This window comes from Apodemus sylvaticus, chromosome 14, assembly GCF_947179515.1.
Source record: "Apodemus sylvaticus chromosome 14, mApoSyl1.1, whole genome shotgun sequence".
NCBI lineage: Eukaryota > Metazoa > Chordata > Mammalia > Rodentia > Muridae > Apodemus > Apodemus sylvaticus.
The window spans coordinates 57174961-57319139 of NC_067485.1; the positions used below are offsets into that span (position 1 = coordinate 57174961).

Genomic DNA, 144179 nt, shown 5'->3' on the forward strand with positions numbered 1-144179 from the left:
GATGGCTCTGCCAGCGAAGTGCTTGCCTGCAGGCATGAGCATCTGAGTTTAGTCTCCCAGAACCCTCGTAAGAATCCAGGTTTGCGGCTTAGGCTTTAATCACGGGGAAGAGGTGTGATGACTAATTTTAATTGTCAACTTGATGCAATTGAATGATCTGGTAAAAGAGTCAAAACGAGGGATCATCTAGATCAGGGTGACCTGTGGGTTCATCTGTGGAGGACTGTCTTCATTCTGTTAACCAATGTGGGAAGGTACGGCCTGAAAGGAAGCAGGACTGTTCTCTAGGCTTAGGACCGGAATTGCTAAGAGTAGAGAACTAGAGCTGCGCGCAGGCGCACATGCGTCCACCCGTCTTTGCTTTGACTGTTATTGTGTCCATCTGCTTCGAATCTCTGCTGTCTTAACGTCTCAGCTCTGATGAACTGTGTGACAAACTTTCTCCTGTGGCAGCTTTCATTGGAGTATTTTACCACAACTACTAAAATGAAACTAAGACAGGTGACTCGCTGGAACCCGCGGTCCACTCAGCCTAGCCTTCTTAGTGAGCTCGCCAACCCACTGAGAGACTCTGTATCAAAACACAAAACAACAATAACAACAACCCCAAACAAAAACAAGACATGGTAGACTGCTGTCCTGGCTTGGTTTCTGTGATGCTGTGGTAAATCCTTTACCAAAAGCCATTTGGGTATTTATTTGGCTTGCAGCTTACGGGACATTGCCAAGGGACGCCAAGACAGAAACTCAAGACAGGGTCCTGGAGGCAGGGACTGCAGTAGAGGCCTTAGAAGCATGCAGCTCACTGGCTTGCTGCCCCCAGCTTGCTCAGCCTGCATTCTTACAGTGCCCATACCTGTCCATAGCGCGATGTATTCTGATATAAGCATTAACCAAGGAAATGGCCCACAGACATGACCGCAGGCCGTTGTAATGAAGGTGGTTCCTCAACTGAAGTTCCTTTTTCCCAAGTGACAGTAACGATGTCACATTGACAATAACTAATCAGCATAACATCTATTGAGGAATTTCATCTCAGAGTATCCTCTGGTCTTCGTATATATGCTCACGCACGCACGTACATGTGTACCATTTGGACACATATATGTACACACACATGCATGAATATACACACAAGCACACACATCCACACAAAAAGGCATGTACATGAAAATAAAAAAGTTTTCTGTATTTTGTTTTTTGTGAGTTTTTTCTTTTTATTGAAAACAGATTTTTTTCTCACATAATATATCCTGATAATGGTTTCCCTCCCTCTACTCTTCCTAATTACTTCTCACCTTCCCTTCCATCCAGATCCACTCCATTTCTGTCTCTCGATAGAAAATAAACAGGCTTCTAAGGGATAATAATGAAATACAAAAAATATAATAAGATACAACAAAGACTAACACATTGGATTTGGACAAAGCAAACAGAAGGAGAAGAACCCACGAGAAAGCACATGAATCAGAGCCCTGTTTGTTCACACACTCATGAAGCCCATAAGAACACGACACTGAAAGCTGTAATGTGTATGGAAAGGATCTGTAGACTAAAAGAAGAGAAGAAAATATAAATCAAATAAGATGAAAATAAAAAAATTGATAAAAAAGGAACAGCCCTAGCATGATACTGTAAGACAAGGAACCTCCCAAGGCGCCATTGAATTCATTTTCTGTTAGCCATCTAAGGGCACATAGCCTGCCCTTAAGAGTACCTTGTTTCTCCACTGAGACTCCCTCGGAGGGAAACTAAATTTTTATTTGCAACTGGTTATCACTTAAAGACTGCTTCTGGGTCAGGGATGGGGTCTGTGCCTACTTCTCTTTTCAGCTCTAGGTCTCCATGTGGTGCAGATTCATGCAGGCCCTGTGCATGCCACAGGTTCTGTGAGTCCAAATGTGCAACTCTCTTGTTCACTTAGAGGATCTCGCTTTCTTGGTGTCGTTCATTCCACTGGCTCTTACACTTTTTCTACCTCCTCTTCTTTGAGGTTCCAGGAGCCCTGAGGGGAGGGATTTGATGGAGACAACACTTTAGGGCTGAGTGTTCCAAGGTTGGTTTTCTTGGTTTGTGAAGAGCAACCTATAATCTTGGCAATAGCTTAGGTTTTGCAAGGTTCTCATGGAACCCCTTTGGCCAACAACTCGATTATTTTAACCCAATCCCACTACTGAAAGCTTCATTTGGTGACAAGAGATGGCCATTTTGGGATCTGTCTCCCCCATTATTTGGTGATTTCATTTAGATCACCTTCATATGTGTATATTTTAGGAATTTTTTACTGCACTACACTTCCATTCTCCCTCTTAAGTGGCCCTTGAGTTCCTCTTCCTCTTCCCCAGTGTCTTTCCTATGTACCCTCTCCACTTAATCCTCCTGTTGTAGCCCACACCCCCCCATACCCATCCATAACTATCTATCCTATTTCTTTTTCCTAGGAAGACCTCCTCCCACCAACTCTCTTACTCTATACTCTATCCTCTGTGGTTCTGTGCATTGTAGCTTGGTTATCACTGGCTTCAGAGCTAATATCCATCCCCATAGTGACATGATTCTTCCAACCAGGCCACACCTTCTAATAGCTCCACTGCCTAGGATGAGCAGATACAAACCATCACAGTAGTCACTGAAAGTCTCCCAACCAAAAAAAATCCCATGACCAGATGGTTTTAGTGCAGCATTCTACCAGACTTTCAAAAAAGAGTTTGTGCAGACACTCCTCAATCTATTCAAAAGCATAGAAATATAAAGAACATTTCCAAATTTATTTTACAAAGCACAGTCTCCAAAATTCTCAGCCTGCCTTCCTTTTCCACTGCCCAATCGCAGGCCCTCACCTTATCTTGTGTCTGCCCTCCCCTGCATATAGACAGCAATCCACACTTCCCTGTCTTTTCTGATTAGTTTCAATCTACTTTATCAGATAGTAAAATGGATACATCAGCTTCTTAGGTCCATTTGTTTGGAATATCTTTTTCCATCTCTTAATCCTGAGGTGAAGTCTATCCTTGACATTAAGATGTGTTTCTTGGATTTAGCAAATGAACGGATTCTGGTTTTGCATCCATTCTGTTAGTCTGTGTTTTATTGAAAAATTGAAACCACTGGGTATTGAGAGATATCAAAGAGGAGTGTTTGTTGACTCCTGCTGTTTTGTTATTATTATAGTGTGTATATGTGTTGTTATTTTTAAGGTGTGTGTGTGTGTGTGTTTCACCATTTTCATTTGCTAGTCAGAGATTATTTATTCTCTGTGTTTTATTGAGTGTAGATAACCTCTTCAGGATCAAGTTTTTCGTTTAGTGACTTCTGTAGGGTTGAATTTGTGGGTATTGCTTAAATTTGGTTTCATCATGAATATTTTATTTTCTCCATCGATTGTGATTGTAAGTCTTGCTGGATATGGTGGCCTAGGCTGGCATCTGTGATCTCTTAGAAGCTGCAGCACATTGGCTGAGTTCTTCTGGCTTTTAGAGTCTCTGAGAAGTCAGGTGTAATTCTATTAGGTCTGCCTTTATGCTACTTGGTCTTTTTTCCTTGCAGCTTTTAATATTATTTCTTTGTTCTGTAAGTTTAGTGTTTTGATTATTATGTGCTGAGGGGAATTTCTTTTCTGGTTTAGTCTATTTCAAATTCTGCATGCTTCTTGTATCTTTGATAGGCATCTCCTTCTTTAGGTTGGGAATTTTTTTCTTCTATGAATTTGTTGAAAATATTTTCTGTGCCTTTGATCTGTATGTCTTCTTCCTCCTTGATTCCTGTTATTCTTAGATTTGGTCTCTTCTGATTTCCTGGAATTTTAAAATTTAACATTTTATTTGATTGATGTATCTGTTTCTTCTACAGTGTTTTCAATGCCCCAGATTTTCTCTTCCATCTCTTGTATGCTGTTGGTAAAGCTTGCCTTTGTGGTTCCTATGTAAGTTCCTACATTTTTTTGTTTCTGAATTTTCCTCTGTTTGGGTTTTCTTTATTGATTACATTTTCACTTTCAGTTCTTGAACTGTTTTATTCATTTCCTTCCACTGTTTGTGTTTCCATAGATTTCTTCTTTCAGAACCTCTATCACGCCCAAAACGGCTAAGGTCTTTTTCTTGTGCTTTAGTTATGTTGGAATTCTCAGGATCTGTTGTGCTAGGGTTGCTAGGTTCTAGTGGAGACATTGTCCTGGCTGCTTTGATTGTCTTTTCACATTGGCATCTAGGAATCTGGATTTAGAAAGATTGTAATGCTAGGTGCTGATATGTCTTCGATGGGTGGATGTTTTGTTCCTTGTTTTCTGTTGCCTTCTCTAGTTCTTAGGTTGTGGTGGCTATGTGTTGCCTGGTAGAAAATTCTTCTGACATCCTGATAGTTATGGCTACTGGGGGTTGCTGATAAAATGTTTCTAGGTACTGAGGACTGACACTGAGGAATGGAAATGGGCTGGGGTGGGAGCAACAGGAGACAGGATAACAGTTCCACCAGCATCTGCTTAGACCCTGGGATGGAGTCAGAGAGTAGGGAGAGGGCAAAACAGTCTGACACAGACTTAGGGGATCCAGAGGGAGAAGAGAGAGTGGAGATATGGAGTTTGCTCACCTTCTTTGCTGGCAGACTTGGCTGGTGGGTTCCCAGAGAATGCCTGCTCTGGAGTTTGGAGATGGATAATGGCAGTGGGGAGGATGGTTGGAGGAGAAGGTCTATGCTGTGGATTCTGCCAGTGAGGAGGGGGAAGCTATTGCAGATGGTCAGGTACAGAGATGGGGGTGAAACTGGGGGGTTAGATTTGGAGGAGAGGAGGGAGAAGTGGGGACCTGCAGCTAGCTATAGTGCTGTACTTAGTTATTTTAATATTACTCAAAATTTCAGTAAAAAATATAAAATATAAATTTTGGTTTAAATAATTATTTAAAAATTATGATGGTACTGTGTCTTAGTTAGAGTTTTATTGCTATGAAGTGACACCATGACCATGGCAACTCTTATACAAGAAAGCATTTAATTAGTGCTGGTTTACAGTTTCAGAGATTTAGTCCATTATTGCCATGGTGAGACGCGGATGGCATGCAGTCAGACGTGGTGATGGAGATGTAGCTGAGACGTCTATGTCTGGATCCTCAAGTAGCAGAAGGAGACTGAGACACACTTCTTCCAACAAGGCCACGCCTCCCATGATGCTACTCCCTACAAGTCTATAAGGGCATTTTCATACAAACTATCACAGACTGTACCTTTTTCTTTTTTAGTAATTTATTTATTCCCTTTATGTTGCAGCTCTCTCTCCTCTCCTCCCAGCCCTGCCCTTAAAATCCTTCCCCCATGACCCTCTCTTCCTCAGCGAAGGGTGCCCCATCTTGAGTAGCACCCTGCCCTGGGAGAATATCTTTAGTCTAATCCTAGCAGACTAAACACATCCTCCCGCATTGAGGCCCAACCAAGGGATCCAATGACAGGCAACAGAGTCAGAGACAGCCCCTGGTCCAATTGTTAGGGAACTCACGTGAAGACCAAGCTGCCTATTGGCTACAGATGTGTCTGGGGTGGGGGTTAGGTCCAGCCCCTGCAAGCCCTTTCGTTGGTAATTCAGTCTCTGTCAGGCCCCATGGGCCCAGATTAGTTGACTCTGTAGGTCTTCTTGTGATATAAAGACTGTATCTTTAATGAGAGAAAAAGGAGAATTTTCTTGATGCCAAAATTTTCAATGGCATTTTTCATTTTATCTTTTTTTTTGTGTGTGAACATGTGGTTCATGCACACTTACGTGTATAAGGAGGGGCACATGGAGGGCGTTGAATGATCTCTATTAGACAGCCTTATCCACAGACCTAGAGCTAAGTTAAGTCCCTGTGGTCCTTCCATCTGGGGTTCTCACAGCATTGTGGCACAGGATTGCATACTGAGCACTCTTCCCCACTGAGCCAGCTTGCCAGCCCATTCTGCTTTTAGGCAATCCTTTACCATATAGCTCAATCTGGGCTCCAGTGCTTCACCCTCCCAAGCTCTCCCAGAGCCGCAATAACAGGTGTGCAATGCCGGAGCCTTTCTTTGGTGTCCCAGGTGTAGAAGAGGAAGCTGTACCCTCCAGGTCTATGAATCTGTGCCCTTCTTCTGGTTAATGAGATAAGCGAGGAGAGGTCAGTGGGATGGCACTTTGTGGTCCTTAGGGAAGATCTTCCACTTTCCCTCCAGACTGCTTTAGCTTCCTCTGGCTCTTTTAATGGAGCAAGCACTGTGCACAAGTCAGTGACAGGAAATTCAGAGCAGCCCCCAGCCCGTAGCAAGCAGGGAGCTATGGGCCTTAGTCCAATGACCTGCAAGGAATGGAATCTTCTCCAAACCACATAAGCTTGGAAGTGGATTTTTCCCAAGATGAGTTTCAGAAAAGACTGAGCTCTGGCAGATGCCTGACATCAACTCAATCACTCTAAAACAGAGGTCCTGCAATGCCTGGACTCATGACCACAGGGCAGTACTGGAGAGATGGCTCCGAAGTTAGGGGCAAAGTTGATTTTTAAGAGGACTTAAGTTTGATTTTCCAGCATCTACAAAAGGAAGCTCACAACTACCTATACCTTTAGATCCAGGGGATCTGACACCCTTTTCTGAACTCTCTTCACATGCCCATACCAATAAATACATGGACACACACACACACACACACACACACACTTAAAAATAATAAAAATACATCTTTAAACTAAACCTGGGAGTGTTAGCTGCTACATTAACCCACTTAACACACTGCTCTGAATACACTGTAGGAACAGCTGGGATGAATGGGGCTGTGCCGTCACTTGCAGAATGTGAGAGAGACAGCTAGGGCTGACTTTAGAATCCAGCCAAGTGTGTCCTGAAAACACTTCAGCAAGGACTATATTGCCTAATAAGCCATCTGAATCATCTGATCATTGGCTCCTTTCCCGCCAGTATCCACTTGCTCCTTGGAAAGTTTTTGGGTCTCCAGAGGTTGGTGTGGCCCAGCGTGAAGCTGACGTAAGGATCAGCCATTGTGAACTGCACACTAGGGATTCCTGCTCCCAAGGGAAGGAGCAGCGGACTTGGTCACTAAAGGGGGCACAGACAATGTGCCCCTACCTGTGTCCTCTACCTGAGCCCTGCCTCTGCCTGAGGGGCCAATCTCTCCATACCACCTCATCAGACTTGACTTCCATTGCTCAGGAAGTTAGCAAACACCTGAATAGCACAGCAACCTGAGGCCAGAAGGAGGGGGTACAGCCAGTGTGAGCCACACCAAACAGATGGACGGTGTCCTTCCATCTGGGGCACCCCCTGACCTCCAGGCTTGGCCACTTTGCTTCCTCTGCTCTGGACCCCACGGAAGCAGGCTGCAGGCCTCAATTCTCGGACACTCCTTGCCTGACATGGTTTTCTGTTTCCCAAATGTCAACAATATCAGCTAAGATAAGTCTTCCTCAGAGCAAGACTCATATTTTTAGCTTTAAAAAACTTAAATTTAAATTGCTATGAAAAAATAGTTTCAATAACCTGCCATAAAATCTATATTCATTATAGGACATAAAGAGACATGAGCTTGGAGGGAAAACCCAGTGATTAAGACTGGGTCCTGTTATTCCTGAAGACCTATTTCACTCCCCAGCACCCACGGCAGGAAGCTCACAACCACCTGTAACTCCATCCAGCTCCTGCCTCTGGCTTCATGGGTGTGCACACATGTGTACATACTGCTCCCCATCCTGGAAACACTCACATACATGTCATTTAAAAATAAATCTTTAAAAAAAAAAAAGAAAATGTGGATAAGGGGGAAAAGAATAAACCATGTAGAGTTGTCTTTCCATACACCATGAGGGTTGGCATTTGGGGTCCCGGCTTGGACACCCTCACTTGTATGCTATTGGTCTCCATTGTGGATCTGTTACCAAAGTGAATTGGGCTTCTCTTTCTCTCACATGTCCTAGCACTTGGACCTTCTATTATGGGGGGATTCAGCCCTTGCCATACATGGGCTCCTTAATCTCAGACTTCCCAACCTTTAGAACATCAGAAAATAAATCTGTGTTCTTTATAAATTTCCCCAACCCAAGTATTTTGTGACAGGAACATGAAAGAGACATTAGGACAGCTTTCCATGGTAAGCTCCATGCGCCCCAGAGGTGGCAGAGGCAGCACCATCGTCTACTCTGTCTCCTCTGTTCAGCTCCACTCAAGTTTCATGTTTCCCCTCCCATAATGCTCCCTGCCTCTCCTCCCACAGAGCATCTTGGGAAGAGTCTGAAGAGGAGAGGATGCTCTCTGAAACAGACTTCCCTCATTACACACACTGCTAACCTTTCTACTCAGCTCTTGTGATTATGTAGCTTTGAGCCTGGATTTGAATACTTGGGCATTATTTTAAAAGGGAAGAAACTTGTTGTGAGCTCCTTGTGATCTCAGCACAGCACAGCACAGCACAGCACGAGGTCAGGGCCCCTTGTCTACACCTGTGACACTAAGATTCTCCTTCCCTGTTGGCTTCTGTGTTAGTTACTACACCTGTCTTCATCTTGGAAGAAAATAGCTAACAAAAACAACCTAAGAAAAGAAGGGTGTTCTGTCTTACAGTTCAAGAGCACACATGGCAGGGAAGGCACAGCATCAGAAGAATGAAGTCACATTGAGCAGAGAGTAGATAGGAAGTAGGGCCAGGCTAGAAAACCTTAAGGTCAGCCCCCCCCCCCCAGGAATCTACTTCCTCCAGCAAAAATCACACTCCTGAAGGTTCCACAACTTTCTCAAACAACATCACAACCCGGGGATGGAGTGTTCAAATTCATGAGCCTATGAAGGACATTTCAGACCCACAACATCTCCCCAGCCTGCTCTCCTGGCTCTATGGGACTGTACTGGAGTCACTGAGCTCCCCAAGGCCACAGCCAGGCAGGGCTGACTCTGATTGCTATGTGTACATGCCGTAGGGCCTTTTGTCGCCAACCTTTCACTTTGTGCAAATAGGATTCAGAGACCTATTGTCAGTGATAGTGCCTCCCCAGATGGTACCGCTATGGGATGAACTGGAACTTTGGACACAGTGTTAGCTCAGTTAGGACTACAGAGCAAGGACTTCTGAGAAGACAGAAGGGTGGCTGGTCGTCCTGAATGAATAAAGACAAAACCTTTTGGAGTCTCTTCATTGGGTATCAGGGAGGAGGGGAAAGGGATATGCAAGACTCCTGGCTGCTCATCATGATACACACACATCTCGGTATGTCTGAGAGAACACTCTGAGATTTGGGAGTAGTGTGCACCTCACATAGGAGGTGTGGCGTTCCCACTTTCTATTCTTCCTGCCTATTTCCAGGGTGTTGCTGCCTGCCTATCCCATCATGGAGGCTGCCAGTTCCAGCTCTCCTCTCTGCTAAGAGCCACCCAAAGCTTCCTGTTCCAGGAGTCGGGTGCTCTAGCCCTCCCATCCCCTGTCACCTGTGTGATGGTGGAAGGAAACTGAGGTGGTTCATTTTAATTGCCGACTCCACATAGGAACCCCAGTCACTCACGGGCCTTTCTCTGAATCTGGGAGGGGTCTTCACCACTGTGCTGACTCCCAGCCACCGGAACCCAGAGCAATGGATTCTTTTTTTTTTTTTTTTTTTTAATATAAGCCATTTGACTATAGCCGCCCGCCAAGCAGCCTAAAAGATTCAGTTCCCAATGTGTTAAACAGAGGTCAAGGTGCTTGCTCTGCTGCCCAGTAGGGACATACCAGCCATGTGCCGTCTGGCACACCAGGGTTCCCTGGATGTTGTAATCTCCTTCCATAATCTATGGTCTCTTTCCTTCGAGTAGAGTCAGTGCTCTTCCCTCTTTCAGTGCCAGGGTTTGAGATACAGGCAGAATCTTTATCTGATGATGCCTTTAATGAGCAGTCATCATTTTAAAACTGGATTTCAACTTTATTTTGGCCCTGGCAAGATGATTTATGTCATATCATGTTTTCTCCTGCAGCCAGCCCAGGGCTTATTATGTCTTCAATTATGCATAGCTGTCTGTCTGTGTTCTTGGGCTGTGCAGCTGAGTGTAATCTGGAAAGGAGGCCCAGGGTTCCACATCACAGCTTGTGGGGCCTGGGACCCATGCTGATTGCTTGGCAGGGGCTATCTGCGTTAGAGATCTTGAATCCCATTCGCAAAAGTGCCAGGAAGGCCAGGTGGGTGCGCTTGGCTTGCCCCAGGGAAAAAGGCATCCAGGCACTTTGTTGGCGAAGCTGGGAGGTGTGTGCAGATGCCCAGAAGACCAATACGAATAGCCAGAGGAGGGATGAGGGCTCAGTCACAGGTCACAAACTCCATTCCTGAATTTTAGAACCTCGCATCCATGTAAAAAATCTAGATGTGGTCCAAAGGCCTGGGAGGCTCAAGAGAGTGGTTGGGGGTCAGTGCCAGGCCAGGCCAGGGAAGGTAAGGGTGAAGGAATAGAGGGATGGAGACTATGAGAGGACAGCATGCTCTAGGCTCAGTCAAAGACCTCATCTCAAGGGAATAGGTAGAGAGGATAAAAGAGGGTACCACGCCCTTCTCGGACACCCATCCTTGCACGTACCTTACGTACCAGCGTGCAAGCACATGTACCACACACACACACACACACACACACACGCGCGCGCGCGCACACACACACACACGTGCGCGTGCACACACACACACACACACACACACACACTACAGACAGTTTCACAGCTGACCCTGCAGACTCCAGTGGGCAGAGCTGGAGGGAAGATGGAGGATCCACTTATGGAGTCAGTAGTACTGATCAAACTGAGAGAGAAGTCTGGATAGTGAGGAACTGCTGGGGAACCAGCCGTGGCTCAGTAGAAAGCAGCCACCAGCTCCTGGGACAGTGGGCACACAGGGTGCTCCCACTGCCTGACTGACTTAAGGACTTCAGCTCTAGCTTCTTCCCACACTTTAAGTTGATGGGATGGAGGTGGGGTGATGGGCAGGAACCCTAGGGTCAGCTTGCTCTACAGAGACCTCTGAAAGCATCCATTTATTCTGTTACAAGCGGAGGTGATCTCCTTGGGTAGGCATTTTAGGGAGTATTTTAGAGCACATTCCTGCCTTGTGGGAGTGTGAAATAGTCCAGGATGTATCTGGTCTGACATTTTTTGAGAGACAGGAAACCAGCCCAGTGAAGCTTCTTGAGACTGAGATTCTTGAAGTGGAGGTAGCCAGAGTTGACTAAACCTTCCTTCCATGGTTGGCACAAGTTAGTAAAGAAAACAGAGCATTGTGGAAAGTCTGATCATAACATGGAGTCTGCCAGGCGCCAGCCTCTCCAAGTCAATGCACAGGAGAGGCCAGCAGGGAGCAGCAGTGGGTCCTTCCTGAGGGTAAAGAGAAGGTGACTTTTGTTGGGGGTGGGGTGTGGGGGCAGGAAGGGCTGGAGGAAGGCCACAGACAGCTGCTCAGGTGCAGAAGGGGTTGGGGGTTTTGGGGGTGGGGAGTATAGGCGGGGCTAGTTTAAATGAAGCTGACAGAGCCTCTGCAGGAGGAGGCCTCTTAAGTCAATTTCAGGGAAAGCATTTGAAGGACAGGAGCAAAAATGGTTGTAGCTAGGACTCCTAACCCAAAGCAGAGGAGGCTGGGAAAGCACCAATTGGTAGCCTATTCTGCTTTGCAAGGGTCATATCTTCCCTGAAGTCTAGCTCTGCAGGTTGCACCAGGGACTCCATCTGTGTGGAGAGACAAGAGCAGTTAGTATAACTCAGTGACCCAGTGACCGTTTGCCCACTGCAGGCAATGAGGGATGCTCCTAGGGGCTGGCCCAGGCCCAGAGGTTTTGAGCAGCACTTGTAATCATGTGAAGCAGATGAGAAGGCATGAGGTGCTGGTGATGTGGCACAGGGTGAGCGGAGTGGTCTCGCAACAGCAGAGTGTTCTCCAGAGAAGGCCAGGCAGGTCAGCCGTGAAGAGCTCTCTTCCTCTGCCAGTAGAACCATCCTGTGCGTGTTTATGAATACACAATCGTGTCCACACATATATTCCTTCTCATTCCTTTCCGTGTACAGTGACCTCTGTTAGCCCTTTGAATATTACAGTATATTTTACTGGCATTTGTAAGCATTGCCATAAATTAAATATTTTTAAAAGTGCATATCTCGAAAAAGAATTACTTGGGTTTTGGCAAACAGAGAGCGATTCCCAAGAGAAACATACATTTCTTTTATTGGAGAAAAGGCAAGTATTTTATGAAAACAAGGCTCCCTGTACATCATGGTGGACAGAGGAGTAGACAGAAGAGACGCCGCACGTACTTTCCCCATGCAGCTGAACTGAAAAACAAGATAAATATTTGGAACAGCTCATATGTCAGGAAGACATGCACAGGCTCTACTTATTAAAATAACCACTGTGTCCTGGTGCCCTGATGTGGGGCTTTTATCTTCAAAGCAATTTATGACTGTTCATGAAGTGACTTGGGACAAAAGCTCAGAAATTGGCGGGAGGTCCAGAGTCTATGATTTGGGGCAGAATCGATGGGACAGAGATCAAAGCCATGCCCCAGCCCCCAACTTTGTCAGTGGGTCGCCTTGGGAGCCCCAGAGGAAGATTCTGTCACGGGGAGGTTTGTTCGGGGCAGTGAAAAGCCACAGGGCAGAGGTAGCGGGAAGGGGAGTGCTTGCTTTCCATGAATTCCATTCCCTAGCTTTTCGGTCTACGGCAGTAGAACCAGAGTAGAGCAGACATTTTTTTTTTTCTGCACCTTATCACATTCAAGAGAGAAAAGAACTCCCAGGTTCAAAACACAGCCTGACATTGTGCCAGTCTGGTCCCACAGTTTGACCCTGAAACTGTGATAGTGACATGGTGACTGTGACATGGTGACTCTGTTCTAGCAACGTGCTCAGCTTTGCATTACTTCCTCTACAAGTACGCTGTGCAATCTACTCATCAGCTCTCTGAGGAGAGTATTGTTCTCTCCCTTTAACAGGCGAAGCAGAGGATACAGCAGGGTTGGTCATTCTCCTGCTCTGGTGATGGGGCTGGGTATTTTCTCTATACCAGCTGTCCCCGAGGGTAGATCCTGTTTAATGGCTGTCTTTGCCGTAGACATTTAAAGATGTAGAGAGAGAATGGCCTTCTGGCCAACTGTATAGCTAGGATCACAGAGGGCTGACTGGCAGACTTTGGGTCTCAGAATGGCTTGTCACTGGCCTATGCTAACACATGTAGGCCATGACCCAGGTGTCTGCCTCCCACTTTTTAGAGCACTTGATTTATCCTTCCACAGGGCCGTCCCACCCCTGCCCCTTAGCCTGCACTCTCCCACCTCCCTCTCCTCTGTGTGGGCTTTTCACCCCTTCCAGGTCTCTAAGACACACACCACTCTGGGGTTCTCTGTTACCTCCACCTTGTGACTCCTTTCTTTCTATTAGCAACATATCCCGCATGATGTCTGGAGAAAAGGCTTGTTACCCTTTGACTAAGTAATCAGCCTCTCTGTGACAGACTTTTCTCAGTGCTCCAGCACAGCTTGACTGAGGCAGGCTTCGCCATCCTCGGAGATTTTGTGGTTGAAACAGGAGCTGACCACCGAATAAGTCACGTCTTTGCTCCTAATAACAGGCTTGGAAAACAGCTCAAGCTGGAACATATTTCTCCAAAGGGAAGTGGGTGACTTGGCAGTCACCTGGAGTACAAATCCGTTCATGTCCTATTAGACGAAATACAAACATATCTAATGGTAGACTTACTTGATTTGATTTTCCAAGAACAACTACAAGCACTTTCAGGCAAGGAGACATGTTGAGGGATAGAATCCTCAGTGATATGTGACAATACAATTAGAGAGAAGTCACTGCTGTGAGCACAGGATTTGTCTCTGACACAATGTGTAATCTGGGCAGCACCATACCCTTTCAAAGTCCTGATCTCCTCATTTGTAAAGTGTGGATGATAGCAAGCCAAACCGTGTCGAATAATGACTCCATATGTATGTCTTAGGCACTTAACCAAGTAGGTGCCAGAAGCTGGTCTTGTTTTGGAGAATGCAGTATGAATCAGTCAGTGCCTGAGAGCCTTTCCAAGCGCCCTGCACCAGCACCCTCTGTGTATCTCATGTGGTTTGGTCAAAACAGAGCTCCTGTCCCTCTAACTGCCCACACTATAGAGCAGTGGGTCCCAACCTTCCTAACACTGTGATCCTTTAGAACACTTCCTCATGTTGTGGTCACCCCAACATAAAATTATTTTGTTGCTATTTCATAACAGTAATTTTGTTATTGCTCTGAGTCATAATGGAGACATCTGGGTTTTCTGATGTTCTTAGGGGACCCCCTGTGAAAGGCTCATTCAACCCACAGATTAAGATACTCTTGATTTTCATTACTGACCTAGGGCCAGTAACCCACAAACTCAAGGCCGCATTGGAATAGAGGAGAGAGGCACTGTCCCATGTGCAAAAGTCACAGGGGCACTGAAAAGCCCCACGTGAGAGAAATCATACTTCATGAAGCATTATAAAAATATTCAAGGATCCATGATAAAATACCAAAAATTTAAATAGAAGCAGGCTCATGATGGCATTCATTAGAACATGAACCAGAGAGTGCCCAGTTGTTGTTGGCAGAGATGGAGAGAGTAAAAACCGAGGAAACTCTATACGATGGCTTCACATCAAGGGCTGGACTCACAGCCACGGAGGTCTGTGGTCAGGGCGGGCTGGGCTCTCAGCCCTCACAAGCCCCAGCCCCAGCCCCAGAAAGCACTGTTCAAACAGACTTCTTCCTGTTGGGTCCCTGACCTCAGTGGGCCTGTCCCTCAGTCTAACACACACACACACACACACACACACACACACACACACACAAACACACACAGTGAGGGGGCATAATTCTTGTTCATAAATTAAAACACCCTTTAGACATTCAAAACAATTGAAAAGTATTTGTATCATAGCAAGACTATATATGTTGCTTATATGGAAGACTGAACTACTTACTGTATGTCAATATTTGTAACTGTCAGTTGAATGTGTGTGTCAATATGTATGTGTTGACATGCCCACATGTGTCTGTTTATGTATCTGTTTATAGGTGCACATGAGTTATCAGTACATAGTCAGTTCCTATTGGTATTTACATATGTGCATATATGCATTAGTATGAGTATGAATGTATCTATGGTTTGTTTTCCATGTGGAGGAGTGCTTATTATGCAGCAATGTATATTTGCGCATATGTGCCAGTAGGTTTGTATCCTTCTTCATGTCTGATAACAAAACCTCTCAGAAGCACACGACAGCCCCTGAAGTCCCTGGGTCCCGATGTGGCCCTGGCTGCCCTTGCTGCTTCTTGCTCCCTGATGCTTAGGGACAGTGAGCGCTCTCTGTTGTATTTGGCATCAGTAACAGCAGCTGGTGTCACTGGCTTCATCTGGAGCTGAGTGTGGAGATTGATGGGTGTGCTAGTGTTTTGCTTCAGTGATTCCAGGGGCAGAACGTTTAGCTGCTGTGGGTATGAGACAGGAGGCTTCCTGCAGTCATGCCCAAAATGAGCTCCATGACAGTGAGGCACTCTGGCAGGCCAGAAGGTGATGGAGGGTGGCTATCACGTTCCCTAGGGGCTGGAATCTTCACCTTGGACATGAGTACACGGTACCAGTTATTCACCTTGGAAATTTCTATCTTCCCCAAGAGCAAGCTGTTTCTTGGGTTTTTGAGGGGAAGGAGAGAAATATGTGCCTTCTGCCCCGTGTCTTGCGGAATGTTACTGAGATACAAGGTCTTAGATACAAGATATAAGAGATGGCACTGTTAGAGGAATGGGTGGTGGGACAGGCTTCCACACATCTTCCCATCCATTGGCTCGCAGTATTAAAGGTGAGAGAAACACTCAGAAAGAAGCACCACACAGTTCTGAAATCTTGGAGCCCTGGTGAGCATCATTATCATCTGGGGGCTGAGAAATGTAAGGTCAAAGCCCTCCTCACAGCCACTGGGAGTTCCAGCAGTGGGATTTGGCTTTCACAGCCTCCCATGAGATTCTAAAATGTGTTCAAACTTGACGACTGTGGTCTTGGGCAAATCTTCATCACTTTGATTTTTACTTTCCTCAAACTACCCCCAACAATCAAAATTACATACCACAGCTCTGGCCCTTGTAGTTCTGGGAATGAAAAGAACCAGTGGAGGGCGGAGTTGAGGTGTCACATATATAGGGACTCAAGTCTGCTCATTGTGAACCAGAACCTCCTCCTGGCTGCCTGCAGAAGGCAGTCTCCTCATGGCTGCTTTTGTATCAAGATGTAGAACTCAGGCTCCTCCAGCACCATGTCTGTCTACACTGCTGCCTGTCTTCTGGCCATGATGATAGCAGACTAAACCTCTGATTCTGTAAACCAGACACAATGAAATGTTTTCCTTTGTAAGAGTTGCCTTGGTCATGGTGTCTCTTCACAGCAATAAAACCCTAACTAGCACACAAACCATCTCTGAAGGTGATTGGCTACCAGCGATGACTTTCTAGAGGGCTCCATTTTTAGGAATGCTGTCCATCAAGAAAAAATAGCCAAGATGTACCTTCTATAAATCATATTTCAATGCTCACTTTGTGATTAAACCATAGAACAATGGACCATTGTTCATTGCTCTAACAAAGTACCTGGTCACAGGAAGCAAATGAGAGAGGCGGAGTCACAGTGGCTTAAAGGGAAGCAAAGAGGAAGCAGTGCTATAAGAGGATGCCTCTATCATTCAGTCAGCAGCAGCACTTCTGTTGGGTTTGCGATGCTGCTCTCCACTGAGTCTCCTCGTTGCCTCATCTCATAGACAGTAAAGCCGCTAAGAGGTCCTCCAGATTCCCATGCTACACCAACTCCACTGCACCCTCCAAGACCCGCCTCGTTGCCCTTTGGCTGGGGTTGCAGCAAGAATAAGTTGCAGGTGGGGAGACAGTCAGGGTGTGCTCACCAAGCAGAAAGGAGAACAGAAAACTTCAAGCACACTGTGTATAAGAGAAGCAAAGGTCTCCTTGTGAGAGAGATGAAGACTGGTCAGGTCTGTGCACGCAGAGCTGTGTCACGCGATGGAGTGGTTCGTAAGCACAAGCTACAGAGGCAGGGAGAGGGTGATTCACATAGTGTTACCTTCAAGTCAAGCCAGCAGCCCTGGGGATACGAGTGGCAGATGTGAGCTCCTTCACTACAAGAATCCCCCTCAACACATTCTCGTTCATTTTCACTATACACCTAGGTTAGGTTTTATTAGTACATGATTACATAAATGCTGGCCCCTTGAGTGTCTTGAACGAGCCATCTGGGCTGCACAGGTGGCTTGGGTTATCTCCCACCTGGAGGAATTTCAAGCATGTAAGTCATGAAAGGCGACTCTCCTCTCAAACTGACTTCACGTGTCTCCTGACTGGATGGATGCACCGGGAAAGCACACACCGCCTATGCAATGTTCTTTCCAAGAAGGCTGAAGGAGGCCTTGCCCCGGGACATAGACATACCCGGAAAGTGGCCATTCTGTACGAAAGCTGAGGTGGCCTTCTTAGAGAAATGTCCTGAGGTGTGATGTCATAACGGGCCAAGTGAATGGCAGGGAAGAAGTCCACCTTTCCTTTTCAGTTCTCTGACTGGGACCTGCAAACGGAACTTTCGAGAGGTAAATTATCAGCAGAAAACAACTTACAAAAATATTTTGCTATTTGTATTTGTAGATGGCATGGGGGTTTCAGAAAATGAAGTGGAAAAAAAAATAAAGATGTAGTCACGTAGAACTGGGAGCTTTTAACAAGGAACAATAAATCCTGGGGTTGTGACAAGGAAATGGGAGAAAGGCCGTGGTTAAGGTGAGACGTGGTTAAGGTGGGACGTGGTTAAGGTGGGACGTGGTTAAGGTGGGACATGGTTAAGGTGGGACGTGGTTAAGGTGGGACGTGGTTAAGGTGGGACGTGGTTAAGGTGGGACGTGGTTAAGGTGGGACATGCCTGCAGACTATACAGGAGACACTGGTGGGTGGCAAGAGCTACTCTAGAAGGCGAAGTTCTCTCCTAAACTGAGGAGGCCACACTTCTCCTGGGAAATGTGTATCCTCCATTTGTGACAAAGCCCAAGCTGGCTTTGATCTCACCGTGCAGCTAAAGATGGTTCCCGGGCTCTCCATCTCCCAGATGCTTTAGAGTCAATTTTTTGGTAGAAAGGAGGGGGCGGGGATGTCTGCTTAGACTTGGTGGCTTCTCGGATCCTATCAGCTACAAAAAGTCAATGTGCAAACCTGACATCTCATGGGATGCTGTGTTCTGGTATCCTTCAGAGCATAACAAGACAAAGCAGCAACCATAGAGCAGACCCTGGGAAAGGAGGAGGGGCGGGGGCGGGGCCAGAAGAAAGAGAGCCAAGAAATGGCTTAGCAGGTAAAAAAAACCACTGGCTGCACAAATCTGATGGATTTAGGCCGGGTGGTGGTGGCACACGCCTTTAATCCCAGCACTTGGGAGGCAGAGGCAGGTGGATTTCTGAGTTCGAGGCCAGCCTGGTCTACAGAGTGAGTTCCAGGACAGCCAGGACTACACAGAAAAAAAAAAAAAGGAAGGTGAGAGCCAACTCCAAAGTTTTATTGTTTGACCTCCACACTCAGGTTGTGGTGCTCACACACACACACACACACTTCAAAAAGAACACCAACCCCAGCAGCAGCACCACAATCAACAACAACAATTTTAAAAACTAAAAGAAGGAAGAGATGAAAGGAAAGGGGAAAGGAAGAAAGGGAAGAAAGAGGGGGGGAAGGAGGAAAGAAGATAAGCGAAGAATTGTCATATTAAAACAAAATCAGCATGTTACCCAAACATAGTGGGGAGCTTTGATTAAACAGATTTAAATGACATTACTTAAGACTGTTGGGGTCTTTGGTTCATGCATGAGTGTGTGCATGTGTGCCTGTGTGTATGTGCAAGTGTGCACGAGCGTACTTGTACATGCTTGAGGGCTCATGTGTGCATGTGTGTGTATGGTATGCACACAGTTGCAAATGTGCTCATGTAGGAATATGGAGTGAGAGAAGGACATGCAGTGTCCCACTCTATCACGCTCTACCGGTTCCCTTGAGACAAGGCCTCCAGGCGCTCGACTGTGGCCAGCCAGCCTCAGCAGTCCTCCTGCGTCCACAGTGCAGGCTCAGGCCGGGGACGGGAATCCGCACTCAGGTCCTGGAGTTTGCACAGCAGGCACAGACTTATGGAAGTTTCTCTCCAGCGCAGGTTGTTGGGGACTTTGGGGATGGGTTTCATGTTAGGTCAATCTGACACTACATTTCATGTGTGTGACCCTGTTGTGAGTCTATAGGAATGTATCTTGGTTCTTCTTGATCATGCTATGCGACAGACATTTTCCCAAACAAAAAGTTGGAGGGTAAGATGCACACGCTTTTCTGAGATTCCTTTCCCCTTTCCTTTCTTTTGTTTTGTTTTCCTTTTTTTCCCTGGAGACAATGTTTTACTGTTCAGTTCAGACTGGCTTTGAACTTGAGATCCCAATTGCTGGCATTAGAGGTGTTCTGGCCTGTGCTTTTCTATTTCCAAAGTTGACCTAAGAGCCTAAGTAGGCCCAGTGGGTGCTGTTCCCATAAAAAGCAGCCAAGAGAGAGGAAGACACTAACTACCTGGTTCTTCACAGAAAGGGAGACAGACGTGAGCATCGGTTACCAGTCCTGTCAGTGCTGCTGCCAGTGAGTACTGACCGTGAGATAAAAATCCCTGCTGTCCCAGCCAGATCACCCTTCCGGCTCGAAGCTGACTCGCTATAGGACAAGAGACTAGTAATATTGGTCATTTAATGTGGGCGAGGAGCCCCTCCCCACCTCCCCCATTTCTCTCTCATAAAAAAAGGGGGGGCCTCTACTAATTCAGGTCGTTCAAACAGCCGTGAGCTTGGCCATGTCTGTCTCTTGCAGTTTCTCAGCTTAGTTCTCTGGGATGAAGGAGTCGTCAGGCTTCTGCTCGGCAGTGACTCACCCGTTCTAGAGCTGGGCAGAAATAACTTTAATAAGCTATTGTCTTGCTTACTTTTCTTGTTATACTGACAAAAGTAAGAAAGGACAGAGTTATTTTGGTTCCCAGTTTGCGGGTACTGTGGCTGGGAGCCCGGGGTGGCTGCACAAGGCATCCGCAGTGGAGAGCAGAGAGCAGTGCGTGCGGCTGACTGGGTCTCTACCTCCTTAGTATTCAGTCTACCTGTCAGTCCGGAGGGAGTGCTCCAGCTGGTCCCTCTCTCTTCACACCCTGACCACAGCAATTCTAATTTTTTGGGGGGGAGGGGGTGGATTTGGTTTTTTTCGAGACAGGGTTTCTCCGTATAGCCCTGGCTGTCCTGGAACTCACTCTGTAGACCAGGCTGGCCTCGAACTCAGAAATCCGCCTGCCTCTTGCCTCCTAGAGTGCTGGGAGGCGTGTGCCACCACCACCTGGCCTGCAATTCTTTTTGTTTGTTTGTTTTGTTTTGTTTTTGTTTAAGCTTTATTTTATGTACATGAGTACACTGTAGCTGTTTTCAGACACACCAGAAGAGGGCACCAGATGCTATTACAGATGGTTGTGAGACACCATGTGGTTGCTGGGAATTGAACTCAGGACCTCTGGAAGAGCAGTCAGTGCTCTTAACTGCTGAGCTCTCTCTCCAGCCCCCACGGCAATTCTTATAAAGGAAAGCATCTAATTATGGCTGGCTTATAGTTTCAGAGATTTCGTTCATTATCATAATGGCGGGAAACATGGTGGCATGCTGGTAGACACAGGACTGGAAGAGGAGCTGAGAGTTCTCATTCTGGATCTGCAAGCAGCAGGAAGACTCTGGATATGGACTGGGCTTTCTAGATCCACCAAGCCCTCCTTCAGTGACATTTCCTCCAACAAAGTCACACCTTCTAATCTTTTTAAATGGTGCCATCTCCTGGTGGCCAAATATTCAAATCTCTGACCCTATAGGAGCCACTCTCATTCCATCTATCACATTTATCAATTCTAAATCCATTTAAATTGACCATAAAGATTAGCCATTGAAGTTACCAAGGATGTTGCCTGGTCCCCTAATCCTCAGAAGCAAGACTTGGAAGAGAGCTTTTAGACAGGGCCCTAACAGGAGACTGACCAGGGTCCTGCCTTGCTTTGGGGTGCTTGTAATTCCTACCCATCCTATGACTGCAGACAGACATCCTATGTATGCTTTGTGTTTTGTGTAAGTTAACCACATATGTGAGAGAGAGTATTTCTAACTCCTCCCCCTGCTGAGAGAGAGATCACTGAATCCTCAAAATATATGTCCATTCTTAGCACCACACAAAAGCAAATACATGTGTGGAGTGTGTATGCCCACAGGTGTGTGTGTGTGTGTGTGTGTGTGTGTATGTGTGTGTGTAAAAGGTATATTAATTAGGGTTCTCTAAAGGAACAGAACTGATAGAATGTACATATATACACTCATGTGCGCAAACACACACACACACCCATATGAAAGGGATTTATTAGATTGCCTTATAGGATGTGGTGGCAGTCTGGTAATTAGTTGTTCGGGTTCTCATATTGGTGATGGATTTCCATAGCAGGCAGACACATGACCTTGCCAATAAGACTGAGAGCCATCTGACAAAATGTTTCCACCTTCTGTTCGTTTATCTGCTCTGCCATCAGAGGGCGTGGCCCAGATTTAGGATAGGTCTTCCTGTTTCAAAAAGCGATTAAGAAAATCCTTCACAGGTGTGTCCAGTGGATTGATTCCAGATAAAAATCAAGATTATCATGACGGGGGCTGGAGAGATGGTTCAGTAGTTAAAAACACTGGCTGCTCTCCCTGGGGTCCTGAGCTGAATTAGCAACACCGACATGGCAGCTCAGAGCCATCAGTAACTGCAGTCTCATGGAATCTGATGCTCTCTTCTGGTGTGCAGATGTACATACAGACAAAACACTTAGATGCATAAAATAGATGAATAAAGAAATCTTTTTTTAAAAAAATTACCATGCTGGGCAATGGTGACGCACGCCTTTAATCCCAGCACTTGGGAGGCAGAGGCAGGCAAATTTCTGAGTTCGAGGCCAGCCTGGTTTACAAAGTGAGTTCTATGCAGAAAAAACCTGTCTCAAAAAAACCAACCAAACAAACAAACAAAACAAAAACAAAAACAAAAAACAAAATACAACAGGATAACTTATTAAGCCCCCTACAGCCACAGAGGACTTTCAGGATAAACAGTTAATTGGCTGTCACCTGCGACAGAGCACAGGCTTGTACAGTATGGACTCAAACAGAAGATGGGACTCTGGCTGCCTGAGCCAGACAGTCTCAGAGACGCATCTTCACATGAGCCGAATGGCCAATGTTCAGTTTTGTTTATATGATCCCAAGCAAAAAAATTGGCCTTTGCCTCAACTGCCACATTCCTGACACACATCTTTGTGCTTGTAGAGCTCCAGCTAAAACCAACAAGCACAGGAAGTGGGCCAAGAAGGCCAAGACCGAAACATCCAGAAAGGGCAGGAATCTCCCAAGTATACTGAGGCCTGGTGATCATTTCCCTCCATGCAGGGTGAGCACTTTGTGAAAGTTAATCACTTCCAATTAGGGAAAATAATCTGCATTCCCACAATGGGCTGAAATGCCCTCTCAGATCAAGAGTTAGATGTGGGATGTTCCTTCTCCCATATTTGCAACAGAGAACCAACATTTGCTTGGGCTACTAGGACCTCCTATCTCAACAGTCATTGTGTATCTTTTATTTAGTTTACTAAGTTAATAAACACCCAGGGACAGGTGGAGATCAATATATTGATCATAACTTTTTTTTTAAAGCTGGTGGCTCCCCAGGAATTGGCCTGAGTTCCTGAGAGAGATTTCATGTTCAAGTCACTCTGGTCAGTAAGAGGAAGAATTCTCTCCTTACCACACTGACTCCTGGGCCTCCCCACCAGAGCTGATTCTATTCTGGGGATGGGGCTGGTGCCTCAGAAATCACATTTCCCACAAGCACTTAGGGGCTACTGCTGTGGTGGTCCACAAACCACCGAACAAGGCTGGGTGGGAAAGAGGGACAAAAAAAGGAACAGAAGAGAAGGAGGAAGAGACAGATGAAGGGAGGGAAGGAGAAAAAGAGAGGGAGAGAGGAAAGAAAGGAAGTACTCACAAAGAGTGAGAGACGCAGGAAGGAAGGGAGGGAAGGAGACAAGGAACAAGGGACAGAGAAAGACAGAGAAAGAAAGGAGGGAAGAAAGAGCAAAGGGCAGGACAGAGAGAAACCCAGACTGACAGCTGTGGCGGTGTGGATGAGAATGGTCCATATACCTGAATAGGCTCATATATCTGAATGTTTAGTCATCAGGGAATGAAACTCTTTGAGAAGATTAGAGGGATTAGGAGGCGTGGCCTTCTTAAAAGAAGTATGTTACTGAGGGTGGGCTTTGAGGCTTTAAAAGCCTATGCTAACCCTCCCTCCCCCAGATCAGGATGTAGCTTTCAACTAGTTCTCCAACACCATACCTGCCATGCCTGCTGCCCTGCTCCCTGTCACGACCTTAATGGACCTAACTTTAACCTTTAAGCAAGCACTCAATTAGATGCTTTCTCTTACAAGAATTGCCATGGTCATGATGTCTCTTTATAACCATAGAACGGTCACTAAGACAACAGCTTCATCCAAGGCTGTGCTGTGGTGGAACACACTTAGGATACCAGCACGTGTGGAGGCAGGAGGCTCAGAAGTTTTAGGTCATCCTTAGCTATGTATTCAAGTTCAAGGCCATCTTAGTGTATAAAAGAGCCTAGTCTCAAAATAAAAAGGTAAAAGTGCAGCCCTAAAAATAGTGTAGGTGGATGCCTGTCTGAACCTGTAAGACACTAAAGGTTCCTGATGCTTGTCCCTGCCCTTTGTCCTGGGCATCTATTACTTCACGTGTCTCCTAGGAAAGGATGGAAGACAGCATGTCAGCAGAGCATTCTGTCAACAGGGGAAGAAGACACAGCTCATATTTACACCATGAACAGCTACAGCTCACTCTTGAGACAATGTCTTGCACCAATCTGCAGTAAGCTCAAATAAGAAAATCTTGATCTTCAGGACACTGGGACTGTGATATCAAGGAGTTACCCAATACCCTCAGTCCACCTTGGTTTTCTTTCTTTTTCTAGCCCCATCCTCTTTTGTTACAGTCTTATGTAGCCCAGGCTAGCTTTGAACTCTGGATAGCTGAGCTTGTCCTTGAATGTGATTGTCTTGCCTCCAACTGCTATCCCTCTAAATTCTGGGGTTAGGGTCTACATCACCCTGCCTGGCTCGGGACACAGGCTCTTTCCATCTTCAGCCTGTTTGACTCAACGCAGTGGCAATAGCAGCAGATTTACCTGCTCAAAGTTAAGTAAAGCTATAAAGTAACTGCAGGAGATTCTGAATCTGCCCTTTCATTGCTCTCAGGAAACTAATGTCTACAAAATAGGTGTGGTAGACCATGATTGTAACCCTGTACTTGGAAGGCAGAGGCAGAAGAATCATTAGTTTAAGGTCAGTTTGAGTTCTGGGGACCTTATCTAAAATCCAAATAAGTAACAGACAGCCTATCCTCTAGAGCAGGGGTTTCTAGGGCAGATACTTCTGTCTTGTGTATTGTAGGATGTTGCATGTCAACTGTACTTTAGCCACTAGATCCAATCAGGAGTCCCACCACAGTCATAATCAAAATCATCTCAAGATGTCAAATGCCTTATGAATTGCAAATTATTGACGGATGATATGAGAATGGGAATCAGCCCTGTGGCTGTCTCAGAGCTCGGGGCCTTTCGTTTGGCAGGAGCATCTTGGGTGAGACTGAAACACATTGTCTCCTGGGTATAGAAAGCTGACCCACATTAGGCTAAGTGATGGACGCTCTTATCATAGAGTGCTTTCCAAGGATCACTTTGTGTGTCAGTTTCATCTGAAGTTTTAGTTTTGGATCCTAATCCGTCAGTGGGGTTTGGCCTCCTTTGCAGTGACTCTGCTGCTCCTGGAATTTGAGGAAAGACTGGTAGGACTCAGTGTCTTGTGACCGACCATGTGGGCTGCAGAAGGGTGGAGTAGCACAGCGTGGAGCTTGTGCACAGAACTCCCCAGCCATGAGTGTGGGCAGGAGATGACTGCGCTGCTATAACAGAGAGAGCAAGAGGACAGAGCCTTCAGAAACACGGGCATTCATTCCATCTCATGCAGCAGCACCATGGCCCAGAGCTGGCTCCGCTGAGCTGGTGGGAACTCTGAGAGTTACTGCACGATCCTGTGTGTCCCAGGTATGACTCCATCATCTCCTGGCGCTGGCTTTGGCTTTGGCTCCTGGGCTGAAGGCAGGTCATAAAATATCACCAAAGGCCAGAGGAGAAAGACAGAGACAGAAAGGAACAATTTTCTCTCCTGCTCACAGTCCCTAGGTGACACCTAAGTACCAAGCCCCACTTGGTCACAAGAAAGATGGTCATTCAAACTTTAACTGGGCATTTGAGGAGAAGGGGTCAGGGAAGGAAACTGATGTCTACTAAATGGGGACACAAAATCAAATCCTAAAGAAATCAATCACCAATTGCATTGGTGCAGAGAAGGCCAATGCATATTAAAATAACTTCTATAAATTGTACCAGACTTCTACAAACCTTCTGTCCAGTCCTAGACTTTGGATCACACTGTTCAGATTCTGTATGTAGGAATCTTGAAACTTCTTGAGGTTAGCCGCCTTAGGTATGGTCCTTTGAAAATAGAATTGGAATTTCCCTCTCTAATTTTTAGAGGGTCCTCTCTAAGAATGCAAAGGTATGGTTGGAAATGACGTATCATTTGCAACACGTGGCACAGAGCTGAAGAACAGACTGACTGATGGCTACTTCCTCAACCCTCCCTGTAAGTTAGAGCTTGCTCTACCAAAAGCTCATGAAAACAGGACAAATCCAGCCTTGAACCACCTTATAAACATATGTGTCTATACCCACACATACCAATCTCAGCCTTAATCAGGAACCTTCACTTTGCAGAGCAATGATGGATTGCAGAGACCTGGCACTGCACAAAGTACTGGAAACGAGTGACAGCATAGGGCTCATCAAGAGGACATGCCCACCGACCACTGTTGTTGACCCATTTCCTAGAGATAGAGTCAGGGAAGGGTGGTGGTTAACAGAAGCAAAATTGACAGTGAATACACCCACACACACCTCAGCATAAAGATTCAGTATACACAGGCAAGATGTGCGACACACATAGCACCCAGTGTTCAGTGTAATCCCCGTGACACACAATCTTTACTACAACACACTGTACACATGTGCACAAAGCCTTCACACACTGAACCCACACACCCTGAGCTGCTGAGGGATCTCATGCAGCACTTTCAGGAATCATCCAGCAGGGGACAGCATTGCAAAAGCTTTAAAGAGCATCCTAACACCGGCAGGTAACAGGCAGGAAGGCTTAGGAGGCCCACGAGGACATTCAGGGCTCTGTGTCTGTTGGCTTCTATTGATGAAGAAAGAAGAGATAGTTTTGTTGTTTTCCAAGATTACCTTTTGGTCTGGGTGGAGTGGTATAGGCCTGTAATGCCGGCACTCTGGAAGCTGAAGCGGGACAATTGAAAGGTCTAAGAGAATCTGGACCAGGTCAGACCCTTTCTCAGAATGCTGATGCGAGGGCTAGTAAGATGGTGCAGTAAGCAAAGGCACTTGCTGTCAAGCCTGACAACCGAGTTTGATCCCTGGGTTCTGCAAGGTAATAGGAGAGAACCAATTCCTCCAAGTTGTCCTGTGGCCTTCCTGCGGCTCACACGTGCACACACAGAAAATAAAATATGGGATTAAAAAAAAATGTTGACTCAAGACTAAAATTCTCCAAGCGAGAGGACAGAAGACTGCATCCAGAGCTCTGCGTGACACACTCAGCTCAACCCCCGTCCTGGGCTGTGATGCCCGGCTAGTTGCCCAGCTCTTGCCCTTTTTTCTCGCATGATATGCCTCCCAAACAGTATAGTCCATTATAAATAGTATGCGCTGCAAGGGAGAGCTACACATACAATGGAGTCCTCTCGCGATGCCATTCTGCATGGTAAAAGGAACACACAATTGATTTAGCAACAGACTTCAGCCCAATGCCCTGAAAACAGAATTCCCAGGTGCAGTGTGAATGTGGGAGCCACTTTACCTGCGTGAACTACACCCAGGCATGTCTGCACACTCAGCACTTCCCCAGCTGGGCTGGCCACAGTACTAGTCCCAGCCGTCACCATCTTGGATGTGTCACCATCTTGGATGTCGCAGACCCAGAGTTCTGAACCTGAGACCTCAGAGTCTGTTTGCCTCATCTAAATAGGGACTGGGGAGATGGCTGAGTGGGTGATGCGCTTGCTGCTGCCCATGCTGTGTAAGTAGGAAGACTTGAGTTCCAACACCCAGGACCTATTTAGAAGCTGAATGTGATAGTGTGTGTCTGTAATCCTAGAATTCTTGTGAGATGGGAGGCAGATGCAGGGGAGTTCCTGGAAGCTCTAGGGCTGGCTGGCCTCATGTTCAAAGCAGCAAATGAAAGACCTGTCTCACATAAGGTGGCAGGTGAGGACTGGCCCCTAATGTGTCCCCTGACATTGATACATGCACCATGGCACTTGTGTAGAGAAATATACAGATTTGAATATTTACTTATTTTTGGAAGTTAAAGCCAATCAAGTGTTTACAAAATTAATCCCACTCTGAAAGTCTGATGTTACCATGCAAGCACCAAATCCAGCCTAGCCCATCTTTTCTCTTCAAATGTGTAAGCCCATTCTACACATGCATGCATCTATGCACACACATGCACATGGGCAACCCCCCCCACATACACACACACACACATACACACACACACACACACACACACACACACACAGAATCTGAGACATGGGACAGCCATTACAGTCTGACTTCAGGTCAACTGTCCCTTTCTTGTCCTCTGTGCCTGTGACATTTACAAACACCCCTTAGGAGGTTCCCATCACTTTGTTATCCTACCTCCTGAGAGACCCTTTTCCTCATTGCTGTCCCTCCAGGGCTGTGCTTTGTCAGCGTGGGCACCGGGGGGATGAGCGTCTGTAGTCCCTTTTGGTTGTTGAGAGAGCACTGTTGAACAGAATAAAGTGCAGTGTCCTACAAGGACGGCTGGGAAAGTTCCCCCTGTGACCCCACAGCCAGCCTCCTGAAGCTTGCCTCTACAGCACATCCCAATAGCCAGACTTTCTCCACATGAGTCTTGGGGACACTACCCAAACTACAGAAAGTCTCTTGTCCTGTTTAGCAAGATGTCTACCGACTGGCACTGAGCAGGGTCGGGGACACTGTGCTAAGCCCCTCCTGTACACTGCCAATCCCTCTCTATACTTGTCTCCCAGCAGTACACTGTAAATGACCAAAGTCCCGCTCCCTGAAAACTCTATCTGGCTGTAAGACAAAGATATGCTTACAACAGGCGACACACTTCTCTGGTGTAGCGCATCCTCTGAACACAGGCAGGAGTCTAAGAACAGGCACCTCTATTCTGCGCTAGACTGTTGTGGCCAGACTCCTGCCAGCGATGGAATCCAACCTGGGTGCTTAGAAGACAAACTCATGGCCACAAGCTCATCTGACACGAACACACACTGCCCTCTAGTGTTTAGATGCAGCTGGCCTGGCGTCCTTCATGCTGCCTGCTGGAGGCAGTAGTCCTCCTCTCCCCAGGGGTTGCAGGGGCCTCCCACTGTCCAACTGAAGAACTCTCCGCTTCCAGTGTCTCTCCTTCGTGAAACAACCTGGCTTCTGTGTTGCACAGGACTGCCGTTCACCTTCAGCAATTCTGCTCGACAGACCAGATGTTTTCTCTGGAGGCAGTTTTGTGCACATGCTTGTGTGTGTGTCTGTGTCTCGAGACCTGCCATCTCTGAAGCCGGCTGTCCTGTTTACTTATTGTCAACTTGTCGCAAGCTAGAGTCATTAGAGAAGAGGAAACTTCAATTGAGAAACTGTCTCACTAGATTGGCCTGTGGACAGACCTATGGGTTGTTCTATTAAGGATTGATGTGGGAGGGCCTAGCTCACTGAGGGTGGTGCTACCCATGGTAGGTGGTCCTGGGCTGTACAAGAGAGCTAGAAGAGCAGGCCACAAGGGCAGACGAAGCTAGTAAGCAACTTCCTGCTGTTGCTTCAGTTCCTGCCTCCAGGTTCCTGCTTCGAGTTCCTGCCCTGATATCTCTCAGTTGACTGTGAGTCAAGATTCTGAGCCAATTAAAACCTTTCTTCTTCAAGTTGCTGTTTGGTCATGGTGTTTTATCAGAGCAAAGAAACCTTAACCAAAGATACCAGGTATTCCAATGGCTTTCTGCTAGTAACCTAGAGAGATGAGAGTCCATCACCATCCTGGCAGGAACACAGGGCAGCAGGCACCAGGTATGGCTGTAAACACAACTCAAATGATGATCAATAAGCTAAGAGCACAAACTCAAAATGGTGCAAGTCTTTAAACTCTCAACCCCCCCCACCAAGTGACATACCTCCTCCAGCAAGGCCATACCTCCGAAGCTTCCCCAAATAGGACCACCAAGGAATAAGCACTTAAATGTCAGTGTCTGTGAGGTATTTATCATTCAAACTACGCACTCTCCACACAACTTGAAAAATGATTGCATTTTTCAATTTGGATTTCACAAACTCAAATGCATGTCCTGGTCTCCATAGACTAAGAATTTAATGCCGTATAGAATGCTCTAAGGTTATTGTGGCACTAGAGAGACTGAGGCAGGACTGCATCATGGCTGTATAGCAAGACATTTTCTCAAAGTGTGTGTGCACGTGTACATGTGTATCTGCATGTCTGTGTGAATGTGCGTGTGCCCATGCATGCTTGTGTGTGTCTGTGTGTCTGCATGCATGCTTGTGTGTGCATGTGTGTGTCTGTGTGTGTGTTTGTGTTTCAGAAGCAATCCCCTAGCTAGCAGCCCTCTCAAGTTGACGGCAACAAGAGAAACTCAGACGAGAAACAAAGTGTGCAATAAGCCCCACTCGGCCACGCATCTTTCATTTCTTCACGTGACACTCCTTCAGTATGTGATACAGGACCCTCACAACAAGCCAGGGCTCTGTCATCTGAACTGCTGCTTGACCAAGGAGTAAATGAAGCCACCGAGGTGTCTGTTGTAAGTGTGAAAAGTAAATCACGACGGCCACTGTAAGGGAAGCATTCGACAGTTTGCAGTATGTCCTGGACGCCCAGGTTGCAGATATGATATGGGTGCAGTTAGGGTCAAGAAAGCCTCAGAGAAAATCATCTGTGCAGGAACATCACGTATAAGCTTTGGTGTAAACTGTGCAGCTCATGCCCATCTCTCTAAGCTCACACATGGGACCGAGCTAGCTTCTTATTCTTTCCCTAGTTTAAGACAAGAAGGGTGGGACACCCAGGCAAGGTGATTCAGCCATCTGCATGCATGTTCTTCAGGGCAACTAGGGAGGTGGGTGGCGCAGGGCTCGGGGGTCCTAGGGAAAGAGGTGGGAAGTGACAGGGAGAGGGAAGAGAGCATGCGTGAGCTCTGTGGCCGTCCTTCTACACTTCTTTTCTCAACAGCAACAAGAGCTTTCCTTTGGCTTCCTAAGTTTCTCAGATTGAAGGTCAAACTCCATAAATACAACTTCTACTTCTACAAAATGAGTGACCTAGCAGAGCAGCTTAAAAGACAGTGACTCCTCTGGTCTGTGGCTATGATGCAAAGCGTTTGTCATTTACAAGTGCAACCATCATCCAGAATCCACAATGCTTCTGGGGGCCTGGTGATTGCATGTCTGAGCTAAGCAGCATTCAGGATGCTGATTGTTGTCTGAAGGACTGTCCAGTGCTGGGCAGCCCACAGGACTACTTGAAGGTTTTTGTGACATAGCAGGATTCCCTCAGCTTGAAGTTTTGAAGTGAGCAAGTGAAATCCAGTCCTTTCTTTTTTCCTTTCTTTTTTTCTCTTTCTTTCTTTCTTTCTTTCTTTCTTTCTTTCTTTCTTTCTTTCTTTCTTTCTTTCTTTCTTTCTTTCTTCCTTTCTTTCTTCCTTCCTTCCTCCTTCCCTCCCTCCCTCCCTCCCTCCCTCTTTCTTTCTTTCTTTCTTTCTTTCTTTCTTTCTTTCTTTCTTTCTTTCTTTCTTTCTTTCTTTCTTTCCTTCTTTTGGTCGTGATTTGCCTTTAGAATTTATGCACCAACATTTTGTGTCTTGCATGTCATTTGCAAAGTCTGGCCTTGTTCACTACTCACAATAACCAGGTCATAGAACCAAACTAGGTGTCCATTAGTGAAAACACGGATAAAAGAGGTATATATACAACATAGTATTATTCAGCCATAAAGAATAAGCCCTGCTCTTTAATTCAAGGTGTGTGAGATCTCATTATACATGAAGTAAGACAGACTCAAAAAGGTATCTTTCATATGCATAAAAAAGGCCCAGTGTGGTGTTCATAACTTTAATCCTAATACTCTGGAGGCAGAGGCAGCCAGTTCTCTGAGTTTGGGGTGAACTTGATCTAACTAGTAAGTTCCATGCCAGCCAAGGCTACACAGTGAGACTCTGCCTCCAAAACCAACCAACCAACCAAGCAACCAACCAAACAAACAAACAAGCAAACAAACCCAAAATATGCGAAGGCTAAGGGCCTGTTAGAGAAGTGGAGAGATAAACAAGAAAGGGAAGATAAACAAATAAGGGGGGCTGGACTTGCAATCTCAGTGCAGGAGGCGGAGACAGGAAGACCACAGGTTCAAAGCCAGCATGTCCTAAATTGTAAGGTTTTATTTTTGCATGGACCCTCTGACTTCCTAAAAACCTCGAAGATATTCTGATAACACAGATTTATAAAGACTTAAGTAGCTTAAGCAAAGTCACATAAATTAACACTAGGTTTTGTCTCTAACTGGATCAAAAAGCATCACTCCATACTGAAAAAAATCCTAAGCCACCGTTATAGGAACTGGGACCCCTGCAACCTCCTGATGGCTCAGTAGTGTTCAACGGGAAAGGGCTCTGGGCCTTCAGGGAACCAACGGGCTAAGGGGCTGTGCGAGCTCTGCTTTTTCTCCAACTCTGGGTCTCTTCTCTGGTCAATGCACCCAACCCACACATGCCCAGTGGCCTGTGTTTGTGTCCCACAGTCCCTGCGACCAGGTGCTCAGGGATGGCCCTCTCACCCATGGCTGTTCCTTGGCTTCAGTGAAACACAACTGAAAGTGTACTCATCTCTGAGCATGCTCGGGTTGCAGTGTGCCCAGGTGGGAGGCACCTGGCTCACCAGCTTTGCCCAGAACCTGGCACAATGTTCCTCTGCCCTACTGGCTGATCAGTGTCCAACTACCCCAGAGAAACTATGACAAACCTGCTGGGTGCCAGGCAATACCTACGGTCACTGTCTTCATGAGTGACAGAACATCGACTGTCCACAATGGCACCCAGCTAAACAGACCTTCTTGGTTAAGGTCTGGACTTAGAAGTGTGGTGCTTCCTGGGAAATTATTTTAAGGGAATTAATTAATCTGGGAGGAGTAGTAATTCTTCTCAACAGCTATCTAGGAAGAATTGGTGATAGGTAGTACTATAATAACCTTCTTGGCCCCATGAAGTTCTTTTAGGATGGAAGTTACTGCATGAGGATTCTGGACCAGAATCATCATTGGACCAACATGCCAGGCCTGGACTGCTTACTTCTAGGCTCCTTCAAAAGGTGAGAAAAATAAGCCCCCATCTTGTTTAAGCCACTGATGAGTGCAGTATTGGCATGGATAGCTGCACCCGACCCTCACAAACGTGCAACGTTAGGCCTTTGTACTTCTTAATTACAGGGGTCCTCCTTTTCTCTTTTTAGGGTGCTGGAAGCTAAGATGACCAGCGAGAACGTGGTTACAGATGTAGGCTCGGGGTCTTGCTCTGTTGCCAATGGCGCCCTCTCTGAGACCACTTGGTGTCCCATTAGACTAGTCCACACATATGATATACGTGGGCACACAGTAAGGGACTGATAGTTTGTTTCCTTGTCTTTCCTTTAGACAGGTAGGTAGATAAAGGCAGAGGATCTCTCTCTGTAGAAACTGAACCTGCTATCTTATTCTTGAACTGGTCCACTGGGGCGGAACTGTGTGGAAACGCTAGTGCCGAGACTATAGGAAGAACAGGACACAGAGAGTGAAGAAAAGAAACAACAAATGGAGTGTCTGCACCCAGGGACCAACACTGTTCCTCGTCGATAGCTTTCCTCAGAGCCCTGTCAACAACATTTACAGCCTGTCGAGTACTGGCTGAACAGCCAGAAAAGAGGCCACACATGGGGTCGAAGCAAGCCTCACTTAGGAAGTCCGATGGGAGCATCTCTGCACCTAAAAGCATGTGAGGACCTCACACTTCACATCCGGGAGAGGCTTTCTATGGAGGTCTCTGATTGTTGTGCTGTGGGCTGAAGCCAGACTTGTAAACACCCCCCCACACCCTGTCCTAGTTGAAGAGAAACCATGGGCAGAATCAGTCTCATGGGGGGCCTGGGAGGTTGCAGTAACAATGAGGGAAGGGAATGAGGAAAAGGACCCTCCTGGTTGAGGAAACAACAGCAGGGCTCCAGTCCTGGGGGGTGGGTGAAGTTTAAACCTGAAGCTTCCTACTGTCTTATTCTGGGGGGGTGGTGTGCTCTGGCAGGCCAAGGATCCCCATGAATCCCAGGCTTACCCAAAACGAGTCATCCAATCTCAGAGCTGCAAAGGACCATTGGAAGTTCAATGCCCTTATCCCATTCCTGGGTGGGTGGCCAAGTTCAAAGTCTGCAAATTGTCCTCTGACAGCCACAGAGTAAGACCTAGGGTGGGGTTTCCAGTCCCTGGAGGTGAGTTTCATTTCATAGTGTTGTTCTGATGAAGGGATGTTTTATTTGTACCTTAATCTGTGAATTAAATTATCAACCAAGTAGGTGAAAGTCCTTACTTTGAAACTGACATTCTTACTGTGAACAGAAATTTTGGATGGCCTCCAACACCTCAAACATTCAAGCCACACACACACACACACACACACACACACACACACACACGCACACACACACACACATGCACGCACACACGCACGCACTCACGCACGCGCGCGCGCACACACGGCAGAGAGGAAAGCAGCCTGGAAATGCCAATGAGAGAGACAGAAGTTCTGGCTGGACGGGAAGGACGTATTTCTATTTTAAATTGTTATTACATTTTCATGCATGTGTGTATGTGTGTGCAGTCCAGAAGCCAAATTGTAGGAGTCAGTTCTCTCTTTTCATCATAAAGGTCCCAGGGACTGAACTCAGGTCATCAGGTTTGGGGGCAAGAATCTTTATCTCAAATCATCTCCCTGGCCCATTACATTCATTTTAATGGTGTGTGTGTGTGTGTGTGTGTGTGTGTGTTGTCCCACAGCACATGTGTGGGAGCCAGAGGACAATTTTCAGGAGTCAGTTCTTTCCTTCCACTATACTGGTCACAGAAATTGAAGTTAGGTCATCGGGCTCATTGGAAAGTACCTTTACCCACAGAGGCATCTTGTTGGCCCCCTCCTTCTTTTTTTAAAATTCAGGAACAGCAGCTTGGTTTATTGGTCTATGGGACATTGAGTCTCCATCCACTTGCAGAACAGTCATTCTGGGTAGGCAGAACTCCTGAAAACAAAACAAAACAAAACAAAACAAAACAAAACAAAACAAAACAAAACAAAACAAAACAAAAAACACTGAGGGCCCCAATTTAAAGTCTGCAGGCTGCCCTGAAGGAACTTTCTCCATAACACCCAAATTTGACTCCATTTTCCATGCCACCCTCACATGAAAGGCCTACTTCTATGCCCCATGCATCTATCCTAGCAGGGGAGGTAGATAAGAGAGCTGAGCATTGACCAGAGGTCCATGGGCGACTTGGAGTGTACGATAGCTAGGTCACTGCACAGTTTGCGTCTCTGTGGAGGAAGCCACATGCAGGCCCTTCCACCCCACTGGGCTCTGGTGGAAAGTGAAGGAGCTGTGCCACCTGCCCCTGCGGTGCCTACGCTCAGTTGGCACCCAGGCAGCTTCTGTGTCAGTGAGACGGCAAACACAGGTAGTCTAAGCACAGGTTAAGAGCAGGCTGACCAGCCTGAGACAGTAAAGATAGCTACACTGTGTGGAGAGGCATGCTCCTCTGACGCTTGGTCTCCTCCATTCCAGTTACTACTTTGCTGTCCCCTGCCTCAATCTGTGTGATTATTCCTTTTCTCTCTATACCTCATTACCCAACAGTCTCCTTGATTGCACCATCCAGAGGTGTAGTGACTATTCCTGGTTGTCAGTTTGACTATATCTGGAATGAACTACAATCCAGAATTGGAAGGCTCACCTACGATCCTAATCTGGAGGCTGGGAGATACAAGTTTCTGACCTGGATCTTGGCATGGAGATCTTGAATCATAGTTGCTATGAATTCCAGAAGATTAAGACATGGAGATATCTGAGTTCAAGGTCATCTGGGATTAAAGGCATGGTGGCAGAGCCCTTTAATCTGGGTCACACCCTCTGCTGGAGATCTACATAAGGACATTGGAAGAAGGAAGGCTCACTCATTCTTCTTTGCCTGCTTGCCTCTTGAGACTGTGCAACTGCTAGATCCTTGGACCTCCATCCACAGCTGCTGCTGACCATTGTTGGGGAGTTGGACTACAGACTGTAGGTCATCAACAAATTCCCTAACTATATAGAGACTACCCATATGTTCTGTGACTCTAGAGACCCCTGACTAATACAAGAGGTGACCACAGAGCAGTCTCCAGACCCTTATCATTTGCCTTAAGTGCTAAGGAAGCTGGACAAAAGAGTGAGCAGACAGGAAGTTTGTGTAGGTTCTAGGGCTTTATTTTTACCAAATGTTATCATTTGGGGCATGCTCAGTTTGCCTGATAGGCCTCAGTTGGGCCTGGAGCAGCAGCTCCCTGACAATCAGGGCTTATCTGAAGTTTTACATCTGGATAAAGGTCATGGTTTTCCCTGACTCTGACATGTGGCTGTCAGTGCTGAGTCCTGCTTCTCACCTTGAACTTGCCTTGTTCTCTCTCTGGCTCATGTGTCAGCCTCGTGGGCTCTGAGGTAAAGGGAGGGGAGGTGTGGGTACTGGAATGTAGACACGGGAGCTGCTGCAGCTGCCGGAAGGCTCCTTGGCCTGGGAGAAGGCTTGTGGACAAGACTGTAGATGGGGCTGTCAGCCACAATCCCCTCCCTGGCCTCTGTTACATTAATAAATCCACTTGAGACAGGCTCTCAAGGCCAAGGCCACCAACAGGCAGTAGTCTATACTGCCTCCCACAATGTTGCTGGAGCCGGGACTGTTCTAGGAAGCAGGTGTCAGACCACAGGAACCTTCTCCAGGGACTGTGGTCTGAGTTTATGGTCTTGAGACCACTATTCTTTTTAAACAAAATATACAGTCTAGGGACCAGTCTTCCTATGGTGGTATCTGATCATTTCCCTCTTCTAATTGAGGGTCACAGAGTGAACCAATCCACATTCTGGGACAAGGACCTCCCACCATTCAAAGGCCATTTGGAATGTGTCTCTTAGAGCCTGTCCTGAACCAAACTTTCTTCCCACACACAGGTGTCCAGAACGTGCAGTCTAAAACAACGCAGGAAGAAAATGAAGCCCCAGCTACAACAGCTTCAGCACTGCCAATCCCCCTATCCTGTCCCCACCCAATTCAGCCAATCCTGCAGACAGTGCTCCCTAACACTAACAACAAGACCTCTGCTGTCGCTGTCATATTGGAAGAACTACTGGGCTGACAATGATGTATTATCTAATCATTTTAAATGAATAATAAATTCAAAGCAGGCGGACACACTCTGGGAGCTATAGGATGACATATGCCTTTGCAGTTATTAATCCCTTTGTGGGTTTCAACTCTGTGAAACCCTAAATCCACTGTCCTAGTAAGGGAGACACAATACCAAAGAGATGATGCACATTCAGAGTCTTTATTAATAAAGGTAATAAGTGTTTACAATTATGGAAATAATCCTGATGGTCCCTTCCAGGAGCTGGTTGCATCTTTAGAGGGTTCCCAGGGCTTATAGAAACACAACTGAATATGTAAGTATTCATAAGAATAAGTAAGATATCTCATTTTCAGTCCTTTGGGAAATTTCCCCCAAAGAGGTCAAAGACAACCATTTCCCCATCATGTCTGTAAGTTCCGAAGCAACCACAGGCACAATTCCTCCTATACTTTTTAGCTCACTTGGTTGAAATTAGAATTTTTAATTTCACAAACTCCAAATTATTGAATACCAACATGTGTAATAAGAAAAATAATTACAAACACAGAATATGGAAGGCTTTTTTTTCACCAACAGTCATGGACACACATGACATTTACATAGGGCATGGTGGTTAGTACTGATCTCAAGACATCAGCAGAATGATTTTTGGTTGGATATACATTACCTAGGACTATGAAAAGTTACATGTCAAAATTTCAAGTTTCTAAATTTAATGTCACTACTTCCTTCCAAAAGATTTGCTTATGGGCTAGAATATGGAAAAATTAAGGTTAAATTATAATATTCACTATGTGACTGTCCAGCTGCGGGAAGCATGATGCGATCTCAAACAAGACAAAATGGATGTGCAGCTTGTCTCAGACTGAGATACATAAGGCACAACAGTTTTCCGTCAGGATCCTTCTCTCTCTCTCACCGTCTTCAGACAGTGTCAGGTTGTTTGACAGGGAGTCAGTACAGCACCAGTATGTACACAGGTACACAGGCATGCACTGGGGTCTCCGCACATGTACACACACACATGGCTGCTTTCACTTTCTTTTAAGGAGGGAAGTACAGCCCCACAGAGACCAGTGTAGTCCAGCCTTCACTTGCCCCTAGCAGATGATTCAACCACCACTGCAAACCACCAACCCGCTTGTCCACTGCTCCAGGGAGATCTATAGCTCATACCCCTCCCCACAAAAGCCAAAGTCTGGACAAGGACGGCCATAAGAAACAGGCACACATCAAGACTGCAGATGTGTGCATCTGGGAAGGTGTGTCAGGAAGACTGCAGATGTGTGCATCTGGGAAGGTGTGTCGAGACTACTTGGACTCTGCTTTGTGTAGTCCAGTCAGTGCATGGGAGCTTCTTAGGAAATAAAATGATATGGTATAGATGAGTGACTGTGAAAGTCCTGTGGGAGCTCAGGACTGACCAGCCATGGGTGCACACTGCAGGAATTTGGCATGTCAGAAAATAGGATAACTAAATGCCTCAAAAAATTAATAGGGAAAGAGTGGTGGAGGGTGAGGGGAAGAAAAGATGAAAGGACAGGGAATGAGGGAAGAGGGGAAGGAAGGGGACAATGGCTTTGTAAAATGTTAGCTAACAAGAATACCTTCCTCAGGCAGAAGGGGGAAATGCCACACGGGCAATGCAGTCGTGGGACCACAGGCCTCTTTATATTCCCACCGTGGTGTATGCGCACAGAATGCCACCTGTGTACTGTCCCCAAGCACTTTCCAGAATATTAAGATTAACTAGTCACTCTAGACAAAAATAAATGTCTCTTTAAAGGAGCAAGGCAGTAGGCAGGAGACACGCGTCTTCCTGGGGTGGATTCCCCATAGGAATACAAAGACAGAAGTACGGGGCTTTGGCAAGTCGAGTGGACATGGATGCGAAATGACTATGAGGTTGTGGGCTGGTTTTGAGAGCGGTATCTTCAAATGTAATCTCCCAGCTCCGTCTGTGCAAACGTCTTTACGAGAGTTAATGAACATGGGGTTGGTTTTCGATGACACTGTGAAACAGTAAAAAGGAACAGAGCTGAGGTTGGAGCGGGGACAAGGGCTTTAGAGCCAAGCTGGGCCCTCGTGGGGCCCTCACACACACAGGGATAGACTCTTAAATAAAATAGCACTTCCTTAAAAATCTGCCACCTAAGAACTGTTTATACATCATAGAAAAATAGCAATTTTATAAAAAGAAATATAGTTACTTTGTTAACATGGTCTATTTTAAACCAGCAATTATTTTTCATATAAAGAATATCTAAACATTCACACAGAAGGTAAAATCTAGGGAAGACTGAGTGCGAAGCAGAGCGGGCACAGCATGTTTGCCTCGATGCCAGTGGGTCACCTCGCGGGTAGGTTACAGCGAGCACGACCCTTCCGGGACACCAAGAAGCGATTGCGAGTTTCACAGCCGTTAACTCACGTTACCCCAAGCTGCCGAAGGTTTAGTAATAAAAACGGGTCATCCATACTCGCTCACTCACATCTCCTTACACTGTAAGTGTCCAAACTCCTGGGCCACACTCCTAAGCATGAGCCAGGGCTGGGAGAAGCAGCAGGGAACGGATGAGATCAGGGTACAATCAAAATCACCCACTGCTTCCGAGTTTGATTTTCACCTAACACCAGATTTACACCAAGCTATTTACCAGCTTGGCCTAATCCACCCGGAAGGGAATTGATGTAAATACTCTGTTCTAAATATAGGAATTACGTATCCGTGCTGTAGAGACAGATGGTGTCAGCAGACCACCGCTTTATCTCTGGAACAGTTCTGTAGGGGTGGCAGGCAAGGAGGAGTTGGGACACTGCAAAACCCACAGTTTCCAGCTTCAGCCTGAGCAAGGCCAGCGGGCCAACTAGAGGGCACTCTGCTAGCGAGCAGTAGGGCTCCACCAGCAGCCATCACACCCTCTCCACTCGGCTGGGATCGTAGGAATCTGCAAACAAGAAAGGCGAAAGGTCAGGGGCTCATTCATCCGTCATAGGTGTTCAATCTTCAGGCTACAAGTAAAGTAGAGAACAAAACTCACATGTATATTACTGACTCTTAAGCAGCAGCAATGCCCCGGCCTAGTGCCGATACTTACTGTTGTTTTCTCTCTGTGTGTAAGAGTGTGTGTATGTATGTGTGCACGCGCTTATGTGTGAGGAGAGGCCAGAGACTGATGGTGGATACTGGATATCTTCCTCAACTGCTTTCATGTTGTTCTAAATTTTGTCCCTGTGTGACCACTGTACTTTGCTGAAGCTACAGCTCAGTGATTTGTCTGATCTAGCTGGCCAATGATCATCACAAATCCACAGTCTTGGCCGCCTCACACTGAGAGCATATGCATGCTGCTATAACTGGTTTTAGGGCTGTGGAGTTTTGAACTCAGCACTTTGCACTCCTACAGCTTCCCCCAATCCAATGACAACAACTTTATGAAGAAATTTCTCCCTTTGAGGCTTGGGGAACCTGATCTGTGAAGTGAATGTCTAGCAAGAAGAGCTTTCCTGTTTCTAGCCATCATCAGCATACAGGCAGGACCAGGATCAGTTACTCAAACTGAACCCAGATGACCTGAATTTCTTGAGTGGAAGGAACACCACAGACTGGGACAATAATCCCAAGACGCCACTGGGATGGGCAATGCATGCTGCCAAGCTGGACAGTCTGACCCTTGCAGCCCTGGAGACTGAGGCTTACCTCTGTGCCTCTGTCATGAGAGCTCCCTGCCTTAGCATTCCTAACATTTTAAGCACCTTTAATCCCAGCACTTGGGAGGCAGAGGCAGGCAAATTTCTGAGTTCAAGGCCAGCCTGGTCTACAGAGTAAGTTCTAGGACAGCCAGGGCTACACAGAGAAACTGTCTGAAAAACAAGACAAAAACAAAAACAAAAAGCAAAGAAAAAAACAAAACAAAACAAAATAAAACAAACAAAAAAACTGATACGATCAGTGGAGCAATTGGGACAGGAGTCTTCTGGATGGCATTTGCACCAGGGAGCCAGGTGGCTCCACAGCCTTCTGTGCAAGGCTGGCCAAAAGAGAGTTGGTCTCCCAGGAGGATGGACACAGGCTTTCAGGCCCACAGGATGGACAAACTCCAGTCAGAGACAGCAAGACCAACTAACACCAGAGATAACCAGATGGCGAAAGGCAAGCACAAGAACTCTACCAAGAGAAACCAAGGCTACTTGGCAACATCAGAGTCCAGTTCTCCCACTATAGAAAGTCCTGGATATCCCAACACACTGGAAAAGCGTGGATTTAAAAATCCAAAGAGATGGATTTAAAATTGAACCTCATGATGCTGATAGAGGACTTCAAGAAGGACATAAGTAACTCCCTTAAAGAAATACAGGAGAATCAGGAGAATACAGAAATCCTACATCAGATAGAGGGCTAATATCCAATATATATAAAGAACTCAAGAAGTTAGCCTCCAGAAAACCAAACAACCCTATTAAAAAATGGGGTACAGAGTTAAACAAAGAATTCTTACCTGAAGAATTTCGGATGGCGGAGAAACATCTTAAAAAATGCTCAACTTCATTAGTCATTAGGGAAATGCAAATCAAAACAACCCTGAGATTTCACCTTACACTAGTCAGAATGGCTAAGATTAAAAATTCAGTAGACAGCAGGTGTTGGCGAGGATGTGGAGAAAGAGGAACACTCCTCCACTGCTGGTGGGGTTGCAAACTGGTACAACCACTCTGGAAATCAGTCTGGCGGTTCCTCAGAAAACTGGGCACCTCACTTCCAGAAGATCCTGCTATAACACTCCTGGGCATATACCCAAAAGATTCCCCAGAATGTAATAAGGATACATGTTCTACTATGTTCATAGCAGCCCTATTTATAATTGCCAGAAGTTGGAAAGAACCCAGGTATCCCTCAACAGAAGAGTGGATGCAAAAAATGTGGTATATATACACAATGGAGTACTATTCAGCCATTAGAAACAATGAATTCATGAAATTCTTAGGCAAATGGTTGGAGCTGGAGAACATCATACTAAGTGAGGTAACCCAGACTCAAAAGATGAATCATGGTATGCACTCACTAATAAGTGGATATTAACCTAGAAAACTGGAATACCCAAAACATAATCCACACATCAAATGAGGTACAAGAAGAACGGAGGAGTGACCCCTTGTTCTGGAAAGACTCAGTGAAGCAGTATAGAACAAAATCAGAACAGGGAAGTGGGAAGGGTTGGGTGGGAAAACAGGGGGAAGGAAGGGGACTGATGGGACTTTTGGGGAGTGGGGAGTCCAGAAAAGGGGAAATCATTTGAAATGTAAATAAATATATCAATAAATTTAAAAAAAAAGAAAAAAATACAGGAGAAAATGGGTCAACAGGTAGAAGCCCTTAAAGAGGAAACACAAAAATCCCTTAAAGAACTAAAGGAAACACAAACAAACAAGTGAAGGAACTGAACAAAACCATCCAGGGTCTAAAAATGGAAGTAGAAACAATGAAGAAATCACAAAGGTAGACAACTCGGGATAGAAAACCTTTGAAAGAAACCAGGGTTCAAAGATGCAAGCATCAACAACAGAATAAAAAAGATAGAAGAACCTCGGGTGCTGAAGATACCATAGAAAACATTGACTCAAGAGTCAAAGAAAATGCAAAATGCATAAAACTTGTAACCCAAAAACATCCAGGACATCCAGGACATAATGAAAAGACCAAACTTAAGGATTATAGGTATAGAAGAGAGTGATGATTTACAACTTAAAGAGCCAGTATATATCTTCAAGAAAATTATAGAAGAAAACTTCCCTAACCTAAAGAAAGAGATGCCCATGAACATAGAAGAAGCCTACAGAACTCCAAACAGACTGGAACAGAACAAAAAGTCCTCTCAGCACATAATAATCAAAACACCAAATGCACTAAACAAAGAAAGAATATTAAAAGCAGTAAGGGAAAAAGATCAAGTAACTTGTAAAGGCAGATATATCAGAATCACACCAGACTTCTCACCAGAGACAGTGAAAGCTAGAAGATCCTGGGCAGATATCAAACAGGCCCTACGAGAATACACATGCCAGCCCAGACTGCTATACCCAGCAAAACTCTCAATCACCATAAATGGAGAAACCAAGATATTCCATGATAAAACCAAATTTACTCAATATCGTCCCATAAATCCAGTCCTAATAGATAGAAAATTCCAACACAAGAAGGGAAACTACACCCTAGAAAAAGCAAGAAAGTAATCTTCTTCCAACCAACCACACAAAGGAAACCACACAAACATAAAAATAACATCAAAAACAACGGGAAGGAACAGTCACTCTTCCTTAATATCTCTTAACATCAGTGAACTCAATCCCCCAATAAAAAGACATACACTAACAGACTGGATGTGTAAACAGGACCCAGCATTTTGCTGTATACAGGAAATGCACTTCAGTGTCAAAGACAAACACTATCTTAGAGTAAAAGGCTGGAAAACAATTTTCTAAGCAAATGGTCCCAGGAAACAAGCTGGAGTAGCCATTCTAATATTGAATAAAATCGACTTTCAACCAAAAGTCATCAAAAGAGACACGGAAGGACACTTTATGCTCATCAAATGAAAAATCTACCAAGAAGAACTCTCAATTCTTAACATCTATGCTCCAAGTGTAAGAGCACCCAGATTCATAAAAGAAACTTTACTAAAGCTCAATATACACATTGCACCTCACACAATAATTGTTGTCGACTTCAATACCTCACTCTCATCAATGGACAGATCAAGGAAATATAAACTAAATAGTGAAACTAACAGAAGTTATGGACCAAATGGATTTGGCTGATATCTATAGAACATTTCATCCTAAATCAAAAGAATATACCTTCTTCTTAGCACCTCCTGTAACTTCTCCAAAATTGACCATATAATTGGTCACAAAACAGATCTCAACAGATATGAGAAGATTTAAATAATCCCATGCCTCCTATCAGATAACTGCAGATTAAGGCTGGTATTCAATAGCAACAAAACAACAGAAAGATGGAAGCTGAACAATGCTCTCTACTCAATGATGACTTGGTCAAGGATGAAAGAATGAAAGAAATCAAAGGCTTTTTGGAATTTATTGAAAATGAAGGCAGAACATACCCAAACTTATGGGACACAATGAAAGCAGTGCTAAGAGGAAAGCTCATAGCTCCAAGTCCCTCCAAAAAGAAACAAGAGAGCATACACCAACAGCTTAACAGCACACCTGAAAGCTCTAGAACAGAAAGAAGCTAATACACTCAAGAGGAGTAGATGGCAGGAAATCAAATTCAGGGCTGAAATCAACCAAGTAGAAACAAAAAGAACTATATAAAGAATGAACAAAACCAGGAGCTGGTTTTTTGAGAAAACCAACAAGATAGATAAACCCTTAGTCAGACTAACCAGAGGGCATAAAGACAGTATCCAAATTAACAAAATTAGAAATGAAAAGGGGGATATAACAATAGAAACTGAGGAAATTCAAAAAATCATCAGATCCTACTACAAAAGCCTGGATGAAATGGACTATTTTCTAGACAGATACGAAATACCAAAGTTAAATCAGGATCAGATACACCATCTAAACAGTCCCATAACCCCTAAAGGAATAGAAGCAGTCATTGAAAGTCTCCCAACCAAAAAAAGTAGAGGACCAGATGGTTTTAGTGCAGAATTCTATCAGATGTTGAAAGAAGACCTAACACCAATACTCTACAAACTATTCTACAAAATAGAAACAGAAGGGACACTACCCAACTTGTTCTATGAAGCCACAATTATGCTGATACCAAAACCACACAAAGATCCAACAAAGAAAGAGAACTTCAGACCAATTTCCCTTATGAATATTGATGCAAAAATACTCAATAAAATTCTTGCCAACCAAATCCAAGAACACATCAAAACGATCATTCACTACAACCAAGTAGACTTTATCCCAGGGATGCAGGGATGGGTAAATTTATGGAAATACATCAATGTAATCCACTACATAAACAAACTCAAAGAAAAGAACCACATGATCATTTCATTAGATGCTGAAAAAGCATTTGACAAAATTCAGCATCCTTTCATGTTAAAAGTCTTGGAAAGATCAGGAATTCAAGGCCCATACCTAAACATAGTAAAAGCATTATACAGCGAACCAGTAGTCAACATTAAACTAAATGGAGAGAAACTTGAAGCAATCACACTAAAATCAGGGACTAGACAAGGCTGTCCTCTCTCCATATCCATTCAATATAGTACTTGAAGTTCTAGCTAGGGGCAATTAGACAACAAAAGGAAGTCAAAGGGATAAAAATTGAGAAAAAAGTTAAACTATCATTATTTGTAGATGACATAATAGTATACTTAAGTGACCCCAAAACCTCCACCAGAGAGATCCTACAGCTGATAAACAACTTCAGAAAAGTGACTGGATATAAAATTAACTCAAACAAATCAGTAGCCTTCCTCTACTCAAAGGATAAACAGGCTGAGAAAGAAATTAGGGCAACAATACCCTTCACAATAGTCACAAATAATATATAATACCTTGGTGTGACTCTAACAAAGCAAGTGAAAGATCTGTATGACAAGAATTTCAAGTCTCTGAAGAAAGAAATTGAAGAAGATGTCAGAATATGGAAAGATCTCCCATGCTTGTGGATTGGCAGGATTAATATAGCAAAAATGGCCATCTTGCTAAAAGCAATCTACAGATTCAATGCAATCCCCATCAAAATTCTAACTCAATTTTTCATAGAGTTAGAAAGAGTAATTCTCAAATTTATCTGGAATAACAAAAAACCCAGTATAGCAAAAACTATTCTCAACAATAAAAGAACTTATAGGGGAATCAGTATCCAGGACCTCAAGCAGTAGTACAGAGCAATAGTGATAAAAACTGCATTGTATTGGTACAGTGACAGGCAGGTAGATCAATGGAATAGAATTGAAGACCCAAAAATGAACCCACATACATATGGTCACTTGATCTTTGACAAAGGAGTTAAATCCATTCAGTGGAAAAAAAGATAGCCTTTTCAACAAATGGTGCTGGTTCAACTGGCAGTTAGCATGCAGAATAATGCAAATAGATCCATTCTCCTTGCACAAAGCTCAAGTACAAGTGGATCAAAAACTTCCACATAAAACCAGATACACTGAAACTAATAGAAAAGAAAGTGAGGAAGAGCCTTGAGTACATGGGCTAAAGGCCAAGGTAAAAGGCCCAGGGTAAAATTTCCTGAACAGAACACCAATAGCTTATGCTCTAAGATCAAGAATTGACAAATGGGACCTCATAAAACTACAAACTTTCTGTAAGGCAAAAGACACTATCAATAAGACAAAACAGCAGCCAACAAATTGGGAAAAGATCTTTACCAACCCTACATCTGATAAAGGGCTAATATCCAATATATATAAAGAACTCAAGAAGTTAGGCACCAGAGAACCAAATAACCCTATTAAAAATACAGAGCTAAACAAACAATTTTCAACTGAGGAATATCGAATGGCTGAGAAGAACCTAAAGAAATGTCATGAGAGAAATGCAAATCAAAACAACCCCGAGATTTCATGTCATACCTGTCAAAATGGCTAAGATCAAAAACTCAGGAGACAGCAGGTGCTTGCAAGGATGTGGAGAAAGAGGAACACTACTCTACTGCTGATAGGATTGCAAGCTTTTACAACCACTCTGGAAATCAGTTTGGCAGTTCCTCAGAAAATTGGGCATAATACTACTGAAGGACCCTGCTATACCACTCCTGGGAATATATCAAGAGAATTCTCTATCATGCAATAAGGACATATGCTCTACTATGTTCATAGCAGCCTTATTTATAATAGCCAGAAGCTGGAAAGAACCAAGATATCCCTCAATAGAGGAATGGATACAGAAAATGTGGTACATTTATACAATGGAATACTACTCAGCTATTAAAAACAATTAATTTATGAAATTCTTAGGCAAATGGGTGGAACTGGAAAATATGATCCTGAGTGAGGTAACACAATCACAAAAGAACATACATGGTAAGCACTCACTGATAAGTGGATATTAGTCCAGAAACTTGGAATACCCAAGACACAATTCATAGACCAAATGAAGCTCAAGAAGAAAAAAGAACAAAGTATGGCTACTCTGGTCCTTCTTAGAAGGGGGAACAACATGCCCATAGGAGGAGATACAAAGTGTGGAGCAGAGACTGAGACAAAGACCATCCAGAGACTGCTCCACCTAGGCATCCAACCCATATACAGTTACAAAACCCAGATACTATTGCTGACAGGAGCCTGATACAGCTGTCTCCTGAGATGCTCTGCCAGTACCTGACAGATAGATATAGAGGGGGATGCTATCAGCCATACATTGGACTGAGCACAAGGTCCATAATGGAGGAGCTAGAGAAAGGACCCAAGAAGAGGGAGGAAGTTTGCAGTGCCATAGGAGGAAAAACAATTTGAACCACCCAGTACCCTCCAGAGCTCCCAGGGACTAAACCAGGAACCGAAGAGTACACATGGAGGGACCCATAGCTCCAGATGCATATGCAACAGAGGATGGCCTTGTTGGACATCAAAGGGAGGAGAGGCCCTTGGTCCTGAAAGATGCCCCAGTGTAGGTGAATGCCAGGACAGGGAAGCAAGAGTGGGTGCATTCATGAGGGGGGATGGGTTAGGGGATTTTGGGGAGGTGGGAACCAGGAAAGGGGACATTTGAAATGTAAATAAGAAATATATCTAATAAAAAAATAAATACCTGAAAAAAGAAAAAAAAACATTGACAAATCTGTAAGAGTACAAGATAGCCTTTAAAATGGAGAGATCCCTCAAAAAAATATATGCAGAGATAGAATGATTACAAAATCCAGCAATCTCAGTACTGGGAAAGACAATCAGCCAGGGTGTCTGTGTACCCAAGCTTGCTGTATGCTGTTTATATCGAGAGGTAGAACAACCCAAGTGTCTGCCAACAGAAGACTGAGGAAAGGAACGTTCTTTCTAAGTTCAAATTCAGGAACGTTCTTTCTAAGTTCAAATGTCAGCACTGTGAGCCCTATTTAGCACCAGAAAGGAGCACTCCTGTCATTCATGGTGACACAGAGGATGAACTGTGAGGACATTGTGCTAAGCTGAGAGAGCACAGCCCTGCGATGTCACATGTGGATTTGTTTTCATGTTACCCTGTAGTAACAGAGTGTAGGACATAGCTTCTAGGAGCTGGGGGTGGGGCAGAGAGGAGACAGCGGACAAGCTGCAACTGTAAGGCGAACTCGTGTCTTGAGGGTAGCACATCACAAGGGACGTAGTTAACAGAGCTCACGTGTACTTGAACTCTGCCAAGACACTGGGAGCCGATGGATATGTTAGCATGATTATCAGATTTAGCACACAATCTGTGGTCACGCAAACATCATGTGCATCCTAAAGTTGCACATAAGTGGGTAGGATCTTACCCACTTATCGTCAAGACCTCAATGAGGACAGAAAAATAACAGCAATAATAGCCTAGAGGATGATTTGTAAAAATCGGGATGGTATAATTTTATAGAAATTTTATAGAAAAAAAATGCAGGATGGTATAATTTTACAGAACATAACTAGAAAACAATGCTCTGAAATGCACCTGGGAAATGACGCCTACGATGGCGTCCATCTATCTCCCGCAGCCTAAGCTTTTGCCATGTGCTGCTCCAGCTGCCTGGCACACACCTGGATGCTAGGCACTGTGATGGTGAAAATAAGACCATGCTGTGCAAGACAGGCTGACACTCGGGGTGCCGCTGAACCTGCTCGCTGATGGACTGACTGCCCCAGGCCCACCTGGCTAAAGGGAGTAGAGTTCCCATGACTTGACAGCTCTTGACACTGCCCTTAGCAACAAGCATGTGACCACGCTAGAAGACAGTTACAGCTCAGTGCTGTGCGTGGGACTCAAGGTCTGCTGCTTCTTATGTGCTGAGGATACAGTGGAGGACTGGCAGGGGAGAAGAATGTCACACCCCAAACGACAGACGAAGGAGAGGCTGAGCTGCAGACCTGTCGCACAGGCACCTGGAATTAAACTGATCACCTCAGTGCCTGGTATGCTGGAGACAACACCACTCAATGGCCCTCAATCCCAAGACCCCAAATTAAAGCTCCCAGAGGCAGGGAGCTATGGGAAGAACTCTCTAGAACACTGGGTCTCTCCCAACCCCTCTGGGTGTTGAATGACCCCTTTCACAGTGGTTGCCTAAGACCATATCAGATATTTAATTAAGATTTATAACAGTAGCAAGATTACAGCTATGGAGCAGCAATGAACTAATCTCATGGCTGGAGCCACCACTAGATGGAGAATGTGTTAAAAGGCTGCAGCATTAGGAAGGTTGAGAGCCGCTGCTCTAGAACAATATGTTCTTTAGCTCATAGACAGGCTAGGCGCAACAAAGCTCGTCTGAGCCACTTAATGTTATTTTAAAACTTCTGGTAAGTACATTAAAACAAATTAAAAAGAAACAGGTGAAATTATCTTTAATAATATACTTTATTTCTCCAAATATATTGAAAATATATTCACTAAACATGTCTAAAATATTATCACTTCAAAACATAACATTTAAATGTAAAATTATTAGGATATTTCAGATTTTCTGAATTGAGCCTTCAAACCTGAGCGTGTATTTTATACCTATAGAACTGGGTCAGGGGGCTCTGATGCCCTCCTCTGACCTCTGTAGGTACTGCACACATGCACTACACAAAGCAAACATGCAGAGAAAACACTCACACTTGTAAAATAAAAATAAATGAATGTGAATGAGTTGGGAAGTGGAAAGGATCTAGAAGGAGTTGGGGGAGGGAAAACTAATCAGAATATACTATATGAAAAAAATCTTAAAATAAAAAAGCTTGGGTGTGGTGGCACACACCTTTAATCCCAGCACTCGGAAGGCAGAGGAAGGGGATCTCCATAAGTCTGAGACCAGCCTGGATGACATATAGAGACCTCATCTCAAAATGAATGAATGAATGAATGAATGAAAACAATAAAGTTAGCAAAGAACAATCATCAGGGGATTTGGATGGATGTCTATTATTTGGGAAGAGAACAATGTTAGAAGTGTTCTGTCTCCAGTACGAGCCACCGAGTGGGCACAGCCAGGCTGGAGCCCTTGTTATAGTCTCATGCCTGCAGCGCATTCAGAGGCCTGAGAAGCTGTTTATAAGGATGATACTTTGTAGCTGCTTTCCTCGCCCATTCCAATGATGCAGTCATTTGAAATGCATGACAAGATCTTGATTCTTAATTGAGAAAACTGGGTAATTTTTTTAAAATGAGTTTATTTTTTAAATGTATTCATTATTCTTGTGCACGTGTGAAGAAGGGATTCTCCCGAAGACCTTTACCCAGATCGCAGAAATGGGGCTCAGTCACCACACTTGCACAGGAAGTGCCTTGACCTGCTGGCAACCTTGTCAGACCCTCCTTTAAAATTTTTAACTGATGACATCTTGCTATGTAGCCTGGCTGGCCTTCAAGTTCTTCCTGTGTCGGACTCCTAAGTACAAAGATGGCAATCACGTGCCACCACGCCTGCATGAAGAATCCTTCTAGGAAACCATTGCCAGCACTGAGGGGAGGATGTCCACCAACTAGTCATGCTTCTGATGATCACTTGACTTCACACTAACACCAAACACCTGCCCTCCAGCCCCGCTCCTTACCTGCACACCACAAGTCCTGGTCTGACATCTCCCTTGGTGCTTCAGGGTGTCCGTTTTCGTCTTGAGAGGCAGAGGGCAGGTGCCCTGCTCGCCAGGCCTGGTCTTTGCCACTCTGGGAAGTGAAGCCTTCTGACAGCCAGGCTTCACTCTTGATGGCCATTAAGGGCTCTGGCTCCTCCATGGAGTCAGCACTCTTGGAGCTCAGACAGCTCATCTGAGACAAGGAGGTGACTTCCCTCATTCTTACCAAGCGAACTGAGTCTGCCCTTTTGGGGGGTGATACCAGGTTTTCTTGTAAGCTCTCGATCACTTTGGAGGGGTTTCGGAGCCTCTTTTCAGGGCCCCTCACATTTGTGGACTTCTCCATGAAATGGAACAGAGTGGACTTGAAGGATGGCTTTGCCTCCTCATCCTTGTCCCCAGGCTCAGGACTGGTGGCCTGGCGTGCAGGGAACCCACCCATATCTGAGCATACAGAAGCCTGGGGGGCCCTTTCTCCCACGAAAAGGGGACTCTCGGTCCAGCCACACTTTCTCCTGCCATAGAAGGCATCAGTGGCCACTGTGGGGCCCCCTGGTGGTGCCAAGCCTGGCAATGAGTCCTCTCTGGATGACCTTGGGCCGCAGGCATTGGCATCGGGCTCAGGGAGCTGGCTCTGTTCTGTTCTCCTGGCACCTGGCAGAAGGGACTCCATGGCCACCTCGATGCCCAGGATCCTCTCTGCCCTTTCCTGCAGAGACTCACTTGGAAGGACTTCCATGGTGTTCTCTGAACCCAGACACTCTGATTTATAGGCACTCTGCTCTTGTCCCAGTGTGAGCTCTAAAGACCGAAAGTCTGGTGTTGAGTGGCCTCGATATTTGTCAGCAAGGGGCAGCAGGACACAGGGTAGGACCTCTGTGTCCCCACCACTATCCACCTTTGTGGGAGTCTCTCTGCCCAGCTGCATAGACCCTAAAGCATCGCTGACTTTGGTGAGTTCTTGACTTCCTCTCGGCTCGGCCAGACAGAACAAGGGGGCTGCTTTTGTGTCAGTGGGGGCCTTCCTGCTCACAGGCCTTGGGCCAATGTCTCGCTCACACATCCCATTCCAAGCCTCTGGGCTTTTCTGCTCTGCACTCGGGCTTCCATCTGCCTGTCGGGCTGGACCACCTCTGCGGCCTTCCTCCTGTGATGGGCCCAGGGACTGGGGATGGGCTCCTGGGTGGCCAGGTTTTGCTCCCTCTCTCCAGTTCTGTGACTCATTAAGTCTTCCATGCGGGGGCGCGGCATCCTCCAGGACCAGCCCTGCAGGTTGCTGCTCTGGTCTAGTTCCCTGGCGGCCGCAGGTCTTGGCTCTGGAGTCAGCGCAGTCCTCTGTCTGTCCTGCCTCACTGTCCTCACTGCCGCTAGCACCGTGGCCTTCCTCCTCTTCCTGAAGCTCCTTGTTAAAGCTTTCCAGCTGACTTATGAGATCCCAGGGCCGCCGGCTAACTGGTTTCAAGAGAAACTGACCGAAGAGTTGTGTGCTATTGCACTGGCCTGTCGTAGACTCCCCCTTCACCACCTCTGGCTTGGGTACAGGGCTGGCACTAGGGAGCTGGTCAGAGGCCCCTTTGGGCATAGATGATTGTTTTATGGCTGAGGAGGTCCTTGAGAAAGCACTGTTTCGAGATGGGCTGAGGGACATTTGCCCTCGGAGGTGAGGTACACTGGGCTTCTGGTTTTGGTCGCTGGATGTTAAGGCTGAATGCAGGTGTACTTCAGAGGCAGTGGCATCTGGGCATGCTGGGGTCGGTGCTGCATTAATGGCCTCTCCTGGCTTTGTGGCAGGGAGGAGCTGTGAGCTTTTGGATTCTTCAGGGAAACTGGTTTGGGTCTGCTGATCTCTATACTGGTGTCCTGGCCACGAGCCGGAAGCCTCATGTTCTCTGGGTTTGATGAGATGGAGGATTCTGGGGTCATCAGTCTGGCCATCTTCTGACTCCCCGAGACCTTGCCTTGGGGATGTTCTTCTCCAAGCCATGTTTCCCATGAGGGCTTGCAGCTCCAGGTCGGTAGAAGACATACTCAGCAGACTCTGCTCCTCTAGGGCTGGACCCTGACACAGTCCATGGGTCTTATCAGCTCCCAGCTTTAAGTCATTGTTGTTTGTATCCGTATCTGGCACAAGTGACTCAGATTTAACTGGGACGGAAACCAAACAAAATATGGTTGCGTTACTTTTCTTCTTTGAACTTTTCTTGCTCTGAATCCCAGCTTCAAACTTTCTGAGCTTAGTGTAGGTTTTGCAGGTACCCTCACTCTGTGGCTGTGGCGAAGAGGCATGGCTTTCTGCCTTGCTGTTTCTCACGTCGGTTGTTAATCCTCTCATGATATGATGCTCTGTTTGGCCATGGAAGCCTCCAGGTTCAATGCTCATGGGGAGCTGGCGCCGCAGCCACCGGGGACTGGAATGGGCAAAGGCCGAGCCCCGCTCGTTGACTGGTGAGGCTGTGGGGCCCCATGGTGCTGAAAGGACATCATCATACTGTCTTTTTCCCAGAGCTGGTTCTTGAGGAGTGATGAAACCAGAGTTATGGGATGTGTCATTAAGCTTTGCCTCTTCATAGAGTTCTGAGGGCTCAGTTAGTTTGATATGTCGGATCCGTGGATCATCAAATGGAATGTACTGAATAGAGCTCCCATGGGTGGCAATAGGATAGGGCTGTGGGGGACGACCTTGAGGAGGAGAGCCAGGCATTGCATCACAGAGATCCCTAGCTGCAAGGGAGACAGAAGGAAGTGGACCGCTGGCCTCCGGTTTCTCAGGTAGCTGCTGCTGACTCTGGCTGCTGCTAACATGCCTGGGCACAGGATCGTCAAGGTAGGGGTTTGGAATATGCTGAGGGGGTGACCTGTATGAAGGTGGAGGCACATACACTGGGGGCTCCAAGCCAGTATCCAGCATACCCAACTCATGGCTGGGATCCTTACTTCTTGTTGGGTAGGAGCCACGTGGGTCCCTGTGCTGGTGTTCCTGAAATCCACCTTCGCCCCTGGGCTGTGAGTGAGAGCCAAAACATGGAGTCTTGAGGGGTTTCCCAAACTTAGGCCTGGGAAAAGGGCCCGAGGAGCTAGCCTTCTCAAGGTTCCTCGTGGGTTCCAAAGGTGGTGGGAAGCTGGGAGGAGGATATGGTGGCGCTTTGGGGACACCTGTTATGTGACCATCGTGTAGTGGAACAGGAATTTCAGTGAAATGCAGGCTCTTAGGAGAAAGCGCTCGGGGCAATGACTGGGCTTTCTTTCTGTTCTGAGAGGGCAGCATGTGCTCTCCATGAGCGAACTGGTAGAGCCCCTCGACCCTTTCCCGGGACCTTTTCTGTCCATCGCCATCGGATGCCTGCCTCCCTAACTCCCTCGGCTGCTTCCAGCTTTCCAAGCTCACGTCCTGCGGTCTCAGCTCTGCTTCCCAAACGGCGTTCTTCATCACATGCTCTGTCTTTCCTGCAACGTCCCATAGACTCTCTCTCACGTGGATGGGCAGACTGTGAGCCTGAGCCATTCCTCTGACCTCCAGTTCTTTCAGGTTCCCGGGACACAGGGAGCCAGTGCCCTCCTGTCTTCCTCTCCTCCAATAGATGTGGTCTCTACCACTTTGGGGCTGAGAGGACCATGCTAAGGAGGGCTGATTTAAAAACCTGCAAAACAGAGAGGCAGATGTTATGTAAGAGAAATACACCCTCATCTGCTTTGACGATCAATGTTCAAGGTCAAACTTGGGTCACCACAGGTTGGTCCCCGTGGTGATTTGAATAAGAACAGGCTGTACAGACTCATTTAATTGAGTGCTTAGCACCAGGGAGCAACACTATTTGAAAGGATGAAAAGGATTAGGACCTCAGCCTGGGAGGGAATGCATCACTTCCCTTCAGACTCTCAGACTGCTCAGTAGGTCCAGACCATGCTTGGCCTGTGGTCTAGGTCATGTGTTTGAGGACTAACTTCAACTGCAGGGTTTCAAAAGCCTATGACTAGGCCAGAGGCTGTCTGTCTCTCTGTTTCTGTCTGTCTCTCCACCTAAGGATCAGGATGAGGCTTTCGGCTACTGCTCCAGTGCCAGCCTGATGGCATGCTCCCCACCATAATGATAAAGGACTAAACCTCTAAAACTGTAAGCCAGCCCCTGACTGGATGCGTTATTTCATTAGCGTCACAGTGTTTCTGCACAGCAATAAAACAGTGACTAAGATAGTCCTCAACTGCAGGACTTTGCCGACTAGAAAGAAAATATTTCCTACCAGTCATGGTTGGGAGACAGCCTGTGTACTGTCCTAAACAGCCAAGTGACAGCAGCAGGCTATCCACAGAACACCAGGGATGCTGGCTGTACTAGAGAGGACGCAACCCTCACAGCTTCAGAACACATGACCTAGACCACAGGCCATGCATGGTCTGGACCAACTGAGCAATCTGAGAGAGTCTGATCTTCAAAGCACTGCACTACAGCCCAGGCCAGAATCACCGGGGGTGGGGGGAGAGGGCACCTATGAGACAGACTGCTGGCCAGGTCTCAGGGTCCCCATTCCCAGCCATGCTCAGTGAAACTGGATAGGGTACCATATTATACATGGGTTACATTCCCATAGGGTGATGATACTGCAAGTCAATATCATTGATCACCCTATCATTGATCACTGAACTTAAATTGCTGGGGAATGCACATCTGAATCTAGGGGATTTTAAAATCCTAATGCCCAGGAGTATCTTTGCTGTGTCAGAATATGGGACCTTGGGGTGACCTGGCACTAGAACCTGTAGGCTTTCTTTGCTGGTGAGAATCACCACACAGGTATATAAAATAGTCATGCCCCACTGAACAACCATGCTGTGGTCAATGGCATACTGTATATATCGACAGTATATGGCCCTGAAAGATGACAGTAGAGTAGGTCACCCCACCAGTGCTGTTACAGCTATGCTGACACTATGTGTTTGTGGCAATGCTAATGTCAGTGTGCAGTGCTTACTACCCGAGTCACATAAAGGCACAACAGGTACGATTATGCAGACATGAAACGTGATCATAAGTGAGAATATTTATTTCATTATTAAAGGGTAGTTCTGGCTGGCTGCATTATGCTGGGGGCAGCCTCCGCATTTTGTATCATCTGACTTCTTGGCTTCACAAAGAAGTTCCTCTGCTACCTAACAGACTTGTACAATGCCAAAATAAAATCACATGTCTCTCAGAATACAGTCCACCTTTGAATGGCACAAATCTGTATGCAAATTATCAAGTCTCCTCGTGAAAACTCAGACTCGGCAGATCTGGTTTGGACCCAGGCATCTACATGTTTAACTAATATATGAGGGGATTTTTTTCTTTTTTCACTGTGTGTGTGTGTGTGTGTGTATGTGTGTGTGCATGTGTGCATGTGTGAACTCACACGGGTATGTGAACTCTATGTGTGTGTACGCATGCATGTGCAGTGAGTGTGAGCTAGTGTGTGTGTGGGGTGGTGGTGGGATTGTGAACTTGTGAGGGTGTGTGAACTCCTGTGTATGTGTTTGTGTATGTGTGTGCATGTGTGAACTCCTGTGGTTGTATGAACTCCTGTGTGGGTATTTGCATGCACTCTCACCTGAGCGTGAGTATGTGATGTGTATGGGGGTTAAGGTTGATGTTGGGAATCCTCCCGATTGTTCTCCCCCTCATTCCCCCAGGCAGGCTCTCCCAAGCAAGCTTGCAGACATGGCTCGTCTTGCTAGCCATCTTGGTCCAGGTCTCTCCACTCTCAGCCTTTGAAGGCGGGATTATGCGCAGTCCACCACAGCCACGCGGCATTTCCTTGTGCTAGGGATCTGAACTCCTGTTTCTCAAGCTTGCAGGGCAAATGCTTTAACTGCTGAGCTACTCTTCCCCCCTCCCAGGAGATTCCTACACTCAGGTACTTCTAAGTGGGTAAGTGAGGAGTTTTCACTGCATGTGACTTTCTTCTGAAGTCTTTAAAAAAACTACTAGTGGGAGCTAGAGAGACGTGTCCATGGTCAAGAGCACATGCCGCTCTTGGAGAGGACCCAGCATCCATGTGGTAGCTTACAGGTCCAGAGGATTTGATGCCCTTTTCTGGCCTTTCTAAGTGCCTGCACATGGCACACACACACACACACACACACACACACACACCCTACATACATAGAAGCAAACAAACACCCCCAAATCTAAAATTACCAATGCCCAGGGCCCACTTCCAGATCTGTAGATTTGATTGGTTATGGAGGAGTCCAAAACCATTGTATTTCAAATCTTCCCAAATGACTCCGGTCTGCACCCAGGAGATTAAGTCATAGTTTTAAAGCAACTGATGAAGGCATTGGGCATTACTGCTGTGTTGGGCACAGGTTACAGATGCTTCCCACAAAAGTCTAGGACTGGACACAGCACAGAAGATGCTCAGGGAAGTCAGCTGCTCTGATCAGCCAAACAGAAGAATGTTCACAGTCTAATGTCATCACTTCACAAACACAAATAACAAAATAAAACACATTCCTTGTTGATATTGATTGGAAGAACAGGCACCGGGACCAAAGCCAGACCCCCTAGCCATCATCTCAGAGGCTCTGTGAGGGCCTGGGGCTGTCCAGGCTTCTTACCCTGTGCAGCTTCCTAGAACATGGGGGTCAAGCAGCAGTGGTCTTTGGTGGCTGCCTGCCGTGTTCACCATGTGTTCGCCCCCACCTCCACCTAAGCTTCAGGGAGCAGTGGTTATCATTCCTCCATCACAGGAGGAGTCTGAGGTGCAGAAGGAACTTGACCCTAACATGCATCCAACTGTTACACTGTGCAATGCACACTGATAAGTGTGCCCAGTAAGTCATCGTTTAAACTTTACCAACTCCACTATTCTCTTTGATGGGAGAGAAATTCAGGACACAGAAAGATTAATCAGCTTTCCCAAACAATAACATTTGTAAAAATTTGGGGAAAGAAATTCACCAGAGAGAGGAAATCAGAAAGTCCAAACAACTCACCACTGTATTCTACTTTCAGTCATTATTAGAGGTCTTGCTATAGTTTGTTTTGATTATTAATTTGTTGATACAAGGTCTCTGGTACTACAGGCAAGCTTGAATTCCTGATCCTCATGTGTCTTCCTCCCACAAGCTGGGATAAGGCACACACCACCGAGTCCACAGCCACTACATTTCATTTCTCCATTTTAAGATAAATTCCCTCCAGCATTCAATTGTGATAGATAAATGGCAAGCCAGTAATATATACACATAATCTGACCAGTGCCAACTTGTCATGTGATTTCCGTTCTAACACGCTTTGATTATGGACACTTTGTCCTCTAACCCTTGCTGTAAATAAGTCTCAGATCAGTGAGAATAAATTCTTACAAGAGGAATGAGGAAATCCTGGGAGATGCTGTCAACTCCACCCTAGATAAGCCACAGGGATGTATAGTCCCACCAGGTATGTGGAGCACAGAGGCCTTGCAGAGCTGTTTTGGATCTACTTATAATTATTTTTCCTCATGAGATAAGTGAAATTAACTTCTCATTATTTTACTTTACGTTGTTCTGATAACTGGTAATGCCCCGCCCCCACCGCAGTCACGTGCTCTCCTACCATTAGTCTTGGAGGTACAGCTGAGTGAAGACCCTGGGGTTTGAAGGGACTCAGAAGCCTCAGTCCTGCTGACTACAGCACATGAGCACCTGAAGGTCTGGGAGTGGACTGGGCAGAACATGGCTGCTATGCAGGAGTCTCAGTAAAGCTGTGCGGTACTAACCTTCCTCAGGAGTGACTTATCTGCCTCAGGAAGCAGAGCTAGGGTCCAAATAACCGACAAAGCAGCTGCTGTCTGCACGGCTTGGCCATCTTTGGAGGTCAAGGGTGTCTCACTTCGTGGCCTACATGCTTCTGCTTCTACTGCTTAGTGTAGGCGGTCAATCTTTCAAGCTGCTTTTAAAATCATGTTCTTCATGTAGCTTGGCAGAGCACTGTTGACTTGGGTTCTATGAGAACTCATCTCTGTGGAAGCCATTGCTAGTGGTCTCCTTGAAGACCCCCAAGCCATGCTGGTGAGCCAGCTGGGTAGTTCTAGAAGCTGCCGTCCTACCCTGAAGATCCTGCAGGACACATCAACCTAAGTGTTGGTGATACTGGCTGAGGGGCAGCAGACTGGGGTGGAGTGGTACAAGGACATGCATGACTGTAAGCTGGCAGCAGACACAGCCCTCTGCCCTCTGAGGCTCCTGACAGGGAAGGGCTTCATCTCCTACCATTCTCACTCCTCAGAGTTCTCACCATGCTCGACAGTGCCTGACTCTGTGCAGGAAGCCACAGCGTGGCTGTGAGGTAAGCACGCCTTGTGCTTAGAGAGAGGCTGAGACCTCAAGGCACTGCGTGTGCATCTCCGTGCCATAGCCATGACCAAATGATAGATAAATAAGACATAAACAGGGCAGGAGTAGACTGTGACTTCCTAGTGATGTGATATGGTCAGTTTTCTGCTTTGTGTAAAAAAAGCTATCATTCTCATTCTGTCAAAATTAATCAAAATCATTTAGCATTCTGGGTCACATTTATTTGCACAATACACACAAATCCCAAATTACAGAAAATGCAGGTCCATTTGGGAGAATGTAAACAATCTATTTCCTTTTTATAATTGTAACTATGCCTCTGTTTGTTTGTATGTGTACATGTCACAAGGGTACAGGTGTCCACAGGACAGAAGATGGTGTTGGACCCCCTGGAGCTAGGCCCCTGTGAGCAGAGGAACAGACTCAGACCACAGTGCTCTGTGTGGCCATCCCCCAGCCCCACAAATAACCATTTTAAATATCAGTCCACATGACACAGACAACTGTGAGGCACTCCTGGACACAGCAGTAAAAAAAAATCACACCTAAAATACCAGCACTTGGAAGTGGAAGCAGAAGGATTTAGAATTCCAGGTAAGACATGACTACATGGTGAGGCTGCCTCAAAACACCAAACCAAGGAGCAGGGTAGGACTCTAAGTCACAATGCTTGCTGCAAAGTCTGATGACCTAAGTTTGATTCTTAGAAACCACATGGTGGAAATAGAAATCCAGCTCCTGAAAGTTGTCCTCTACTACACACACACACTCACTCACACACACACACACACACACACACACACACACACTCTTGAGCATGCATGGGAATGCATACACGTCTACACCAGAAGCTATCAATTATTTAGCAACTATCTACTTTGAACCTAGCCTCAGCCAGGCCATTACAGGCATCAGAAGAACCCACCCAGGGAATGTTCTGTACTATCGCCTTCTCTATTAGCTTTGAGACAACTACTCTGTACTACACAAATCAAGTGGGATCTCAAATGGCTCCAAAACTACAAGGATGTTCACTAATGCTTTTGGAAAAACAAGGTGAGATCCATTTTTTCCTTAAAAAAAATAAGAAACTAAAGATTCAACAAAGAAATATTTACAATGGATTCTGCATAAACCTGTGGAGCACGCTGATATGGGATGAGAGAGAGACAAGTTGATGTGGTCAGAGTGAGTAGACTCCACCCCCATGCGCACATGCTGAAAGGCCGAGTGAGAAGCCTCGCAGGGCTATGGTGAGCTCCCAGAGGATGGGGTGTGAGGAGGCAGAGTGAGCCTCTCTAACAGCCCACATTATCATGGGCCAGAGCGAGGAAGCCAACGGCATCGCTGATAAACTGCCTGGAAAATATTTGAAATACAAACACTTAAAAAATAACATGTCTAAAGGAAATTGGCAGACCTACTCCTGGGTTCTGCAAGGTAATTAAAAGGAGAGTTAGGAAGAGTCTGCGTTCCTCACATGACTCCCTTTCACCAGAGAAAAGACTCAACTCAACTGTGTTCTACGGCATGTAGGATCAAACCTATAGTTATATGCGTGATACCACTGAGCATAGAACTGGCTTGTCCTTTAGAATGTTTCACTTTATTCTGTGTGACTGTGTATGTATGTGGATCTGTACATGTCACAGTGCATGTGTTGACATCAAAGGACAACTGTGGGAGTCAGTTTTTTCTCTCTCCCAGGTGTGTTCCTGGGATTAAAAACAGGTCAGCAGGTTTGGTGGCAGGTGTCTTTACCCTTTAGCCACTGCATTACCTTGCTGGGGCACCCTGTCTTCTCTTTAAAAAGTAAGTCTAAAAGCTAGGAAAATGGCTCAGCATCTGGGTTAAAGCACTTGCTGAGTATGCATGAAGACCAGGGTTACATACACAATGCAGGGTTGGGGTGGCGGCCTGCCTGTAACCCCACTTGTAGGGAGGCAGAGACAGGGCAAGCTGGTTATTTAGACTGTAGAATCTGGGTTCACGTAGAGATCTGCCTCAATATATAAGGTGGAAACTAATCAAGGATGACACATGACACTAACCTCTAGCTTCTGCATATACATACATATCATATGCACCCTCACACAATGCCCCCAACATACATACATACATAGTATACACATACATGTACCTGCACATATATATGTGCATACATACAGGCATGATGCACACATGTAGCTATGTATACACATGCATCCACACTTGCATACATACTTACATGGACACATACAGACATGCACACATACAGACATGCATGCACATACACCACACATACAATCTAATAACAAAAGGTAAGTCACTTAGAATGGAAGCAGTGATTTTAATGGCTGTCACATGCTCTGATAGGATTAGCGTCTCAGTGCATTCCAGGGTCATTATGACTGACTTGTGACCATCTGGGCACAGGAGGTAGGTGGGTTTTAGCAGCGGAGTGCTGCCTTGCAGACTGACCCAGAGTGCTCTGTGCAAAGGGGAACATGAGCACTGCAGTTCCCTCTCCTTGTTCCATGGACACCATGATACTTCTTAGTGGACAGGGAATATCAACACTCTTTCTCCCATCCTAGGGGAAAGAGGCACAAACAAGCAAGTGCAGAGGAAAGGGGAAGTCAGAACGCTGTCAGGAGGCGATGGCTATTTTAGTGCATGTTTTCTTTTTTCTGGGTTGGAATCCTTAGGTCTTGACAATAGCAGGAACCAACGACCCAGCTGAGTGTCATAGCAAGATGCTGCCCTGCCCAGCACAGCTGGTCTCTAAGGAAGAGATAAACCCGTGTCCCACAGGACAATGCAGAGCAAACCACTGTTTGGTTTATTAAAACAAAACAGGAAGGGCAAGCGTCCACCCATCTGCTCTCATGTAAATGCAATAGGTAAGGCAGACTGTTCCAGAGGACCTACTTCCGCTGATGGGAATTAATAATTGTTGCCAAGTCGACCCCCTTGACCAATGTAGTCTACTCAGTGCCACTGAAGACACGGAAGCACACTCTGGCTTCTCACTTCTACCCCATTTCAACCAGCCTCCTTGCCTCCACATCCTCGCTTACTCACTCAGCAGCTGAGTGGGCGGGCCTTCCCTCTCTCAACCCAGTTCTGTAGCAGCTGGGCTCACAGCAGGCAGAGTACAGAAGAAGTGCAAGAGAGGGTCGCACGGAGACCTTGGGGCTACAGGGACTCTAGGATGCCCTCGAAGCCACGTTTGGCCACTGCAGAGCTGCATGCCGCCTGGCTTTTCTTTGCCGCTCGTAAAGCATTTGGTACAGATCTCCTGAGGGCAAAGCAGTGATTCACAGAGTCTGCTCTTGCTTAGCCCCACCCCTGCCTCCTCGCCCCCTACCCAGACTGCCCAGTGGCATTTCCTACCTCTCAATCTTAGCCAGGTCTCTAGCTAAAGACAGTCCTCCTTATGGACTAAGCCTCTTGGTGAAGCTGTGCCTGCCAAAACACAGGAAGGTCTCTGGAAGTCCTTCCTTGCTACCGTGTTTCTGGAAGACACTGGTCCAAGGATTTAACCACCACCAGCAGCAGCAGCAGCAGCACCAGTATTACCAGCAGCACCACCCCACCCCCGTCGAGCAAATTCTGCAGCCAAAGGAAATGTAGCAGCGTGAGCAGGAGATACTGGGAACACAGGTGCTTCCCCAGAAAATGAACAAGTGATTGGAGGAGAGGGCAGGAGAGGCCTGGGGCTTTGCTAGCATGAGAACAAGTTAGCTCTGCACTGTCCCCTGGGAGAAGGCGGAGATACAGCACCCTGTGCTGAGAAAATTAAGCAAACCCAAAAGATAATGTGTGTGGGCTTAGAATTTTGGAAAGAGAAAGAGAGACACAGAACCTGGTGTTAAATTTAAGCATTTACTCGTTCCTTTTAAAGATAACCATTATAAGTAGGGTGTGATTTGAGAGCAGCTGAAGAAAAAACAAACAAACAAACCTGTTTACCATACCCAGTAGCCCCAGTGAGAATGGATGTCTATCCAGCCAGTCTACACCACCCAGGGTGGCAGCCCCGAGCCACAGCAGTGGAGGCTTCCTTAGTTGCTCAGTCTCTAATTAGTCACACTGATGCTGCTGCTGGATAATCACGTTAGCCTCACAGTAACTGACAAAATGAAAGAAAGAAAGAAAGAGAGAGAGAGAGAGAGAGAGAGAGAGAGAGAGAGAGAGAGAGAGAGAGAGAGAGAGAGAGAGAAAAGAGAGAGAGAGAGAGAAAGAAAGAGAGAAAGAGAGAGAGAGAAAGAAAGAAATTAAGAAAGAAAGAAAGAAAGAAAGAAAGAAAGAAAGAAAGAAAGAAAGAAAGAAAGAAAGAAAGAAAGAAAGAAAGAAAGAAAGAAAGAAAGAAAGAAAGAAAGCAAACAGAACTCCCTGGGCGAAGCAGAGCACAGCCTGCTATGGTGTGACGCTCAGAGGCGAACCTCTGTGCTGGTATTTCCAGCTTCCAGCTTCCTCTGATTACACTATTCCACAGGAAACACATTAAGGAAACCCGTGAAGACTGATAACAGCCTTTGCATATTTGAGTGGGAGCTAAGGACTGACCTCATTGAAAGCATGCAGCTTCTTCCATGGTGTTTCACCCATCTCGCTGTGTGCTGTGTGTGTGTGTGTGTGTGCACCAATGCATGGGTGTGCTCATGCATGCATGTACTGATGTGTGTGGACCATGCATGTGTGCTTGCACATGTGTTCTTGTGTGTGTGTATGTGTGTGTGTGTGTGTGTACGTGTGTGTGTGTGTGTGTGTGTGCACCAATGCATGGGTGTGCTCATGCATGCATGTACTGATGTGTGTGGACCATTCATGTGTGCTTGCACATGTGTTCTTGTGTGTGTGTGTGTGTGTGTGTGTGTGCGCGCGCGCGCGCGCTCCTGTGTTCTCATGCTTGCGTGGTCATGCGTGTGTGCACTGTAGTTGTGCCCAACTCATATGTGCTCCTGAATGTGTGTGATCATTCATAGGGGTGCTGGCAAGCAAGCTTGGAATGTGGCCTGTGGGTTTTTCCATTCTGTTTAAGTGACTTTCACTGGAGCCTGATGGTAACCTGGGAAGAAGGCACCCCACCTGAGGAATTTCTTCCATCAGATTGCCCTGTAGGCATGTTTGTGTAGCATTTTTTTTGATTGTTGATTGATGTAAGAAGGCCTAGCCCAGTATGGGCTGTGCTGCCCTTGGAGAGGTGGGCCTGGACTATAGAAACACTGAATATGGGCTTGGAGTAAGCCAGTGCGCAGTTCTCCTCTGTGGTCTCTGCTTTAAGTTCTGCCTCTGGGTTCTTTGTGAACCTCTGCCCTGACTCCATTTGATGATATAAGGGCCCTGGTGAGGGAGCCTTAGCCTCCAGGGTAGCTCTCTGAGAGGGGCGTGGGGGCATGGTACATGAACAGGGAAAAGCCAGCTCGTGGGTTGATGAAACAGGTTTCTGCAGAGTGATGTGAGCGTCTATGTCTCAGTGGCCTTCCTTAATTTCTCGCCACTCCAACAGAATGTCTGACAAAAGCAACTAAGAAGCCAAAAGATTTCTCAGCTCATAGTTCATCATGGGGTGCCATGGGGACATTCAAATGGCAGCAGGGGCATGAGGTGCCTCACTTCCTCCATGTGACCCCACCTCTTAGAAGTCCCACAGCCTCCCAAAGCAGTGGCACACGTAGAGATTAAGTGCTCAAACACACGAGCCTGCCAAAAGACATTGCATACTCAGAGCACAGCAGGGCTACAAGGCCTGCAAGCTGTCCTCATCCCAGCCCACTATGGGAGCTAGAGCCCCCATGGCTCATTGGCTGCTGCAGGGGATGTACCCTGAAGCATTCACTGCTGTCCAACACCAGACACTATTTTCTCAAAATTTAAAGAGATACAGATGTAACACAGCTGTGGGCTCTGCTGTGAAACCATGTCACAGCCAGCTTCAGCTGTCAACTCGACACTAACCTAGGGTCACCTGGGAAGATGGCACCTCAAATGGCCTCCATTAGATTGCCCTGTGGGCATGTTTGTGTTGATTGATGTAAGAAGGCCTGGCCCAGTGAGGGCTCTGCTGCCCTTGAGCCTTGAGGAGGTGGGCCTGGACTATATAAAAAAGTAGCTGAATATGGGCTTGGGAGTAAAGCCAGTGTGCAGTTCTCTGTGGTCTCTACCTGATCCTTTGATGATGTAAGATGTAATAGACCCTGTCCTCCCAAGGCTGTGTTTGGTCATGGTGTTGGATCACAGTAACAGAAAGCACACGAGGACAACCATCATGGAAGAGAAGCCTGGAACCTGCTTCTGGAGCACAGTCACTGTCCACATGTGCAAGGGGCTGCCCAAGGGGATTGCACAAAACCAAGAGCCAAGGCTATCCAAAGGAGAGGCAGGGTGAAGAAGTCTTCCGGTAACAGTATAGATCCTTATGGGGAGTAGGCTAGCCAGCAGACCAGATTGCCAGGCATCTTGGAGGTTATTTCCTTCAGGCCCTGGCCCCATCACTCTGTGCTCTATCCAACAGGATGTGAACAGGCTATGCCAAAAGCTTTCACTGCGGGGGCTCCGCCTCTCGACTCCATGCTGGTCCCACCATAATAAATACTGTGCTCTCTGGACTGCAGTGTCACAGGGGAGAGGGACGGTGGCCACTTCAGCTGCCTAGCTGGGACGTCAACCCTCCTCTTCTTTTTTACCTTGGAACCTAACCCTGTCAGCCTCAGTACAGGCAAGACCCTCACCTGTCCCAGAAGAGTCTGACATGCTGAAATTTAGTACTCTACAAACGCCTGGACACCGGAGTGCCAGACTAGCATGGTGACTGTTAAAGAATGAATATTTATGAAGCAAAAGTGCCAGCAATAGGGTTGCCGATATAGCAGATAAGGTGCCAGCCTTCAGGACGAGGCAATCCCAGAGGCTGGGAGGATATGTTAGAGAATTCGGGGACAGGGGAGTTACCATGGGGCTGCCCTGCAGAAGTGGTTCCGAGAAGGCAGGGTCCCCTGCTGGACACCAGGACAGCCTGGAGGTAGATGAGGGACAGGCTGTGCCCGAGCAAGGCCAGGGCCCTGGCAGCCTGAAAGGTAGGCTGGTCAGGCAAGGAGGCAGCTGCAGAGGCTGCTGTGAAGCCAGGATTGCCATCGTAGCGAGAGAGCCAGGCTGGGTCCTCGGGAGTGGCCACACAGTGGGGACTTAGAGCCTATCTTCTGTGCTGTCCATAGAAGCAGAGTCCCAGACACACAGCTTTGGAAAGCAAGTTCTCCCCAGTCACTAATTTGGATAAACTGTGCACATGTGTGAATCGACTCTTGGCCCCTTCATTGTCACTTGAGCATAAAAGCTTTTTAGCAACTTCACACATTCCTTCACCTCTGTTTCCCAAAATTGTTAAGCATCCCTGGCTTCATTGGTTGGTATCACTTGATCTAACTGTGGTGAGGGCTCTGGGCAATGTCTTCAAGGTTAGGAAACAAGTACCTTGCATGTTTGCTAAATACATCTCAAGAAGCCCTGGACTGATGTTTCAGTTGAGTGCCAATCTGTAGGCAACTCTCCCTTGCATTGATGTGTAACTGAACAATGTCCACAGATGAGAAGAACTGAGCCCCATGTGCCCAGCAGAGCTGGAGACCAGCCCAGCAGAGGCCACTGTTGGGACAAGACCAGCTACAAGCCCACAGATGCTCTTGTCCAGAGGCCAAGGGCTGGGTGCTGGTGGAGCATCATTTAGTCATTCAGATGCAGGATTCGCAAGTTCTGTGGTGTGCTTGGTTTCATCTTTAGGTTGAACTGTTTGAGATGTTCACTACTGGCACCCACTTGTTTCCTCCCAAAGCAACATCTTCCTGATGGGGAAACATTTCCCCTCCACGCCCACTTCCTATAGCCTCCTAGTTTCAAGTATCCTATGGCTACCAAAGGAAGAAATCCCATTCCCACATGGGCAGGGATTTCTGCATACACGCATGCATTTTCTCTTTCTACTCTGTAAGGTACCCTTTTTTATCCAAGGGCCACTATTTACTTTCCGGGTTAATCAGTAAATCTTGGAAACATACAGAAGAGGAATCTTTGTTGTCAACATGAAAACACGCCAGTGTGACACACAGCCAGTCATCCGATTACCTCACTCACAACAACGTGAGACTGTGCCTACTCGCATAGGGCTGGAAGGGGTATCTGGTTTATTCCCACACCAAGGAAGGGAAAGCTCTGAATCCAGGGTTCAAAAGTGTTCTCTAAATAAAAAAAGCACTGTGTGTGCAGTTCAAACTCTATAGGAAACATGGAAGAAAGAGGAGTCCAGGCCAACCTTGGTGCCTTGTGATCCAAGCTGAAAGAAAGACAGATGCAGACCCCTAAAGCAAAAAGAAGAGGACACAGGAGAAAATCAAGCCCAAGTTTGCCTGGCAGTAAAGTTCTCATAATGTTCAACTAACTGGCCAATAAGAACTCCCCTCCAGAAAAGCCCACAAGAAGCTTTCCAGAGGAATATGGCTAACAAGCCCAAGAAGTAGCTCACAAAGGTGTGACTTTGAGGAGCAAGGTTAAGAAGGCCCTTCCCAACCTTCCAGTATGGAGTCCTTCCTGAGCCCGGCCCTGCATGCCTCTGTGCTGCCCAGCATTCAAGGAATTGAATACTCTTTGAACAAGTCCCTTCCACTGCTGTTTGGAAGCTGGGATCCAACTAGGAAAATGCTTTCTCTGGAAAAGTGACCTGTGCCCACAGAAGGCTAGTTGTTGCCCATTCTTTTAACCCAATAGTATATTTATTTCTAAAGAAATAAATGAAAGGGTTAAATGAATGGGGCTTCTCCTGTCATGTGTCCCCTGGTCACAGCCAGTCCCAGAGCACTGTGCACCCGGAACTCTGCTTTCTATGTGTGTACTGTCCCTAGATAAGCACAGTTTGATGAAGGGATGGCATTGGTTTCAGGATTCCTCTGCTTGGTGGCTGAATTCCTGTTCTCAGCAGCATTCTCCTGCCAACGGACGCTCCTTTTCTTTCATAAGGAATCTGCACAGGCATAGCTGTGTTCAGATGGGACAACCACACAGGGACAACATAGGCGCAAGGGCAAGATGGGTCAAAAGCCACATGTGAACATGTAAACAGAGGGAGCACATATCCCTTTCCGACTTCCTGAACTCCACATGCTACTGAAGTACATGGTACTCTCGCATTGGGTGGGCACGTATGAGCTCTACAAAGCTCCAGAACGCTTCCTATGTGGGCCAGCACTTTACCAGACAAGAAAATCAGCCAAGGAATGCTGTGCTTGCCTTGGTGAAACTGTTTACGGGAGTGGGGTCTGTGCGTGCAGGCCTGCTACCCAGCTCTGTGCTGACCACTGGCAGAACTCAGATCCCAAATATAGCCCAAGCAAAATGCGTCCCCATCTTTGACTCTCTCTCTCTCCCAACCCAACCAAACAGGAAGAGTTGATTTACTTACATATAACCCAACGCCAAACTCCCAAGTCAAAAGAAAACGCTGGGCCAACGCGAAGCTTACCCCGCCTCAGGAGTTCTAGAAGTGCTTTGGTGTTCCCTGTGGCCTGTTGGCTTGCTGCTGCGGTTTTCAGAGTTGTTCACGTGTCCTGTCCCCAGGGATGTCCTACTGTGGGTCTGGGATACAGGGCCATCCTTGTACCCATTCAATAGGCCTTGGCCGGCTCGGGGCCCTGTCCTTGTTGACCTGCGTCGCTCTGATTTGTCCTCACGTGGTGCTGCGGCATCTCGGGCTGGTTTGTATCCATGAGAAATCAGGAGATCTTCCACACTGTACATGGTGCAGCGTCATCAAACCTCAAGAGCTTGAACCATCATGACGGCAGGACCCATCACTGAAAGGACAACAAAGAGCTGCATTTATGACAGTCCCTTACCTGTGCCAAGTGGACATCCACCTGCCCCAGCATCCACATGGAAAAGGTGCCGATATTCTTGCTGTACTGCCCAATTCCAGCATCCAAGTCCTTCCAGAAGAGGCCAGCATGGTGCAACACTATGCAGCAGGAAGTGCTGCCACATCTGCAGGTCTTACTCTCTAGTGACAGTCTTTTAGTGCTCTGGAGGCAAAGGCTGGAGGCTGCCAGGGATAGATGTCTAGGCCTTGTTTTAAAAAGATGGGATGTCACTATGTAGCTTAGGTTCACCTTGGGAACTTAGAATCCCCCTGCCTCCAGTTTTCAAGCACTGGAATCACAGGCATGTGCTACCAGACCAGTGTAGGTCCATGTGAAACTTGTGACTCAAGTCTCTTCCCAACGATTCTGAACAGTTATCATCTCTCATCCAAGGGTGGCCACAGACAAATTTAGCCCGGAGACCAGCATATTTAAAGGCTTACCCTATGTTAATGACTAGACCAGTGGTTCTCACCCTTCTTAATGCTGAGACCCTTTAATACAGTGACCTCAGGCATAAAATTATCGTTGTTGCTATTTCATAACTATAATTTTGCTACTGTATGGATTATAATGTAAAATACCTGTTTTCTGATGGTCTGAGGAGACCCCTGTGAAGAGTCACTCAACCCACAAAAGGGTCAGCATCCGCAGGCTGAGAACCACTGGACTAAAGGCAAGAAGATCAAAGAGAGGGAATGAAGAGATCCAGTGAGGTCAGAGCAGGTGGAGCTGCCAGTCACCAAAACTGGGTATAGCCCTGGCCTGGGCACCATGGCTCAGGGAGTTCCATCCCCAGCCACTTCACTGGTGGCTGAAAGAGTCACTGTAGCCACAGGAACAATGGCCAAGAAGTGCATGCTGTCCAGCGTGACGTATGAGAAAGATGTCTGCCAATGGGAACTCTCCCTGGGTCCCTGCACTGTCCTGCTGACCACTGGGCACATGCCTCCCACTGGACTGTTCTGGAAGCCAATAAGAACACATACACATCAATGAAAACATCACAGACTGATGTTACACCACACTGTCAATTTTCACCATGTGCCTTTGCCATTTTTGTCTCTTTCGGTATCATTTGGTGTCATTTGCTCATGATTTCCAAACTCATCTTCACTTGGTGTCACCATATACTGGATACTCAACTTCTCTAAGTAACCAAGAAGAGAATATTGCTTTGTAAGAAGAAAACATTAAGAAATATTTCCTGGCAGCACAGAATCTACCAAGCTCTGAACTAATAATGAAGAACACACATTCTCTGTCTGTAAGGATCTTATTGAATGTCTGAACAGACAGTAGGAGAGAAGACTATTAAAACTAGGCATGTATGTGTCAGAGACATGATAGGAGCCTGCCACCTCCTGACCATGGGGTTATAGTTCCATGATATGGATGAAGACAGGATGACTGGAAAGAGACCCTATCTAATCTCAGGGGATCGAGAAGGCCTCTGGAAGATTCTTAGTCAATACAAAACACTTCCCAGGTTGTAGTTGGTATCATTTTGCAACCAGTCCATTTAACAGATTTCTTCCTAGTCAGGCACAGTGACTCAGGAAGTGAGACAGGTGACCCAAGGAGACAGAAGGACTGTCCCAAATTTAAGGCCAGCCTGGGATATCTAGCACATTCTAGGTCAGCTTAGAATACAGTGCTGAGTCCTGTCTCAAACAAAGAGAAAAAATACTTTTCTTTTTTGACTCATGGTAGGGTTTGAGTATGAGATATCATTCATAGATTCTTGTGTTTTTGACACTTTTCTCCAACTACTGGTGTTATTTTGAGAGGCACTGTGGGGCCTGTAAGGAATAACAAATAATATGCAGTGAGCCCAGTGGGTTATAGCTCCAGCCATTTCTGGCCAGAGTTCTCTATTTCCTGACCCACCATGATCCTTGTGCACCTGTGGCAGCACCTGCAGCTGCACACCGTCACTGCTGTGGCGGAATGTTCCCTGAGGAGCAGACGTCAGTCACTTTCCCTTAGGTCACAGAATAAGATAAGTAACTAATATATTTTATTTTCTTGAAGTAAGTGCTCACACGGACATATCTAAGGTTAGCAAGACAGCTATTAGGTCATGACTTACTAAATCACTTCACAAACCACTAGTTTGAAGAACACTATGTGGACACCATCCCTCTGATGGTCAGGATGCAAGGCAATGATCTCCCAGGTATATTCAATAGTGTTATTACTCCATGAGAAATTCCTTGGCCTAACAAGTCCCTTGCTATCCTCTCAACAGCAAATAGATTTGTTCCACATACCCAAATTTGGCTTTTCATGGACGGCATAGCCACCATATGCTGCTGCTTTTCTGATCTTCAGAGCATACCTGGAGAAAGAATCAATTCTCCCTAAAAACAGTCCCACTGCTGCCGCCTTCCTTCCTCACTTTGTAAGGACATGCTGCAGCTTGAAGCCGAGGGTTCCTGACCACCACTGGCCAGCATGGCCAGCACATAGCAGAACCTACTTCACTCTGGTGTCTGGCTTACGAAAGCCACCAAGAAGCCTCATGTGTCTGCATCTGTTGGGCTTTTTTCTGTTCCAACATTCCTCGAGGGACTCTACCACAATGGGAGTGGACCATCTAGAGAAGGGACTCGTGTCCCAGGGACCCTGTCATTGGGGGGCCAGCTGTTTCTCATCTCAGAGAGAATCTGTTACACATGTTCTGCTTCAGCAGCTGAAGTGGAGGGCAAATATGAAGTGTGCTTGTGACATCAGAGAGACCCATGCTTTCATGCATTAGGTGGCCTTTATATACGAGCTTCAATTTTCCATATGTAAGTGGATCTGCCATTGACCCCAAGAGAGAGGTCTTGGGAGGATGAGGACTTAGTGACTGCTGCTAGGCGCTGAGGCATCCCTGTGTAGAGGAGAGGAATCAGGGGTGATCCAACAAGGACAAGCTGGCTTAGCGAACTCCTCATGGGCCCTTCAGTCATGTGCCCTTCCCTAGTTTGCTCTTGCACAACTTGGGCTAAGCCAAACAAGCATTTCACTAAAACAAACGCTGTAGGGCTACATACACATAGAAGAGAAACTGGATCTGTCAAAATCCACTGTTCTTGTATAAAATGTTTTATGCTGAGCATGTAATTAATATTCTAAGAATAGTAAAGATAACACAAACTTTGAGAATTTCATTTCTGTTTTCTATACACTTAAAACTTGGATTTTAAAGGCCACTGTAGCAAGCTGGAGAGATTGCACATCAGTGAAGAGCAGTGACGGCTCCCTTACTCTGTGAGAGCACACTGCACCTTGACCCTGAGGGTCGCTGACCACCACCGACTGGCACAGCCAGCACGCAGCCTCTTCTGGAGGACCTGGCATGGCACACGTGTGGTGGAGACATACATGTGGGTGAAACACTTATGCACATCAAGTAAAAATAAATAAATCTTAAAAAAAAATAAAGGCAGGTGTGGCCCTTGGGAAACAGAAACAAGAGGGTCTGTGCATGCTCAAGACCAGCGAGAGAGAGAGAGAGAGAGAGAGAGAGAGAGAGAGAGAGAGAGCAAAATCCCAGAGAACAAACCTTCCATCTCAATGGACAACAAACACAGAAACCAAATGAACACTGAGCGGACAGGAAGACCAGCTTTAACCCCAACACCCTTTGTTTACCGCTGTAGAACTGACTTAAATTATGCTTTCATGAGATGGTACCAAAAAAGAAACACTTATTAGCATGCAGGGTGTCATTTAGGTGGAGAAGGGAGGTGAGCTGGAGAAGTCAGGAGGCTGAGGAGCCAGGGTTTCTTTCTGCGTTTTGTGACTCACTCATGAGATCTAGCTTATATCTTACAGTCCCACTGTTCCCCTTGGGAATGTTTGTGACCAGCCCTGAAGTAACTAATCTAAACACCCTCCAGTAGGTACACAATGCATTTCTATTCATAGTTAATTTATTCTTTACCGTCCTTGTCCCATAACCCCAATAAACTCTACACAAGAAAGCACTGCTTTATGAGGCTTGAGGAGTACTCCGTAGTACTAGTACTCCTGCTCCTTCAGAGCAGTGGGTTTGCTTCCTGGCACCCACACCCATATCAGGAGGCTTTCAGGAACTCTAATTCTATCTAAGGGGTCTGATAGTCTCCTCTAGACACATTTGTGTACACACATACAAACACACACACATCCATATGCACATACACACACACACACTAAATCTTTAGGGGCTGAGAGAGACTGTTTACTGGTTAGGGGAATTTACTGACCTTCCAGAAGAACCAAGATCAGTTCCCAGCACCCATGTCAGGGGACTCACAACTATCTGTAACTTCAGCTCCAGGGAATCTGACAGCTCCGGCCTCCAAGGGGACCTGCACTCACATGCACTCACTGATACATGCGCGCACACATGCATACATACATTTAAAAATAATGAAAATACTTCAAAAATAGTAATAAACCTGAGAGAGAAGAGGGACATGCAGGAGCCTTTCATTGTAAGTATGCGATCCTGGGTCACCTGAGAGACAGAACAAACTGTGAGTGCCTGCCAAGTGACAGAGACTGCATCCGCTGCCTAGTATACATGTTTTCCTTTGAAATCCCAGGAAGAGCCTGATGTGGACATGGCTATTTGCACTTTACAAATGACGGTACTAAGGTTGTATGTCCAAGGTTACACAATTTCTAGGAGGCAGCTCTGAGATTCCCCAGGTCTGTCTAGGATGGAAGTGGAGGCTAACCTTTAGATCTCTCCACTAATATCTCCCTCCCTGCCATTAAGCAGATTCCTGATTTACCAAATAGTTCGTAAACACAGACAAGGAATGAGAAAGATGTGGTGGCACCAGGCTTACAACTACGCATTTAAAAGAAGCCCAACTTTACGCTTAGGATGAAGCAGGCACCTGTTGCTCACCACACACACGCCATTTCTCACTTGGCTGTCTCCACGGCATGAATCAATACCCATGCAAATTGTCAGATACTCAACAAAGTGATTTACTTGGAAGTACACTGCTCAACTGCAGGCCACTTAAGTCACCATGGGTTTCAGCTTCTTCCTAAGGAAGCTCATTATGTCAATCCCAGAAAGAAAAAAAAAAGAACACAAACTAGAAGGACATCCAGGCCACACAAGAAAGGGGCAGCAACAAGCGCCTTGCATTCTTACAGGAACCAAGAGCATCTGCCTGGAAACAGCCACTGCTCCCTGCGATGCTGACAGTCTGGACCAGGAACTGCCGTGCTGTGGGCTTGAGGAAATAGAGGCTGTTGTATGGTGAACCTGATGGGAAAGGGAAGGAGCAGAGTGCTGAGGATGGGCAGAGCCGCAGGTAGAAAGCCACGCAAGGGTGCTGATGGAGAAGAGGATGGAAGCCAGGGAACAGAACTAAGCCTGTGGGCAGGGGGAAATCCATGCATCTTACACTAATGTGACTGAGGCAACAGTCAAAACATTTGTAGATAGTATTATTGTTTCAGAAGATAATAAATAATTTGATTTTGATGCAACCATCCCATGCTGGCTGGTTTTATGTCAACTTGACACAAAGCAGAGTCATCAGAGAGGAGGAAGTATCATTTGAGAAAAATGCCTCCATAAGATTCGTCAGTAGGAAGTGTGTAGGCATTTTCTTAATTAGTGATTGATGTGGGAGGGCCCTGTCCAGAATGCCCCTGGGCTGGTGGTCCTGGGTTCTTTAAGAAAGCAGTCTTAACAAGCCATGGGGAGAAAGTCAGTAAGCAGCACCCCTCCATGCCTCTGTATCAGCTCCGGCCTCCAGGTCCCTACACCACTTGAGTTCCTGCCCTCACTGCTTTTGATGAAGAACTATGAATGAAATAAACCCTTTCCTCCCCAGGTTACTTTTGGTCACAGCGTTTCATCACAGCAATAGTAACCCTAAGATAACACCCATTCCTAAAATTTTCCTTTTCCTCCCAATAACTGTGAATAAATTTTTTCTATCAAAGATCATTTTTTGTCCCTCCAAAGAAGCTGAGTAAAAATACTTAGACCAGCGGTTCTCAACTTGTGGGTCATGACCCCTGTGCCTAAAAACATTCACATTACAATTCATAACAATAGCAAAATTACAGTTATGAAGTAGCAATGACAATAATTTTATGGTTGGGGTCAGTACAGCATTAGGAAGATTAAGAGCCACTGGCTCAGACCAACTTATTGAGAGTTCTAGATCATCCGTGTCCTTAACATTCAAATGACTGAAATATAAAATAGGAAGCTGTGGATAACAATGTCCTTGCATTAGGACAGAGCTGTGCTCACAACCCCTGTGTCAGCACAAGCATAGGGATGGGGTAAAAGAGTGTATGTCTATATGTGAGTGTGTGAGCTGTGTGTGACAAAGGGTGTGTGTAAGAACATGTGCTGTATGTATGAGAGAATGTCTGCATGCTAGTGTGGGAGCTGGTTCACAGTATTTGTATATGAGAAAGAATCTGTATTAGAGTGTCTGAGTGTATGAATTGTGTATGTATAGTTTGAGAGAGTTGTGTGTGTGTACAAGCTGTGTGAGTTATGTTTTGTGGATGAGAGTGTGTGTGTGTGTGTGTGTGAGTGTCTGTGTGTCTGTGGTGTGTGTGAGTGTCTGTGTGTGTGTGTGTGTGTGTGTGAGTGTCTGTGTGTCTGTGTGTGTATGTCTAGATGGAGCCTAGGACATTGCAGGAGAAAAGCAGGGCTTTAGATCCCTGAGAGAGCACACTGGACAACTGAGGCTCCTCACAGCTTGGGAATTCTGGAACCTCCCTCCAACCTGTCTCTCATGTGATGAACAGCACATATTTTTCCCAGTCAGCTGGGCACAGAAAGGAAAAAAAAAAGAGTACAGCTTGTGGCCATGACATGGAACAAAGCTAAATAGGTCATCTGCAGACAGACCCTCTGACCTTGACCTCATTAGCGCCCATGCAGAGGCCACACCAGAGAGCAGAGGCAAATGGCCATACGCTGAACACAAGCAACCAGCAACTCTCCATCCCGGAGAGCACTCTCATTCCAGCCTAAATCAACAACGTGCTCCTTTAGCTCGTATGCTGGACACTACATGTTCTGCCTCTGAGCGCTGGAGCAGGTAAATACAAACCCGCTTGCCTACGCCCTTCACGGTGAGGATGCTGCACGGTGGTGTATTACTTCAATTATGCAAAGCCCCATCACTTGGAGCACAGAGCGGCAAATGGATGTCATTTAAGAATTACCCATTTCTTCTCATTTGTAAAAATCACAATATTCTATTTTCATATTTATAGTCATAAATCTTCCCAAGACAGGGAAGGGAACAGAATATCAATAAACACATTACCAAAACCAGAACTTTTCTCTTAAATTTTTGATTAGAATATAACCTGAATATTAAAAGACAAATGCTCTATTAAAAACCTGAGAGAAATTCATTCATCTAAAAATCAAAATAAAAAAATAAAAATTAAACCAAATTGTTGAGGACATACAAATTAAACCAGATTGTGACCATTCACACCCCAGATTATCAAAACTTAAAAAATACTTCAAGTTTTATTTATATACATGTGTACAAGTATATGTGCCTTCAGAGTGCCAGAAGGGTGTGTCAGGCAAGCCACCTGTTATGGGGGCTGGGAACTCTGGGTCCTCTGCAAGACCAGGACCCTCTCTAAACTGCTGAGCCATCTCTCCAGTCCAAAACATTTGCCAAAGCACGTTTGCTGCTGATGGTGATGCAGAACTCTGTGTTTTGTGTGTGCAAATGGATAGTTCTGTATCCACCAGTGATCAGGAGCCCCAACTGGTGGTACCTGCCTTCAATGACAGCCAATGGGAGGCTGAGGCAAGGAGACTGGCAAGTCAGCCTGGACTACACAGCTAGATTCTATTACAGTAAAGCAGGACAAGCGAGTGGGTACATGATACATCACAAGACCCCTGACACCCCATGGACTCAATAGTTTCATCTCTTGGGACTCATTCTAATGACATAAGCAGAGGTGATCTCCAGCTAGTGATATACTAGTTTATCATTAAAGCAACGCTCATATAGTCATTATGCAGAACTTGATTGTACTTAAACTTTATCAATGTAAGTTATTAGTTTAATATGATTACTTATATTGTCAATATGGAATAATATATCTCCTAACACAGCTCACCCCTGACAAGATTGGTTTTTAAAAGCTTTAATAATCTGATAAATGAATGGCTGTTTGTATCTTTCTTGTAATTTCAGTTTGTATTCTACTTTAAAAACACTTTAAAATAAATGATTGTTAGGTACAACTAACTGTAGGCATCTTTGAAAATATGTTTCATATCAGAAATAATTAATGGTCATAAAAGAAATGTTTGAGAAAAGAATAGGAACTAAGAAACGATATGAGGTTCTAGTATACGGCAAGCACCCCATCTGTCAAAGGCCCCTCATCATCTGCTTCCCGAAGCCTGAGGTCACATGATCTAACGATGAAACCCAACACAAGATCACAGCTTACATTCTAACCATCCCATAGACAATGCTTCCCTCTAAGACACACCCCCAAACTCTCTGGCTGTGCCCACTGGCATTCCACACTTAAGATGTAATTGGTCCCTTAAACTGTTGGCAGTTCAGTATAAATATTTCCTCAACTAAGAACGTGTAGGTCTAATGTTATGATTAATATACCACAAAGTGCTTTTTTTAAACAAGGGTAAATAGGCAAGGCAGAAAAAGCCAGGATGGGATACATTGTTAAGGATACGTGCATTTGTAAAGCCCTCTCCTCCAGTGGTGGAACGGTGTGTTTTATCATGAACGAGGTGTCTGTCGTTGCCCTCACTAATCCTAATTATTAAATAAATAACCGCACAGTTCCATTTGGAGTCTTAGATATTCTCACACACTTGCTTTCATACCTCACAGTGTGACGACCTACCATAACAGGGCGCTCTCAAGTTGTTCAACTTATGGAAGCCGAGACGAGCATACACCCTCAGTGGTAGTAAGTTTTGGGGTAAGACAAGCATCATTGAACTGACTTTCATAAGGTGACAAGAAAAAAAAAACACAGATGGAAAACTGATTTAAGATTTTTTTTTTTTTTTTGAGACAGGGTTTCTCTGTGTAGCCCTGGCGGTCCTGGAACTCACTCTGTAGACCAGGCTGGCCTTGAACTCAGAAATCCGCCTGCCTCTGCCTCCCAAGTGCTGGGATTAAAGGCGTGTACCACCACTTCGAGATTTAAGATTTTTAAAAGGTCTTGGAACTTTGTTAATGGTGGTGGGTGGGACTAGTGCTAAGTGGTTTATAAAGGAAAGGGGGAACAGAGCGTCAAATGTCACGTGCTTAATTTTTGAAACAAGTATTGCCTCTCCCAATTTTTATAGTAGAATTTTTTTCTACTATTAGGGTCAGAGGGACACACGCACACATACACACAGAAACATTCATACATACACATGACACATACGTTTATATATACACACATGCACACAAACACATTTGTGCATGCACATACACACACCCATACATGCACACATACCTATATACACAAAACACACACATACACATACGCTCCTACACATACACAAAACACATACACAACACACACAAACACACACACACATACCTTTTCTTTCACCTCTAAATTCTGTGTCACACAATTAGGACTTTGGTTACTTCACTGGAGTTTTTTGAGACCCTAAGAACCTCATTAACATTTCTGAAAGATTACATGTCATTAAGAAAAGACAAAACTAAGTTTCTGTTTGTTTGTTTGTTGTTTTGTTTTTTAGCCCTCTGGATCTTGTCATTTGGGGAAAAATATAAAGTCTGAAATAGTTTGAAATTTTCAAATTTATACCATCTCGCCAACTGACCCAGGACAGCTTTGATTACACTTTTAGTGATTAGCTGGGTTTTTTTTTTTTTAATTTTAAAATATCTCCAGAATAAAAAAGCAACAACATTTTATAAAAATGTGAAGGCTCAAATTATTTCATGTAATTTTTACTTACTAATTATAAAATTAGTTATAGAAGTCATGAAGTTATTTCAAAAGTCAACATTGCAAAACTCAGTGATCTTGGTAAAAGAAAGAAAATAGTTCCCAGTGACCCGGGCATGATGGTGGGTGGGGTCAGTGGCTGGTTCCCCACCTCCCCAGCAGATTCTGGCTTCCATTCTTATTTGCTGACATCTTTGACATGTATATTGGTGAATGCTCATAACGGTACTGCCATGCATAACACAGTTAGACTCATAAGAAAGCAGTCTGATGATAATTTTTGTGTGTGTAGCTACATCACATCATCTATAGAAAGTTGTCAGGAAATGTATTTATAGAAAATGAAAGTGATAAATACATTTTAAACAAGATCCTTCAAATCAAATGAAAATTAATATCAATGGGGGGGGGAGGAGGGAGGTTCTATTCTGTGTTGTAGGATGTGGCTAAGAGCCAGAAGGTAGGTCTTCCTTTTCCTGGACTCTGCATTTAACAACCTGGTGTGTCTCAGCATTCATCACCAAGAAGTAAACTAACATCTTCTGTAACCAAAAGAAACTGCAGCTAGGGGTTAGCTTCAGCTCAGGGGGCGTTCAGACATGAGGTCTTGGCTTCTCAAGCAAAACCCACAACAGAACAATCATTTCAGTCCAGCACTATGTTCTGAACTCTCCAGATTAATTACCTTCAAGTCTCGCCAAGCTCATTAACACAGAAACTGGCCTCTGACCATGCTCCCTGTTCGCTGTTCTTCCACAGGAAGACACCTCTCCCAGCAAAGACAAGGACTCTGGACCCGAAGGAGCTGCTAACTACTGGACTTCAGTGCTCACAGTAAATACAGGACTTATCTTTAAATTGCATCCCACAAAGCAGATTTCTAATATCTTCTTAGATGTGCCTTTTTAAAGCTGAAAAAAATGGACTCGTATCTATTTTTCTTGTATATCTCCAAAGGCCAGTTAGCATTTTATCGAGTGGGAACAATACCCAGACAGCCTCTGGAAGCCATGACCTCTCGGATGAGTTATCAGATAACTCTGATGAGCCTGTCAAGAACTCCAGAGCTTGTGGCTGCTCAGGCGTGGCCTGTGTTCCAAGTGGCTGGAAAAACAAACTTCTCCCTCCCCTGCACCAGACTTCTTCTTCTACCCTATCTCCCTAAGTCCCCAGGGCTCCCAGGGGCTCTAGACTCCCAGTATTGGGCAGCACGGGGTCTGCAGGAAGAAGGCTGACAGATTAAAGACCTCTGTTCAACAAATGTTTGTTTGCCCACTGCAGCGGGGGGTGAAAGTTTGCCCCATTGTGCTGGGCCAGAGTTTACAGGGAGCAACCTGCAGGAAACTTGTTCAAGAGGTGGTAAAGAATTAGACCTACTATTAAGGAAAGACCAAAGTGACAGAATATTGTGGAACACCAAGGGAATTTCTCAAATTCCTAATATCACAGAAAAAGTGCAACACAACTCCCATGAAATGGAACCTCCACAAGACTGCCAACTGCTTCTGTAGGTGTTCCTGTTGTGTTAGATAGTCTCAATCCAGACATCTAAAATTCTAAAACCACCTGGAGTTTTAGCTACTCAGGCTGTGCTTACACCACTGAATCTAGCCCACTTTTTCTTTCTTATTTCTCATGCAGAGTATTTCTGGATGCCAGAATCCCACCTCTCACCTCCCCCTCGGGACTCCTCCCATCTTCCAACATTCAGTCCCAATCCCTAGATTATCCTTTCTTTGCTTGTCTGAAAAAAGCAAAAATCCAAAGAAAGAAAACACGAATCTGTGGGAGAAACAGATTAAACTGTCCCAGACAGGAAAAGCCTAGGAGTTGTGTGGTCCAGCCAAGGCCGGCCAACGCAGACTTGGGCAGGGAGAGAGCCCAAGGAGAGCATGGATGAGACCCGGCAGGGGTATGGCCCGGGCTGCACTGGCTGAAGTTCCCCGCTAGATATTTTCCTTCCCCAGAGGAGCCCGAGGCACTCAGCCTCCTCAGCCAGAGACAAGAGGGTGCGGGTGCAGCTGAGGCCGGAGTGCCGGGGTCCCGGGTCACCGGGGCTGGGGGTGGCGCGAGGAGGCTGTGCTGGTCTGGGCGTGGGGGTGCGGGCGGCTCCGTCCCGTTGAGCCGCTTAGCGGACTGCCAGCCACTCCCCGGCGGGTGGTGGGGCCGGGCCGGGACCCGAGCGGGCGCGGCCACTCCCGATGTCCCACCGCGGGTCCCGCGGGCCAGGACGTCGTGGGAACCGGGGCTGTCAGTCCTGGAATGGAGGGTCCGCCGGGTCGCGGCACGGGACGAGGGGGAGACCCACGTGAGACCCGCGCCCTCGAGAGCCAACCTCAGCCGGGCCTCCGCCCCACGCCGGGCACCTGAACGGCGGCCGCAGCCCTCAGGACCGGGGGCCGGGCTGCCACCCGCGGCGCGGGCGTCCCCTCACGCCAAGACAGGGACCCAACAATATCCGGGCTAGAGAAGTTGGGGGCGCGCGCGGGAGGCTGAGGCGGGGCCCGTGGGACGCCGTGAGAGCGACCCAAACGGACGGCTGCCAGGACTTACCGAGCGGTTCCCGCATACTGTCCCGCGCCGCAGCCGCTGCCGCTTCGGCCGGCCGGGGAGCAGCACGAGCCACCCCGCCTGCTACTACCCGGTGGAGCATGCTCGGAGCACAGCCGCACGCCCCGCCCTCCGCCCCTCGCCGTCCCGCCCACCGCCCAGCATCGCTCCGCCCATCGCCCGCCTTAGTTCCTTTCCTCCTTAGGGTGCAGGCTTCTGGTGGGAGAAGGCTGCACTTTGACTCAGGCTGGGACAAGCGCTTCCGAAACAAGGAGCAGCGAGCGCAGCTGGCATAGGGGTGTCCATCCTTTCCCCTCTTCTCCTGTCACTGTGTTTGGACCGTGTCAACCCGAGGCAAATGTCCGTATACACACCGATACACAGGAACACAGATACACTTGTATTAAATCACATGCTGATGCACATAGACATTCATATACAGACACACACACACATACACACACACACAATGGCACAAAGGCAAAAAGCAGTGACAGGCTGCAGACATAGTAGGTGCCTGGTAGGAAAGTTCAGACCCTGCTGGATATTTCCTGATGCCAGCCTGGCCCCTTGTGCCTCTCTTGCAACATCAGGGAGCTCAAACCACTGTCCCGACCTGGTGGATGAGGTTCATACCTTGGAAAGCAAAGAGAGAACCTCAAATGGTAACGCTAAGGATTAGAGAGAGTGCAGGGACACTGGCTGACCCAGATCCACCAAGTCAAAGGACCAATTGTTTTGTCACTTATTATAAAGCCATCATGCAGGGATGGGTTGTTTCAATAGCATATGTCATTGCCAACTCAATGAACTAAAAAATTTATGATAGAGGGCACAGGGTTCTCTAAAAAAGGAACCTAATAAACCTCAAAAAGAATCTAAAAAGTTCCACGTATACATTTGGTTGCTTTGGTCGGAGTAATCCAACAATATCTGTTTCCTGATATGCCTAGGATCTGGTAGTTGTTCAGTCTACAATGTCTCAGCCTACAACTGAATGTTTCAGTGGTCCCACAGTGATGCTGAACTTCCAGATAGGTCCTAGAGAGCTTTAGATTTTTGGTTTACATTGGAATTCTGAAGGGGATTCTCAAACTACTGAAGAAATGGATCAAAAGAACAGAGCAGATGAACTACCCAGTGAGAGAGAGGGCACGCAGGCAAAAAGCAAAGGCTTCCTTCTTCCATGTCCTTCTTTGTGACCTGCCACCAGAAGCTGTGCCCAGATTTAGGGTGGGACTTCTGATCTCAAATGATCCAACCAAGAAAAATCCCTTACAAAGGTATGCCTTACTGCTTGAGTCTGGCTTAATTCCACCTCTGGTCAAGTTGACAACCAAGATTAGCCTCTGAACACACCCTCTTTTCTAAGCCCATGATCACAAACAGACTCCCGTGTAGAGCACCTACCTTGTTAAACTTATTTGCATCTGTCTTACCCGTAGGCAGCCAAACACTTTGCAAGACTGTTTATCAGCCATTGAACTGAGATCAAGATGTGTCTTCCCAGAGAACAACATGGTGTTGTTGACTTTCTGGCTCAACTCCACCAAAGTTTCATAACGGAGCTAAGATGCCGTATAGTTGCAGTAGAAAAGCAACATTGATGAGATACCAAGGTCCTGAACCAAAAAGGAAGAAATAAGAATGCTTTAGCAGAAAGGCTGGCGAGACAGATTTAACTAGGAAAAGTAGCGAGACTAAAATCCTTCCATTCAAATGAAGGCAGCTTCGCAGTTTCAAGGATTTTTGCATTTCCTAGACCCTCCTGTACCCCGCTCCAGTCCTTTAGCTTCCCTTTTGTTCATGAGCAGTGTATGTCCTGCCCCACCCCTGTGCATTCTAGCAAGGCCATCTTCAGGACAATGGGCCGGATGGGCCGTCCTTGAACAACAGGCGTAAGGAGACCCGGGAGTGTGACAGGTGGTGGGGACAGTCTCTTCGACTGATTTCCACACTGGTCACCAGTGTGTAGACATGGGGTGTGAAACAGACACACATCAGGAAGTATCTAGAGCTTGGACTCTAACACTCAGGAGGCTGAGGCAGGAGGATGACTAGTTCAAGCCAGCATGACTACATAACAAGACCCTGCCACAAAGACGAATAAACAGGGAAGTAAGTAAAATGAAAACAGTCTGTGAAAATATTTATAAAACCAAGTATATGTAAATTGCATGCAGTCTGTTTTATATGCATTTATATGCACACACGTGTTTGTGATTACGGCTTTATATTAGAGACCATCTCTTCATAAGGCAGATCTTGGCAGTTCAGAAGACACCTGTATGTGTTTTATTTTGACCCTAAAAGGACTAGCTTGCCTTCTCCTAAACTCCCAGGTTCTCAGTCTCCACTCTCCAGAATCTTCAGCTCCTTTTCTCTCATCCACTTGATGCTGGAGGATAAAAATGTAAAGGGAAATAGCCACTGGCTATGTATGTATTGTAAAATATAGAATTTGGTGGGAAAGCATGTGTGTAACAATAGTGCTGTAAACACAGTCTGGAGAGCTCACACTCACTCCGCTCGGATGCTCAGTGTCTGCCCCCACCTTCTTCTGAATCCTGGACAAGAGGTTTTACAGACTCAGGAAGGAACTTAGATTATTGAGTCATGGGACAGATGTGCAATGACCAGAGAAAGAATACTTAAGAAGGAAATGTCTTCAAAAAAAAAAAAAGACCAAATTCTGTTTCTTTAATTCAGTTCCTTTTCAAGCACTTAGAACAACCCTCCCATGTCCTTCCTTCAGGGCTCTTTTCTGATGGTCATTAGGTGTTCTTTGGTTAATTTAGATATTCTTTGTTTTCCCTCCTTTAGTCTGTAAAACATTACCAAGTATCATATTTATTTGAAAAGACTGATGTTCTTGATAAAATTTTTATTCCTGCCTGTTGACTTATATAGAAAGGTGAGCAGTGACTGTTTTAAACAGAGAAGAAAGCATTTTGAATCAACAATGCCATAAAACTTGATGAGATGTTGGTATGTGTTACGGTAACACCTTGGCACTGCCTCATTACTCTTACTATAAACTAGGTATCAGTATCCCTGGGAGGTTCTCTAGTCCAGGACCCACTGAAAGGGTTTGATTAATAGATTCCCGGGATTTACTGACAAGGTACATGACCAGAGTTCTTCTTGTATGTGTGTTTCTGGAATCTGTACTTCAAGTATCCAGATACTTTCTAAACACAGCAAACTTTGAGATACAAGGTCCAAGCACAAAAACTGGAAATACCTACTGTGGTGGTTTGAATATGTTTGGCCCAGAGAGTGTCAATATGAGGAGATGTGGCCTTGTTGGAGTAGGTGCTGCCTTGTTGGAGGAAGTGTATCATCGTGTGGGGGGGAGGGGAGAGACCCTCCTTCTAGCTGCCTGGAAATCAGTCTTCTCCTGTTTGTCTTCAGAACAAGATATAAAACTCCCAGTGCCATGCCTGCGTAGACACTGCCATGCTTCCTGCTGTGATGATAATGGACAGAACCTCAGAGACAGTAAGCCAACCCCAATTAAATGTCCCTTATAAGAGTTGTCTTGCTCATGGTGTCTCCTCATAGCAATGGAAATCCTAATTAACAAATCTGCCATCTGTGAGCCCATAGGTTCTCTCTCCAGACCCAGGGGGCAAAAAACCTGTTAGAAATAACCTGTGTTGAGAATATAGCAGAATGGTGGGCATTTAACACACACTGGGAATTCATAGCCATTGGCATCACCCAGAGTCCCACAGCACTGTCTTCCATGTTGGTTTAGACCTAACACTGAAACATAATTCACAAACTTGGGACCTAAGGAAAAGCAAACACTTTTTAATTATACTTAAAGAAATTGAATCTGCATGGTTATTGCAGGAGGTTTAAGAAAAACATTTTTAATTATCGGTTATCTGGGTGTCAGATTTTTCCCATATAGGGCTACACATTAATAATGGAAAACAGCCTCTCCCTTGCTCCCAGACTCTGTCAACACTCACCACAGCAGAGTTGCTGTTGACTGGAGGTGGATGGGACATTCCAAGCACCTCTGGCCTGCACTCTGTCAATCCTTGCCAGATTCTTAAGAATAACCCTTGAGTGCTGGTCTCTCCTGGGAATGGTTGTGTCTGGCTGGTGTCCCACTGGGACAGAGAGATGTCAGCAGAGCTTTTTAGAGTACAAAGGTATCATCAGCATTAAAGGGGTACCTCAGGCTCTTCCTCGTTCTCTTCCCACACCAGCCAATCGAGAATCAATCAAAACTAGTTCAGTACATTTTAAACACACGTGACTTTATTTTTTAAATAAGAAATATGTGGGAGTCTGCAAGATGACTCAGTAGGTGAGGACTCCTGCTGTCAATCCTGTTGACCTGGGTTTGATCCCAGAACTCACACAGTGGAAGAAATGAACTGACTCCAGTAAGTTGTTCTCTGACCTCACCGTGGAATGCACGCACAGACACACACACACACACACACACACACACACAGGTAAATAAATGCAAATAAAAATTAAAATGGGAATCAAGTGATCAGCTGAAAGGGGCTGGCAGGGCAGTGGTAAGCCTATCTAGTATTCTTGAGACTCCGGGATTTATCCTCGGCCCTATAAACAAAGAAAGACCTTGAATAATAATTTGGAACCAAGTAATTAAAAACAAATAAACAACCTTCTGGGTTGGGAATGTTCACAGAATTCTTGTCCTCAATTCAGCCTCCAGACCTGCAGGAAGCTTAATGGGTGGAAGGTTACTTATAGTCCCAGGAGGTGGAGACTGGAAGATCAGAAGTTTACAGTTATTCTTGGGCTATCTTTTTTACTACATAATGTACTGAAGGCCATCCTGGGCTACACGAGGCCTCATGTCAGAATAAATAAATAAATAAATAAATAAATAAAAGCAAGCTTCTCTTAAGAAGAGAATATGTGACAGGATTGTTAGGTCTGTGGCATAAAGCAAGACATGAATGACATCAAGGTGAAGAGTCAAGCCGTGGGGATTACTTTTCCTTCCATATTCATGAGCACTGCATGCTTCTGGGCTTGTTTGATATTGAATTATTCTATTTAAGCACTGGAAAGGAGATTATCCTTTAGAAGAAGCTTCCATCCCATTGCTTATCTTCCTCTCACAACCATCTATGGCATTTTATGGAAGCTGTGTATTAATCTGCTGTGTCCATCACTGTGACAAATTACCGGAGACAATCAACTTATACACAGGGTTTACATTGCCTCTTGGTTTCAGCTCAACATCAATTGGTTCTGTTGCTTTTTAACCCTTTATAAGGCAGAATAGCATGAAGGGTAGTGCACTGTGAAGCAAAACTCCCCACCTACTAGAGGCCAAACAAGAGAGGGTAGGGGCCAGGCCTTGGTGGCCCAACTCCTTTCTCCCAGGCCTCACCTACTGTCTTGGTTAGGGTTTCCACTACTGTGAAGAGACACCATGACCAAAACAACTCTTACAAAGAAATTTAATTTCTTTAAATTTAATTGGGGCTGGCTTATAGGTTCAGAGGGTCAGTCCATTATCATCAAGGAAGGAGCATGGCTGCATCCAGGCAGGCATGGTGCAGGGGGTGGCTAAGAGTTCTGTATCTTGTTTCAAAGGGAACCACAAGAAGACTGACTTCCAGGAAGCTAGAAGAAGGGTCTCAAAGCCACCCCCACAGTGACACATTTCCTCCAACAAGGCCACACCTCCGAATATTGCCACTCCCTGGGCCAAGCATATACAAACCACCACACCTGCCCAAAAGTTTCACCACATCAGTAGCATCATTGGCTGGTGCCTACTTCTTCAACACGTGAGCCTTTGGGTCATATTTAAGGTCCGGGCATAACAAGCCCATAGCATTTCAGCATGCCCACCTTGGGCTTTCCTTTTTTATTTCTTTCCCACCATTTTTAAACATGTATATGAATGTGTATATATGTATGTGTGTGGGTACATGTGCTTGAACATAGAGTGTGCTGGTTGGTTTTGTCAACTTGACAATCTGGGAAGAGGAACCTCAACTGAGGAAAAAAACCTGCCTCTATCACATTGCCTATAGGCAAGTCTGTAGGGCATTTTCTTAATTAATGATTGATGTGGGAAGGCCAGGCCCATTGTGAGCGGTGCCATTCCTGGGCAGGTAGTGCGTGGTGGTTTGAGAAAGCAGGTTGAGCAAGTCGGCAAGCAGCTCTTCTCTGTGGTTCTTGCTTAGTTCCTGCCTCCAGCGTCCAGCCTTGAGTTCCTGCTCTGGCTTTTCCCACTGATGAGCTATAAAGCATAAACCAAACTAAACCCCTTCTCCCCAAGCTGCTTCTGCTTGTGGTATGTATTACAGCAGTAAAATGCCCTATTCTGTGGAAAGCCCCTTTTTTGACCTACATGCCCTGCCTAACTAAGGATTTCCCTTCAGTAAATCAAGCTAGGTCAGGGGCCAGACAGCTCAGAGCAATGAAGTCCCAAATCTCTCTGAAATGATGCTAGGTAACTAACCACCAGGGACCCATCCCCTGCCTGGCCAGGCCTTTGAGAAGGAAGCCCCAGGAAAGGCAGATGATCAGGCCGGCCCCTAGAACTTTCTCTGCCTGGCCCAGAGTTTTCCCGTGATCCCGCAGAACTCAGCGTGCCTATCACCTACCTGATCCTTTTCTGTCATTTTAACCTTTTGGTGTTATCATCAGTCACCTTCATTAAAATAAGACCCAGGAGAGGAAGTGGGAGAGTACTGTGCCTGCTTGCTGGGTGAGGTCCTGGGTTCGATCTCCAGAATAAAACCAAACCAAACCAACAAAAATAAGTGGGCAAATAAAAACCAGTAGCAAACGTTCTTAAGTTGCTACTGAGGGACCAATCAGGTTACCCAAGCAAAAGTCCAACGGTGGCCCTTTCGGAAAATGTTTACACTTTGAATTCTTTGTCAATTCATTTTAAATCTTTGTTTTATGTATGTGTGTGTGTGTGGGGGGGTGAGTAACAGGAGAGAGATGGCTCAGTGGCTAAGCACGCATACTCCTCTTTCAGAGAGCCCAAGTTCAAGTCCCAGCACCCACATCAAATGGCTCACAACCACTTGTAACGCCAAGAGCACCCACATCCCTGGGCTCTGTGGGCACCTGCACTCATGTGTGTATACCCCACAGAGACACGTCCATATACTTTAAAACAAAAAAATTAATTTAAAACTAAATTTAAAAATTGTGGAGCCGGTTTCCTCATTAAGCCAGCTCATTGTCCTCTCATGAGCTTCTTGTGAGCCTGGATGCTGTGTATATCAAGCAGACTGCGTGCTAGTTGTGTGCTCTGTTTACTGTAACAATAATAAATCACATTTTCTAAACGAAAAGACTGCGTGAATAGGAGATGATTAGCAGTTTGTAGAAAGCAGCTGATACGTATGGAATATGACTGAGCCAGAGTGATAAGCCGAATGAAAGGGGACTTTTACCATCAAGAGTTACAAAAATAACAGTAAATCTGTGCCCAGGGTCTTATCTAGCTGAGGTAGGCTCTCTGAGCTCCGGCTAGCTGGGGCAATGTTTCCTCTGCCCTGCTTCCCTCCCTTCTAATCACTGCCTGCATTCTTCCCAATCAGCAACTGATATGCTCCTACTGGATGCCTCCCTTCTGCGCGTAGCCTCTATCTGTGCATGATACCTGTAGCAACTTCCTGAAAGGATGCTTCAAGTCCCAGGTCAGCCAGGGTGGCAGGCACCTCTTGGTTTTCCTGGTTAATTCCTGTGTGTATTCATTCTTTTCTGTGTAGTTTTAGAGTCTCTCCTATAGTTTTTGATGTCTGGAATGTGAATTAGAACTTTTGCTGAAACCACCAAATCCCTAGAGGTTACCATAACTAACAAGTCACAGCTGTCATGTTGAATCCCCTTCCACCTCTCTTTCCCTCGATAGGCAGGAGACCCTGGAGCCATCCTCGGGTGTGACCTTGGAACATAACACAGCCACATAGACACCTTTTCTGTGGGCAGTCCTGCTTCATTTATTCTCAGTAGACCCATATAAGGCTGGGGTTATTATAAAGTTTATATTTTAAATATTTATTTTCATGTTTAAAGTTATGTAGAAGTGTGCTGAAGGTAGAAGGGGCTTCGGGTTAGAAGATGGTGTCAGATGTCCTAGAGCTGAAGTCACATGCAGTTGTGAGCCCGATGTGGATTCTGGGAACCAAACTAGGTCTTCTACAAAAGTGGTATGTGCTCTGAGCTTCATCTAGCCTTTAAGTTCTACATTTTAAAGGCTGACTTAAGTGTAGAGAACTGACAAGTTACTAATTCATTCATTCATTCATTCATTCAGTCAGTCATTCATTCATTCCTTCATTCATTGGTAACTCAGCCTTGGGTTCCCTTTCCAGCAAAATAATAGTAACAACAACAAAGACACATTTATTTTCTTTCCTAAATTTTTAAATTACATTTATTTATTTTAGTGTGGGTGTGGATATAGAATTACATGCATGGCCTATATGGTAGATAAAAGGACACCTGTGGGAGTCAACTCTTTCCTTCCACCACATGGGTTCCAGGGACCAAACTCAAGTTTTCAGGCTAGGTAACAGGTACTTTTTAGCTGGTGAGCCATGTGTTGGCCCAAGACAGGTACCTTCTGCTGGTATTAAAGAGCTCGCCCCTGGCCAAGTGGCGGTGGTGGTGCCAGCAGCGGTGTGTACCTTTAGTTCCAGCACTTGGGAAGCAAAGCCAGGCAAATCTCTTGAGTTCAAAGCCAGCCTGGTCTACCGAGTGAGTTCCAGGACAGCCAGAACGACACAGAAAAGAACCATCTCCAAAACCAAAAAGAAAAAAAGAAGTGCTTATCCAGCATTTATAGCAAAGACCACGAAAGATCTTTAACCCTGCAGCTACTGATCACCACTACTCAGTACGGCTTAGGTAGTTAACCTTCCCCCTCTGCAGTAGTGCACCCCTTGTTCCTGTTACCTTGGACACTCTTACAGTAAGATTCCATGCAAACATGTGTGCCCAGCAAGCATTCTCCTGAGCATAAGACCTCCTTCACAGTCCAGCCTATGCACACTATTGCCTGCCATTTGCAAGTTAGCCATTGAGACTAGAAAAGTCCTGGAAAGGGCTCATGAGGGAGGCCTTCCCGCTGAGGAGCCCTTGGCAGATGATGGCTGCTGGGAGAGGAGAGGTCATTTTTCCTGAGTGGGGCAGCCACTGTAAGTGGTCCATGAAGTGGTAAATAACCTACACCCAAGCTTATACAGGCAGCCATAGTTAAGTTCAGTGGATGAGTGGGGAGGGGCAAGAGAGTAGGAAGGAGAGTGACTGGGAAAAGGGGGCTCTGAGGGCATGGGGGGGTGAGAGGAGTCAATGGGGTGAATATGATCACTGTATATAAATGTACGAAAACGTCAGTGAATAAATAAAATAAGTTTGAAAAGAAAGAAAGAAAGACTAGAAGTGCCACAGTCAACTCTGCTAAATCCTGGGTCAGTAGGGACTTTTTGGAAAAACAACAGTGGTAACTAGCTAAAAGCTTACAAATCTGCATCTTAGAACAACGTCTTGGATTCTGGTGCACACAGGAGCCACAGCTTGCAACCAGTTCCAGTCACAGATTGCAATCAGCAGATGCTCTTAGATTAACCCCCAACCCCTTGACTGACACGCCAGTATGTTCCAGCAAAGTGCTTTGCGAGTTCCCTGCTGTCCGGCCCCTCTGCTGACATCCCCTCCCTGGGGGAGGAGCATGGAGCACGCAGGCTCATGCATCTTGCCTTGGGTTGCAATGCTGATGACTACTTTGGGTCTTTAGACAAATCAATTTAGATGTTCAAGCCTTAATTTCCTTAGGTAACAAGAAACCACAGACCTTACACAAAGGGACTCAGAGCAGAGTCGCTGTGCTCTAAGTGTGGCGGCCATCTTTAGGTAGCACCCTTCTAGATATTTATGGCCAAGCATAGGAGCCCTGAAACACTGGGCACCTCACAGCATGGTGCCGGAGGACGTGAACTGACGATCTCTGGAGACTTCACAACACTTTTAAGCACCATTTTCTCATCTACGGGGTTCATGGGGAAAAGTTACTGTCTTGTTTTTCTTTTAACCCTTCTTCTAGCTCTATAAGGAATTGAACCCAAGGCCTCATCCATGCCTGGTAAATGTTCTACCACTAAACAACATTTCAAAATCTTCTTATATCTTTTATTTTGAGACAGAATCTCACTAACCTGTCTAGACTAGCCTTAAACTCATAGTGCAGCTCAAGCTGGCTTTGAATTCAGTTTTCCTCAGTCTTTTGAATAGCTGGGATCACAGCTATAAGCCAACAGGTCTGTGGCTCAAAAACTATTTCTATATCCATTTACTTTTGTAGAAAAAAATAGTTACAGCAATAACATAATTAACAAACTTTAGAAGAGATCATTTCACTTGGCCTTGGAAAGCAAAATTGTAGCTACCATTTCCCCTCCTTTCTTCCCTTCCCTTCCTTCTTGCATCTCTCCCTCTCTTCCTTCCTTCCTTCCTTCCTTTTTTCCTTCCTTCCTTCCTTCCTTCCTTCCTTCCTTCTTTCCTTTCTCCTACCACCTGTGTTTTGAAACAGGATCTCACTCCTATCCCAGACTAGACTGGAACTGCACATTCCTGACCACTGCTTCCCTCATGCTGAGATTACAAGCATGCCTCCCTTTCTTTTCTGAGAGAATATACCGTGTGCATTTTCAGGTCAAAACAAAGCATTATGACACCTTTAGCCCTCTCAAAAGAGCATAGAGGATTGTGACTGCATCCTGAAAGACACAATATTTAGAGCTACCTTCATTCTGCCACCCAGACAGCACAGTTCTCAAAATAACACTTTAATAAAAGGACCCCCATTTAAGGTGAGATGAGATGTGGAGTCTTGGGGCTTAATCAGAGCATAAGCCTTTGTGTGTGTGTATGTGTGTTTGTGTGTATGTATGTGTGTATGTGTATGTATGTGTTTGTGTGTATATGTGTGCATGTATGTATGTATGTATATGTATGTGTGTCTCTGTGTGTACATGTGTATGTGTTTGTATGTGTGTGTACATATGTGTGTATGTATGTGTGTACATATGTGTGTATGTGTGTTTGTGTGTATGTATGTGTGTATGTATGTATATGTATATGTATCTGTGTGTGTACATGTGTATGTGTTTATATGTGTGCGTGTATATATGTGTGTATGTATGTGTGTACATATGTGTGTATGTGTGTTTGTGTGTATGTATGTGTATATGTGTGTATGTATATATATGTATGTGTGTATGTGTGTGTACATGTGTATGTGTTTGTATGTGTGTGTATATTTGTGTGTATGTATGTGTGTACATATGTGTGTATGTGTGTTTGTGTGTATGTATATGTATGTGCTTGTGTGTATATGTGTGTATGTGTGTGTACATGTGTGTGTGTGTATCACTCACATGAACTAGATGTGTCACAGTGTACAAACAGGGCAGTAAAATTAGCTTGCAGAATTCAGATAAGATGAATAAATGTGTTGTAACTACTGGAAATGCTATGATTATAGGTAGGGTGAAGGTCAGTGACAGAGTACTTGCCTGGCATGCCCCAGGACATGGCTTCGATCCATGGCACAGAGGAAGGGTTGCATTGTGGACAAAACATGTTCTTGGAGGCATGCAAGACTGTTATAACTGTGTTTTCTTTTGCATATTTGCACACAGCACTAAAGGTAAGAGCAGTGCCTCACGGCTTCCCACCTTTCCCGGTGCACGGGAGAGTTTCAAGCAGGTCATGTTAGAAGTAATGTGACAATATTCTAAATGCATTGAAGTTTCCTCTGGTTCAAGTTCGAGTATTCACCGTGTGCTTTGAACCAAATTCTTTGGTCTGAATGTTCTGAAGAGCCAGCCTGGCTATCAATGTCTGGCTCCCATTGGTTCCCAGGCTGCGCATGCGTAGCTGCACATTGGTGGATCATGAAGGTAGGGCGCAGATGTGCACAGAGAAGCCTGCATCTCCCCAACATAGCAGGATAATGATTTCCAGGGAAAGGCAATGCAATCTGAAGCCAAGCTCACCTCCAGATGCTGGTGACAGCCAGGGAAGAAGGAGCCGAGAAGGCCTTATTAGAAGCCTTTTACTTGATGGGCAGTGGTGGCGCGCACGCCTTTAATCTCAGCACTTGGGAGGCAGAGGCAGGTAGTTTTCTGAGTTCGAGGCCAGCCTGGTCTACAGAGTGAGTTCCAGGACAGCCAGGGCTACACAGAGAAACCCTTTCTCAGAAAAACAAACAAACAAACAAAAACAAACAAGAAGCCTTTTACTTTAGCCATGGCAGCATCGAAGGTGACCTTTTTCGTGGAGGAAGTGACACTTTCCATCTCCCATGCCAGACTAGTTTTTACAGGTTTCGTTGTTATATTAAATCCTGTTGGTACAAACCTGAAGTCAGTATAGACTTCTAGGACTGTCATATTCTGTGTGAGGTAAAGGCTTTGGAATGCAGAATGGGAAGGGTTGGGGTTGTGCTGACCTCTGAAGTAAGTACCCCTTGGCCATGCAGAGTTGATACAGTGGCTGCCAGGAAGAATCCCTTTTATGTGAACTCCTAACAGGCTCGATTACACACTGTTTGTGTCTCTAGTTCTCATTATCTTTCTAACTCTGATGACACTTCGTACTTTATCACAGCCCACAGAACAGCATCCTTGGCTTCATGGTCATGTTTGCCCCAGGGACCCTGGGAAATTACACTTTACACTATGGGTGAGAGGCTGGCTAGGGAGATAGATTGCCTGGCTTTCTCCAACTATCTGATTTTTAACAGTTTATGTTACAGTGTGTGTTTAGGGGGCATGATATGGAAAGTACTCGGAAGTTAGAATAAAACCTTTGGGAGTCAGCTCTCTGCTTCCACTAAGCGAGTCTCGGGGATTGAACTCGGGTCATCGGGTTTAAAGGCAAGCACCTCTACCTGCCGAGCCATCCCTGGTACCTTCAACTATTAGATTTTCATCCGTGGCTGTACTCTAAAGCCACCCTGGGACATTCATTCATTCTAGACAGAAATATCCTCATGAAGTCAAACAGCATCTCGTGGGAAACGCCAAATACCTAATACAAGTGGGTGCCATCGTGGGAAGACCATGCTGTCAGATTAGAGAGCAGCTTGGAGAAGAACCTGGCCGAGCGAGAAGAGGAAACACATTGGGAATGAGAGTGTTTGGTTTTGCTCGGTGAGGGTCGGTGAGCGAGAAGTCCTTCCGGAGAAACAAACCTCCGGCAGAGGCGAAGGTGCTGCCACACTGCGCCTGCGCTCCAGAGCTGCTGCGGTGTTCTCTCCAGAGTGTAATGCTTCCCTCCAAATGCTGTCACTTGGTTTTAAGTTCCTAGACTAGGATGACAAACGGAGTTAGCCTGATGCTTCCTGGGGCAGGCGTGTTTTCACTTCTAATTTACAAGTACGGTTCAAAGAGGCTGTTTTAAGCATTTGGTATAAGCTAGAGTTTGGATCCCAAAGGCCAGAGCCATGCGGTGAACAGTAGAGGTGGACACTGGAGGAGATGGGGCCGAGTGGGAAGTCTGCAGATGGTTTGGAGACTCCCTGTAGAGTGGGTAGTGCCCGTCTCTATCCCATGTCCTTAGCCCTGACTTATTCTGTGAGTGTTCTGCTCCGCCCCCCTTTCCCATTTCATCACAGACCTAAAGCACGGGGCGGGGGGGGGGGGGGGAGAATGATGGGGCGGGGGGGGGGGGGAGAATGAAGCCAGGCAAAGTCTTTCAAAGCACGTGGTGGCACATTCCTTTAATCTCAGCACTCAGAGATAGAGGAATATCTGTGAGTTCAAGGCCAGTCTGGTCTATATAGTAGGTTCCAGGACAGCCAGAGCTATATATGAGACACAGTGAGATAAAACTAATAAAATTAATAAAAATAAATAAAACTATGAATGCGCACAAGCCTTTTTTCCAGGTGAAAGTCACCTAACAGAGCACTCACACTGAGATCAGCTATTTCTTACTAGAGTAAGAACAGCAACATCTCACTCTAGCCCTGTACTCAGAACAGCAGGCAAAGCGAGTTCTGGCTGCAGACACCTGGTTTCATCTTGGGAACAGCCAAGGCTGCGGGTCACACCCTGCCATGTACAGGAAGGAACTCCCTTTTCCTCGCACACCTGTCAGGGGTGTTGGGTCATGCCTAACCCAATTTCACCGTGATATTGTGAAGGCCTTGCAGCTAGGGATAAAGGTCAGAGCATAGTCCTGGGTAGAATGTCACTGTTGATCATTAAAGTCTAAATTTAACTGGTGAGATGGGATTGACTGACAGCCTGTTATCCTCATCTTCACAGGAATCAGAGCTGGCTCGTGAGCAAAGCCATGATGTCTGTCAAGGGCAGAAGAAAAAACAAAGGGTGGCAGAGGCGAGGCGAGTCAGCGGGAAGCCTGACCGCTCAAGCATGTTTTATTCATTTGAAGAGGTTTCTCCCCGGAGAAGAGGGGGCCCAGCCCCTGCACAACACACCTACCCAGCACAGGCGGGAAAGTGGCTTCACGCTGCAATGAATTTGCACAATCTATGAAGTCATTTGACCAGCCCTATACATTAGCAGGGCGTCTGTGAAAACCCCTGTCCAGAAGCAAATGTCTACTCTTGTAAGGTCCTGATGCATTCATAGAATTCCTGGACAGGGAAAAAACAAGTCTGCAGACCCCATCCTGAGCAGAAGATTCTAGATGCAACTGAGACACCCCAGTCCTTGGCAAGGACCTGAGCAAATATAATTCAGCTGTATAACCTCTCAGGTTTTCCCTGTTTTGACCATTTTAAGATTATATGTCACTAGCAATGCACTCACAATGCTGTTCAGTGCATACACGGTGTTTACAGCCCCAGCTCTGTCCATTTCCTGAAAAACTTCATCATCCCCAACAGAAACTTCGCTCATTAGCCAATAGCTCCATGGTCTCACCTCTCATTCAGACCCTGGTAAACTCTACTGTCTCCTGTCTTTAAAATTATCTCTCTATATCCGTCATACAACTGGAATCATGTACCTCCCATTTGATGTCTTATTTGGCATAGTATCGTCAAGGCTCATATCTGAAATTCACTCCTTTTTAGAGCTAAATAATCTAAATAATCTATCTGTTGGTAGACAAAAGTCTCTTTCCCCATTTTGATGGGTATTGTGACTGATGCTACCGCATGCATTATATTTATGTGTTATGTAAGCACAGAGTCTGCTATGATGAGCAAGTATCTGTTTGGAGGCACCACCTGCAATTCCTTTGGGTATATTCCGGCAGCGGAATTGCTACATCATATGGGGCTTCTATGTTTAACTCTTGCAGAAGCTGCCAAGCTGCTTTCTGAAGCAGCTGCACCCCTTTACAGTCCCATCAGCCCTGGAGGGTTCCAGTCACCCCACATTCCTGCCAGCACTGATAGTGCTGTGTTTCACCCTTTAAACAGGCATGGAACTGGATGTGAGAGAAACTAGGCAGGGGGGTGGGGGTGGGGGAATGGGGGTGGGAGGGTGGGGGGTGGGAGTGGGTTCATTTCCATCCCTATACGTTTTTGCATTGAGCCACTAAGGATGCTGCTGCCTGTTCCTCTAACTCCTGGCAGCTCCCCTGGCACTAGGTAGAGGGCAGGCTCGTTTCCTGACAAGCCTCAGGGCTGTGCTTCGAGGATGTCAGCTTGTAACTGTCATACCCGACTTGTAACTGTCATGAGCCCCACACCACACAGAGATGGATTGGGATGGTAGCAAGGCAGACACCTAATTGAGAGGGTACCTTGCACCTTCTATAGGACAGGATGAAGGGGTGATTTCTTTTTTAAATATAGCAGCATCAAAAACTGCCTTAATGCCAACAGGCAAGTTTCCTATCCAGCCTGTGAAGATATGAAGGCAGACAGTCTTATGACTGTCTAAACATAGGGACAAAATCACCAACCCAGGCCACAAGCCTTTTGAGGAAGAATCTGATTGCTTTGAGCTGACAGGAAGACCGGTAAATTACACCTAGGGTGACTGGAAAAGAAAGAGATCAGGAGGCATCAATCACATAAGCCCTTCCTCTAATGACTAGCCCGTGGCAACAGGCCTTCTTTATGCGTTGACATAAAAAGGCCACAGACCAGACTGCATTTCTCTTGAAAACAAGCCATAATGGAGCTGCTGCTGGCATCTCTCCTTGATGATGTTCCAAAGGAAGGTAGGTGCTGCCGATTCTGGGACTGACACCGGCGGGCGTCAGGAGAAAGAAGTCATGGCCCATGATCTTAAGCAGAGCAATAAAAGACAGTCGGATGACGTCATCCTTGAGTATGCATGCCCCTGAAGGTGAGAGCTTTATTTGATGCCCTGGAAGAAGAGGGAAGAAGAGCTGTAGCCGCAAAGGTTCCGCAGTGCTGGCTGGCTTGAGGCTTTGTACTCGAATACAAACCATCAGTAGCAAAACTGCCTTTTGTCTGCCAAGCTGGCCCAGGTTCCAAATCTACCTTGTCAGTGAGTCAGGAAGAGCCATACATACATATGTACATGTGTACATACATACATACATACATACATAGGCAGAATCCAGCTTTGTGTCACAGAGGGGAAGATTTCACCTTCAAAATTCCACCACTAGGACTAAGTGTGGTGGTGATCACATTTAATCCTAGTCATTCTGAGGCAGAGGCAGGTGGGTCTCTATGAGTTTAATGCCAACTTGGTCTAGAAAGTGAGTTCCAGACCAGCTAGGATTACACATAGTAGGTCACTGTCTCAAAATAAATAATATAATGAAAAATAATTTTAAAAAGCTCAAAACTTATCATTAGTGCCACCTCTTCCACTGACCAGGCTCCAAATGGTAGGAACATCCTAAATGTTCCACAGCCTTCAAAATATCATTTTATTATCACGTATGATAATATTAACCCAAGAGGGATCATTCACAGTGAAACCATTGTGCATTGTAAGGAATATCATTTCCAAGAGATAAAAAAAAAAAAAAAAACAATTACTGGTCTGCTTGCTTGCCACTGTTCCTGGCTGTCAAGAGCTTCCCTGAGAACGTCTTCCAGGTAATCCTTTACCGATGCAAACAGTGCTTGAGGATCCAGTACACAGCTTTCAAGGAGAGAATTCTTTTCCTACCACTGAATAATCACCCGATCAACCAGTGGGCAGTGTACAGGTCCATTCTTTGCCTTGGTCTAGGAATCAGTTGTTCAGTTCAGCTCAGGGAACTTCCCAAGGAAGCCACTCTCTGTGCTTGCCCTTTGCCAGGATGCTTTTTCTCCTTCTTGCTCTCTGGGGTCGTTTGAAATGTTAAATAACCAAGGAATGATGATGGTGTCAGAACAGATCTGACCTCAATTATTTTGCTTACCTAGTCTTATAAGCCATGGAAACTTTTTAAAAATTTGGAGAAGGGGCAAACATGATATCCAGTGGTCTGGCTTTCATAAGTTCAGAGAAATATAAATGTATCAGAGCCATCAATCACATACCCGATACCCAGTATTGTCTCTAAAAAAGTACTTCTGCCCAGCTGCCCTCTCTTCTTTCATGTTACATGTCATGTGACCTACTTCTGAGGCTTCCAGCTTTGAGTCAAATTCAGCCTCCTTCCTCCTGCTGTTTCCTCCCCTCAAAGCCAGAAAAGGCTGAATCCGGTGTCTATATCCTTCCAGCCCATGCCTTCCTACACATGCCTGTAATTCTGGCACTCCTTCCCCATCTGGAGGATGCTCCTCACTCTTCCTGACTTGATCATATAGAGTCTGTCGGATGAAAAGCTTGTTCGGAATAAGCCACTGCTCTGCAAATTAACAAGAAGCCTTTGCCCATCCAGCTTCCCAGTGGCCTACAGTGATAGCTTCCTAACCCCAGGTCCCACAGATGACCAGCTTCCCCGCCTTGGAGGAGTCCCCACCTCTCATCACTCTGTAGTTATCCCCCAACCAGCTTCTCTTCAGGCCATCACCCCCCAAACTGCCCCCCCAATCACTGTACCACCCGCCTGGGCTCCCTCCACTTGCCCAGTATGAGGCCCCAGCCAGGCAGCACCAGCATCTTTTTGCCCTTGGTGCCTGCTGCTCAGCCAGCTTCGTAAGTGCTGCTTGCATATGATACCAGGAGTCTTCCAAGACTTGCTCTCAGCTTAGAAGAAGAGGGGAACAAATCCTCCTTTCAGATTTGCATCAACCAAATCCCCTGGAGATCAATGGATCACAGGCTAGCCAGAGACCTCTTACCACCCTTACTCCCCCTGGTTTGCCAGGTGAAGGCAGATGCACCTTTAGTTGATTTCCCCCCTCAACCCCCCACCAGACAGGGTTTCTCTATGTAGCCCTGGCTGTCCTGGAACTCATTCTGTAGACCAGGCTGGCCTCGAACTCAGAAATCCGCCTGCCTCTGCCTCCCAGAGTGCTGGGATTACAGATGTGCGCCACCACTGCCCGGCCTAGTTGAGCTTAATTAAATGGCATCTGTGTTACTTCGAAGTGATAAAACATCATTGGCAGCTCAAGAGTTCACACTCTAGATGAGTTAGACAGGACAAAAAGAAACTGGACAAAAGGCAGCTATATTTTGGCATTTTTCTGTATCCGTAAGCGGGTAGCTGGGGGTGGGATGGGATATCTAGAACTGGAAAAACTGATTTGAACTATCTTGGCTGATGTCACATGGAAGATTTACTTGGACCACAACTGCTGAAGAAGTTAAAGAGACAAGCAAAATAAACTAAGGCACAGAGCAGGATCGGAGCCCAAGGTTCGAATACCCCGAGACCTTCTCTGGAAGGCTGTGTGTACTTCTGGAGCATAGTGACTCCTGCCGTGAGTGACACCACTTAGGAGCTATGATCATGTTCTCAACCTTAGCATTGCCTAAAACTCTGTTGCAGTCCAGCATTCTTCTGTTTATAGAGGTTGTAAATGTGGGTCTCGCTGGAGGGTCAGGGGGTATAGGAATTTCTTCACTTGATGAAATATAAACTTAGCTACAATGGTTAAATATTATCTCTTTGTGTTTAACTATAATAGTGCCTTTACCTTTTGTTCTTGGGAATAAGTTATTTTGAATATATATTATTTACCTCACACATAATAGAAATGATAGAAACCTTTAAAAGTGCCATGGGAACAGATGGTAGTTTTAGAACAAAACAGATCATTAGCTGTCAAACCCAGTTTTCCGTAGGATAAAAAATAGAATGGATTCCTGGGTGGTGCTAAGAAAAGCTCCCACTTATTCTAATACCTTAGAATATGTCTTCTTTTGTTATAAAGATGATATGGGAAGCCCCTATGACAACTGAAAATTAATGAATGTCACAAATGGCAAAAAGGAAAATAAAATGTTTATCTGATCAAACGATGTGAAACTTAATTCAAACAATGCATTTAAAAGTGGTATACTTGACTTGGGACCAAAAGGCATACAGTTCCAGATAAGTATAGCTTTCCTGTCTCCATTCACAAAAGGGAGAAATGAGCTCCCATTTTATTAGAGTATTTTTGTGACGGGAGAAGCGTTTATCATCCTTACAGATAAAGGAAATAGTTTTTCCAAGGCCAGACACTGTTTCAAGTAAGAACAGGAACTGAGAGTCAAGTCCCTGATCCGGTTCCTTTCTCCCACCTCCACCAACGCTAAGCAGCCATTTCCCAACAGGATGCATCCCCAGACACTCCTACCAGAGTGGTTGTACATGTGTATCCATGCAGCTTTCCTTGCTGTTTTGATTAACAACTTCACATGCATGTATGCATGCATGCATGTATGCGTGCATGTATGCGTGCGTGCGTGTGTGTGTGTGTGTGTGTGTGTGTGTGTGCAGAGAAGAGGTTGATGTAATATGTACTCCTCATTTAGTCCCTGATAATGACCTGTGGCTTCCATTTACCCATGCATACACCTACAGAGTGTACACAGTGTACACACACATACACACTGTCAAGGAAAAGGAACTGCTAGGACCAGAGCCTGCTTTCCACCAGCCTCCTCTTCTGACTTGAACCTCTCTGCCTCCAAGGTTGGTGGAGTTCATGTGAGTTGCACAGAGAGAGCACTGCTCAGAGCAGGAAAGAGTCTACTCCTGAGTTTGAGATGGACCACACTGGGCAGTGTGGATCTATGTGTTTGTGGATGTTTCCAGAATATTAGCAGGCCCACGATGAAGCTCTGTTTATTTGGAATGTGTTTCACCCTTGAGTTCCCAGTGTTGCATTTTGCATGTAAGATCCATGGCTCTGGTCTTTGTGCTGTGTCAGCCTATGTGAAGGCCTAAGTCCACTGTTGAAGAAAGAGTTCTGTTGCCCGTGGAATTTTCTGTAAGTTATACACTGCGGGAAGCAATGGTGGTGTCTTGAGAATGCTTGTATGACCCTGTTAGACAGACTGGACCAGCCCAACATAAGTTTTCTGAGTGGGCTATAACTTTTCTATACTTTCAAGTCACACAGCAGATTCCTCAGTTTTGGCAGCTCTTAATTGCTTTGCCACAGGACTCCTACTGTCCAGCAGAAACAGTGGAATAGGGACTGCTCAATGGCCCTCGAGCTTGGGGCTGAGTGACTATGTTTTGGATAGAGTTCGATTGTACCCCCCAAGGCTTCATGTGTTGACACTCAGTCCCCACTGTGAGAATTAGAGTGTGAAAACATCGCCTTGCTGTGCTCTTCAGAACTGGGCCCTGGAGAAATTGGTTGGGGTTAAATAAGGTCATTAGGATAGCACCCTCATGATGGAATCATATTGACTTTATAAAAAGACACACGTGTGTGTATATGGGAGAAGATCCCATCTCCTCCATGAAATGCTACCTTGGGACTCTGCCAGCAAGAAGACCAGCACCAGATGTGAGCATTTGAAACTCTGGAACAGTGAGCTTTGTGAACATCTTCTCTACATAAAGTGAGCACACCTCAGGTATTTCCTTGCAGCAAAGGAAAGCTGATTAACAGCGGCATTGGCTAAGACCCTGGTTCCTCCCATTAAGACTGTATTGAAGCAGAGTCATGTTCCAGACTCCTCTCCACTCCTTATATTTTTGCAAGAGAGGCAGTGGTGCCTGATTAACAAGTCAGCCCTTCTCCTCCTCCCCCTACTCCTCCTCCTCTTCCTCCCTCTCTTCCTCTTCTTCCTCCTCCTCCCCCTCCCTCTGAATCAGCATGCACTCTTGACAAGATCTCCAGTCATGGAGGATTTACTTTGCTAGGAAAGCTACCTAACTGAGAAGTTGGGTGGTTGGTATTAATTGCCAAATTGACAGTATCCAGAACTACCCAGGAGAGAGGCCTCCAGGCATGCTTGTGAGGGGTTATCTGGATTAAGCTATCCCATGAGAATGTCTATAAAGAACTGTCTTCATTATGTTCAATGACTAGGAAACCTATCTCAGCTGTAGTCAGAGCAATTCCTGGCTTATGGAAAGAGAGAACGTGAGTCACGCACCCACGGGCATTCCTTGTTTCTGCTTCTTGACCATGTACGCCGTGTGACCAGATCCCTCATACTCTGCTGTGACTCCCTGCCACAGTAGACCGCAACCTGGGACCATAGGCTGCACAACCCTTTCTCCCTGTTACTAGGGTACTTAACACAACAACAGGAAATAACCTAATACAACAAATAAGCCCACTCTTTTGTTTATTTTTGTCTTTCTGAGAAAGGGTCTCACTATGTAACTTTAGCTGGCCTGATACTCACTATGTAAACTAACCTGGCCTTGAAGTCAGAGATCTGCCTGCCTCTGCTACCAGAGTGCTGGGATTAAGGTATGTGCCACCATACCTGGCCCAAAGCCTGCTTTTATTCATTTTCTTTTCTTTTCTTTTCTTTTCTTTTCTTTTCTTTTCTTTTCTCTTCTCTTCTCTTCTCTTCTCTTCTCTTCTCTTCTTCTTCTTCTTCTTCTTCTTCTTCTTCTTCTTCTTCTTCTTCTTCTTCTTCTTCTAGTAAACTTAAATGTCGTTCTCTATTTTTTTCTACTGATGGCTGGAAAAGTGTGTCTGACTTAGAAACATGGTGTCAGAAAGCCTACTTGGCAACTTGGCAACTTGGCATTGTTCTCCAGGACGATTCTATCAGTAATGCAACTTCCTGACTCAGCTCATTCTGAATGTGGGATAGGAAAATGGGGGTAGAGAGGCTAAAGGGTTTATTCAGTCCTCCCCATTGGGAAAGGATCAATTTAATGCCTGGAACTTTTTCTAGACATTAGTAACTTCTTACTTAACATTAGTGAAGGTGGAGAACAGTTCTAATGAAAATGTTCAAAGTAACCTGGGCACAAAATTATAAATAGAAAGGCTATTTTAGAGTTGATCCCACTTCAAACTCCAAAAGAGTTTCAATAAAAAATCAGGCAACCAATCTCCCCACGAGAAATTCGGGGAGCAGCAAGCTTTAGCGGTTCCAGCACATGCCAATGTTCTCTGAGTCTGTAGGCGCCGAGTCACGCCTTTACCAGAGCAAGCCCAACAGTCACCAAGCTTAGCATCAGGCTCTAAGAGACAGTTTTGGAGATAGCAAGATAAAGACCCTGGTCTTGCCAGGCTAATATCTTATTTAAAGCATAATAAAACTCAGAAACATAATGATACAAAGGCAGAACCTGGATGAAGCCCATTTGGTTTTCAGACATGGCATGGGGAGAAAGCATGGAAAAGACGCTCCTATCCCAAGGAGGGGTGTGTGAGACCACGGCCGGCCAGCAGGCAGCCCCAGGGATCTGAATGTCCAGTCTGCATGGACAATCTGTCAAGCCTTGGCTAACAGAGGGTTGACATTTCTTTGACTCTTTTGGGGTTCTATGATGGATACAATGAGTTGGAGAGCATGAGGTGTTGAGCCCTGGGCTGGGCTGAGGCTGGGATTCCAGGCCAGCTTCCATGTCCTTGATAAAGTTATCTGTCTATACAACAAGGAAGACAAAGGGCTTGGCCAGCCTTCTTCCACCCATACTGAGCCTGGTCTCCATCCAACAGTGGGCCGCAGGAGCAGTGGTGCAGTACTGAAGATCCCTGCTGGGAAGCAGAGATTAGGAAGCAGCCTCATCCTCCAGCATCCAGAAGACTACCTCTCTCCTCCTCACCTGCTTGGGCTGCCCCGTTTGGCAGCCCCGTTCAGAATGACTGCTGGGTTTCCATCTGCCGAATTCCAGCAGAACATCAGGGATGAGAGATGGATGTGTTGTGTGTATGGATGCTTCTTTTTCTTCTTCTTCTATTTTTTACTAATGACTGTCTAGGGACAGACGTATTGGAAGACCTTTTAGGAAACCCCTTCTGTAATACATGGAAGCAGCTAGAGTTCACTGGCCAGTTGCTGCATACCACAGCCAAGGGTTGTTATTCTCTTAGCCTGGCTTGTCTGATTTATTCAAAGTGGGAAGAACTCACTGCAGATGAGTTACCACTTGGAATAGAAGAACAGATGCCAGACGTCTAGTGAACAGTAAGCTTCTCTGTATTCTGAGGTTTTTAAAATGCACAGATGCTCACACACACACAAACACTTACACACTCATATACATACACTTATATATACACTCATACACATACAACTTTGCTATATATGTTCTACATATAGCAAAGACACAATTACTTTAAACACATCTAAAATGGCCACTTTTACTATGACTCTTGTTAATGAAAATAGTCAAAAAGACTACACATGTAACCTGCTTAATTTTTACCTAAAATGGGAGACTATCTCAGTTTCCACTGGAGATTATTTAGCTGTGTGCTACCATCTTTAGTTTAGGAAGAGATGTATTTTTTAAGCTGCAGCACAGAGCTGTGTGATAAATGGTATTCTGTAGAGTCCTTTGTGTTAAAAGCTAACAAAACCCCCGAATGCCCTGGAATCTATAAAGGTCTAAAACACAATTCTCCTTACTTGCAGCGTGCTTGGGGAACCTTTTAGGATAAGGTATTTTCAGAACTGATAGACAGCTGCCTGGGGATGAGTGGGTAGGAGGTGGGGGAATGCAAACCCCTGCAATCTCCTCTCATTTCCTCCCAAATGCTTTCTCACATTCAGCCAAAGGTCTGAATTTCCACGAGACACTGCACACTATCCAGGAGGGGGCTACACACCTAGAGTCCTCACTCTTGGGGGAACCTGAGGCCGGAGGAGTGAGGGTTTGATGACAGCCTGGGCTATGTAATAAGACTGTCCACCAAAGGAAACAAACAAATCTATTGAAATTCAACACAGTAACACTAAGCCTTCATGGCTGTGGAGATGGATACATGGGTAAGGGAATGAGGACCTGAGATCAAGTCCTTAGCACCCTCATAAAAGCTGGGCATGGCCATGCATGCCTGTGGGAGGCAGAGATGCCTAGATCCTGATGGATTGCTGGCCAGCCGGCATAGCTAAAGCATAGCACTCCAGGCTCAGTGAGAGACCCTCCCTCCAAAATTAGGATGGAGGATGCTAGAGAAGGACATCTAGCATACTCCCCTGGTGTCCCCATGGGCAGACATGAACCTCGGCATATGTTTATACTCCACGCCCGAACATATACTCAAAGCGGTGACAGCAACACCTGAGAGTCACTGAGATAAATGCAAACTTTTGTGACATAGCTGTCCCCACAGGCTTGGAGGATGGGCTATTACCTGCTCAAGGTTGGCTTCCACCGTAATGAACATACCGTTGATAAAACTGGCGGAGGACATTAGAGCCAAGCTCCAAGGCGAGGTTAGAAATGCTAGCCTGGAGCAGGAGCCACCTTGGAAAACACTCGGCACAGGACCTGGCTGCAGGGCGCTTGGCCCAGACAAGCTCATTGATCTTGTTCTAGGCCCATTGACCTATTCAGACCATGGGCGTGCAGCTTGTCCCCACCCACCATTCAAGCTCTGGAGGAGTAACAGTATGAGGAGTTAAAGGGGGAGGGGTGTTGAAGAGCTCAGCAATATGATTTCTGAAGGTTGTCTGGCATAATTAAAAGATTGTTAAACAGAGCTAAGAGATGGGGGAACCCTTCAAAAATAGATGTGCTTCTGAACAAGATTCTAATGGCATGCTGGAGTTTCTACCTTCATTTCTCTTTAAAGGAAACTACTGTCAAAAGCTGGGCAGAGACTTGGTTAAAGATAGGTGGCAGGGACACGTGGGAGCTGACGTCAGAGTTGCTCTGAGGGCTGTAGGAGGTAAGAGGGCGGAAAGACATGAAGACATGATCACCTGCTTGAATTTCCTCATGATAGCTCTAATGGTATTTTTAACTCTGCTCAAGTTGTTAAAAGTCAATGTACTTTGGGGCTACGTTCAAAGCACGCATGCTCTGCCACACATCGGAATCCCTTGGAAGGAGAAAGAAGAATGGGGCTGGGGGAAGAAAGGCTAGATAGGGGAGTCAGGTATTCTTCATTATGAAGACCATGTGTCGAGGTAGACGGGCGCATGCTCTTGTGCACCCAAAGCTTGTGGAGTTCAGTATCAAGAGAGCAAAGCTCTGGGTGCTTCTAAGGCAGTCATGGTGGTGAGAAGCCTACTTACTCACCCTGTGAGAGTAGCTGGCAGGCCAGTGTGGTCCACACAACCTAAGAGACTAATGTCAAGATCCTCACCTTCAGCACAAAGCCTGGTGCTCTCCGAGTATCAGGCAGGGCACATGCATGGTGTAGAGTCTTCCAGAAACAAGTATCCTCCTGCCCATAGGTGGGACTCATAACCACACTGAAGCCAGCACGGTGGGACTAGGCACTTGAAGACTTATCAGTGCAGGCTTTGACTGACTCTGAACAACCAACCCCTGACATCTGTGACATGTCCTCACTGAGGCCCGATGAACAGGGTTGTGAGAGCCAAGCTTGGGGAGGAGAGCAAAGCGTTTAGTTAGTGATTAAGCCTGGCTCCATGTCTTGCTTTCCTGCTCAATAGCTCTGATGAAGTGCTGTTGAGCAATGGGACATCATGTGGCAGCAAACATGTCCCCACCACCATTTGTCTGCCAGAGATGCCTGTGTTGGAGGCTTGGCACCCAGTGTGGTAGGGTTGAAAAGCCATGGGACTTTTAAGGGGTGAAGCCTATTGGGAGGTGAGTGGTCAGTGATCACTTCTGCAACATTGGGATAGTATTGGTCTCAGAATGGGCAAGGACAAATAGGGATGGGTTAAATTCTTCAGTGGCTTGTGATAGAACAATGACCCTTCTTCTTCCTCGCTTCCTGCCTGCCCTGTGGAGTCTCCCACTGAGATGCACTCCATCCCTTTATCGTGCAGCTGGTTGTGATCATCAAAAGTCCAAGTGGACCACCCAACTTTGGACTTTCAGCCTTCCAAACTGAGAGCTAAATAAGCCTCTTTTCTGATAAAATACTCGGAATTCTGTTACAGCAATGTAAAATGGGCTGAGTCCCTAAAGAAAACTTATGCTAATTTTGGAAGCGAAAAGGATGCAAAATGTTCTCAGCCGGGGGTTTTGCCAGAAAATAGATATTTTACATAATTTCAAAAATAATGTACTAAATATAATTATCTTTTTTCTATTTATTATTATTATTATGTGTGTGGGCACAGGATGCATGTGTGTGTGTTGGGGGTGCATAGGCCATGATGCACATGTGTAAATCAAAGGACAATTTTGTCAAGTTAGCTCTCCCCTTACTCCTTTATGCTGGCCCATGGATTAAACACAGGTTGTTGGGTTTGCATAGAAAGAGTCCTTACCCAGTGAGCCATTTCTCTGGTCCCTTTAACTATAATTTAAAAACTTGTAGAGTCTGGGAGAAGTTGGGGGAGGAATAGAAAGACAAACAAAGTCTTGAAGAGATTAGTGTGAAGGATGCGAGAAAGACTTGCAAAGGTGCAGTCTGGACCAATTGTGGATATTTAATCCACAGGCCTGTGCACAGTGCTATCTGTGTCCAACAGAGATACTGAGATCACACAACAAAAAGAATTGAACCTTGAGTGCTTTAAATGATGATAAACAAACTGTTGTCTCGTAGATTTTCTATGTAGATTCTTACAGTGTATTAGTTCCTTGACAACGGTTGCTGTCAGTGAAGTAATTCTACTCACAATGTTAGCATCACATGCAAGGGACTTTCTGAATGTGGGTTCTGAAGACATAGAACTGCTGTGTCAAAGAAATTGGGGGTGTGTTCACCTGCCTATGAAGAGGAGACAGAAATAATCTCCAAGCTGGCCCCACTGGGACCATGGAAATTAATAGAAAGGAACTGGGAATCTGGTTTACAGGGATGCTCAACATCTTCCATTCCCAGGCTCCTGCAACTGCACAGTGAGCTGTAGCCACTGGGTTTTTACAGGTACCATTGGAGCGAAACTGATGTTCAGGGCTGCACTCTGGCTGATGGCACTAAGGTCAAGGGAACTGAGGATGGACCACAAATTTAACAAGTATTCAGACATCCATGTTCTATAAAATAAATTCTGGAACCAGGTGTTATGATCGTAATCCCAACACTCAGGAGGTTGGGGTATGTGGCTTATGATTTTGAGGCCAGCCTGGACTGCCTAGCAAGACCTTATCTCAAAACTTAAACAAATCATTGGGACTAGCGATAATTTAGGAATTTTAGTTTCTTTGAAAAGCCCAGAAATATTATAAGAATATGTTTTTATTTTAATCCTAGGTGTGAGGATATGGGGCTGCTTCAGATTGTCCACATCAGCTGACTATGATTTGCCCTTTCTCTAAGAGGTGTGTGATTTTTGCCAGCTGCAAATAGTTTCTGGAGTGATATGACATTTGGAAATCTGGGGACTTTTCAGAGGGAACATAAGTGCTAGGTGTGCTAGGTTGGTTGTTATTGGTCATGCACAAAGAAGAAACAACAAGAAGAAATTAGATATCCTGACAGCAAAGATGAAACTTAGCCCAAGGAGCATGATGTCCCTAATCAGCAGAAAGTAGTCTAACAGTAATATCTCCCCCCTTTTCCTCTACGCTTTTCTCTTTTTTATCTAGTGTTAAAAAGTTTAAAGGATGGAAGAGGGATGGAGAAGAGTGGAAGAGAAGAAAACCCACAAAGTGATCAAAGGCAGGTTGCAATCAGGATGACTTGGAGGGTAAAAGTGGTTGCTGAGTTCAATCCCCAGTACCCACATGTTGGAAAGCAAGAACCAACTCCCACCAAGATGCCCTCTGACTTCCAGATTCATTCATTGGCATGTGTACACCCTCTCCCACCCTCTTCCACAATAAATAAGTATAAATTTAGGGAAAAATAACAAAACACAAAGAGCGCAAAGTAAACTCTTAAAGTCCTTGTTTATGGCCAATGTTGGTTTGATGATTGCTTACATTTGCCTGGGACTCACTGAGGTTCTGAAGAGCTTGGCAACTTCTGGGGCACTATACTACAGAGCACTTGGCTAAGCCCACAAAACCTCACCACATGTGATCCAACTGCCACCCTCTGAACAGAAAGACTGTCAACCTTTTAGCTCCATTAGGAGATTCCTCATCAACAACAAGAGGATTTTCATGAATGGAAGCAGAACATGGTTGCCCACTCCAGTACTTAGGAATCAAAGGCAGGGTAGGTCCAGCCTGGGCTAACAGTGAGTCCCTCTTTTAGAAAGGAGGCAGGGAAGGGAGAAGTGCTTCAGGAGCTGCTTATAGGGGGCTAATAATGTCACTTTGTACAGACATCCACCATCTTGGGAGTAGAGGATTTTTGCTGTGATCTTTGTTTACCCTTATGCAACTGAGCCCTACTGTTTGGCAGAGGGAAAGTTAGCTCTCATACTGCCCTAGACTAAGGCATGATCTTCCTTGTGTAGATGCCAGCCCCCCTTTCTTCCTTCCTAGGCACCTCCATGTTTAATCTGGTCATCAACATCAGTATGAGCCCCCACCTCACACTCAGGAAGGTGTGGCCATTTCCCAGCTCTGCCTCCTCTACTTGTCTCAGAAAGAAGCAAACTGAAAATCTATTTTCCAGACAAATGATTCCATTTAATTCATCTCTGTAGGATGCTGGTTCCAATGATTTGGATTTAAGTTTAAGGTACATTTGTTCTGGTACCCTGGCAGCCATGATGTGATTCTAGGAGCCCTTCTCCCAGCATCTCTCTTGATTCTGAACCCTTGTCTGGCTGACCCCACCACTGTTTTTCTCCTGCACTGAACTTATGCTTCTCAGTTTGATGAGTAAGTCTGCAGCTCTTCTCTCTTGAAGTTATTCTCTCATCACGTTGCTTCTACTCAATTTGGCAGATAAAGAATTATCAGTTATTAAAGTTGATTTGCCCTGGGGGCAAAGTTTTTAAAATAAGTTAATCTTTGTCCAGATCTGTAGCTTTGATAATGATGTCAGTGACCCAGCCTTGGGTGCTTTGTCTACGTGACTAGACAGGAGCCTACTACCCAGCTCGTATCATCTGTAAGTCTATATCCCCGTCATACCTGATGTGACTTTAACCTTGGGCTGAATGCATATATTTAATCTTCTACCCATTTGTGTCGCATGTGTCCTGTTAGCTAAAATTTTACCTTGATGTGTTTTCTGTTCTTGGTTGATGGTATCTGTGATGGTTAGCTTTAACTGTCAACTTGCCACAACCTGGAACCACCTGGAAAGAGAGTCTAAATGAAAGATAGCTTACACTGTGTTAGCCTATGGCCACACCTGTGGTGGATTGTCTTAAATTAATTGATATGGAAGGACACAGCCCACTACAGCACCATCCCCTAGGCAAAGGATCCTGAGGTGTATTAGAATGAAGAATTCAAGAAAGTGTGCATGCGTTCACTCCTCTCTGCTATTGACTTTGGAGATGGTGTGACTAGCCACTTGTGTTTCTGCTTTGACTTCACCACAGCAATGAACTGTAACTGGAAATTGTAACCTGAAATTGTAAAATGAAATAACTTTGTTTCTTCCCACATTGCTTTTTCTCAGCACCTTTCATTACAGCAGCAGAAATGAAACTAGAACAGCATCCCAGGCTAGACTATCAGCTAAGCCAAGGCTACACCCAGGCTACATCCCAGCCAAGGCCCAAGTCTTAGTTATCTCTGGATCATGGAGGCCTGGGGCATGAAAGTTGCTCAGAAAGTCCTTACAGGCACTCATGAGTAGTTCTGAAGTTCCTAAGGGAGGAACCTTGAAGCAACCTGGAGCCCCAGCCTTGCCCTAGATCAGAGTACGTCCTTGGAGCAGGGAAGTGAAGAGCAATCAAGTTAGAAACCTGAGTTGGAACTGTTAGAACTCTTGGCCCAGTTCATCCTATAGCCCTTGCACACAGCTTTTGTCTCTCTATCTGCTTTCTTTCCCGATAAATAAAATTTTCTACTTTATCTGGAAAAAAAAGAGCAAATAGCTCTTACATTTATGATACATCTTGTGCTAACAGACCACACAGTTCAGAAAACCAGACAAATCTGTGTTCCACTTTTTCTCTTGCAACCAGTCAAAGGCAGGATTCGGTGCACAGGAGCCTGCAGGTGCCATGGGAGCTGCTATGGGGCACCCTGCCAGACCCACTGGGATCTGGACTCCTGGCCTACTGCCAGCCCCAATGCTGGACCTCAGTTTCCTCATCTGTCAGGCATAAAAATGCTTCGACTTGCCGAGTATTTAATCTCAGTGCGTAATAAACAGCTCAGTGCTTACGATAAACTCCACTAAGGATGGTGATGGGGGTCTAGGCACAGGTCTTATTCTCAAGCTGGTACTTAACAACAGTCAAGCAGTCACCAATGTGTTATTCATGGCACCTTGGCATGACTTTCAAATGACATTCAGCTGGAATAACTTCCTTCCATCTATTCTCATTTGCTATTCTGAGCTCAGAATGGGGGATGAATTTTCTTTAGAAAAATGAAAGAAAAAAAAAAAAACCTCTTGTACTGGGTCTACGGACCTGGCCTGCTGAGGTGGAGGGGTGAGTGGACCAATGTTTGGGTGGGTCATGAAATTTCTCAAGCCATTAAGTCTGCTGACATGTATGTGACGTGCAGCTATTTGGAGATACCGTGGGAAGGTGAATCAGGCAAGAGCCCTGATTCTTCAGTGAGCAACTGTAGAATTTTAATTAGCTTTGAGTCCATTCTCTGCTGGAAATAGCAGAACTCTGAGCATTTCTTCAATAGCAGTACAGTAATTATAACAGTTCTGCAAGGAATAATTTACAGGATGTATTTTTGTAAGCTTAGCAGAACAAGAAAGGCCATATCCAGTTCTGTTCTTGGTTCATGCCTAGACTTGCTGTCAGATGGATGCTTAACAGTATTGGTGCCAGTAGCAAGGACCATTTAGCTCATGTTCCCTGCAATATGCTAAAACAGGACTGTCCAACCAGATTGTCCACAAACATAAAAATGTGATTCTTATGCAACCTAACACAGTGGCTATTAACCATATGTGGCCAACCAGAACTTGAAACGGGCCTAGTTGTAACTGATGTCTGAATTCTTAACTGCCTTCAGAGTTAAACTGAAATTTAGAGTCACATGTGGCTAGTGGCTACTTCATAGAACACACATCATTGAGATGCTTAGTGGGGTCCCACTCAGGATACATTACCTAGATAGTCAAGAACCAGACAGACCTAGGAAGAATCTACATGTTTTCCCTACTGAAGAAGTCTTCCCGAACCCGTGTATCATGGAGTAGTAGAAGCCAACTAGTTAGGTTCCTTTGCTTTTTTATCTGACATCAGATAGGAAACATCCATTTAGAAACAGTAAAATACATTGACAAAAGCCCCAGAGTAAATTGTTTGAAAGGGAGGAAGAGTCTAGAATTTCTGTACATAAGAACAGGGGCTCTCATATTTCAAAAGGATCACACTTGATGTTCTGGACCACCAAGAAAATGTAGATTTTAGGGATGGGTGTTTCAGTGGAGGATATGGAGACAAATGGACAAAACTAATTCAGACCTATCAAAGTCACTGAGACATGGGCATGGGGGTTTCAGTTGTCTGGAGCACATACCTACCGGTCCCATATTAACTCCACAAGAAGAAACTGTGGCACCCCATGATGTCCTACTGCTCTTTGGGATAGAATCTCACATACCCATCTTTGTCTTTGGATCTGCCCGAGGTAGCTCCATCTGCTAACCATGGCTTATGTTACCTTCTGTTCTCTAGACCTACTGCTTATCTTTCTGTTTCCTGGAGAACTCACCATCCATCTTCCACACAACTTCTCTCTTAGAGGATTCTTCCACCTACCCTCTTCCTTGGCTGACTCCCAGACACCCTCAGATCTCTGGTACTTGGGAAGATTCTGGAGCCCACGTATCAAGACCTTGTCCTCTCCTCAGTATTGCTTTCATCTGAACTTCCAATCCTTCAGTCTCTTCTTCATATATATCTCCACTCTGAGTCTTTCCTGATCTGCAAACCCCAAGCAAGCAGGGTTGGGTCTGGTCTGCTTCATTCATCTTTATATCCTCTGAGCCTGACTAGTGCCCAATAAAGCTAGATGAAAGAATGAATGAATTCTATTTCCTGACACTTCCACATCTTTCCAAAACCTCTCCAGTCTCTGAGATGACTCATATTCTCTTAAAGCACTATCCCAAAGTTCTTACTGTCCAATAATGCATTGTCACGAAAGCCTCAGCTTGAAATTCCACCCACATCTCTCTTCTCCATTCCATTTACCACACAGCCTCAGAATCATCCCAGTCCCCTTAAAGTCAGGCCCAGGGAGCTCGTGTTGGCAGGCTGCTGTGCAGCTGCGGCCCTGGCCTTGGCAATGTTGCTGTCTTCCTGTTGTTGCTGCCTCCCATGGTCCTGTCCTTGGCAGTGTTGCTGCCTCCGTGCCTCTTTGACTCGTGCTTGCTGGGAGACTGTGACCTCCACACGTACTTTATCTTTGGCCCTTCCGTAGTCTTCCAAACTCTTAACTTTTTTTTTACTTCCTTTTTCCCCATTCTTCTTCTTTTTAAAGTTTTCTTTGTTAAAGAAAATTCATTGAAAATGGGAATGAAACCTAAACTCAGTCCCAGATCTCCCCAGCCTCAATCCATTTGAAACACAACATCATCAAGATAAAAATTCTCATTGATCTTTTTCTTCTCCCAGTCCAATCAGTGGGCAATGCTACCTGTGTCTCTTTCCTTAGGATGTTTCTACACCAAACCTATGACTTTCTCTTTTAAAAAGGGCTTGTTCCTTACCAAATCTTAATATCAATTACTATTCTACCACTTATTTTTTTGTTTCTGTTTTGAGATGGGCTATCACTCTGTAGCCTAGGCTAGCCTTTACTCATAGTGATTCTTCTGCCTCAGTTTCCTGGGATTATAGGGCCCAAACTACCAAACCCAGCATCATGTTTTTCTATATTCTCTTAACCATTTGCTATGTGCTGGGCACTATTCTAGAGAAATGTCATGAGAAAGATGGGAAAGTCTCCATCCCAGCAGTGTGCCGGGAGGAGCACACTGGGGAGTGAAGCCAAGAAGTTATGTGTATTAGGCCAGTGCTCTCCCTCATCCCTAGAGACTGCATCTTATGGGGGAATAGATATGATATATACATAGTGGTATGTATACACATATGTGTGTGTGGTATATGTATATGTAATGATTTTAATATGCTGTATACATGTTATATAAAATTAAAAAAAATTACTCTGTCCTAGCATGGTATTCATGATGGAAATTGTATCTTTGTTAAGTTCAGAGTCATGTCATGTCATATTAAAAATTCTTATTTTATATTGTTTTAAAGGGACAATTACACTTTCATTTACTACAGGGATAGCTGTGAGGCGTCTACTGAGGACAAGATACTGGCATGCATATGAATTTGCAGGGGAGGAAAGGAACCTTTTCTTTCTTGTTTCATATATCTCTGTCTTTTTTCTCTCTCTCTCTCTCACTCTCTCTCACTCTCTCTCAGTCTCTCTCAAACACACACACACACACACACACACACCCTCTATTGTTACCCTAATAACCCACTGAGAATAAACAGAGAACCAATACATCAATTCAATTCAACAAACCTTCTCTGCTGTTGGTTATGTGCAAAATAACTAGCAAATGACTACGGGATGGATACTCCGTGAAGAACAGGATCTGCTTTCAATTCTGAGGAGTTTGCTGTGCGACATGTGATTCACCATTCCAAGTGAGGCAGTCTGGGGCTCTACTAAGGTAGCTAGGAACTAGGAACATATCCAAAGAGCAGCCCCAGTCCTGATTGGCTCTGCATAAGGGGAGACATAGGGAAGGACATTAGGAATGAGGATCTCCAGCAAATGGAAGAAGACACACACACACACACACACACACACACACACACACACACACCGCAGGGCTCTGGGGTGCAGAGCTTATGGGGCTGAGAAGGCTGTACAAAGGAAGGGAGGGGCAAGCAGCCTTGGACTCTGGCTCATTCAGACACAGGCTTTTGGAGGGAAGAACGGCTTAATTAGAAGCAAGGTCTGTGTCTACACTTGGGAGAGAGAAGAGAAGGCTGGTAGCTGTGGCAGGACAGCAGCTGGGCTCTGTTCTGGGACATTCACCTAGGATAATGGCAGCTCATATGTGTTGGATATGCTGAGGGCTGGCAGAGAGCTTTGCATGCCTGTTGTGAGGAGGTTTGAGTCTCTTTATTTAACAGATGGGGGATTGAGGCTTAGAGAGTTGACATCACATGCTAAGAGGAATGAGGGAGGGCTGCCTAGGCGCATGTTATCTTGAACATATAACCCTCAGAGCTAAGGTTGCCTCACATAGATGAAACCCACTAGCAATAACTTCTCAAGGAGGGAACACATGGAGAGAGGTGGCTTTGTAATATCCCCATTAAGGCTGGTATAGAAAATGGTGGAGAGAATACAAAACCAGAGCCTCCTCTGGTCACTAGCCCTGCAGCTGTGACTTTAACCCCCCAAGACCCATCTCTGACATTCATGGTCTAAAGTCTCATCTTTGGTCAATATATGTTTGAAACAATATAATTTAATATTAAATTATTAAGTATAAGACTATAAGAAAATAGTAAAGCAAGCCTATTATAAAATAGTTCACATAATGCCGGGAAGCTTAACAGCAGTGCTCTGTTTGTTTTGTATCTGTCATTTACAGTGAGCAGATTAGCAGTGACAGTACTAGATGTTCACATCTGGAATGTATAAACATCAAAGACTATGTTACTGTTTCTGTGTCACAAGTCAGCCTAGTGACTGGTATCTTATATCTGGAATTGTTCCTAGTCTAGCCTGATGATACTACCTCTTTTAAGAGTGTTTATTTCCTAAAGGCAACATCTAGAAAGAATCACTACTTTCGCAAGACAAGGTGGCCTCTGCTACTGAGACCCCAAACCATATTCCTGTCCCACCACAGATCCATAGTTCGGAAGGTGTCACTTTAAAGAGATACAGGTGATAGGGACAGGCAAATACACTCTGTGGAACATGGTTACCACAAAGTCCACATAAACAGAGGGCAACCATCGGGTGTGCAAAGGAAGGACCTCAGCTCAAATGCAGGGAGATCACTGCTGCACACACAGGGCCTGGTGTCCCACCATGCCAGCATTTGCCTCTCTGTGTTCTCTCCTGTGGTTACTGACTGTCTCTGTGGCAGTCCTGACACTCTTAAGACTCAAGAATATAGACAAGGTCTTGCCTGTCTCTCCTGGTTGTGCTGTTCATGACTTCTACAAATGTCTGTTAGGCAAACGGACATATCAACTAGCAACTAAATTAAAGCAGAAAACACATCAGCTTTACTTCACGCATAAATACAATTTTATGTTTTGTACTTCAGATAAAAATAAGATTTAATTTAAATTTTAACCAGATTTAAAGAAAGATGCCGTTTTATCGTATGTTTTCAATGAAATGATCTCATTAGATAATTTTGTGACTTTTAAGTCTTTTAGATTTAACTAACATACTTTACACATGGCATTTTCTGTATATTTGACGTTTTTCAGAAGTCCTTAATCTTCCTAGATATAAAATTGATATATCTCAACAGGAAGAAAGTAAGGATAGGGGGAAAGGAGGGATGAGTGGATGGAGAGGAAGGCCTGCTATTTCAGAATGGACAAACCCCTCATAGTTGCTGTTGAACTGATTGAAGTTCAGCCTCCAGAAACTTTCACCAATCCATTTCATGAGAGTGCCTCCCTGCCCAGAAGTGCCATCCTCCTGCCTGGGAGAGCTTAGTTAGTGGGCTGTGTTCCCCAAAGAGTCAAGAGCTCTGTCCTAAGAGGGGAGTCATAATATCAGGGGTGGCTGTCCTCTGGCTATCAGGCACCCCGTGTCCTTGTGGCTGGGATACCTTTGTTGTGGCAAAGATGAACACTGTGTGAGAGGGAGGCCCAGGTAGCAAACAATGGAGAGTCACTGAGCAGAAGCTTCTGAAAGGAAGCAGTCAGTTCTCACATGAGTACGCTCTTGGTGTCCACAATCAGAGGAAGATGGCTCCAGCCTCCCTCCTTCCTCCCTAGAGTACCCCATTCTTGTCTCCTCACATCCTAAGCTCTCTATAAGCTACAGAGCCACACCTGATCACCCCTTTGATGGGAACACTGAGGCCTCTTGTCTTCTCAAGCACACACCCACCTTCCCTTTCCCCTGCTCCTGATTTTCTTTCCGAAGAAAAGTACCATTGTCCACCCCGGCCCAGCCCTGCTCCCCATGGCAGAAAGTTGGAGTTATCTCTGATAGACACGCCTATAAAAGACTCCTAAACTTGGATTTTTTCCTCCACTGTCTCCCTCTTCATTTTTTTCCTCCTGCTGTGCTTTGGGGCTGCCTGGGGCCTGGGTCACCTCAGATCTCCATGAACCAGAGCCATCTCTCTGCCATAGCCTCTGCCCTTGCAGCAGAGCAGCGGGTGGAGGGTGGGAGTGGGAGGATCCATCAACAAGGGAGGGCAGATGAGGACTGTGGGGGAGGCTATCTGAGGTTCCCCCGCCCCTGAACTGTTAGTGCTGCAACTCTGTTTTCAGCATGTGTGGTCCTAGGACCAGGACTTGGCAACAACCATCATATTCCTCTGTTTACTCTGTACATATGTATAGAGACTCTATCCTAAGCACTGTAATAAAGATGGAGTTACAACAATGCTCACATGAACAGCCTTGTCTGTGGAAAGCTTATGCCATCTTAGACATAGATAGAGGCTGTTTCATCTATTTAAACAAGGATGTTTAAGGAAAAATAAATCCAGAGAAATGAAATTAAACTCAGTAGGACAAATAACCAAGACACAGGACAAGATGCTCACTGTTACTTGGAAAATGCAAGTCTAATCCACAGTGAGGTGCCACTCCACACCCACCAGGAAGGCAGGATTGGAGAGAAAGGAGAAAGCCAGTGTTTACAACAGGAATGTGGGGGAGTAGAGTCCTCCCACAGCAGTGGTGGGGAAGTGAAGACAGCTTGGCTGGTCCTTAAAAAAAATAAACACAGAACCACCATATAATCCTGCATTTCCACTCCTACATGTGTGTCCAAAAGAGCTGAAATTACGTGCTCATGTGAAATCTCACACACTTGTGTTTATAATACCACTATCCACAATAGCTAAAGGGTAGAGACAGCCAAAGGACAACAAACAGCTGAACGGTCCAACAAATGGAATGTACCTGTACCACGATAAATACCAGCCAGCCATAGAGCATAGCATAACACTGGCACACACTGTTCCGTGAATGAAGGTTAGAAATACATCAAGCAGGCTGGGGTGTCACTTAGCGGGACACCACTTGCCTGACACGTGTGAGGCTTGTACTTCTGTCCCAGCACCACAGAAATAAAGAGTTAAGTCAAATCAGTCAGACACAGGGGCGGATAATGAAGGATCCCACGCAAAGGAAGAAAGCCCAGTGGAATAGAAAAACTAGTAGTGTCTAGCACGGGAGGCAGGATGAGACTGAGCGACCGGTCAGTGGGCATAAGGTTTCCTTTGGAGGCTATGGAAATGCTCTAGAACCAGATAATAGAAATGCTTACACAAAATTATGAATGTACTCAATGCCACTAAATCCCCCACTTGGCAAAAAAAAAAATGGTAAATTATACTTTGTAAGTATCTTACCATAATGTTTCAAGGCAGTTAATGAGACTGGTCACAGGATGTTTTGGAATAGGAATACCCTTCAAGGAAGCTTAGCTGATCAAGTAGGATTTGGGTAGAGTCCTGAGGCAGGGGGCAATGAGGCAGCTTCAGAGAGAAAGCAGGTGCCCAGAGCATAGCAGCTTCTGCTCAGTTTGATTGTCTCACTCTATTCCCTCACAGTGGTGTCCCCTGCCCCAGGCCCTCTTCTCTATAGGCCATCGCTTTCCCTTTTGTCCACCCACAACAGGCCTGCAGGTAACAACCCAAGTACTTTAACTGTGCCTAATCAGCAGAAGGGTCTCCTCTAGCCCTTGGGATGAACCTGGCCCTTCTAGTCTCAGCCCAGGAACTACTTAACCTGTTGCAAGTGATGGTTACAGGCTGAGGCTTACTGCCCTGACTCTACTGTTCATCCTAATCCACACAGGGCCTGGGAAGTGACTGGAAATGAAGACTATTGAGAATAGCATTGGTGATTGCAGAGTGCTTAGCTTAGTACCTGATGCATGAGGAGGTCTCAGTGATGTTGAGATGTAGATGCTTCAACGTCATCTGCATTCTCTGGCCCAAAAGTCAGCGAATCATGTTACACTCCCTGGCATTGGTTGGCAGTTGTTTAATGCCTGCAGGTAGAAGTCAGATTCACGAGACGTACCGAGGTTGGTTCTGATAGTCTCAGAAACTGCCTTCCCTGAATCTGTGATAGCATCTCATCACAGAGCAGGGAACAAGATTATTTGACAACTAGCTGATCAATTGAACTAGATCTAGCAGCTAGTAGGAATGAAATTTTCTTCAAGTGAGAGGCGGTGGGGAGGGGAGAAAAAGAGAAAGGAAAGAGAGAAAGAATGAGAATGAGCCAATGAATATCTTATATCTTATGACAGATTTCACAGGCAGAGAGGTTTACAAAAGAAGGGAGAGGGCGGTGGCAAGTTTTTCAGAAGAAATAGTCCATCTGGCAGGTGACTCATCCTTTTCTCTCAAAAGAACGTAGTGGTTGGTATTCAGAGAAAATGTTAACACAAGTTGCAATGGACTTCAGGCAGATCTCTAATCTATCACTGGAGAGGAGTATAAGTTTAAAAATTACTCAAATAGAACACACAAGAACAGATTTCAGATTTAAAAATGGAATAAGATAGATACAATAGGTTTCAACTGCTTGAAGAGAAACAGCAAGGGAGAGAGCCATGCCCAGAGGGTCTGGGCATGTGACCAGTCCCAGGGCTACCACACCAGGCAGACGATTAGCCAGACGCTAACAAAGCTTGCCCTGGCTGTGTATGAACTATACGCACCCATACCCGTCTATACAGAGAATGCCCTGCAGTTTTCTCTTAAGATTTGGGTCTTTATTCCTCATTCAGAGAAATAGAAACAAGCCCTTCCATCTGGAGACATCTAGAGAGCAGAGGCTTCTTCTAAACAGTTTACTTAATTAGCTTTTCAACAAAACAAGGAAAGAAAGGGGTATGAATGGGGCTTGGGGTAGGGTGAGGTGGGGTGGGGTGTTTACCTGTGGAGATATCTGATCCTCTGCGTGAACCTCCTGGTTCTTCAGAAGCCACAAGAAGCCTTTGCTGAGAGTTTTCTGAATCCCAAATCTGCCTCTGGTAGAAAGAAGCTCTCTATGTGTGAGCTCAGAATAGAGGCTGTTATTTTACCCACGAGGCTAGTCAGTCGGAGGAGGGCTGCGGATGAGGCTCCTTGGCACACAGGTACCATCCACCTCCAGAGAACAGAATTCTCCTATCAGGTGTGAGGCTAGGCGGGGATTCGAAGAACCCTTGAGCCAGCTTTTCCTAAATGAGGGGGTTCAAATAGCTGTTTTTAAGAAGGGGAGGTGGCACATTGGTATACCTTGCCAAATAGTCTATGAAGAAGCCCAGGGCTCAACTGGGCTGCCTGGATGTGGAGTCCTAACTGAGGACTCCGGAAGTCAAATCTTTTGACAGCTTTTCTGCTCAAAAAAGAGATCTTTAGTAATAGATAGCAAAGGAGCAGGGCCAACTCACATGTTTGGTGTACAAACAGAGCCAGTGTGCTGGGGACCCACAGGAAAGCAAACACCGAGGAAATAGCTACAGTGGGCTTTTTACTAGAAAAGGCTTCACAAGAGCATGAGTGGTCGAAGGTATGTGTGTGTGTGTGTGTGTGTGTGTGTGTGCGCGTGTGTTCCTCACCTCCTAAACAATTCATGAAGCAGAGAGACAGCCTTGTCTTGGGTCAGAGTCCCTCTCTGCCTTGGGACTTTGGCAAATGCAAGCACAACCTTTGAACTTGAAGGAGGATGATTTACTGCACACAGAATCAACAGCAAGAAGCCAGCCTTCTGAGATGACCAAGGCGCCTCTCCAGGCAGCCCGGCCCAGATGCCGGAGGGGTTTAATTCCACTTTTGGAGAAACCCAGCGGTGCTCCTGTTAAGCAGGGCCATAACTCAGTTTTATATAGAGTCTTTCATCTCAAAGGAATTGGAGATGCTTTTCTACCAAAATGTAAATTATCGCGGGCACAATGGCCCCAGGGAAGAACTGTGTCTCCTGTCTAGGGGCAGCTGCCCAGTCCCAGACAGTCAGTGGAGAGAAGGGGTGAGCAGTAGGATGGGTGGGCAGGTGTCACCCAAAAGGAAGTGTGGTACCTGTACTTCTAAGCGTGTTCCTTTCTCTACAGAGTTGAAAGGGACCTCTTCAGCCCGTGTCTTAGCCTCTTCCTCAGTCACTCTCTGAACTTACCTGGCAGCCTCTTTCTAAACCTACCCCAAGGTACAAACTCATATTGTACCCTCAGCAAGGCGCTGGTAAAAGATAAATGAAGACTCCCCATTTTGGTCCCCCGGGGGCAAGGCTTGGTTGGTGTTTTCTTGGACCGAAGGACAGTCATAGCCTGCTTTTGTGTGTGAAATTTTTTCAGCAGCCATAGTCATTCACAGTTGCCATCCTCAGGAGGATATGTGGGACCTGTCGAAATCCACAAGTCTCTCATGCAAAAATTGTATAGCCCCAGTAGAGAACCCTTGCATAGCCTCCTACACGCTGTAAACCACGTCTGCATGGCTCACAGGCATGTGCAATGTGCTGAGTGCTCACACTTTAATAGCAGAAAAAAGTCTCGATATGATCAGTAGAGATGGAAATTTTTAAAAATCTTATTACAATATTTATTGGTTTGTATGTGCATTGACTTTTGTTTGCTTGTGTTTTTGTTATTGTTGTTGCTGTTTTGTTTTGAGAAAGGGTCTCTGTATACAGCACTGGCTGTCTTGAAACTAGACCAGGCTATCCTTGGATCTACAGAGATCTGCTTACATTTGCCTCCTGAGTGCTGGGACTAAAGGTTTGTGCCACCACTCCTGGCCTGCGGGGGTTGTTTCTTAGTGCATTGTTTTTGTTTTTAAAGAGTACAAGGAGGAATGAGGGCAATTCTTCTATCACCCCCAAAGATGTCACTGTGGTAAAGACATATGCTCCTAACACCAACACCACAGCAGGGCCCTGCTCCTCCAGCTTCACAATTCCTTCCTCCGAAAACCTCCTTTACGGAGATCCCTGTCTAGCCGTGCAGATACGTCCTGCCTAGCTTCATGCCCAAGATGTCATGAAAATGTTGAAACTATGCCCAGGAGCAAGCAGTATTCTCATCTTTGGAGCCCTCTCTAGTCTATCCCAGATCATTTGGCTGCCCACCCCCCTTTACGCTCTTGTTTTTCTTGTAGTTCTTAGCTGCACACCACTATCTATTTACCCATTTGTCTTTCTAATTAGACCCATTGGTTTCCTAACAGAAGAAACTATGGCCTTCTGGAGGATGTATGATCCAGAGTAGCCTGGGCTACCTGGTAAATTTAAGGCTAGCCTGAGCAACATAGGAAACTGTGTCTTTAAAAGAAGAAGGAAGAGGAGGAGGGAAAAGAGGAGAAGGAAGGAAAACCAGGCATACTGATGTTTATCTTTTAGCCCACCACTCCCCAGAACACAGTACAATAAAGACCAGGAAGGAGCGCTTGGCCAATGGTAATTACAGGAAAAACTCAGCTCGCTTCCAAACTGCCCCAGAGGAAATGAACTAGAAGGTTTTTCTGGTCTTCTCCGCATAGCTTCATTCCGTCTCTGGACAGTCTGCCCAATGGGTGAACTTGGATTTCTCTTTGTAGTCCCTGCCCCTAGTTGGGACTGACTTTTACATATTCTTGTGTTAGTTGGCTATCTAATTTTCGAAAAAAAGGAGAGAACTGAATACTGTGTAAGGGCTTTGAAGGATGTAGTGTCAGGTACAAGGGAGACAGCATGGCCACTGACTTCCCTTATGACTCTAAGACGTGGGGATGGCCCGGGTTCTCCTGTATGATGCCATTAGAAGGCAAGGCTGCTAAGGGAAGCAGCTTGCCTTGCCAATCCAGGGCATGAAAGGCCATCCCCATTATGGTAGGTGCCACTGGTACCTGCAGTGGTTTGAATGGGAATGACTTTGATAGATTCATGTGTGAATGCTTGGCACTTAGGGCTTGGCAGCATTAGGAGGTGTGGCCTTGTTGGAGGAAGTGTGTCACTATGGGGTGGCTTTTGAGGTCTCAGAAGCTCAAGCCTGGCTAATGTGTCACCATCACTTCCTGCTATCTGTGGATCCAGTTCTCCAATACCCTGTCTGCCTGCATGCTGCCATGCTTCCTGTCATGATTGATGATAATGGTCTGAAGTTCAGAGTTTTAAGCCAGCCCCAGTTAAATGTTTTTCTTCCTAAGAGTTGCCATGGTCATGGTGTCTCTTCATAGCAATAAAACCCTAACTAAGGGAGTACCAGACCACTTTGTGGGTGGTGCTATCAGTCTCCTCGCTGTTATCCAGAGTCATGAGTGAAGCAACACCTGGAAATCCTAGGCAGCGAACAAAGGTTGGGCGTGCATCTGGTGAGCAAACAACTTTTCACTGATAAACCTGAACTTCTGCATACTAAGTCTCCTCCCCCAAAGGTGCATCTGAGGGCTACACGGCGATACACACCACAGAAGCCACAACTCGCTGAAAGTTAGGAGGAACTAGAAATGGGCCAAGCATACTCTCGGAGAGGTTGGGAACACATGGCGGGAGATACCAGACCTCTGAGGCAGTCACAGGGAACCTTAGCCTGGTGTACTGTCCAGTGTCTTCCAGGGAAATACGAGAGTCTGGACCTGCTTCTGCAGGGACAGCATACTCGTGTCTGCTGAGTCCTGTGTCTCTAAGGAATACTGATGCCCTTACCAAACCATATTTTAGGTTAAATTAAGAAGACCATCGCCAACTAAGAGATGGGTGAGCATGGCTGAGGTACAGACTTGAACTTTCCCATCCTGTGCTGAGGCTCTTAACATGCAATGACTGTGCATGTTAAGGTAGCTTTCTACCACTGTTCTCTGCACTAAGCCTCAGTGAGTGTGTGTGTGTGTGTGTGTGTGTGTGTGTGTTACAAGTGCGTGTCTGTGTACCGTGCATGTGGAGACAAGAAGAAAATAATTGGTGTCTTCTATCACTCTGCTTTTTTTTTTTTAACCTTAAAACAAGTTCTCACTCTGAACAGGAAGCTTTGATGTTTTGGTGGGCCAGGCTGGCTAGCCTGTGAGTGAGCCCTTCGGATCTGCCTATCTCTTTCCCACTGTGCTGGAGTAATAGATATGTAGGGTCATGTCTGTTTATGTCTGGTACTTTACTTGAGTGCCAGGGATTTGAACTCAGGTACTCATGCCGAGCAGGTACTCTTACCTGCTGAGTTGTCACCTAAACTACTCAGTATCATTTTTTAAGCAAAACCTTCTTGACCACCTTGTCCAGGGGAAAAGTTTTGCTTTGTGATTTTGTGTGGCCCCTGGCTTCACTCTTCCCTACCTTACTGGTGCGTGTGTGTGTGTGTGTGTGTGTGTGTGTGTGTGTGTGTGTTTCATTGTGTCACAGCTTTTCTGCCACTGTTTTCCAGTCCTGTTTCACCATCAATGGGCTCTGGTATAAAATGACAGGTGGGCATGAGGCAAAAGTACGGTACCCCCTTCCCTTGCCCTGCTCAGTGCCCCCAGGAGGGCTGCAACCTCTCATTTCTAACTATGCTTTTCTGGGAAAGGCTACTGGCTACAACTTCTGCAAGATGGCTCTGGGTCCATCCTTTTGTCGGGGTAGTGGTGACTTCACATACCTTAATGACCTAACTACCCCATTTACCATCTAGACTCTTCCACTGTCTGGGTTACCAACTACTGCATCGAATGTACTCTGTCTTCAACAGTTAGTGAGGTTCCCGTTTTTCTGGTTGCCCCGATGCACAGTGCTGTCTGCCATGTCTGCTCCAGGATGTGGAAATGCTGCATACCCACTGGCTGACACAGGCCTGCCCATGCTGACTCGGCCCTGTGATGGAACTGTCCAGAGTGACCTACAATGAGGCAAGTGTAAGCATAGCAGCTACGTAACTCTTCTGGCCTTTTCTGAGAACAAGAAACTGTTCAAAGAGAGTTGTGGGTGGAAAAAGTCATGAGAAGCAGCAGTTAATCGTGGACCTGGTAACTAAAAGATCACACAAGAAGCAAGCAAGATAATTAAAAAAAAAAAAAAAAAAAAAAAAAGGATGGGTCAGTTTGTAAGAAACTTGGAAAATGTTGCCTGGCTTTTAAAAAATAAAAAAGGCAAAACAAAACAAAATAAAAAAATCCCAGGACCACTTTCCCCTCTGTCTCACAATAGGAAAAAGAGGTTCTCCATATTGTAAAAGGCCAGGAATCCCAGAGTCAAAAATGATGCTTCCCCTCGTGGTACATTTTATCCACTGTAAGGCTTTCAAGTGGAAGCCTTACAGTGGATAAATTATCAAGACAAGTGGAAACTTAGGCCTGCACAAATACAGGCAACAGAAGCTGGTGATACGTCGCCCCATCACAGGCACTGAAAACTGCCCAAGGGCCCTGGAGGAGTGGGGGGTTGAGACGGTAATGTGAAGCTGGGGGGGGATCTCTTTAAAAAGTCACCTTTGTTTCTGTAACAATGTGTGCATGACCAATATTCTCCCTCCCCTCCTCATTCCCTCCTTCTCTCTTCCCTCCCTACCTCCCCTCCTCAAACACCCCACCCAGAACTAAGTAGAGAGTGGAAAGGGACAGTCGGGAAAGTGTGGCAGAAAATATCAAGGTCTGGGACACATAGGACAATAAAGGTAGAATATAGTTTTAAGAAGAAAATAAGAAAGTCTACCAGCTACATAGTACAGAACTTTAGCATTTTTTACAGTGTTTATATAGACACAGGGGCACAGGGATCTATTTTTATCTTTAAGTATATTTTATTAGTACTCTGAGAATTTCATATATCTATACAATGCATTTTGATCATATATGCCTCCCACTTGTCCTCCAACTCCCTCTAGAACTTCCCATAATGGCCCTGTCACACCTTCAGATGCCTTTTAAAAAAAGCTTACAGAGTCCAGTTCTCGCTGCTTGCATATGGATGCATCACACATGGGGAGCCTGCCAACAGCCACATCTCTGCAGAAAAGACCCTCCCATTCCCAGCAGCCATCAACTACTAGTAACTCTCAGCTGGTTGGGGTAGGGGTGTGCCCCTCCTCGTCCATGCTAGGCTGTTTATTAGCCTGATGCCGTGTGGATCCTGTACAGACAAAACGGTTGTGAGTTCGACACATATGTTAGGACTTTATTCTATTATTTATTGATTGACTGGTTTTATTTTCTTTTTCAGTACTCGGGCTTGAGCTCAGGGCCTTGCACGTACTAGCCAAGAGCTGTGTCATGGAGCCATAGCCCCAGCCCAGGATTTATTTATTTAGGATGTTTGAGAGATTCCCCTGTGTGGACCTTGCTGGTCTGGAACTCATACTGGCCCTCCTGCCTCTACCTCCGTGCAATTAGAGGCTTGGATGACCACCCTAGGCTGCAGGGTAAAGGATTTGAAGTTGCAGCTTACATATTCCGTTCTTTGTAGATACCTCCCGTGGCTGATGGGTTTTGTTCTTGCCATCGTCACCAGATGAAGATGCTGAAACTAGAGGATGCTAGTGATCTGCTTGACCTCCCAAGTCTAGAAGGGCAAAGCTGGGCTGGAAGCATCTGGAACTTCAAGGCCTGCACTCTGGCCTCCACTCCAGGATAGCTTCTAAGTGATGAAGATGGCACCATGATCAGCTGATTGGGAAAGAGAAGGAGATTACTGGGAGTAAGTAGGGACAAAGGAGGTAATGGTGGATGAATGTGATCAAAAATACATTATATACATCTATAAAAATGTTGCAGTGAAGCTCATTATTATGAATGATTAATATATGCTAATAAAAAGAACACTAAATAAAGATGGCGGTTTATAAAAGTCAGTTCCCCAACTTGAAGGCTGTTCCTTCCACTGGGGAGAGGTGTCTCTTACTTTTCACCAGTGAGGCTTCCTGCCCTGATCACACTCCGCTGACAGAGACCAGTCAGTGGATTCTCCTATTCCTATTCCTAGGAAGCACCACACACAGACTCAGCTGTCTGCAAGTGCTGTGGTGGGAGGATCTACTCAGAGAGCAGGTGCTGGACTAATGCAGTGCCGTGTGCAGGATTTCTCAGTGTCTACCACATTAAAAATATCTACCTAGTAAACATCCTATCAGAGGGAGACTGAGACAGGAAGATTTCAAGTTCAAGTGTGTTTGAAAACATCTAAAACTACACAGTGAGACTCTATCACAAAAGGAAAGATACAAAGTAGAAGAAAAAGAAGACTGGCTAGGATCATGTGCCACAGTTGGGAGAGAGCTAGATTCCTGGGACTGTGGACAAGCCTATGAGCACAGGTAAGATCACCACTACTGCTCAGAGGGACCTACTGGGAACCCTCTGGACACAGGAACCAAGGAACAACCAGGGACAAGATCCTTCTGGTTTCCATCTGCACCCTGGAGCTGTTCTGTGCCACAGCTCTCCATTCCCAAATACCTCCCAGAGAGAAGTGGTCTCCCAGGAGTACTGACACAGGCTTACATGAGGGGCAAGCCACAGTCAGAGACAGCAAGGCACTAAGGCTACTTGGCATCATCAGAACACAGTTCTCCCACCACAGTGAGCCCTAGATACCCCAACACACCAGAAAAGCAAGATTTGTATTTAAAATCACATCTCATGATAATGATAGAGGTCTTTAAGAAGGACATAAATAACTCCCTTAAAGAAATACAGGAGAACACAGGTAAACAGGTAGAAGCCTTCAATGAGGAAACACAAAAATCCCTTAAAGAATTACAGAAAAAAAAAAACCCACAACCAAACAGGTGAAAGAATTGAACAAAACTGTCTAGGAGCTAAAAATGGAAACAATAAAGATAACACAAAGGGAGACAATCCTGGAGATAGAAAACCTAGGAAATAAATCAGGAGTCATAGATGCAGGAATCATCAATAGAATACAAGAGATAGAAGAGAGAATCTCAGGGGCAGAAGATACCATAGAAAACATTGACACAACAGTCAAAGAAAATGCAAAATGCAAAACGCTTCAAACACAAAACATCCAGGACATCGAGGACATGATGAGATGACCAAGCCTAAAGATAATAGGTATAGAAGAGAGTGACGATTCCCAACTTGAAGGGCCAGTAAATATCTTCAACAAAATTATAGAATACTTCCTTAACCCAAAGAAAGAGATGCCCATAAACACACAAGAAGCCCACAGAACTCCAAATAGATTGGATCAGAAAAAAAATTCCTCCTGTCACATAATAGTCAAAACACCAAATGCAAAATAAAGAATATCAGAAGCAGTAAGAGAAAAGGGTAAAGTAACATATAAGGGCAGACCTATCAGAATTACACTACCCCTTTCACAAAAGACTATGAAAGCTAGAAGATCCTGGGCAGATGTTATATAGATGCTAAGAGAATACAAATGCCAGCCCAGGCTACTATACCCAGCAAAACTCTCAATTACCATAGATGGAGAAACCAAGATAGTTCATGACAAAAAGAAATTTACACAATATTTTTCCACAAATACAGCCCTACAAAGGATAATAAATGGAAAATGCCAACATGAGGAGGGAAACTACACCCTAGAAAAAGCAAGAAACTAATCTTTTTTCAACAATTCCAAAAGAAGAAAGCCACACAAACATAAAAATAACATCCAAAGTAGCAGGAAGGAAAAAAATCACTATTCCTTAATATCTCTTAACATTAATGACTCAACTCCCTAATAAAAAGACATAGACTAACAGACGGGATATGTAAACAGGACCCAGTATTTTGCTGCATACAGGAAATGCACCTCAGTGTCAAAAACAGACACTACCTCAGGGTAAAGGGCTGGAAAACAATTTTCCAAGCAAATGTTCCCAAGAAACAAACTGGAGTAGCCATTCTAATATCAAATGAAATCAACTTTCAACTAAAACTTATCAAAAAGGAAAAGTAAGGACACTTCATACTTCTCAAAGGAAAAACATATGAAGAAGAACTCTCAATTCTGAACAAATATACTCCAAATGCAAGGGCACCCACATTTATAAAAGAAACTTTACTAAATCTCAAAGCACACAGTGCACCTCACACAATAATCATGGGAGACCTCAACACCCCAATCTCAGGAATGGACAGATCATGGAAATACAAACTAAACAGAGACACAGTGAAACTACCAGAAGTTTTGGACCAAATGGATTTCACAGATATCTACAAAACATTTCATCCTAAATCAAAAGAATATACCTTCTTCTCAGCACCTCATGGTACCTTCTCCAAAATTGACCATAAAATTCATCATAAAACATTCCTCAATGGATACAAGAAGATTGAAATAATCCCATGCACCCTATCAAATCACCAAGGTCTAAGGCTGATCTTCAATAGCAACAAAAACAAGAGAAAGCCCACATATACATGGAAGCTGAACAACACTCTACTCAATGATAACTTGGTCAAGGAAGAAATACAGAAAGAAATTAAAGACTTTAGAATTTAATGAAAATGAAGGCACAACATACTCAAACTTATGGGACACAATGAAAGCAGTGCTAAGAGGAAAATTCATAGCTCTGAGTGACTCAAAAAGAAACTGGAGAGAGCACACACTAGCAGCTTAACAGCACATCTGAAACAAAAAGAAGCAAATACACCCAGGAGGAGCAGAGGCAGGAAGTAATCAAACTCAGGGCTGAAATCTACCAAGTAGAAACAAAGAGAACTATACAAAGAATCAACAAAACCAGGAGCTGGTTCTTTGAGGAAAATCAACAAGACAGATAAACCCTTAGCCAGTCTAACTAGAGGGCACAGAGAGAGTATCCAAATTAACAAAATCAGAAATGAAAAGGGAGCTATAGCAACAGAAACTGAGGAAATTCAAAAAAAATCATCAGATCCTACTACAAAAGCCAATTTTCAACAAAGCTGAAAAATCTGGAAGAAATGGACAATTTTCTAGACAGATTCCAAATACCTAAGTTAAATCAGAATCAGATAAACCATCTAAATTCTCCTATAACTCCTAAAGAAATAAAAGTAGTCATTAAAAATCTTCCATCAAAAAAAAAAAAAAAAAAAAAAAAAAAAAAAAAGCCCAGGGCCAGATGGGTTTTGTGCAGAATTCTATCAGACCTTCAAAGAAGACTTAATACCAATACTCTTCAAACTATTCCACAAAAGAGAAACAGAAGGAACTCTACCCAACTCGTTCTTCGAAGCCACAGTTACGCTGCATATTCTCCCTTGGAGATGGAACAGTTTCTGTCTAATCAGGAACTTTTAACAATTTACTTTCATAGAGATTTTTTTCTACTTCTATCATGTTTAATGTCCCAAATAGATTTTCAAAACTAGTTAAAAAAAACTACATATAATAATATCTTAAGATTTAAAAATAATAGTTTAGTATTTCATGTAGTAAATGTTCAATATTTCTTTGCTTACAAGTATTGTATTTCCTTAAAAAAATAAAGAAACCTTTTATGTCCATAAAAGAAATGCTGGCAAATAATAAGACCAGGAATGGCAGCAATGAACTGTCAAGGATTCAAAACAGCCCCATAATAAACTCTCCTTTAGAACTGAAAAACAAGAGACTCTCTCTCCTTTTCCTCTTCCAAATTTACATGTTCTCTAGTTCTAAGTAACCTCTGTGATTTCTTTTTAGCCTATACTGCATAAGGACTCAATTACAGCTTCTTTGACAGTTTGATTTTTTCTGTTAGATCAGTTTCTGGAGAGTGTTTGCATAGGAGCAGCTGATCCCTGCTCAGGTTCCCAGTAAGGTGCAGGCTTACAGGTGGACATGCAGACACTTGTATACCCTAAACCCAGAGGGCACTGTCGTCTGTATTTCCAAACACAGCCCTATGTTTCCACCAATATTCATTTGTTTATTCATTGGCAAGTACTTATTGAATACCTACTGTATACCAAGCCTGGAGACACAGTATGTTCCTCATGAAATTTTAAATTCTTCATGATAAAGTCTTTCTACAAAATTTATGGAGGCTCATGGCTGGTCATTCATTTAATAATTGGTTCTTCTGTCCAGCCTTGTGAATTGCTTTTTATGATTGGCTTTATGACTTTTCCATCAGAAGTCCTCTATAGGACTTTTATTTTATTATTTTATTTTATTAATTTTGAATCTTCAGCATCTACTCAGTACAGTGCCTTTTAACGTCTCAGATTCTCAGCAAATGGTTTTATTAATTTTAGTATCATGTTATTCTAGTAAAACAAGAGGAACAAGAAGCTATGACATAGGAAGTGAAATTTGATGCCTTTGGATCGAGACAAATTTGCCATGTGTTTGGACATGTATCTGAGAAAATCTGGCTATGTGATCCTATACCTAGGGTATGTTCAATAAGTGCATGGACACTTAGCTAATCGCTAGAGTGAAATGCACACTAGTTACTGAGGCATTATGGGTACAGTTATGGTAGTAATTAGGCGTTGTTCTTCCTGAGGATATACAAGTATAGCATAAACTGTTGCTAAGCACTGATCTGAGTAGAATTGTTCCTCTGTGTTGATGAAAGAAAACGACTATCTTTCCACAAAGGGGGTAGGAATGAAAGCTGCCAAGTATGACCATTTTTAACTACTGTCAATTAGACACAACCTAGAATCATCAGGGAGTCGTCTTCACTGAGAAATTGTCTAGATCAGGATGCCTGTAGGGTAATTGTCTTGGTTATTAAATGATGTGCTAAGCCTAGCCCACTGTGGGCAGTCACCATTCCCTAGACAGAGAGTTCTGCATTGTATCAGAGAGGGTTAAGCAAGCAAGCAAGCAGGCCTGTATGCATTCTTTTCTTTCTATGTTTAACTATAGATTTGACTATAGATTTGACAAGCCTAGATATTGACAGCTCCTGCCACTGTAGCTTTTCTATTATGAAGACTTATAACACAGAATTATAAGATGAATACTTCTTTGATCTGGAAAATATCATCCTAAGTGACGTAACCCAATCTCAAAAGAATACACATGGAATGCACTCTCTGATAAGTGGATATTTATTAGCCCAGAAGCTCTGAATACCCAAGGCACAAATCGCATAACAAATGACTCCCATGAAGAAGTATGGGGAGGGTCCTGATCCTGGAAAGGACTGATCTAGCATTGGGGGGGAATATAAGGACAGAGAAAAAGGAGGGATGTGATTGGAGAATGGGTGGAGAGAAGAAGGTTTATGGGACATATAGGGAGGGGGGATCTGGGAAAGGGGAAATCATTTGGAATGTAAACAAAGAATATAGAAAATATAAATATTAAAAAAACTCAAAAAAGGAAAAACCTCTATTCTATTACCAGACTTATTTTTTAATTGACTTGTTTTGTTTTGTTTGAATTCTTTATATACTATGGGTATAATCCTCAGTGAGATGCACAGAAGACAAAGATTCCAATTCTATCAAATTTCTGTTCACCCATTTGACTCATTTGGTTGTTTCCTTAGATGTGCAGAAACTTTTTAATGTTATTAAATTCCACTTGTCAACTGGTAACCTTAAAAAAAAAGATGAATACTTCTCTTTTTAGGGGACCCTTTCTCTCCTAAATTGCTTTTTTCATCAGGATGTTTTATCACAGAATTTTAAATAAAACTAAAATATGGTGCTGGTTAGTTTTTGTTAACTTGATCCAAAGTTAAACAAACTTAGGAAGATAAATTTCAACTGAAAAACTTTCTTCATCCAATTGACCTGTGGCTCTGTCTGCAGGGGTATGTTTTAATTGCTAACTGGTGAAGGAGGGCCTGGGATGTATTAAAAAAGTAGGTGCTAAGCAAGCCAAGGGAAGCAAGTCAATAATTATCCATGATTTCTGCTTCACTTCCTGCCTTCAGCTTCCTGCCTTGAACTCCTGTCTCGGCTTCCCTCGGTTACAGACTGTAACCTGAAAGATCAAATCAACTCCATTCTCCTCAAGTTGCTTTTGGTTGTAGTGTTTATTACAACAAACAAGAACCAAACTAGAACAAATCCCAACCAAAGTGCTTGTTATCTCAATCACTTGAACTTGGTGGAGAATACCTGTAATGTCCCCTTTGGGAGGCAGAGGCAGGAGGATTATGAATTGGAGGCCAGCTTGAGCAACAAAGTGAGACTCAGTCTGGAAAAAAAACCAAACAAAAATACCGCAACAGAATAGATTAACCAATAAGCATTAATCTGGAGGTGGATGTGATATAGTATATAAGAATGAAGTGGTGTTCAGATGTACAGAGCACAATAGTAGCTAGATCTTTTCTCTGATTCTGGTAGTATGCCCTTAGAGCTCTCTTTAGGGAAAACCCTTCTTGTTTTGTAGAACTAAGCACAATTCCAGGCGACTCTGCTTTCTGAGTGCTGAGAATTTGACTGACATAAACTCTCTGCACATTGTTCCAGTGTTTAAGAACACTGCTCACATACTATGGACTGATGTAATATGGGACTTGAATCAATGATTCCCAACCAAGCCAAAAGCCGAAGACACTGTAATTATTGGTTTGACTTCACAATGCCACCTTTCTCTATGTCTCCCAAAGGCTCATTAGGATGACATCCAGGCCCGAAATATACTGAGTTTCTTCTTCGTGTTGCTCTCAACATATCTTGAGTTTCCAACTCCAAGATGAGTTGAACCATCTTGGTTCCATGAACCACATTTGTATGCTATACTCAAGAGATGTGCAGACACATGTTATGGCTGTGTCTACCTGGGACTTTGACAGAAAGGAAGCTTACCCTGTACTCACTTTCCCTGCTGTGGCACAGCAGAAGGGCATTTAGGAGATGTGTGATGGCGCAGCTGATATATATTAGATTCAATATTCCTCCTCAAGCTCCGTTTGCTCATGGTACTTAGTCAGATTTAGCTGTGAGAATCCAGCACAGTGGACAGATTCAAAAAGAACGTAACATCAGCTCCCGGTAAGAAGTAGAGGAAATGAGGCACTGGAGGAGGGCAAGGGGAGAGCTTAGCTGAGGTGTGGAGCAATTGTCTAGTGGGTATCATCACAGCAGCGGAGACACACATGACGACAAAATTGACATCCACCCACAGCTGTGGAATCATGAAAGACTGTAATCCTTGTGGTTTTGACTTTTAAGAGTGACATACAGAAGTAGAACAATGCAATTAGGCAATAAAATGAGCTGCAGAGAGCTGGATATGGTGGGCACCCACCTGTAACTCCAGCATTTGATGTGGAGGGAAGGGGATTAGGAGTTGAGTTGAGTTGCTACAAAGGCATAAAGACCTTCATGAGGTCCAACTCTGATGCATCACACAATTAAAGAGAAAAAGAAAAATGGAAGAGGAGGAGGAAGAGGAAGAAGAGGAGGAGAATAAGAGTAGCAGAAGGAAAACAATAAATGACACACCCAAAGAAAATAAGATGGAGAGTGAGTGATTGAGGAAGACATGATGAAGATCTCTGGCCTCCACAGCATACATACATACATACATACATACATACTTACATACATACATACATACATACATACTTACATACTTACATACATACATACATACATAAATACATACATACTTACATACATACATACACACATACATATATAATGTGAGCAGGGAGTGGAGATCGAATGGGGCGGGTGTGGTACAGGAGGACCAGCAGCAACTGAGGAGAACAGCACCATAGAAAATAAGCCAGTGCTAGGTCTTCCCATGGAGGAAAATGTGCAGAAGTGTGATTTTATGGAGAGTTTACGTACAAGAGAGCTATCATAAGCAGAAAGGGACTTTTCTATTCTTTCTCTGCTCTAACACAACATCGCCCTCATTTGCAGGGGAAGATATATTTACTTTTAGTTTCTCAGGCTAGCGATCCAGCGCAGGACATTGGATATAACTAGGCATAGTCTCAACTGCTAACCCAGTCCCAGGCCAGCCCCGTGTCCTACTCCACTCCGAGGATGCTGCCTCTGGGTTCTTCCTGGGGGAATGAGTGGATTCTCTTCTTCTTGAAACAATCAAGGTGAGGACAAGCACATTCCGGAGGGGAAAGAGAGAGGAGGTGTGTGATTGACACCTCTTGAAGAGCTCTTGGAGGAGGGCAATGGAGGGTAATTACCCCATCAGAACCAAAAGGGGGCTTTACATTAGTGCCAACAGATGCTAGTCTTCACCTCTATCTACCCATACCCGGGCCTATGTGAGCTCTAGCCATTCCCCAGATGTCTTCCTTTGGTTGTCGCAGCAACCCCACAAAGCAGGGTACCATCTCACACTCAGGGTTCCTCAGTGGTTCAGCCTCATGTGGGGAGGGATGGAAGTGGTTTAGAGCACCGGAGTATGGTTGTGAGTGCCCGGTGCTGACCCTCCAGGAGAGTCTGTGCCTCCACAAGAGTCTGCTGCTGTTTGAAGCACTGGGGACTGAATGCAGAGCCCTGTGTATGCTAGATGAGCTTTCTCCATTGAGCTACGTCGTTGTTCCCATCGTTCCTTTCCAGTTTTTAATCTCATTTCCATCTCTGACTCATTGTGCTTCGGGGAGGCAGGAAGGAGGTGTTATAGTTCGTAACTTGAAATGTTTCTGTATATTTTCAGCTTCATTAAAGTTTAATTGCTCACTATAAATATATTTATAGTCCACAATGAAATGTTTTGATGTATGTACACATTGTGAAATGATTAATCAAGCTAATTAATTTGTCCACTGACTCAGATGTTGAGGCCTCTGCTTGCAATCATTTTAAATTATCCAGCAGGCTATAATTAACAACACTCATCAACACAATGTAGCTCTTGAACTTAGTCCTCTTAAAAGATTTTTGTCCTTGGCCAACCTCTTCCCAATCCTCACTTGCTTGATGTCCCATTGGCCATGTACTCCTGGAAGGTCCACTTCTTAAAATGCCACATATAAGAAAGAGTGTCTGAGGGGCTGGAGAGAGGGTGCAGTGCTGAAGAGCTGAAGGGCACTTCCTGCTCTTGGAGAAGCCCCAGGTTCAGCTCCCAGTGTCCACATGGGGTGGCTCACAACCACTTGTGACCCTATTTTCCCAGGGATCTGAAGTCTTCTTCCAGATCCTGTGATACCAGAGTGCATATAGTGCACATAAATTCAAGCAGGCACACAAACAAACATACATTTTTTTTAAATCTTTTTTTTTAACAGATCTAGCCTCAAGTTTATTTGTAAAACCAGCATAGGACATTGGTCACCTGCAAATACTGTGTGGGTAGGTGTGTCACAGCAGTCCATCTGTCTTCACACTGGCAGGAGCCTTTTCTGCGGGGCCTTCACAGGGGCCTGGGCACCTTTAGGAGCCTGAGCTGGAGCTGAGGCCTGGGCCTTAGCTGGAGCTTTGGCCTCTGCCTTGGTTTGAGCCTTGGGCTTGGGCTGGCAGAGCCTATGCCCCTTGGCCATGGAGCTTCACAAGCTTGGGGTGAGCACTGAAAGTCAGACGGCTTAGTTAGCAGCTGGGGCCCTTTGGCATCTTGGCCTTGACGGCCTGAGACTTCACAGGGCCTTGATGGCCTCTGCGAGCGCACTCACTGCCTTTGCATTGTTGGCCTGCATCTTCTTCAGGCCTTTCTTATTGCGCTTCTTGGCAAAGCCCATGTTTCTCAGGAACTTCGGGTCAACCCCCTTCGTATCTTTGTGACCGGGTTTCTTGATGTCATTTCTGGGCCATTTGCATAACTGGTTGTGTGTGGTGTGGTTCTTGGACTTGGCCGTGTCTGCACGGTAACCCGCAGCTCCTGCAGAGCCTGGGACCGGAAGAGAAAGAGCCATTTTTAAAATCTTAAAATGAAAGAAAGAGTGCTCAGTGGCAAAAGCTCTTGCCACAGCTGGAGAGATGGCTCAGCGGTTAAGAGCACTGACTGCTCTTCTGAAGGTCCTGAGTTCAATTCTCAGCAACCACATGGTGACTCACAGCCATCTTTAATGGGGTCTGATGCCCTTTTCTGATGTGTCTGAAGACAGCTACAGTGTACTCACATACATGAAAGAAATAAATAAGTAAGTAAATATTAAAAACAAATCTCTTTCCACAAATCCGGACAGCCAGAGCAGTCCCTGGAACCCAGGTGGTAGAAGTGAATTCCCACGAGTTGTTTCTGACCTCTGTGTGGGTACTGAGGCACAGGCAAGTGTGTCCATGTGGACACACATGGATGCATGGATGCTCACATGTGCACATCCACCCAATTAATTAAATAACTGAATGAATAAACATATAAATAAATAAATTCAACAAAAATACAGCGCAGAAGCCAGGTCCATACTTATAATCCCAGAAGTCAGTGGGCTGAGGCAGGAGGATTACCTCAAGATCAAGGACAGCCTGAGCTATATATAGCAAGACTGTATCTCAAAGCAAAAAAAAAAAAAAAAAGAAAGAAAAAGAAAAAGAAAAAGAAAGAAAGAAAGAAAGAAAGAAAGAAAGAAAGAAAGAAAGAGAAAGAAAGGAAAAAGGAAGAAAGGGAAGAAGGAAAGAAAGATTATGTGATTTCTGTCTTCCTTTAGTTGGCATACATCATTCAGTGTCTCCAGGTTTATCTGTTGTCACAGTGATTATATTTTATATTTTACTCTTTATACATCTTAAAGTTTATGGTCAAGCTGGGTGCTGTGGTATATGCTTGTAAGCCAAGGCTATACAGTTTGAGGCCAGAGGATTTTGAGTTTAAATTCAGCCTGGGCTAAACAATGAGAGCCTGTCTCAAGGAGGAGGAGGAGGAGGAGGAGGAGAGGGAGGAGGAGTGGGTATAGGAAGTAAATGGTTTTAGAAAAGGTGATTTCCCAGGCCACAGCTCTGTGTGCCAAAGGTCATGGCTTGGGGGCAGTAGGTCAGTGTACTCCTGTGGATAGCCTGGAGCAGTAGGCCATAGTGCTGTGCTCCCAGGACACACTTGGAGCAGTAGGCCATAGTGCTGTACTCCCAGGACACACTTGGAGCAGTAGGGTCTTGGAGGTGAAGGGTCTTGGACCACCTCCTGGCTCTCTCTTTGGATCCACTTTGTGCTGTGAGCTAGAAATCAAGTTTGTCATTAATTTATCTTCCACTGCTGTGCCCCAGCAAAAACTGAGGCAGAAGTCAATTCTCAGTTTCAAACAAGCCAGTAAGTAGCTTTCCCCCTCAAGATCACCAAAGGGCTTTGGACGCGTTTGTAGTCACCAATAGACTGCAGCAGCTCACTTAGCCCTCATCCAATTTCAGAAATACTCAGACAGGCATTCTTGTGACTGCTGGGAGGTGTGATGTTAGTTTTGAGCAACCAACCAATAAGAAGCTATTTAAAGGAGGACAGGTTTGTTTTGGCTCCTGATCATGGTAGGGAAGGCATGGCATTGGGAATGTCAGGGGCAGGTCACACTGTGTCCTGTCTTCTGGACCCCACCCCATGGGAAGGTCTGGCCATGGTCCTCGTGGTTCTTTGTCATTGGTAAACCCCTCTGGAAACACCACACAGTCATACTCAGAGCTGGGATAGTGCATTTGAAGCTTCTTAACCCAATCCAGATGGTTCCAGAAAACAGATCTGAATTTTCATCAAGGCATCTCTGAGTCTGGACCACAATACCTTGATTCTAATTTTGTGTGATTATAATTCTCAGAGCCTCCTTCCCAACATGAGCTCTCATTCAGGAGAAAACTGCTTGAGACACGGGAACATCATTCCTGGGCCATTTACCTCAGCATCTCTTACTCTGCCTGAAGAATCTTCACATGGAGTCACTAAAAGCCACCTGGTCAGGACTAGAGTCTTCACAGTTTAGCAAAGTGACAGACAGAAATGGTGAGTAGGGAGATACCATAGAAAGGCCCGGAAAAGGTGCTTAGTGTCACAGAACAACAAACAGAAGTTAATTCTTCACATTTATTTCAATCCCTTGAGAACTTCAGAGGTGACACAATTACACATACACACACACCACGTTGTAAAGTTCAGGGTAATTTCCACAGACACTTGGAATCCCAGCTGTGGATGTGGGAAGGGGCAAAGAATCCCTGCCCACAATAGACATGCTATCTTAGAGAAGGCAGAAGGTTGGGCTGACTCTGAGAGCTTTCCATCTTCACAGACGTTTATTCTTGCAATCTGACTGGGAAAGCCAGCTATCTTTGGAAACAGTCCTAGCCCGGGTTCCAGTTCACAGCTGACTAGCAGACTGACTTTTACCCAAAACTAGTATGGATAACAGTGAACAGTGTTCAGTGTTTGTATTGTATTGTACGATTTCTTCTAGTAAAAAAAATCTATGTATGTATGTATGTATGTATGTATGTATCTATCTATCTATCTGCTTAATACAGTGCTAGCATATACATCTCTGCACAGGATATATTAGGTAGGGGCAGATCTAGCTATAAATGCTGCCCACCCAGTGATATCAAATGAGATTAAGGTACATCACTGGGAGAGCCCAGAGACAGCCAGAAACCACAGAACTCACCCTTAGGTGAGGTCTCCATTTGTCTCACCCCTGCACATTGTTTTCAGAGTGATGAGCATGCCCACCGATGCCCATCCTGATGAAAGAGATGCCTGGGAGGGGCTTCCAATCCAGGGGCAATTTCACCTGATTAGAAAATTTTAAGCAACAGAGAAGTCTGTCTCATTACAAGTCACACGTGCAGACATGGCAGCCACCCTGAAGCCTTTGTTGTAGCTCCTCCTGTCAAGTTGCTGGAGAAGTACATTAAAAGGGGGAAATATGTCCTAAGAAATCTTTCAGCCAGCGGAGAACCTTCTCTTCCAGGGCACCCAGGCCCCCTCATGGCTACATCTTCATCTCCACAAAGATGATTACCAAGCCCCAGGAACCAGAGAAATTCCACACAAGCTTTAAGTCTTTCTTCATAGGTATAGCCAAGCATAGTTCATTTCAAAGTATTGACTTGACAGTTTCTATCCAAATGGCCATGTTTTTCCTGTTCACTTTCTGAGTCTAAGACAATCATAGGTTAGGGTCTCAAGAGAGCATCAAAGTACAGGGAAGAGAACTGAGGGAATTCTGAAGGCCTATGAGTGGCTGGTGTCTAGCCCAGTTGGTAGAGCACATGCTCAGCCCTGACAAGGCTGTGGGACCCGGTCCAGGACCAGACAAACTAACAAGTGGCTTGTAGAGGGGAACAAGGGGAAATGACTGTATGGACTGCTTATGTTTCGGTTCCAGGAACTTAGGATTTCTATACCTGTGATTTTCTAGCTCCAACATGGACTACAGGCAACTATAAAACAGTGTGAGCCTAAGTCAACCTAATCTACCCTACAGCAGGCAAGAGAAGAGGCCAGCCAACCCCAGTTTGATGCCAGACTTTGGGCCTCATCAGGTGCCTGCAAACACGTGTGTGCTGCAGATCACTCACATGCAGAACATAAAGCATGCAGTTGGGAACATGAAGGAGTAGGGCTGTCATTTATCTGAAACATGATTTAGTTATGATTTGTCTCTTTAAGGAAGTTTTATGTGATCTGATTTCCTGCCTTGAAAATATCTATGGGTTAAAATCAAAGGAGGGCAAGAGACAAGAACAGCTTTGTGCTGAGTCTGTCTAGTTGCAGACCTGTGTTGGGGCATCACCTGGCCACCATATCCTTATAATGTTGGGTCATCTAGAAATAATATCCTAGCTGGGGGGAGGGTCTGTGAGCCTTCTGTACTGCAGATCACAGGCTATGGTTGTTAAGGATTGGTTCAGCTGAGCCCTTGCACATTGGAGACCCGTGTGAGGCAAGAACAGGCCAAGTTCATCTGCATACTCTACACACACATGTAAGCCTACAGATTGCCAGGAGCACTGATGGCAGGGAAGTCTCTGACAAGGATGTTGTGTGGACCCCGTAAAACACCCACACAGAGAAGGCAGCCCTTGGCTCCTGGATGTTCCCACCTGACGGTTGTAGTGACAATTTTGGAATTTTGGTTCCTTTAAAATCACAGAAATAAAAGTGTCTTCATTTTAATTCCGGGTGTGGGGATATGGGGTTGTTTCTTACACTGACCCCAGCAGCTGACTATGTTTTTCCTAGTGCTCTTAGCAGAGGCATGGTTTTGCCAGCTGCAGATAGTTTCTATGATTGTGTGATATTTGAAATTCTGGGAACTTTTCAGAGGGTATGTAAATGCCAGGGCCACATACCAGGGTTGGTGGTTGTTGGTCATTTAGGGAGGTTGGTTGCAGTTTGTTAGTAGCCATGCTCAAAGAAGAAACAAAGGAAAAGAAATTAGATTCAAGGCTTTCTCTCTCTCCTTCCCTTCTCCCTCCTTCCCTCCCTTCCTGCCTCCTGCCCTCTCCCTCTGTCCCTCCCTCTCTCGTCTCTCCTATCTAGTGATAGAGTATGAAACCTGGGAGATAACGGGTGAGATAAAGAAGAACCCACAAAGAAGCAAAGGCCGCCTACAAAGGGCCTATGTGTATTAATTACTTTTCTGTGGCAGTACAAAATACCATGAGTAAAAACGGAAGAGAAAAGGGTCCAGAGGGATAGAGTCCATTGTGGTAGGGAAGGCTTGGCAGCAGAAGGAGGAAGCAAGCGACCACATTTCATCCACCCAGGAAGCAGAGACAGAGAACAGGAAGTGAGTCAAAGCTAAACACTTTAGAACACAGTCCAAGTCTCCAACTTCCTCCAGCAAGGCTCCATCCCCTAAGGGTTCCATAACCTCGCCAAACAGTGCCACTAACTAGGGACCAAGTGTGCAAACATATGCTTCTAAGGGGGACATGTCCCATTCAACCCATCACAATGGGTGGAGAATGAACACTGGCCAGGGATAGGTGCCCCGAAAGTGTCCTTGGGGAGTGTTGTCTCTTCAAAGTCCTTCTCCCCCTGACCCAAGCATCTAGAAGTTGGCCTAAGCTCAAAAGGCACAGGCACACAGACATACACTCTTTTTTTTTTAATTGAATATCATCTTCATTTACACTGCCAATGGTAAAACCTTTCCTGATATCCCCTCTCCCCTAACACCTCCAATCCCTCCCCCTCCTCCTTCCCCCTGCCTCCACGTATATACCTCCACCCAACACACTCCCACCTACCCACCTTGGTTTCCCTTTGTTGGGGCCTCTGTTGAGCCTCTACCCGACCAAGGACCACTCCTCCCACTGATGCCCAACAAGGCCTTCCTCTGCTACATTTTTGGCTGGAACCATGTGTGCCCCTTGGTTGATGACTCTCAGGTTCAGTCCCTGAGAGTCTTGGGGCATCTGAGTGGCTGAAATCATTGTTCTTCCCATGGGGCTGTAAACCCCTTCAGCTCCTCTGGACCACCCTCCAGCTCCTCCATTAGGGACCCCATGCCCAGTCCAATAGTTGGTTGCTAGCATCTGCCTCTTTATTTGTAAGTTTCTGGCAGGCCCCCTCCAGAGACATCCATGGTATGCTCCTTTTGGTATGCACTTCTTGTCACCCATAAAAGTCTTGGGGTTTGGTGACTGTAGGATGAATTCCCAGGTAGGGCAGAAAGGGTGGCTCATGGTATGTAAGTTGGGATGCTCTATACAGGCATATGCCTGGCAATCAGGAACTACCCCAGAATACTCTACATGTGCATAACCATTGAAGTTTACATACACACATCATATGCCATACCATCCACATCACACACACACACACCACCTATACATGAGTACAATGCATATAACACATGCACATACATGCACATACAAGTGCATACATAAAAATCAAATAAAAAGACACATTTTATACATATCACATGCACACCCATTATCACATGAGTTATATACACCATATCACATATGTGTGTACATATATATACCCCACAGTACACATACCATCACACATCACACACATGCCATGTACAGCAACATATACATGTCACTCACACATTGTATATATACCACACAAGATATTCTACCTATACATGCAAATGCACATGCCACATACTACACACACATCATCCTTACTTCAGAGATTACAGTTTTAATTGAGACGGGAAGACCCAACTTCAATGAAAGTGACACCATCCCAGGCTCTGGGGACACAGACTGAATGAAAAAGAGAAAGAGGTCAGGGAAGAATTTGTAGCTCTCTGCTCCCTGAGTGGACACAGTGCATCCTCCTGTGCCTGACACTGTACCTGCCTCACCATGATTGACTATGTTCCCAAAAGTGTGAGCCAAAACAAACTCTTGATTCTGGATGCTTTTGTCCGGCGCATGGTTACAGCAATGAGGCAAGTAACAAACACATGTAGCACAGTGCATGTACCCAGAGTATACTGCATGTACCCAGTGTACCCACATGTACCCAGTGTACCCAACATACCCAGTGTACACACATGCACCCAGTGTACCCAATGTACCCCGTGTACACACATGCACCCAGTGTACACATATGTACCCAGAGTATATACTGCATGTACCCAGTGTACCCACATGTACCCAGTATACCCAATGTACCCAGTGTACCCACATGTGCCCAGTATACCCAATGTACCCAGTGTACCTAATGTACCCAGTGTACACATAT

General features: G+C 45.4%; 1 protein-coding gene across 2 annotated transcripts; it reads right to left on the bottom strand.

Moving 5' to 3' along the window:
• Positions 1–36967: 36967 nt before the first annotated feature.
• Jcad (junctional cadherin 5 associated) lies at positions 36968–81337 on the bottom strand. Of its 2 annotated transcripts, XM_052156851.1 has the most exons (4): positions 81229–81337; positions 68325–68655; positions 50495–54153; positions 36968–39736 (listed from the first exon to the last, which is right to left on the bottom strand). In XM_052156851.1, exons 2-4 carry the CDS (start codon positions 68597–68599, stop codon positions 39702–39704), a joined length of 3969 nt encoding a protein of 1322 aa, XP_052012811.1. In that variant the 5' UTR covers positions 68600–68655; positions 81229–81337; the 3' UTR covers positions 36968–39701. The 2 variants fall into 2 exon arrangements, with proteins under 2 accessions (XP_052012811.1, XP_052012812.1); XM_052156852.1 differs by lacking the exon at positions 81229–81337 and having other exon boundaries at positions 68265–68413.
• Positions 81338–144179: the final 62842 nt, after the last annotated feature.

Bases quoted from the DNA above. Each gene is read 5' to 3' on its own strand.
- Jcad (XM_052156851.1), bottom strand. From the start codon at position 68,599: ATGTACAGTGTGGAAGATCTCCTGATTTCTCATGGATACAAACCAGCC. The intron at 54,154-68,324 runs GTAAGCTTCGCG...TCTGTTTTGCAG, and splicing joins TCTAGAACTCCTGAGGCGGG to GTTTTTAAATCAGCCCTCCT. The intron at 39,737-50,494 runs GTAAGGAGCGGG...TCTTGTTTGCAG, and splicing joins CCAGGACTTGTGGTGTGCAG to ATTCCTACGATCCCAGCCGA.